Source organism: Artibeus jamaicensis, unplaced genomic scaffold (assembly GCF_021234435.1).
Source record: "Artibeus jamaicensis isolate MK-2021 breed Jamaican fruit bat unplaced genomic scaffold, CSHL_Jam_final scaffold_1964, whole genome shotgun sequence".
Lineage (NCBI taxonomy): Eukaryota > Metazoa > Chordata > Mammalia > Chiroptera > Phyllostomidae > Artibeus > Artibeus jamaicensis.
The window spans coordinates 30,805,474-30,949,652 of record NW_026522030.1 but is presented as its reverse complement, the minus strand read 5'-3'; the positions used below and the strand labels follow the sequence as shown (position 1 = coordinate 30,949,652).

Here is a 144,179-nt window from a genome sequence, read left to right as displayed (position 1 = left end):
ATAAAATTTATGGAAAAGAAATGTGCATACCTGAATGAAAAACAGCTGGTCATGTGTGGCTGAATATCAGATATGAAAGGACCAAGTACTGACAAACTGCTTACAATACTGATTTATACAAAAGGCAGTCAGAACAGAAAACAAAAGTAGCTTCAAAAATATAGATTTTTTTAGTGCCCAGCAGTGGGCACACCCATCACCAGACATAACTGACAGTATCTAAGCACCCTAGCTGACTCATGTAGACACTGAAAGGCCAAATAGGGCCTTTACTTTCTCTTACATTTTTTGCTTAAATCCAGAAACATAGGCTTTGTGTTGTGAATAACATATTAGAATTAGAAGGGTTTACTACTCCCACATCATTAAAAGCAAGTTCATGATTCTTTCTAACTACTCTGAGCTTTTTTTAGATAAAAGATCAACTTTTTCGAATGTTTAATGAACTTTATTTTCTCTGTCTTCATAGAACATGCACATTATTTTTTATGAAAGTCTAAGTTAGACGTGAAATAACTGGTTATCTTGATACTCTGCCTACATTCAAATTATTCAGTAGCATTTTCCCTAAACATTATGCATGTGATGCATATTAAACATATGTAACATGATGCATATGTAACAACATGCACACACAGCGAGACAATGAGAGTGAGAAGGAGCGAAGGCAAGAGCAAGAGACAGAGACAGAGAGCATTGACTTATCACATTAGAAGTTCTACACTTGAAATACTAGTGAATTATGTGACTATATATCATCCTAGTGTCAAAAAGTATTGACATGTTATCTTGAAAAAATGTTTATAAGAATAATACACAAAAAGTAGGATACTAAGTTATATTCTTAAACATCATCAAAATTCAAAACATAGGACACTAAATTCAAAAACATGTAGAGTATTAGGTGTAGTTTCTGGTTAAACATTATTTGCTGCGGGAGGGAGGGTTCTCTCTTTCTTTTCCTGATAAATTAAATCTTCATTTGTAATGAAAGCATTTCCCTGCCCTCTCCTGAAAATACAGCAAAATGACAATAATAGAGTTGGTTTTTTTTGTTGTTTTTTTTAAGTAGAATAAACCTAAGAGGTCAAAGAAAATGTCATTAGAAATACCAGGGCATGAGGGATGTCATTCAAATTTCAGATCCTTGGAAGTAGATATAAAAGTGATAACTGACTTGGAAAATGAGAGAAAGCTAAAGAAATAAAGGGAAAACAGAAAAGAAAGCCATTTCATGCCTTTACACCCATGAGGGACTCAGGAATTGGTGAAGTTGATTATCTTTGATAGTGGAGGTATAGAATTGCTAAAAAGTCTATTTAAAAACATTGAGAACCTTTAGGTCTCCTTGCTGCTCTCACACAGCCAATTCCTAAAAAATACTAAAGCTATTAATTATTGACAAGAGAGTTACACTAGAGAATGTCAAGTTATTAAGATAAATTATTGGATGGTAAGCAATAGAAAAAAGAGGAATATTAAGTGATAATCCCATTATCCCCCACTTACCTATAACAATACAACTTGCCAGATTTTATACTTTTTTATACCAAAGACAGGATTCTTCTTTATTCTAGCTTAGGAAAAAATATCTACAAATATTGACAATTGGGGATTTCTTCACAAAACAGCCACACTGTCTTCTAGCACAGTCCACCACACCACTTACGCAGAGAGCTTCTAACCAGCTCTCCAGGCCATACTCATGAACAGGTTTGCAAAGCCAAGAATTACCAGCCATTTGGAGAAAAGTCCTAAGAGCAAGAACAGAGACCAAAGAGTAATAAAAAGAAACTCCAAGGGAAAATAGTCAATACCAAAATCAGAAGAAAACTTAAAATCATTTACATCTTCAGACTTCCACCAAGATGGAGGCATAGGTGGAGACACCAGACACGGTGCTTCCTCACACAACCAACTTCAGAGACAACTAAATATTAGCAACAGAAAACACAGCCAGAACACAGAAAATTGAACTTTTCAGAAGTCTGATAACAACAAATTCTTCAGCCTGACCGGTAAGAGGGGCGAAACCAGCAGCTGGAGGAGCAGGGTTGCACCGGAAAACTCCGTCAGACGGACTCAGGCGCGCGGAATCCAGGCGCAGGGTTGGACCTAGTGAGAGACCCAGTGAGCAACCTCGGGGAAACAGCAAGGGAGCAGGGCTGCGGGTTTACTGTGGTCTCGCACCCGTGGATAGACAAGCGAGGGAGTGGGCAATTGGACGGGACCCGGCAGGCCCCAGTGGCGAGCGACAGCAGAGAGCGTCGCCATTTTCCCGCTATGACCCCGCCTCCACATACAGCCTCATAACCCAGCGACCTAAGTGGCCCCACCCTGGTGAACCACCTGAGGCTCTGCTCCACACCCAGAGTGAGAAACAGCAGAGGGGGCTGCCATTTCCCACTCTGACCGCACCCCCACATGCAGCGTCACAACCCAGCGACCTGGGAGTCCAAGCTCCCCTCCTCGTACTTAAAGGGCGTGAACAGAACAAAAATGGCTCAAGAAGATCTCAAAGCCCCAGAGCCTATAAATCTAAGCGATGAAGAAATAGCAAAACTCTCAGATGCACAGTTTAAAACACTGGTGATCAGGATCCTCACAGAACTGGTTGATTATAGCCACAAATTAGATATACATATGAGGGCAAAACTAATTGAAATGAATGGAATTACACAGGAAATCAATAGCGATGAAAAGGAAACTGGGTCTCAAATCAATGGAGTGGACCAGAAGAAAGCAAATAATGGCCAAACAGAAAAGAGTGAAGAAGCAAGAATTCAAAAAAATGAGGAGAATCTTAGGAACCTCCAGGACATCTTTAAATGCTCCAACATCCGAATTATAGGGGTACCAGAAGGGGAAGAAGAACAGCCACCAGTGGAAAACTTATTTGAACAAATAATACAGGAGAACTTCCCCAAGCTGGCAAAGGAAATAGACTTCCAGGAAATCCAGGAAGCTCAGAGAGTCCCAAAGAAGTTGGACCCAAGAAGAAACACACCAAGGCACACCATAATTACATTAGCCAAGATTAAAATGAAGGAGAGAATCCTAGAAGCAGCAAGAGCTAAGGGGACAGTCACCTACAAAGGAGTTCCCGTCAGACTGTCAGCTGATTTCTCAAAAGAGACCTTACAGGCAAGAAGGGGCTGGAAAGAGGTATTCCAAGTCATGAAATCCAAAGACCTACAACCAAGATTGCTCTATCCAGCAAAGCTTTCATTTAGAATGGAAGGACAGATAAAGTGCTTCTCAGATAAGATCAAATTCAAGGAGTTCATCATCAGCAAGCCCTTATTATATGAAATGCTAAAGGGACTTATCTAAGAAAAAGAAGTTAAAAAAACATGAACAGTGAAAGGACAGCAAACTCACAGTTATTAACAACCACACTTGAAACAAAAGCAAACTAAAAGGACAGCTAGATCAGGAGTGGAAACATAGAAATGAAGATCTCAAGGAGGGTTAGCAACAGGGGTGTGGGAGGAGGAGAAGGGGGGAGAAGGTACAGAAAATAAGTAGCATAGACAGTAGATAGAAAATAGATAGGGGAGAGGGTAAGAATAGTAGGGGAAATATAGAATCTAAAGAACTTGAGACACGTGGTCATAAACTAAAGGGGGGTTATGGTGGGGGTGGGGAAGTAGGGTGGAGGGGAATGAAGGGGGGAATAGAACAACTGTAATGGCATAATCAATACAAATAAATAAATAATTAAAAAATCATTTACATCTTCAGAGGTAGAGGAGAAGTTATAACATCCAAAAGAGGGTCAAGTTGGTGTACTGAAATTAAAAATATGATAGCTGATATATTAAATTCAATAGGATGGTTGGAGAATAAAGTGGGATATCTTCTGGATATTAGAATAGAAAAATAATGAGGTCAAAAACTGGAGAAAAAGATAAGAAAATAAGAGACCAGACAAGAGATTATGTTGGGTTGGCCAAAAAGTCTACTTAGTTTTTCTGTAAAATAAAGAACAATTTTTCATTTTTGCTAATAACTTTATTGATTTGGATATTTTGAGTATGTTGGCTATCTCCTGCATGGTATAACATTGACTGTTCTCAGTTAATGTCTCAGTTTGATCACTATCAACTTCAACTGGTCTACCTGACAGTGGAGCATCACCCAGTGAGAACTTTGCAGCATGAAACTTCACAAACCACATTTGACACATTCAATCAGTCACAGTACCTCCTTCATACACTGCAAAAATCTTTTAAAAATATTTTAAATTTTGTATTGTTGTTCAAGTACAGTTGTCTCCATTCCCCCTGCCCACCATTTCCTTCCCTGCCCCTTCTCTTCCCGCCTCCCACCCTTGATCCTATCCCCTTTGGCTTTGTCCATGTGTCCTTTTATATGTTCCTTGATAACCCTTTCCTTATTTTCCTCCATTATCCCGTTCCCCTAAACCCCCTGGCTACTGTCAGTTTGTTCTTTATTTCAATGTCTCTGGTTATATTTTGCTTGTTTACCATTTGCTTGTAAATGAATGGATCAAAAAACTCTGGTACATTTATACAATGGAATACTATGCCGCAGAAAGAAGGAAGGAGCTTCTACCCTTTGTGACAGCATGGATGGATCCGGAGAGCATTATGTTAAGTGAAATAAGCCAAGTGGTGAAAGACAAATACCATATGATCTCGCCTAGAAATGGAAGCTATTCAACAAAACAAACATGCCCAAATCTTTTTTATTTTTTTGCATTTCAGTTGTGTTTTTACCCTTCTTGAAATAATAAAGCATACATGCTATGCCAAAAATGTTGTGTATTTTCTTCCATCTTCAATATTAAAATGGCTACACAAAAATTCACCAATTTTGATAAGATTTTTAAAAATTCACATTGCCATGACAGCTGTCAGCATACAATCTAACTAAATTGTTTCAAATGAAGTCAAAGACAACTAAGCACTACTAGAGCTATTGTACAGAAAAAACCAAATAACCTTTTTGGCCAACCCAATGCATCTAATAGAAAGAGAAAACAGAGAAAGTTAAAAGGAAATTATAAAAAATTATACAGAAAAAATTTCCATAAATGAAGAATGAAAATTCAGAGTGTTGAGTGTTCCACATAATGTGTGGAAAATATGTTCTATTCCAGAATACATCATCACAAGGTTTGGTGAAGAAATGAATAGGTATTTCTGATTTTATAAGACAAATTCAAATTATAATTTTTTTCAGATAACTTGAGAATGAATTGGTGATGAAAACAAATAATGAAGCAAGGAGAAATATCAAGGCCAACATTAACAGCACTAATTCAAAAAGTCACACAATAAAGAAAATGTAATCAGAGTTTATGGCATGGCTCAGTGGTGAATATTACTTGTACAGTCACAATAATATATATATACTGAATATACATATTGGAATGTAATGTAACTCCATTGAGATTATTGTGGGAGAGGAAGTATGTATTTGAAAGGCACGGAGTTGGGAGGAAACAAGAGTATAAATGTTCATCTTCCATGGGTGAAATTTAATAGATAATACCTAACTTTAAAATTAAATCAATTAAAAAAAGACAATAAAGCAATAACTAAAATAATTCAGAGTGATTGCTCCTGGGGAACAAAACTGGCAGAAACATTGTGGAGGAGAAGGTGGCTGTTTTAACAAGATATATTATTTTGTTTAAAAAGTTAAAAGAATTAAAATAAATAAAAAATGAAATTATAGAGAAACCCAATGGTTATCACTATAAGATATGGGTGATTTTTATATCCTTCTTTCTAATTTTCTCTATTTTTAAAACTTTCCGTAATTCACACAGGCATTTTTAAGAGGAAAGATAACATGCTTCAACCTTTTAAATGATTATATTTTACTAAACTGGAAAAAGTGTATCTTTAAACTGTCTGTCAAACTAAACAATTCACAGTATTAATAATGGGACATAGCATCATGCTAATGAATATAAGAATGCTATATATGTGTATATAAATGGTGACAACTCCTTTTTTTAAAACCACTGAAACATAAAATGGAAATAAACTATTCACATGTGAGCCAAAAGCACCCCTAGCTTGGATCTATACAAAAATTTCCAAAAGCTCTTTCATCTTTCAAAACACCATTAAAATTAAGCAAATTTAAAGGGAAAATAAATAGAGTCTAATCAGCTTTGAGATCATCCATATTTCCCTCCACTATCTCTTCCATCTATGGGACGATGCTCCAGCCAACTCAACTACCTGGCCAGGGCCCTTCACTATCTTGCATCAGTGCATAAAGAATTCATGTTTTCACTTAGTCATAGTCTGTGTATACCTGTGTACACCAGTTGTGGTGTTCCAATAAGAAGCGTTGCTAGGTGTGGGATTGGTCTGAGGTGAAAGGGCTTCAGGGGAGGAAGGTGAAAATTGTGGTCCAATTCTTTGAGGCTTCCAGTTTCCTCATCTGTAAAATAAATCCAATAATTAGTATATATAAATCACCTGTGACAGTGCCTCAACTATAGTAAACACATAATAGATATTTTTTCTTCCCTTATCATACTTTCATAATTTTTAAAAGCACCTACAATAATGCTTTGCATGTGATAGTAAGTAAGTTATCTGCAGTACAGAAATGTCAAACTTTCAAGGTGAGTTTCATCTGACTGTTAGCTTTCCTTCTTTCAGGCTAAGAAAACTTAGACTTTTGTAAATGATTCATAAAGGACTTAATATTCTGATGATATTTTTCTCTGAACTGCCTCCAAGTTCTCCATTGTGGCAGACACCCGTGGCTGCCTATCCTGAAGCCATGTGCCCATGATGCCTCTTAGTGCAAAGGGATAGTTTCCACCTTAGGCTGAAGTTTCCCAGCATCCATTGCTGCTGGAGAATGGACAAGTGACCCAGTGGTACCTGAGATAAAGGAGCTGAGAGCGATTTTGGAAGTATGTTCTTCCTTGATAAAATAGAAACTCTCTCCTTCCTGCTTTCATCACTGGAGAGCACAAAGCTTGGAACTGTCACAGCCACCATGTGACCAGGAGGAGAGGACAGAACAATCACAGAGCAGCTCAACCTTTCCCACCCACCTACAGATTCTAGTTATGCGGGACTATTTAAGCTACTTTTGTCAGGTGCCCCATTCCTTGTAGCCATAAGTATCTTTCAAATATATCCATGATAAGCTTAAATCATATAATCTTATAGTGGACACTACATTCAACCAATGCTGGTGAAATGGGTAGATTAATCCCTACTTTACTGTTTTATTTATGTACCAGCTAATCAAGAAATTTTCTTTTTAGCTAAGTCAGCATGTTATCCATTCTCTGTATTGAATTGCCTTCCATCTTAAGATAGCTTTATCTGTCTGAATCTAAACTAAAACCCATTATTTTTTAAAGTCATGAAATTCAGAAAGAAATTTAAAAAGTAAAAATCATTCTTAGTTATATTTCTTAGAGAAGAAAATCATAGTTAACATTTTGCTGTGTTTCCTTCCAGACTTTTTCTAACTGCAGTGACTTTAGTTTTTGTTGCTATTTACTTATGTTATGACAGAATCAGATTACCCTGGAGAGCACATCAGTGGTGCCAGGTGGCTGACAGAATCTTGACATTCGTCTGTTTGCATAGTCAAAAAAGCAGCAGCTCATTAGCACACCTGGAAGCCCTAGCCTGGTGATCTGACATGGAATTTGTCCAGCCTCCTCTGGAGTGGTAATCCAATTGATACTAGATGGACTGTATGTGTTCTTTTTTTGATCAGATGGATTTTCATTAAAGGGAGCAGATGTTCGCCGGGGGTCTGGAAGTTGCTACAGAAAAGGACATCTGTATTGACCCAACAAGCTAACAGTTTGAACTTGGCTGGGAAAGGAAAGCTACTTTCCCATACAGGCTAAGCCAAATTGGTAAATCAAGGAAGGTGACAGTCAGAATTGCAGAATCTTGGGAGAAGACAGTCCCAAAATACAGGAAAAGAGCAAGGAGAGTACAGATGCCTGGGAAACAACACAAGAGGTGTCAGGGAACCGTGGCTTGGGACAAATGGCTTTTAACCACTTGGCCCAAATTTATAAGCTGCTTCTCCATCATTTCAAATGATTGTATGTCCAAACTGTATACTAACTATTGTGATATTTTCAAGCTCTTATAACTACATTTTGTTTAGAAACAGACACCAGCAGCTGTGGCAGTAGGTGATGACAGTGAAGGCTGGAAGGGGAGAGGACAGAAGCAAGGTGGAGACGGAGGCCTGGGTGCACCCCTGAAGCCCCCTCAGCTGCCTTCAGACAAGAGAAGGAAGGGCCTTCTGTGGACTAAGGGGAGTCAAGGAGCCTGGTGGGCTGCCCCCTCACCTCACCACCTGAACACCCATCTCTCACACCTCAGCCTCTAAACACTCTGAGCCTAATACTCCCTCAGTGACTGCAGCTTTGGCTTCCTGGGAGTGACTGTCATCTCTAGGACCTGGACCTCCAGAAGAGTGGTCTATTAGTTTCTTATATTTGCCATACAAATAACCAAAAACTGGGTGACTTAGAACTACAGAAATATGTCTCACAGTTTTGGAGACCAGGAGTCCAAAATCAAGATGTCGGCAGGGCCACGTTCTTTCAGGACTCAGGGAAGAACCCTTCCTTGTCTCTTTAGCTTTTGGTGTTTGCCAGCATCCTTGCCATTCTTTGGTTTTAGATGACCCACTCCAGTCTTTCCCTCTATTGTCATATGGATATCTTCTCCCTGCAAGTTTTCACATCATCTGCACTGCCATCTCCTTAAAAGGACACCAGTTGTATTGGGTTAAGGGCCCACTTTACTCCAATACATATACACAGGGTGGGGCATAAGCATGTTTACAGTTGTTTGTATGAACAACAATACAATAATTAATAAGTAGTTCAAGAATAAACTCTGTGTTTCACATACTCACAACAGTTAACCTACTTTTGCCCCACCCTGTGTGTGTGTGTGTGTGTGTGTGTGTGTGTGTGTGTGTGTATTTGAGAGGAATGCACAATGCAGCCCATAAGAATGTCCAAAAAGAGATGCTGGTTGTATATTTTAGAGAAACCCCATTTTAGGTGGGGTTTTTTTTGAGATCCCTGATTTTTATGGAATACAGTTCTATAAAATTGTCTTGAGATTCCTTGGCTCTACATATAATGGACCCTAGAAATTCTATGTTGGGATTGAATTCTAATTTGAAAGAATTTTCAAGGTACAGTCACTCTGTGATCAATACTAGCACACTGGTCAGCAAGAGAGAAGTGGAATTGGAGGACAAAAGAAAGGAAGAAGAGGACCATTGCACATGAAAATAGAGCAAAAAACCAGAGAGTCAAGGAAAATACAGCCAGGACTGAAATCCAGAACAGGGAAGTTGCCGGGCGTGGAGATAGCTGCTTTCCTCTTCTCCCCACCGGACCCGTGGCCATTAACTTCTACTTCTCATTGTGTCTGCTCTCCCCCCTTTTCTCTGTTTCTCTGTTCTATTTGCACATCACACACAGTTTCTGTTCCTTATATCTTGTTCAACTTCACCTAGAATTCTTGTTTTCCAACTCTATTTCCTGTGAGAGAGAATCATATTGGACTGGAGGCATAGAAAGTATGATTAAGTACACAGGACTGCTCCTTTTGTACAGCAGTGAGAACATTGATGATGCATGTTCTATAATAGATCTTCAAAAGGTAAATATAACACAACCTGGTGATACATTTGTATGAAGGGTAATGGAGAAGTCGCAGATAATACCTAGATAGTGGTCTATGACCAAGATTGACAGAGTGGCATCTACCTGGTATATAACCCATTGTAGGGAAGAGAGAAAGGAGGACATAGTAAAATGTAAGCTGGCTGCTAAGGCTTCTGTTTGAATGAGGTAAACATCACTTCTGTTGCCACGTTATTGATCAGAACAAGCCTAACGTCAATGCAGTGGAGCAGTAGAACACCCTCAGAGGAGGGCATCGCATGCTTGCAAATAAATTAATCTATCACAACAGTGCTGCTATTCTCTGAGATCAATTTGGAATATAAAATATATGGAGTGACAATGCCCCTAATATGGCAGTGGGCAGTTGGGGTGAATAGTAGTCCCATTCTTCACCCCAAGGGTCCTGGACTAAAAGAGATTGTAGATAAGCCAAAAGGTAAAAGAGCACTCAGTGAAAATGTGGGGGATGTGGAGATGTTTGTCACACGAGATAGAGCTTCCTGGGATGGTAGTGGAAAGGCACGGAGGAAAGGGGAGTTCAGTGGGAATCCAGCCACACAAAATAAAACATAAAGAGGTATGGAAGTTCTGAGAAGTCCTGCAGTGAAGACTTTATGAAGCATATTAGTCCATATAGTAGTCCTACCCATTCTTTCTATTAACATCAAATAGAGCTTCAAAGAATGTACTTTGGGAAACACTCTTATTGACAAAGTGAAATTATAAATTAAAGAAAATCCAGGGTAACACCTTTCATCTGTACTCATAAGCACAGAATTTGGAGAACTGCGAGGAGCAAGGAAAAAGATCTGGCGAAGAGGTTTTCAAGCTTTGTTCTTTCAAACCAAAGATTGCATAGAACCCTAGTGTATAAAACAGAGAGAAGCAGGGCTGCTCTGGCTTCATTAGAGCTAAGACTAAAGCCCCACCTTTGTTAGTCCTCTGCCACCCTTCCCACCTCTGCTTCTCAGAAAGCTTCATGGAGCCTCAGAAACCGGAGTCTTTGGCTGAAAAATCTGTAATCTAAGACCAATCTTTTATTCTTGGATAGGAAGACAACGGCATAGAGAGTTGCCCAACTAGTAGCACAACTGGGTAGTACAGTCTCCAGCCCCACTAGGCAGAGCATGGTTTCTACTGCATTGTGCTGCCTGTGTCTTTGTCCTTCTGCCACTCATGTATCTTCTTGTGATTACTCTGTTTCACTGCTGATTCCTAATATCAGCACCAGTGAACATAATGAACTCTGTTCTTCTTAAGAATCTCTTTGGGGATAGGCACTGCATGTAGAATCATTTAGCCCATTACTGGTGTGCTAAATAATAGCATCTAATGGCATGAACAAGTAAATGTTTCTGCCCAATGTCAACTGCATTAACAGAAAGTGACTTGGCCACATGCCCGATTCTGTCTCAAAGATTAATAGCCATTTTAAAAACTTCCTGAATAATGGTTTATCCCAACTTCAGAATAAGATAAAAAACAATTTTGAAATTCTCAGCAGATTCAACTTTTGAAGCTTTGGATATGAATATGCTTAAAAGATTTCAGAAACATCAATGTGGATATTGAAGAAGCACTGACAACATTCAAGTTTTCACATGTTTCTTTGCTAAGACCTCATCTTCTTATCAATGTGCCCTTGGGAGATAGTATTACTATATAAGCCAAAACTTGTATATTAGATTTTAGAAATAATAAAAAATAAATAAATGGGACAACAGTGTCAATAGTAGAAAGTGCATTGCTCACAGCCTCCTAAAACCTCCCGTGTTGTGATGCAGGAATTATCTTAATAAATAGACCCACCTAATATCAGTCAAAGTTTCTCTTTTATGTACATTTCTAAGGCTTTACTTTCTTACAAGGGACAGGATCATTTGGTTTTTACAAAAATGAGATCACACTATGTTTATTATTATAGAAATCCATTTTTTTAATTAAAAATATGAGAAAGTTATTTTCAACTATATAGAAAGTTACCTAATTATTTTAATATCTGTATAATATTTTATGGCACCAGTGTACCCCAGTTCATTCAACAACTTCCCTTCTTATAGACAGTCAGGCTGTTTTCTTGTTCTGACTACATCAGATGTTTACAATCTTTACTATCTTTGTCAGCATGAGGAAAAAGACCTTGTTGTTTTAATTGGCACTTCCCTGATCAACAGCAAGGCTGAGTTAATTTCATCCGTTCCTTGGCCATTTAGAATTTTTTCTTCTAAATTGATCATGCAAATATTTGTCCATATTCTAATGCATTGTTTAGTTTTCTTACAAATGCATAGGAGTAGTCTGTATATTAGAGTATAGCCACGTACTTATCTTGCCTTTTAAATGTGTTTATATTTTCCTTTACTGTTAAGAAGTTTTAAAGTTTAATATTGTCGAATTTTCAATCTCTTCCTTTAAATTTTTGTTTCTGTGTCTTATTTAGAAATCCTTTCTGATCTGGAGATCATAAGATGTTTTTTTTTTCTAAAAGTGTCTGAAGTTCTGTGTTATCACATTTATGTCTTTGATCCATCTGGCATTTGTACTCATAGATGGTGTAAGGCAGGGGTCCAGTGGTACTTACATGTGGAAAACCAATTCCTTTCGATGTTAATTCTCTTCCATCCTTAAGGGATTTTCCTCTAATACGTATTCAAGGCTGGCTTAGAAGTATATCCATATTCAGGAAAGAATAAACAGATTCTCTTTTAACTAAGTGAAGCTGACATTGCACACACCACTTGCATTCCCATTCCAATGACCAGATCTTAGCAATGCAGACATGTTGCAATAAGTGAGGTTAGGACAACAGCTGTTAGCTGAGCAGCCATGTGCTAAGGAAGAAGGTGAGACTGGATTTGAGTCAACATCCAGAAGTCTCCACCATGATCCATTCCTTCACCTTTGTTAATCATAAAAGGAAATTTTATTTAGGAAAAAAATAGTTTCAACAAAATAAAAAAACTCTCTTGTTGCTTGCTATTGTCATGTGACCACATGTAGAAGCTGATGGGTGACATTTCTGGGACAGATCCCTCAAATAAGGACAGCTAACTTGTTATACACTTTTTTTCTCCTTCCCATACCCTATTTACTATCTGGAATGCAACATTGCCATTGGAATTCCAGAAAGCATTTTGGAACACGAGACATACTGAGAAGGAAAATCAATCACTCACGATGGCAAAAGATAAAGTGAGAGTATCTCAGTGGTTGATGACTTCTCAGAACTACTGCACCAGCCCTGGATGGCCCATCTTTGAATTTCCTTTACATGAAAGAAAAATAAACTCCTATCTTGTTTAAATTCTTACTTAAAAATTTGTTAAATGCAGCCAAATCAGTTATTATTCCTTCTACCCTATTTATCTTATTGCACAGGCACTTTTTGTGTAATGATAAATAGTGGGGTGAAAATTTACCCTACTATTGACATCCTGTCTCATGCCTGATTTTAAAGAGGACATGACTAAGATTTCTCTATTAAAATTAATGTTGGCTGTGATATTTTGGTACAAACCTGTTTATTAAGTGACAGGAACTCTGCAAAGAGCTTTTAACAATGAATGGGTATTGGATTTCAATGAATAATTTTTTCTCTTTATCTTATTAAGATAGTCATATAGTCCATTCTTTATTAGTGGACTATATGACTATCATATACTCATATATGATATGACTATATTAATTATAGTCACATCACATATGACGATAATTATAGCCATGATTATATTTTATTAATTATATTAATTATATTTTATTGATTATAATTGATTATATTTTATTGATTATGTTATTACAGTTGTCCTGATTTTTTCCTCTTTGTCCCCATCCACCCAGTACCTCCCACTGCCTCAGGCAATTCCCCCCACCATTGTTCATGTCCATAAATCATGCATATAAGTTCTTTGGCTACTCCATTTCCTACTCTGTACTTTACATTACCATGGCTATTCTGTAACTACCTAGTTGTATTTCTTTAATCCCTCACCTCTTCACTCAGTCCCCTACATCCCCCTCCCATCTGGCAACCATCAAAACATCCTGTGTATGAATGATTCTGTCTCTGTTCTTCTTGTTTGCCTAGTTTGTTTTTTAGGCTCAGTTGTTGATAGATAGGTATATTTTGCCATTTTCTTGTTCATAGCTTTGATCTTCTTCTTTTTCTTAAATAAATCCTTTTAACATTTCATATAATAATGGCTTGGGGATGATGAATTCCTTTAGCTTTTCCTTGTCTTGGAAGCTCTTTTTGTGTCCTTCAATTCTAAATGATAGCTTTGCTGGGTAGAACAATCTTTGCTGTAGGTTCCTGCTTTTCATGGCTTTGAATATTTCTTGCCAATCCCTTGTAGCCTGCAAAGTTTCTTTTGAGAAATCAGCTGACAGTCTTACTAGAACTGCCCTATAGGTATTAATTGCTTTTCTTTTGCTGCTTTTAAGATTCTCTCCTTATCTTTAACCTATGGCATTTTAATTATAATGTGTATTGGAGTGGGCCTCTCTGCATCCATCTGGTTTGGGGATTCTCGGTGCTTCCTGGACTTGCACATCTATTTCCTTCACCAAATTAAGGAAGTTTTCTTTCATTATTTTTTCAAATAGATTTCCAATTTCTTGCTCTTTCCCTTCTCCTGGCACATCTATGATGTGAATGTTGGAATGCTTGAAGTTGTCCCAGAGGCTGCTTATAGTATCTTAATTTTTTGAGATTATTTTTTTCTTCTTGTTGTTCTGATGGGTTGTTTTTTGGTTCCTTATGTTTCCGATCATTGATTTGATACTTGGCTTCATTCACAGTATTGTTGTTTTCCTGAAAATTGTTGTTTATTTCAATTAGTGAATCCTTCATTTCTTTCTTTTAAGTATTTGTATTGATTATGCTATTAGTTTTCCCAATTTTTCCTCTTTTATCCCCCCTCCATTCTGCCCCTCCAACCGTCCAGCATCCCCTCTGCTGCTGAGTTCATGTCCCTAGGTTGTATATATAAGTTCTTTGAGTCCTCTGTTTCCTATATCATTTTTTTCTCTCTCTCTGTTTTATGCCTATTAATTATGCATCTCTTCCATGTACCTTTCCCACCCTATTGCTCCCTTCCCACTCCCCACTGAAATCCCTCCAGTAATGTCCATTTCTCTGATTCTGTTCCTATTCTAGTTGTTTGCTTAGTTTTTGTTTTCATTGTTTTTCTTTTCTTTTAGGTTCATTTGTTGATAGTTGTGAGTTTGTTTTCATTTTACTGTTCATAGTTTTGATATTCTTCTTTTTCTTAAGTAAGTCTCTTTAACACTTTATATAACAAGGGCTTGGTGATGATGAACTGCTTTAACTTTACCTTATCTGAAAAGCAGTGTATCTACCCTTCCATTCTAAATGATAGCTTTGCTGAACACAGTATTCTTAGTTGTAGGTCCTTGCCTTTCATGACTTCAAATACTTCTTTCCAGCCCCTTCTTGCCTGCAAGGTTTCTTTTGAGAAATTAGTTGATAGCCTTATGGGAACTCCTTTGTAGGTAACTGTCTCCTTTCTCCTTGCTTCTTTTAGGATTTTCTTTTTATATTTAATCTTGGGTAACAATGATGATGTGCCTTGGTGTGTTACTCTTTGGGTCCAAATTCTTTGGGACTCTCTGGGCTTCCTGGACTTCCTGGAAGTCTATTTCCTTCACCAGATTGGGAAATTTTTCCTTCATTATTTGTTCAGATAAGTTTTCAATTTCTTGCTGTTGTCCTTCTCCTTCTGGCACCCCTATAATTTGGATATTAGAGCATTTTTTAAATTCTTGTTTCTTCATTCTGTTCCAGTTAAATGCTTATTTTTTTCGTTTCATTTCAAATCATTGCTTTGGTTTCCTTCCCATCACTGTTGGTTCCCTGAATATTTTGCTTTATTTAATTTTGGCTATCTTTCACTTGTTTTTTCACTTTTCGACCAAGCTCAATCAGACCTATGAGGATTTTGATTACCAGGGCTTTAAATTCTCCATCAGACATGTTGGCTGTGTTCTCATCATTTAGTTCTCTTTCTGGGGCTATGCTCTGTTCTTTCATTTAGACCATATTTCTTTGTCTTGGCACACCTGAAAACTAGTAAGGGGGTGAGGCCTTAGTTATTCACCAGGACAAGGCAACCATCCTTGCTGTGCTGCAGTGCTGCTGGTCTGGTTGTTCTGACTGGTTTTTTCTTTAATTCTTTAGTTGTCAGGGTTCCATACAGTTTGATTCTCTGGTGCTTCTGGTTGTTTATTGATTTTAGGTTGGTTGTTATCCTCCTTTTGGTGGTGCAAGGAAGGGAAGGGTTTCTACCTACACCTCCACCTTGGCCAGAACTCTTGAATCCTTCATTTCTGACTGGATCTTTTTTATGCTGTGGAGGTCCTCCCTAAGTTCCTTGAGCATCCCTATAACGAGTGTTTTTGAACCCTGTATCTGATAGATTGCCTTTCTCCATTTCATTTAGCAGTGTTTCTGGAGTTTTCATCTGTTCTTTCATTTGGGCCATGTTCCTTTGTCTCCTCGTTTTGGCAGCCTCCCTGTGTTTGTTTCTATGTAGTAGGTAGAGCTACTTTGACTCTGTGTCTTGGTAGTGTCACCTAATTTAGTAGGTGTTCTGTAGGGTTCAGTGGCACAGCCTCCCCTATCACCCAAGCTGGATTCTCAAGATGACCCCTTCATGTGTGCTGAGTACACCCTCCTGTTGTAGTTGAGCCGTGGTTACTATTGGCAGATCAATGGGAGAGGTTTACCTTGGCCAGTCAACTGGAAGAATTGGCTGTGACCCTTTCCCACCAACTTCTGCCCTCTGTGGAAGATCATCTATGCAGAGGCAGGGTGGTGGCACTCTGATGTGGTCTGTGGCTATCCACTGGGTGTGTGGGCCCTGGGGTTTCCCAGGTGGTGCAGAACAATATCAGCCCCAACTTGTGTTTTGCCTAGGGCCACCCTGCCTGAGCTATAAAGCTATCTGAGATGGCTGCTACCTGTGCTAGGCTTGAAGATTCCCAGAGGAAGCCAAGCTATGAGTCTAGGCTGACTATTACTAGTGCCAGGACTGGCACTCACTGAAGCCAGCTGTTGCATGTTTGAGAGGATTTAGGAAATCACGAAGCAAAAGCCAAGACCAGCCATTCATATGGAAAACCAGCTGGGGTAGGACCATAAATTGGATGGGCAGAGTTTCTGGGAATCTCCAAAGTGGGTCAAACAGTGTTAGCCAGGTTGATGGAGTCTCAGTTACAGCAACAGCTCACCGGCTCTGTTGGGGGAAAGTTTAGAAAAGAGACTTTAGAATTCTAAACTTTGGTTCACCTTGTTCACCTTGATGGTTCAGCCTTTGTTCACCTCGATGCCAGACTTTTCGGTTTTTCCCTGTGTGCCACTGGTGCCTTTCAAGCTGCTACCCCAGTGTTGGAGCTCAGAGGGAGTGAGTCTGAGTAGGTGAGTCCATGTGTGGGTTCTTTAGGTGGAACTGCTTAGGACTCCAACAGTTTCTTCCACTGACTCAATCCCTGCTGCTTTTTGTAGGCAGAGGTTGTGGGGACTTTTCTTCCTGGCCCTGGAACCCTGGGCTAGGGGTCCTGGTGTGGGTCTGGGACTTCTTGGTGCCGAGACATCCTTCCCAAATTTCTATCCACCACAATTGGGTGAGGTACCAGCTTGTTCCACATCTGCCCCTCCTACCAGTCTGGATGGATGTGGATTTTTAAAATCCGTAGTTATCAGACTTCCATTAAACTCTTTCTCTGATGGTTCTGAGTGATGATTTTTCTATATTTTAGTTGTAATTTTGATGTGGTTCTGAGAAGAGGTGAGCCATGCACGCCTACATCGCCATCTTGACCAGAAGTTCTGTTTCTTCTTCAATTTGTTAATGTGTTATTTGCTGTGGATTTTAAAATTTTTTCTACATGCTAAATGCTATAATGCCTGTCTCAACCCCTTTCATTATGTCCAAACTTATTTATCCAATAATATATTTGAGATTACTCTTGAATACCTAATAGGCATCTCATTAAAAAGGTTTAATAGCTAATTCTTAAACAGACTCCACACATTCTTCTCTCCCAGTGATTCTCCCACTTGGCAACTGGGACCTCCATTCATTTAATTTCTCAGCCTCATATTTGAAATAAATCTTATCTACTCTCCTCCCCTCACATCCCATATCAAATACATCAGAAAATCATACTAGCACTGTCTTAAATATATATCTGAATTTTTCCACTCATCAGCACCTCTCTCTCTTCTATACTGGCACATGTGGCTTAAGTTAAGTCCCTTGGGAACTGATTCTGAGATGAAGATTTGCATACAGAAAGTTTACTAGGGAATTCCTTTGGGATAAACAGTTGTCTCTAAGACATGAAATATGATTGGTCATAGGGATAATTAAATTGAAACAGAGTTGTGACAAAGGTCTCAGGAGTTCTGGAGGTGGGATGGAAGGGAAGTAAACTTTAGACCTCAGAGCTGACTGTCATTTTATGCCTTTATTTCATCCCAGGAGTCATTGGAAGCAAGCCTCCCTGCACAGTGGTGTTACATTGAATATAGCAGGCTCTCTTTGACAAAGGGCAATTCCTAGAGAGGATTTAATTGTGAGTCATTAAGTACCAACATTCCTGACATCTGGGGAAATGAATTCCTCAATTCTGAAAGGGGAATCTTGGTGGGACACCACAGCATCCACTACACTGTCTCCCCATCACCTCTCTCAGTCCTACTGCAGTAGTTTCTTAATGGTCTCCTGCTGTCCCTGATAGATCAGATATCAAAAATTATATATAAAATGATAGTAATAAAAAAGAGGTTGGCACACAAAAGAAAAAAAAGTATAACAGAATAGAAAGTCAAGAAACAGACCAACACAAATATGGTCACATGATTTATGACAAAAGGTCATGTGTTTTATGACTATTTTTTAAAAATAGTGAGGAATCAATATCTACATGGACAAAAATCTTGTTCACTATATTATACCATGTAAAAAATTAACTCTAAATGGGTTGAAGATCTACATCTCAAAAATAACACTTGTTTAAAACCATATAGCTTCATGAGGTTAAGATTATAGCTTCATAATTTTTTTCCTGCACAAAAATTATAATTTATAAGTGAAAACACTAATTATTGGACGATAGTAAAATTGTGAAATTGAGCTCATCCAAAGATACCATTAAAAGAGTAAAAAGATATGATAGTTCCTCTGCTTACTTTCAGGATTTTCAGTATATCACTACTGCACAGCAATTTCAGTACCATGTGCTTTGATGTGGTTTTCTTTATGCTTAACTTTTTGGATATGTAGGTTTATCCTTGTCAAGAAACTTGAAAAATTATTCAACCATTTTACTTTGAAGTTGTTTTTCTGCATCTTCTTCTTCTAAAACTTTATTTTTTAAAATATTTAATTAATTTATTATTTAATTAATTTATTATTATTATTATTTTAGAGAAAGGAGAAGGAAAGGAGAGAGGGAGGGACACATCAGCCAATGTGTGGTTGCCTCTCATGTGCCCCTTACTGGGGATCTGGCCCACAACCCAGGCATGTACCCTGACTGGGAATTGAACCAATGACCCTTTGGTTTGCAGCCCATGCACAATCCACTGAGCTACACCAGCAAGGGCTGGGACTTTACTTATAGATATTAGAGACTGCTTGATATTTTCTCACAGGTCACTGAGTTTCTGTTAATTTATTATTTTAGCTTTTTATTCTCTCTATGCTTTATTTTGGATAGTGTCTATTACTAAGTCTTCAACTTCAAAGATCTTTTCATTTGGAGTATCTAATATGTTAGTCAACCCAGTAATTTTTTTATTTTTTTAAATTTTATTATTGTTTAAGTACAGTTGTATTTTCCCCTACCACTCCCCCCCAACCCCAGCCATCCCCACCTCCCTCCCCTGATTCCACCCCCCATCCCCCAGTTTTGTCCATGTGTCCTGTATAGTTGATCCTGAAAACCCTTCCCCCATTATCCCCTCTCACCCCTTGCTCTGGTTATTGTCATATTTTTCTTAATTTCAATGTATCTGGTTATATTTTGCCTGCTTATTTATTTTGTGCCTTCTCTTTTTTTTCTTTAATTTTACTTGTTGTTCAAGTACAGTTTTCTGCCTTTTACCCCCAACCCAGCCCACCCCCCAGCCCTTCTCAGCTCCCTCCCATTTCCACCCACCACCCCATTATTGTCTATGTGTCCTTAGTCTTACTGGGGACCTGGCCTGCAACCAAGGTATGTACCCTGACTGGGAATCAAACTGGCGACCCTTTGGTTTGCAGCCCATGCTCAATCCACTGAGCTACAACAGCCGGGGCTGGGATCATTGTTATATTAATATTTCAGTGTGGGAAATGTCTCACTAAATGTGTACTGTAAATTTTTCTTTCACCTTATGTAGAGTCCATATGCAAACTTCTTTTCTCACAGAAGGCATGTTTGATTTCTACCTGGATACCCATAGAGTCAAGGTCTTTTTTTGGCTTCCCAGGACCAGTGGGCACATTTTTTTTTTTTTAGTTCTCTTTTTCCAGAAGTGGCAGCGCTACCAGAAACCTGGTTGTATCCAAGATTTATCCTTTTCAATGAGGCTGTTTTATTGGACATCTCCAGGGAATACCATTCACATAGCAGCCGAACTTAAGGATCCTATTCACATTGTGCTCCATTTCCTCTAAGCTAGTGGGGTCTCAATTCCAAGCATGTAGTCCCAAGAGCCTATGTTTCATCTCCTCTCTGGGGGATGCCCTTTCATTGTTCTGAACTCTGTTAAGTATTTAATGTTCTTTAACTGTATTTTATCCAGTAGTTTGATGTATTGTGCTTGACAGAAAAGGGTCTATATTAGTTCAGTCTATCATGTCACCAAAACATTTTATTTGCAAACATTTATTATAGTTTTATTTTTGTTTTATATGTACTTTTATATTTTACTTTTTATTTTGTTTTTAAAAATAGCTTTATTTCATATTTTATACTTTAATCCACCTACTGTTTTTTGTTTTTGTTTTTTTTCAGATAATTGGGAGTGTGGCTGTTTAGAAAAGCGACTGAGTTTTATCTGTTAATTTTGTATTCTGCATATGTGGTAGAACAATATTTTTTGTTGTTATTGATTTTCTTACATTTTTCTCTGTATACAGTCATATAATAGTGTTTTTTTCTTACTGGTACATCTTATATGTACAACTCTTACAATATTTTTTCCTGTTTTATTGCATTGTCTATGATTTGCTATGATGAATAATAGTGATGTTAGTAATCACCATGCCTAACTTTACTAGAGATAATTCTAAGTTACTACTACTTTTTATCAAGTTGTGGCAGGTATGGAGATACACTGCCCAGGTCCCCTATCAAGAAAGGACTTGCTGCCGAAGATATCAGTTCCTTCAGGGTTTCCCTCAGCTTCAGACAGTAGCCTCAGCCAAGAGCACACCATTACCAGGGTGCCCCATATCCAGTGACTGAGCCAGGCAGGGGTACAAAGGCCCAAACCTACAGGTCCAAGACAACACTGCTGACAGGCTTGTGTCTCCGTCCAATCCTGCTGTCTACTGTCTTCCGCAGGGATTGATCCCTAACAATGTCCTACACACTAAACTCTGTATTTCTCTCTGTATCTCTGGCCACATCCTACTGACAGTAAATAGACCTCGTGTAATTGTGTATTTCCAATTAATCTGTAATTTTAGCTTTTTAAAATCTAATTCAAGAACCACTTAGAAAATGTCCCTAACTTTACTTGTATGCATGCCTTACACACATACAGCTAACTTTGAATATTTTTATATTTTAATTACCATCCAAGAATGTAACCTAGTATATTTCTCTAGAATTTATTGAGATTTTATTTGTGGCCTAATGTTTGGTCTAGTGCTACATATTTTTCATAGCTATTAGAAAAAAATGTGTTTTCCTGTTTATTGGAATACACTTAACAGTATATCTACTAAATCATCCACTAACTGAATACTCAAATTTGCAAAGCTTTGTATTCTTATTTAAATTTTGAACATGTGATGTATTAATCATGATAGAATTATGTTACAGTTTGCACTGCTGTTAAACATTTTTCATTTTCTGTTAGCATTACTGGCAGCCATTTCCCTTATGTATTTTTGTTCTATGTTAGTTGGGGCTTGCTTTATACCTTTTATTTTCTCGGAAAATTCTACCTTTTCTCAGTAAACCCTTCTTAGTTTAATTTATTCTTTATTTTTAATCCTGGCATGTTTTACTAAATATTATCATCTGCTTTATTTTTGGTAGCCTTTACCTAACACCACTGTGTCTTTCCTTTCATTTTGACCTGTTTGGTGTCATTTTGTTTTTAACTGGGCACTTTTAACCCTTTTTGAAAGGCAGTGTCTTTCAATATGGACATTTTACTCCTCCTGGGTATGAAGTGCTGCATCCTTTTTAGATCTATACAACTTGACCTGGAATAGCAGTGAAATTAGAAAAAGATAAGATAGGAATAATTTGGCATCCATAAGAGTTAGTCTTTTCACAAGAAATTAGAAAAGTTTTGAGTGGTCCATTTGTCTATGTTTTCAAAGGGCTACCAAGCCAATCTGCCCTTTGGACAACTGGCCAGGGACTAAGACATCCTGAAAAGAGGCCTCGTCTGAAAAGCTTGGTGAACAGTCCTAGGAAGGTGGGCTGTTCTGGCTGTGGGGAGCAACAGCCTCCCAACTTCCTCCTTTTGCTCCAAGGCCAGAGACAAAGTGAAAATAAGTGGGTTTAAAAATATATATGTATGTAGAATGTGGTCAGGGCCTGATGTCAGAGTAGAAAAGAAGTTTAAACAAAGAACAGCAAAAGTATTATTTGAAGACAACTGCAATATACGAGTCCATTTTAGGGCTCTGCCAAGCTTCCAAAAGCCTTATTGCTGCTGTTGAAGCATATCATAGAAAATACTAAAGTAAACCAGTTTGTTAGAATCGCTTATTTTCCCTCATACTGTTTATATCTGGGGCCCCATGTTCTTCAGTTTCAGATTGACAAAAGCCTGCTGGGAATAACTCATAAAGACTAAGGGCTTAGCCTTCTTGTTTTGTTTTGTTTTTATGCTAACAAAAAAAAATGGCTGCTTGAGTACAGATTCACATGCCTCTGTATGGTCAAGTGCTTTTTCGTGTTCATGGGCGCCTGAGGCCTGTTTATTCTGGGAGGTGTATTGGTATTTATTTCCACTAGAAAGTAGAAGAAGGAAGCCAGATCCTTTTTTTCCCACAGAAGGGGAGCAATAATTATTTTTTAGAATATTTAGGAAGAAAGATCAGTGATAAGCAGGAACACGTCAAGGAGTATTACATATTCTGTCTTAGGAACTTGGGACGTGCTTAGCAAGAAATCAGAAAAACTGCTTTTGTTGTGAGGAAATGGCAGTTTGAAAGTAATCTACTTCTAAATCTCAGGGGTAGTACTATGAGACTATTCCAGGGTCTGAGCTCTAAGTACAAAGGAAAGGGGAAATGAGAAATAGGGAACAAGGAAGGCTGAATTTAGAAAAGAGCCTGTTCTGCTGCAGAAATGCTGGACGTGGATCCTACACAGGAAACAGACATTTTTATGTGGGGTAGTCTGAATAACCAACAGTTTCCCAAGTGGAAGATCAGTTAAGAATTGAATCGCATAGGGCATTAGATATGAAAGAATATGATAGAGGATTGGCCTCTTTCCGAGTTTTTAATTTTAGACACATGCTCTTCTAAACTAACAACACTGAAGGTTCCGGTGGCATTTCATTACTGAGCATTTCTTCAACACTCATCTGCATGCCTACTAAAATAAATTTATCTAAAAAGACAAAATTCTCATCCACTGGGAGCTTGTGCCCCAGACCAAAAGAACCCATCTGAACTTCTCACCAAAAGTATGATGGACATATGACTCATGGAAGCTCACATGATTTCTGGATGCAGATGACAGCTGCCCAGTGTCTGGGACAGAAGGATTGCAGTAGTTCATATCTGAGACCCAGGTGTGTAGAGAATGCTACACCCCCTCCTCTGCCAGGTACAGATCTAGTCACTTAAATTAACACAGCAATCCCCCTTTGAGTAATCTATTCTATGGGGGGAAACCACCACCATTTAAGTCCAAAACTATTTATTGTAGCAATGTTTATAGTGGTAACAAGACTGGAAACAACTAAGGGCCATCATTGGGAGTGGTTAAGTGAATGTTGCTACTTCCGTTCTATGCAGTCTTATATAGCTACTTAAAAATGAGTTAGACGTGCCCTGGCTGGGGTGACTCAGTGGACTGAGCACTGGCCTGAGAACCAGGGGGTTGCCGGTTCAATTCCCAGAGCAGGGCACATGCCTGGATTCTGGGCTGGGTCCCCACTGTGGGGTACGCAAGAGGCAACCACACGTTGAGGTTTCTCTCCCTCTCTCTTCCTTTCTTCCTCTCTGTCTAAAAATAAATAAAATCTTTTTTAAAAATGAGTTAGACCCTATCAATTGATGGCAGAGTAACGATATCCTTAGGATGCTTACTATGTGTGTGTCAGCTCTGTGCGTATACCTTACAATCTTGTAAGATGAGAACTATCATTTCCCTACTTTATTTTATAGAAAAGGTAACTGAGCACTGCCATGGTTAAATAATTTGCCAAAGATACCAGAGCTGGTTAGCAAGGAACCAGGATTTAAGCCTAATCAGTTTGACTCAAGAATCTGTACTTTCTGTACCTACACACAGCTTTGCTACAAATTGTAGAGAAATGGAAAGACAACATTTGAATAATAACGAAGAAACCAAAATTACATAACATGTTTATGTGTTTGTACAAATTTGCATGAGCATGAATAAAAGCATGGAGGGATGCAACCAGATTTTGAACAGGGATTAACTTGGGGAGGCAGATGTGGTAGGGATAGATAGAATGAGAGGACTTGGTAACTATGCACCTTTGCCTTGCTTTTCAAGTTGTAGACAGCACATGTCTAATAGTATCTCTGGTCTAACTGACAAGGTTCTTTGTGCATCCACAATACATTCCAGAATTTATCCAAAGAACATTTATTAAATATCTCTATGAGCCAAGCACTGACTGAGGCACAGGGATACATAGATTATGAGCAACTTCAGCCAAATGCAGGAGACAGGCAAATACAGCATGGAATAAGTGCTGTGACAGTAGTTTTTTCTTTTTAGAAAAGGAAATCAATCCAGGCAGAGACCAGGTGTCAGGGTGGGAGTGGGGAGAATCGTAATCCTAAAACGTTTCCCTCAAAAGGGGCACCAGGCAGCCTTAGCTTGGCGATCTTCTTTCACTTCATTTCAGTTCAGTATTTGTTTGTCTTAAAGAAACAACAAGGTAGGTCAACGGGGCAGATAACATGGGCTTTGGAATCTGGCAGGCCTGGGTTTGAAATCCTAACCTGTAATTTCCTAGTTGTGAAACCTTGGGCAAAGTGTGCTTATTTTTTCTACCTTGGGCAAAGTGTGCTTATTTTTTTCTAAACTTCAGATCCTTCACCGGTTAAAGGCTTATAATCACAACTATTTTCAGCCCAAGCTGAATGTTCTGGGTATCTATTACTTCATTAAAAACCTCCCAAACTGTAGAGGCTTAAAGTAACATCGTGCATTTCGCCAGTGAATCTGCAGTGTAGGCTGGGGTCAGTGGGAATAGTTCAACACTGCCCCACACAGTATCAGGTGGGATGGCTTGGCCATGGCTGGAAGATCCACTTTCTGATCTGGTGGCTAGTTACTTGGTACCGGGTCCTTTCCATACTGCTTTCTCCATGAAGCTCTTGGGGCTTTCTCATTACATGGAGCCTAGATTTTAAGAGCAAATGTTCTAAGGGACAAGAAGCACAAGCTGGCAATCTCTTCAGGTTGGGCTCAGACATTACAAAGATTCACATCTGCTAAATTTTATTAGAAAAAGTGGTCACAGAGCCCATTCTGACTCATGCACTGAAGGAGTGCATTGGGAAACTTTGAGGAATGCGCGTCTATACAACTCACGGCCAGAGAAATTCCTACTGCAAACAAATGTGAGTTGACAAATTGCTACAAATAGTAGCAATTTGGGCCTGTGTGAACTGCAGAGATAAAGCTGAGTGGATATGACTAAGGCAACAACAGCACAACACTTCTACCAGATCTACCCCAGGCTGTGAGCTCCTTAGGTTATGGGAATCTTTGACTGTGGAAACAAAGTAAGTATTCAGTAAGTGATTAGAAAATGAATAGACGAATGAATGAATGAATAAATGAATATAAAAATTGGCTTTAAATGTAAACATGAAAAACAAACAAACAAACTAGAACCACAGTGTGAGGGTCAGCAAAGTATAACCAAAATCCAGCCCAATACCTGTTTTTATAAGTAAAGTTTTATTGGAGCATAATGGCACTCATTTTCTTATGTGTTGTTTAAGGCTGCTTTCTCGCTACAATGGCAGAATTGAGCCATTGTGACAAAAACCTATGGCTCATAAAGTCAAAAATATTTTCAGTCTTTTTGCAGAAGAAGTTTGCAGACCTCTGTAGCAGAGTACAGAAATCTGAAGAGTCTACACCTACACCTCTTATCAGTTCTCCCTTATTTCCTGTTTCCTTTCCTTTATTATTATTCATCTATCACTTTGTAGTCAAGGCTTAGAAACACCCTAAGGGGGCAGAAGGGATTTGATCCTACGATCCACAAAAGAAAACCCGACTTGCAGTATTTCTATTATAATAGGTGCAGCTACCATGAATGGAAGGAGAGGATAGTTAGAGCAAAGAATGTAAGTAAAATATGATGTTGTTATTAAACTATTCATTTAACTGCCCCTTTTATTTGTGACAGAGCTTGAATGTATCATATTTATATTACATTTGACTGCCATTTTGCCAAGGAGTCTCAGTTGGTGAACCATCAGGGTTTTTGATAACAAGCAACAAAAACAAATTGTATGTAATCTAATCAGTAAAGAAAGGAATGAAAAGACATCAAGATTTTTTTTTAAGGACATAGAAGACAGGAGATTTCATATCCAAGAAAGTTGAAGAACCAGGTCCAGAGGCTACATAGCAAGTAACAATACCCAAAATCTCTAACACTGAGATTTAGGGTGCCTCCAATAAAGGCCATAAAGGCCATACTGCCTCTGTGGCTAAACAAGAAAACTCTCTTTTACTACTCTCATCATCCCTTCTGGACCCTGGACCTCACTCTGGGAAAGATCCCTACTGCCTCTGGAAACCGGACAGGGCAGTCCAGGATGCTGCCGTCTTCGTAAGTGACTATGCAGAGTCCTGATCCTCTGCGTCACCAGTAGCGGAGTCTGAGTCTGACACAGTGGCACCCGGTTGGGGGTTTTAAGTCATGTGCCTGAGTTTTAGCTTCAAGGGGGTCAGAGAAAGTGAGAGTCTGGCTTCTATGGTTAGAAGTCATCTGTCCCTAACTCGGAGTACCCTGAACTTATACATTTTCTTGACTTTCTTTAATGTTCCATGTCCCAATTACAGCAAGGACTTTGAGAGGTGATTCGCCTGTTAACCTTTTTTTGTTGTTCATCTGTAACAGTACTTACTAAGGGTGGGCTGCATGAAAGCAGTAACTTTGACTGTGTTCTGCTATGAGCACTTACCTGGTCTGGGTCTGAGCGTGGGCTTACCTCACTTATCAATACAACACTCATTGGCTGTGTTAAATTTGCTATTTGCTATTTCTCAACTCTTTCAAAGATTTCTTACATAGAGATTAAATCTCCTCTATTAAATAGAGAAGAGGGATGTGGGATAACGAGAAAAGGGCTTTTATAAAGTATGTTTTTTATTTCTTTGTTAAACTGTAACAGGAAATGTGAGCATGCTTTGCCACTGATAGAACAGAATTTGCACAGAGGGCAAGGCTGAAGGGACAAGTGGGGGACAACAGGTGGAAGGCGAAGTTTTCATGATGATGGCGCTTCGGCCCAGAAACAAAGAACGTCCAAATCATGACTTGTTACTTACCGCTCTTTCCTATGAATTCCCTGGGGAGGGAATCAAACATGAGGAATAATAGGCAAAAAGTAAACACACGATTACTTTTTAAGCATTAGATGAGATAGACAATGCTAGACTCTCTCATGAAGTCTAGGTTCAAAAAGCTGGCTGAGACCTAGAGACCTAAGGCCTTCTATTCCTCCATAAGTGAGCAACACACTGAATGCACTTGCAGAAAATAGGATGGCCTATGCCCTGGCCCACTTACATACATAACCTCACAGAAAACAGAGAGTGAAGAGCAATGTTTCACAACCTTGGCACTATTGAAAATTTTGGACCACATACTTCTTTACTGGGGTGGGGTGCTAACCTGTGCACCGTAAGATGTTTAGCAGCATCTCCTGACCTCTACCCACTAGATGACAATAGTGTACTCCCTTCCAGTTGTGACAATCAAAAATGTCTCCAGACACTGACAAACATTTCTGCTGGGGGGAACCCCCCAGCTAGGAACCACTGGAGAAAATAATGCTGGCCAGTTTCTGGAAAACAGACTCTGTTTTTTGTTCTGAGATAGGATGGCAAGAGTAGAGCCCGCGTGGGGACAGGCTTTTCAAATACAATAATTGCACCCACAAGTTAAAAACAAAAAGCACCCAGTGAATGTCCAGAGATCTTACCATCGATGCTGATTAACAGCTCCATCTTTCTTGCCAAGAAAGATGATTAACAGCTCCACTTTCTTAGGGAACCAGTACCAAGTGGGCAGAGACAACTGAAGTGTCTCTTCCACTTCTGTTTTCATTTTTGACTGCCTCTTATTAACCCCTGGGGTTGGCGAATAGAAATTACGGGCCACTGATGTTGAGCTATCCTTTACTCATACAGGATGTGATGGCTAATGTTATGTGTCAACTTGCCTGGGCTAAGGGATGTCCACATAGCTAGTAGAATATTACTTCTGATGTGAAAATGTTTCTAGAAGAGATTAGCATTTGAATAGGCTGATTAAAAAAACACTGCCCTCACCAGGGCTGGTGGGCATCTTCTCATCTGCTGGGAGGCTGAATGGAACAAAAAGGTGCAGAAAGGACAAATTTGCTCTCCTGGGTGAGGTGAGGGGACACCCATCTTCTCTGGCACCTGGACATCAGTGTTCCTGGTTCTCAGGCCTTCGGGTTTGGACTGGAACCATGTGCCGGGCCTCCCGCTTGCAGAGCACAGACTGTGGGGCTCCTTGGCCTCCACGACCATGTGAGCTGATCTCTCATGTCTCTTTCCATATATAATTACATATAGAAATTACAGCCAATTATTCTACATGTATCTCTACGGGTTCTGTTTCTCTGGATAAACCGCACTAATACACACAAATGGGAAAGGGTTCCTGGGGCACCAAAACTAAGAAAGCCCCAGGCAGCTCGGGAGAAGTTGGCCACGGTATCGGAATCCCACACATTTTAAAGTAGTGGCGCTTCCTTCAGACTCGAAGCAGTTACCCATTAATCACTTCATCACTTTTCCTTAGAACCCTCCTAGAATCTTTTAGTTTAACTATTGTCCCCAAAGCCTCTAAAATGAGTCACCGCAGTACACTAAGTCCACTTCAAGGCCACAGGTCACTCAAAACAAGAAGTCTGCTCTCTAGCCTACTTTCCATCCCGACATGCAATCATGGCGTTCAGACCAGCTCGCCAGAGTCTAAACCGCGAGTCTGAACCAAACAGTAAAGAATACCCCAAAAGAGAAAAATGTGAATTTTCCCCCATTTAATTCACTAGAGAGAAACTGAAGTCCTAAAGCAAAATTCCGCTCCGTTTGTTGAAGTTTAAGTCTGAAAGACATTACGGTCCGTTGTTCTCACCATCCTCCTTTCTTACTTTGTTCACTCTCAGCTGGAGTTGCTTCACTCACAGAGTCTCAGTTCCTTTTTTCACAGATGTGGCCTGGGAAGGGTGGGTGCCCTCAAACCTCTCTAAAATTAGATGAATCCCAACCCACTCCACTGTCTCCACACTCTGGTTTTCTGAAGTTTTTAAGGGTCCACAGAGCATATAACACATGAATGGATTAGCCCACACCCACAAAACACATGAATGCTAAGCCACGACAGCAGTTTATTTCCAAGCAAAGTTATTTCTGAAGATTTCGGCATATGGTATAATCCAGACTACATTGCTGCTGTCAGTCAAAGACCACAGCAGGGCCTTAATGTGTTCTTGGGCAAGATGACAGGGAAAGAAATGCGAGAATATAGATGTGTTTCATGTTCTTTCCGTTCAAACTGTAAGACCAACACCTGTTTTATATGATGACCACATTCCTTTTTGAGTTTTGAAACAAACTTGAGTCTGGAGGCAAGTGTTCAGGTACAAGCGCTTGAATTTCCTTTTCAGCTCTTATACTTTTAATAATCTCATTGATTTTTTCTCTATTTCTACCTGATAAATAAGGACTTTCATTTCTCTTTGAATGTTTGTTTAAAACAAAATTGCCATGGATGCCCACGTCCAACCCCACCCCACCACAGTTGAAGCCACAAACTTGGCTCACATCCATGATTTTAGCTTATAAAATTAACAAGGCGAAGGAGTGAGGTCGTGCAATGGTAGAGACGGTGATGGTGAGCGGCTGGGATAGTGAATTCCAGGACCTAGGGACAAGCCACGTGAACCTAAAGCTAAATTTCACAGTGGGTTTTCTTCCCCCTACCTCCTCTTCAAAATAACATGAAGAGAAACTAGATTTGGAACTGCCATTCTAGTGCCACCTCCCCATGCCAAGCACTAGGAAGTTAAATCCAAATGTTTCATACATCAGTGTTCTCTAGTCCTCACAAATCAAATAGCTTTTACAGTTTAAAATACTAGTGAAAAGCCCTGGCTGGTGTGGCTCAGTGGATTGAGCGCCGGCCTGTGAACTGTTTTTGACCTTTTGTTAAAAAATTAAATTATGGAAAATGCTCCCTTGCCATGATCTTTCTCCATTAAAATCGCAGTTGTTTACATTTAAGCATACATAAACCTGACACATCATTAAAGTGAAAATAAATAGCACATAGCATCTACAAAGAAAGGTGCAAAGTATGTACAGGAGACTTACAGTTTCCCCCCCAAAAATGAGCAGGGAAGCCTCTCTACAAGAAATGTAACACCTTGGCCACTCTATCCTCAATTCTCTGTTAATGCCAACATAGGTACCTTTGTAGCTTCCTCTCAGGTCACAGACCCAAGACAAGATGAAGGGAATGGTGTGGTTAAGAACTATCTAGCAACACTGCATTACACACTAATCTGTCCCTGCACCTACTTTGATCTCTAGGTGGTTCATCAATGGTGCTGAATATGAAATGAGCTGACCGCACGTCATAACAGGACGAATGGGAGGGAATTACATAAAAGTCACAAAAACATGATGAAAATATAATCGTGTCATTATATAAAGCTTTGTGAAAATGCACATAAACAAACACATTTATTTGTTTTGAACATTAACTTTCACTAGTGCATATGTAAGCTTCCTTCACTGTCATGTCTGGTAAAATAAGCTTCTGAGATGTCATTCTGGCATGTGCCTGAACTCTTTTCTGAAAAGAGTTCAGGAGAAATGTTGCAACATATTCCTCAATAAAAAAAAGCTCTGAGAAGTTCATGATTAGGTCTCCTGAAAGAGATAAACTCCATTTTGATTCTTGGCATTCATTCCTAAGATAGCAACGAAGGGAGATCGTGCATCAGCCATCTCTGGGCTGCTCCCACTACTGATTTTGGAACTTTGGGCATGTGATGGGACTTTTTAAAAGTCACATCTCCATCTGTGATCTGGATATACAAAAAATAAAGTTGTTCAGCAATGTACCTGAACTACAATTCCCAAATCTGTGAAAAGGAGAGGTCAGATCACGGGATAGAGCATAGAAAGGAAATCAGTCTCCTGAGAGTGATTCTGAGGCTCATTAATGTACCTTATCATTGATTCTGCAATGGAACCAGCAGCAGTAGTCCCAGCCTCCCATTGGGAAGCAAATAATTATTCACTGGGAAAGGTAATTCAAATACGGTTCTTATAGAAAGTAAAATAGGCCCTGGCTGGTGTAGCTCAGTGGATTGAGCGCAGGCTAGGAACCAAAGGGTCACCAGTTCAATTCCCAGTCAGGGCACGTGCCTGGGTTGCAGGCCAGGTCCCCAGTTGGGGCCACATGAGAGGCAACCATACATTGATGTTTCTCTCTCTCTTTCTTGCTCCCTTCTTCTCTCTGTAAAAATATATAAATACTTTTTTTAAAAAGTAAAATAGCATATGTAAGCAACACCATCAGATTTTAAAAAATAGCCTGAGAACAAAGGAAATCAAGTATGTAATAAAAGAATATAAGCTGTAACAACGTAAAATTTACCTATTTCCCTCTGCTAATTTCTCCTCCCAATTCCTAAATTAACCACTGAAGTAAAAAACAGAAGTGATAAGCAACACTTCAAATAACACAAAATGAAACCCTGTTCATGTTTGCAAATACATAAAATAAAACACATAGGATTACAAAGAATGTGAATAATATTGAAACACAGTTGTCAAGGTACTAAAATGTTTATGGTAATAAATGAGGTCTGCCCAAAAATAATCCAACCATCATTAACAGAATGAGAACAATTCGCACAACACCTGTGCAACCTGGCAGCCATGGAGAGTGGACTGGGATGCCCATGCACGAACAGTGACAGCTTTACTGCACTAGTCAGTGGGGGCGGTAGACACCGTTGAGTGAGCATGTGTTCTGTGTGGCCATCACATTGAAAATGAAACTGCATATAACCCTGAGTTAAGCTTGAACATTCCTCTTGTGATTCAGAAGGCTGCAGCTATGGGCAACTGGTGATTGGCAACTTCATCGCAACATGCCTGCTCGACAGAGTTTTTTGGCAAAACTACAAATCCAGGTTTTGTGGTGACTCAGTCCCTCTAAAAGCTCAGATTTTGTACCCTGTGACTTCTGGCTTTTCCCAAAACTAAAACCACCTTTGAAAGGGAAGAGATTTCAGACCATTGATGATATTCAGGAAAATACAAGTGAGCAGCTGATGGCAACTGGGAGAATTATGTGAGGTCCCACGGTGCCTCCTCTGAAGGCGACTGAGGCATCATTGTTCTATGTACAATGTTTCCTGTATCTTGTATCTTCTTCAAGAAATACGTCTATTTTTCTTATTTCATGGCTGGACAGATCTCGTATGTGCTGCTTTAATAATCAATAATAATATTTAGCAGCAGGTCTGCTAACTACCATAATTTTATAGTAAATTATATTAAAAGACATATGCAACAACTTGAACTTGATATGTATATGGGAATCTGAGGTCCCGGGACACATTTGTTCCACAGTCAGTATGAGGGCTAACATATCTGTTTCTGAGAAAAGGCCCCCTGAGGAGAAGCACTGAGAAGGCTTCTGACTATTTTAGTCCTTTTCTCCAAGATCTCTGAATCGGAGGAGGGGGACTAGTCATTGTGGTTGTGGAGTTCTTTATGGACACAACCAACCATAAGAGATTGAGATTCCTTGAGATCTCTCATAAGACTCAAGACTCTTTCAGTTCCTTTCCCAAAGTTCACTGTAGACTAAAGGTTGTCATTGAATTTAAAACCCCTGCCAATGTGGACTAGCAAATACTCAAGGCTGGTACCTGCACTGCCACAATGATTTCAATTGCAATAAATCTCCAAATAGCAAACTGGGATCTCCAATGCCAGCCCTGGGAAAGTTCAGGATTGGGGGAGCAGTGAGTTTCCCCCTGTGAGCAGACGCCTGTCCATGACATATTTGCTCGCTGGAGACAGGATTTCAGATCACTGGAGCAAGCCTGCATCATGTCCAGGGACCTGGGTTTACCTTGGTGCCTCCAGTCTTCCTCTGGGGATGTTGCCACCATTGTCTCTGTTTCTTTCTTATCCCTGATTAGGTCTCGCTCACAGGAATTCAGGCAACTCCCAAAGTTTGTGGTGAAATCTAACAATTTCTGCATATAATTTTCCCCCATTCCAGCCTACTGTTATTTCTTCAAGCAGTGTGCTCTTATCCTTCATCATGAATTTGTAGATATCCATCCCTTCAGTATGAACTAGAAATTAGAAGATTTTTTCCTTTCATGTTGATGCACAATTATGATCACAATCCACTCCCAGTGGGTTCTATGAACCATTCCGCACAGTCCAACCAACGGAGAACACAGAAGGGGCACTCAGAACACGCTGATGGCAGGTGCCTGGGGCAGTGGCTCCCCAACTCTGCCGCGTGTTACCATCACTTACGGAGCTTTAAGAAATGCCGAGTCCATAACACACCACATGCCAAGTAAATCAGACTACTTGGGGTGGGAGCCAGGCATCGTTAAATTATTATCACAGCTGTGAAAAAAGTGTAGACAAATAAAATGATTATCTCACTACATCTTTGGGTGGTGACTATGCATTATTCTTTTTCATTTTTTAATTTTCATTGCAATTTTAGACTTTTATGACAACTGTCTGGCTTTTACAATACAAAAGTAGTTAATCCACTTTTGCTTTAATAAACATTTAAATAGGAATAGAAACAGAGTTGCAAGGCATCATACTTTGCGGAAACACAAAAAATTCCGTTGCACTGAGAAGTGTGGGGAAAATGGTGAGTGGGGGGGTGGGAGCATCTGAAATGATCTTGCCCTCCTCTCGCTTTCTGGGAAGACTTGAGCTTCCAGTAAAGCCCGTGAGAGGACAACGCTGCAGCTCTTAACCTCAGGTTCATGGGGTGTTTGAGTCTGGGTGAGTCCTGCAACTTCCTGAAATTATGTGCAATTACTGAGTTTCTCTGAGTATTGTTCTGGTGAAAGACTTGATTGAGTAAAGCAGATTCCCAAGAAGACTCACCACCCACTGCTTCAGATCTTTGCTGGTTGAAAGTGGGATCGGAGGATCGCCTGTGTGGGACACACCACGGGTTTTGTAAAAAATGTAGGATCCAAGTTTCACTCCGGGCCCATTGACTCAGAATTTTCAGAAAAACAATAAATACTTTTTAAAAATTATAAGTAAGTCCTAATTAGTCCAGGGGTCATACTTATACTAAAAAAAAAATCAGTAATTGTTACCTACACATGAATAAACCTCAAAATTGGTAAATAAAAAAGGCCAGGCACAAAAGGCTGTGTATTATATGGTTCCAGTTATCTGACACTGTGGAAAAGGTTAGCTTATGAAAACAGAAATTTGAGCAGTGGTTATGGGGGGGTGGAGGGTGACTGAGGAATTGACTAAAAAGAGGCATGAAGGAACTTGTGGGGGTGATGAAAATAGCCTGTATCTTGAGTTGTGGTAGTAGTTACACAATGTACACATTTGTAAAAATTTATAGAACTCTAATACCTAAAAGGGTGAATTTTATTATATGTAAATTATACCTCAATAAACCTGCCTTTCAAGAAGTTTGTTGTTGATCTCTCATTCAAATATAACTGATATTTTTATTTTATTTGTGAAATCTGGCAAACCTATCTGGTTAGGGAGGGAAAGAAACATTTCGAAAAAGAACCTTCAGTAATTCTTAGGCACACTATACACAGACGTGTGGTAACTGCAGTGCTGAGCTCGCTTGTGAACTCAGTACCACACCACCAATTACCGGACGAGTAAGATCATATCACTTGTTTACTAGAACCTGAGATAGCCTCTGGTCTCTGCATAAAGGATTTTTACAGGTACTGAAAGCAGCCAGGGACTTTACACTGAAGAATGCCCTGTTTGCAGTTACCAGTGGCTAGCCGGAAAGGGGTTTGTATTTGATCATCCCAGCCTGGCAATTTTAGACAGTGGTGGTTGGTACCTCTTTGTGGGTTGAAACCAGGAAGTCTGAGTGAAAAGTTTGCTAATGAAGAGGCAGTGTCTGTGTTTCTGTTTCAGAAAGCGACCTGCAGATGCTCGACAGTCATCTTTTTCTAAAAGAACACTGCCACCTAGCAACAGAATCAAGGATTCTTCCCAGGCTCCACACAAAGAACTGACTCGAGCTAATTTTCGGGTACACGGATTTGCAAATTGGGGTTTTGGTTGCTTTCCACTTACCATTCAAGGAGCATAAGTTTCCCAAGGAATGCATGGGGAGAAAGCCATTTACCAGTAGAGTCTGGGTTTGTGAAAAGCAAGTGGAAAGGATCTTTAAAACAGGACAATATTATGAATAACAATGGATTCTCTTTAGTATAAACTGGAAGTATGAGAATAAAATAAACAAAACTAAATAGACTTTGTTGGAAGTAATTTTTTTCTGCCAAAAGCTGTATAGATGAGACTCATCTTATGTTGCAATTCATAAAATGTCCACATTTCTGATGTATGCAAAAGGCTGAATAAAAGTCACCAACAAATAACATATAGAATCTCACATATAAAAACAACATGACTCAGAAACATTAAGCTTGGCTTCCACTTGAGATTCCAGGATCAACCAACCACTCTCCAAATCTAGCTGACCCTGCAGTCTTCACACCCATCCCAGAAAATTTCACAAAGTCTCACACCATATATGTTTCTAATAGGGGACAAATCTTGCCATCCAAAGAAAGAAACTTAGTTAGAAATTCCCCAAGCATTTGACGTAGGCCATTTTTTTTTTGGTCTTCTTGTGCTTTGCAAGGCAGCTAGAGCTAATTTTAAAAACCTTTCAATCTGTCAATTTAATAAGTATGTTCTTATGAGCCTTAGCAACAGAATTATGCTGTTGTAATAAATATTTACTGTCCCTGACTTGATGCTGAAGAATCCTGATTCCAAAATAACATAGTCTTACAGTTGGTTACTATGTATAAATGTTTTACAAATTTGTACAACCTCCATCAATGAGATATTTTATATGGAAAAAAAAAGACGTTTGAACATTTTAACATTCCAGCAAAGCAGTTACCTATTGTTACTGAGCACTTACAATGAGCCAAACAATGAGCTACATGCTTACATAAATGAAGTATCCTTGCACCCACTTAACAGAAGAAAGCTTGGAAAAAAAGTAATTTGGCTCCGAGCACACAGCTAGTAAGTGTGACAGCTACACTTTAATGGCAGTAGTTTGGCAGTAGTTGGAACTTTGGAGGGTGGGAGAGGTGTCTCACTAATAGAAACAATAAATACTTGGCTACATCTTTCCTTGAACCAGGCTGAAGCAGGTAATGTCTACATAGCTAGTTACCCTGCTTCGGCTGTGTCCTGAAGGAAGGATGGTCGAACCCAAAAGAAATTCACAGCCAGATCCCGAGGCTGCATTCTCAGGACAGAGGCTTACCCTAGCACACAAGGCTCTAGGTGTCTCAGGTAGGGCAGTGGACTTTGGGTAGTGTTGCAGTAATCAAATGCTGTGTAACACACCACCTTAAAAGCTACTGATTTAATAGACTACCTAAATTTATTTTGTTCACAAATCTGCAACTCGAACAGGGATCAGTAGGGACAGTTTACTTTTGTTCCACTTGGCACCAACTGGTGCAGATCGAAGTCTGAAATTGGAGAAGCCTGAAAGGCATATTATTCGCTTATATGACTGGTGACTAATACCAGCTGTGGGCTGGAACTGTCAGCGGGAGCACCTACGTGGCCTCTTCTTGTGTCTTGGGCTTCCTCTCAGAACGCTGGCAGAGTTCCAAAGATGAGCATCTTTAGAGAAGAGGATCCAGACAAAAGTTGGATTGCCTTTAAGACCTAACCTTAGAAATCATTTAACCTCACTGTTGTGGGCTGGACTGTGTCTCCCCGCCACACACCAAAAAATATGTTCAAGTTAGACCCCCCAGTCTCTGAATGTGACCTTACTTAGACTAGATTAGACATTAAGATGGGTCCTAGTTCAATGACTGGTGTTCTTAAAAGAAGAACATTTGGACAGAGGACCACAGAGAAGAATTCCACATTACAATGGAGGCAGAGATGAGAATGATGCACCCACAAGTCAAGAAACGCCAAAGATTTCCAGCGACCATCAGAGCTAGGAAAGAGGTACAGACACACTTCCCCTCAGAACTTCCCCAAAGGAATCAACCTTGCTGAAACCTTGATTTTGGACTTCTAACCTTGAGAACTATAAGAGAATAAATGTCTGTTGTTTAAGTCACTTAGTTTGTGATATTTTGTTATGGCAGCCATAGGGAACTAATAAACTCAGGTCTGCTCCATTTTCATTGAGACATAGTTCCAGCCAACTTTAACAGAAAGATAAATAGATTCCAACTCTTGGTAGAGACGAGTAAAGGTCTGGAAGAGAATGCCAGATTGGGTCTACCACTATGGTCATTTTCAGAAATGCAATCTACCACAAATTGTAAATCCCAATCCATAAAACTTAAACATCTTTGGGCAGCTGCTTCACTGAATGAACTCTTTATCCTGGGGTACATAAAATTTTCAGTATAATCTACCTGGATATTGCAAAACCATTGGGGTTAGAATTCCCTTCCTACCATGTTATGTGTTGGACTAAGTTAAGTAAATGCAGGTTTACGCTAGGAACATCCTGTGGCTCTTTCAAACCACAAACTGACCTTTAGTGAGAAGTCCTTGGGTCTCAAGAACATGAAAAAATCACCAATGCCGGAGACTCATCCCTGACTTTCCCACCCTGTATTTTCCACCTAGTGGGTGACTGAGGATCTCTGGATTTCAAGTTGGAAAAATTAAACACAGTCATAGATACGTAGTATTGTTGAACAGCTTATAGTCAGAAGTTATCCTTCCTGGACTGTAGGCCTTGCTTGCTCTCTAAGCCTGCCCCACTCTACAAACACTAAAGGTGGCTTTGCTAGCACCATAATGCAGAAGCCAGGGCAGGTGAACAGCCGGGGGAGCCAGGTAAGCCACAGCACCTCTACCTTCTCCACCCTCTAGCAGTAAAGGATGCTGCTGGCACGAATGGTGGCTCCAGTGGTTTCTTGCATCCCACATTCATGGGTAACCTCAACGCCTTTTGCCATGTACTTGTGCCTTCACCCTCTGATATTCTGAGGGGTGTGGATCCCAAACAACACAAATGGGGAGGGTGAGGAAGCACCTGGTACCTTGGGACACTCTGACCACAGGCTGAGTGGGGATCCAAGGTGAGCCCAGGACCACTGATCCTCAGCACAAGGGGCAGAGCCATATAAGCTAAGGGGGCCTAGAGGACACCTACTTCGGCTTCTTCAGGTTCACAAAAACCACAAGGTGGTGATGCAGTCCTGATAACCAAACAGTTTGCATCAGGACAAGAGCTGACAAACCATCATCCACCATGGCTGGAAAAAGGCCCCAAGATCATCTTCCCATGACAGGGCAATGCCTGGTCTGCCAACATCCATGCAGACACTGTCTGTATTCACATGTAAAGCCATTCACCTCCAGCGAGGATGGCACCTCAGTGCTGCACACTGACCCAGTCAGGCACGAAGCCCTGTGGTCTGAATCAGCAGGGGCTAGGGGAGACAGGATGGAAGCCTTGTCAGAGAGGATGCACATGTTCCCTTCCTTCTCCTCTGCCACCTCATTCTTTCTCCTCATCATTTCTTTTCCTCCTCTGCCATCAGAACATCCATCAGGCTTCCCCCTGCTCTCTGTCTCACTTTCTCCTAGGTACTCTGTGGCTGTATGGTGAGCACTTCTGCCACTGATGGATGGGTGAGCCGTTTGTCCTGCATGAAGTCACCAAGCCAGGTACCATGGAGAGACTCTGTAAGGAAGGTCTCCTTTCTGAGAAGGTATCCAACCAGTAGGAGACCTCAAGGTTAAGTTCAGATGGTTCCCAGACAGGTTAACTCTCCAGACACAAGGAAGCCTCCTACAGAAGTGAAACTCAGTAGACTTTGAACTCAGAGATTTAAGTAAAGCAGAGGGTAGGGATGGATGAAAGGAGTGCCTGAAAGTGCATTCAAAACAGAAGCTCCCCTCTTTAAGCCCCCACCATTGCATTACAAATTCCAGCAGTCAGTTACATAAACCAAGGCAAAAAGATCAGTAGGTCTTCCCCAGAGATACTTTAAAATCCCAGCGAAAAGGCCTCTAGAAACAGATATTTGGGTTTCCAACCACAACAGGGAGCTCACCACACAACCCATCTCCAGTAAATACACACATCTGTACACAGAGTCCATATACTTAAGGTCTTAAATGGGAGTCCAAAGATCACTATGCCCTTACGAAAAACCTAAAATGTGAAAGATGGAGACTTAAATAAATACTAAAACTTGGAAGAAACAAAGAATACAAAGGAAGCTGAAGAAAACTATATAAACTATCAATTATTAATATCCTCAGCAATTATTAATATCCTCAGAAGTAACAAAAATACTGCATACTTAAAACATGATTAGAATATCATAAAAATGTAATGACAGAGCACAAGAAAGTCTACTTAGAAGCCAAAAATGTTTTCCAAGTGTCTCTGTGGTGCAGTCTGTTAGAGCATTCAGCTGTTAACCAAAGGTTGGTGGTTCGAGTCCTTTGATGCCTCTTCTATTCTTAGAAAAATAATTTCCAAAAAGAAGATCATTCATGGCAAAATAAAAAATAAACCTTTAAGATATGTCCCAAAGAAATGAACCAGAAGACAAAATGATAGAGAAAAGGTTAAAAAACAGAGGCTTTGTTCAAGAAGGTAAGTTTCCGATTGGGTAGGTCTTCCAGAAGGGAGAGGTTTTATATATGTATGCTGATGTGTGCTTGGAACTAAAGGACTGAGCTTCGCCGTACAAAGCAACCACTGAGTACCATGAACAGAAAATAAAAACATCCACAACAAGGCACATCACAGGGGATTTGAGAGACCCTGGGATAAAAAGGGAACACTTCAGGTGTCAGGAGGAAAACCACACGGTACCAACAGGAGGGAAATTGGAATTGCATTGGAATTCTCAACAGCTGCCTTGGAAGCCAGGTCCAATGAGGAATGTTGTCACAGTTCCAACTGCGATGACTTCCAACCCCAGATTCTCTACATTCACAAACTACTGACCATGAATGAAGACGGAATCAAGACATTTTCAAAACTGATGTCCTTTTCACTCAGGATCAGAAAGCTCCTGGAAGATATGTCACCACTAAAATAAGAGGAGAAAACAAGAAAAGGAAAAATCCAGCATCCTGGAAATTGGGTCCTTGGACAGCAGCTTTGCAGCAAGTCCAAAAGGTGAACGGTCTATATTGAATAAGTGGATGTAGGATTGTTAGAGGGATGTCGTCAGAGAGATAAAGGCAATGACTTAATGATATGGGCACATAGGAAACAGGCGGGAGATTTGAGAAACATGGGAAACTTGGTTAATTGAAAATAAAATGTGTGCCCTGGCTGGTGTAGCTCAGTGGATTGAGCGTGGGCCTGTGAAGCAAAGGGTCGCTGGTTTGATTCCCAGTGAGGGCACATGCCTGGGTTGCAGGCCAGGTCCCCAGTAGGGGACACATGAGAGGCAACCACATACTGATGTTTCTCTCCCACTCTTTCTCCTTCCCGTCCCCTCTCTCTAAAAATAAATAAATAAAATATTTTAAAAAATAAATAAAATTAGTACATTAGAAAAATATTGTTCTTCTGCACAAAGAACAAAAAAATATTCTAGGGGAGTTAACGTAATCAGAGTATACTACAGTATGTAAGCTCTATAACTGATGGTTCAATAAAATACTAAAAGCAAACTATTTTAAAATAGGGAGAGGGATTTTGCAAGAAATGGCTATAGTGAGTTTAAAGCCATTGCCTTTGGGAAGACAAAAGCTGGATTGGAGATGGGAGGAGACAGGGGAGAAGAGACCTATGGTTTTTGTTGGAAGACATTTAGCAAGATTTGACATTTCAAACAAAGCATATGCATTACTGATAAAAGGTATTTTTTTTAAATTGCCACGATGTAATGAGTATTGATCAGAGGTCTGTGAAATCTGAAGTACACCTGGAACATTGTAAACTTTGGAAGTCAACAAAAACTGTGCTCTGTGATCTCCATTTCCATGAGTTTAACAGAACTAGGTCTTCTGAAAATCTCTTCCATCACGAAACACCTAATGCTAGATAAATGAGAGCAACCAGACCTTTGAATCGCTTCCTAAGCTCAAAAGAAAAAATGATGGTCATCAATAAATTTCTTTTTAATTGCTAAAACAAGTGGTATGTCAACACGGAAGCCTAGACGCCTTACCACATGCCCCAACCAGAAGCCTGGAGATAGACATGCAGGTTAACCCCAGGAGGGGCAAGGCCTGGGCCTGGTTCACCTTCATACCACGAGCAGCCAGGGCTGTCTTCATGAGAGTCACCCTGGGCTCAGCTCTCAGAAGCATCTTGTGCTTGGTTTCATGTTGTATTGTCACCATGTTGAAGTTCTTTATTTTATCTTTCAAGTTATAATTTCTAAGTGAAGCCTATGAGACAATGGACCATGCATGTGAGTAAATATAATATTTATATCCACTATTCCTTGCTGCCCCATTCATATATAGCAATCGCAATGCCCCATGTGTACAGAATTCAGGAGGGCTCGCCATGACTGGGTCAGCAAGGCTCAAGGCCTGTTACCTGAATGGCTGAGTAAGTGCAGATGCCAGTAACCCTGAGCAGCCACACTTTACACTCTAATCAGAGTCCTTCACACCCAGAAAAGACAACAGTGCTCTAAGAATAATGAATGATCAAGACACCAACTATATCCTTCTTTACTCACTTATTTCCCTGTATTAGCCAATTGCTTACTCTGAAAATGATGACCTAGAAGGAAAGGTAAAAATAGAACCACCCATAGTTCCCTTCCCTTTCAGTCCTTTACACTACACATCAGTAAACTGAAGGTGGGGAATAGTGGTAGAAACTGCATGTACTAAGAAATGAAGTTAAAACAGCTGGGTTCATTTAGGCAGCATTTCTACAGTGTGGGTAAGAAAGACCTATGCCTGTACAACATACAAAGTACAAATTAGGCAATTGTGGTGATTATGCACACAAGTAAAGACAACATTTCATATAATAAGGGCTTGGTGATGATGAACTCCTCCTGCTTCCCTTGACGCTATCTGGGAAGCACTTTATCTGCCCTTCCATTCTAAATGAAAGCTTTGCTGGATAGAGTCATCTTGAATGGTGTTCTTATATTTGCACTTAAAACTCACATTGTACAACATACATATGAATGGTAAAATCATTCTAATGTAAAATTTTCATTTTTCTCTACTTAGAACAGCAATCAGTAGCAAATAAAAAATGCCAAGTTGAGAGACAGACTTTGAAAAAACCAGTTTCATGTCTTAGCACCATCACCACCATGTCCTGCTTACACACAAGGGGGGCCACCGTCCCATGTGCCTGGGCTCCATAAGCTACAGAGCTGTGCCTGGACATCTCTTCAGACTAATTTAGAGCCAGGGCGGGGAAAAAGTTTGAGATAGGAGGTCATCCACCTCATCTTCCAAAAGGTACCCACTGTTTTTATGGTTTTTAATTACACGAGTGACCCAGACTGGGTCCCTGGGAGCAGACTCAGAGCAGGGGAACTGTTTCAGGATAATCCAAGGGGACCTGAATGGTCCAGAAAGAAAGCTCAATTTCAAGTACAGCCCCTTCAAGTCAATAAAGTCATCTGGGCTGAATCGCAGGGGAGCTGTGTAGGATCAAAAGTATGCCTTTGAGTTGCCCAAACAAGGGCTAGGCTGCAGGAGCCGTCGTATTTCCTGTCTGCTCATTGACTGGGGTGTGGGGAGGGGACCACAGGTCACCAGCCACTTCTGCCTCTCCAGGTCATCAGCAAAGCTGTTTCCAATAGCCTGAAGGAACCCTAGCAACAAGGAGACACAGATGCTGGCTTTTGAGGGACAAGCACGCATAGGCGCCAGAGAGCACGAAACATAAATACGAATACATTCTAATAAAACTATGTGAAACAGCAGAAATGCAGTAAACAAAAAGCCCTCCACAGCCCTACAAATCTTCCACAGCCCTCCAATCTGCCCCCCAGTCCCCAGAAAAATCACCCTTGACAACAATGTGATACTTACTCTTCCAGGCCGTTTTCTGTGCTTTTACATTCAATCCGCAAATACTCACGAGCACCCACTCTGTGTCTACTACATGCTGCAGATAAGTAAGACAAACGTGGTCTCTGCCTCCATATCTCCTACATTCTAGTGGGCACAGTGCTTGTCTAATTTGTGCCGTATATTCCCTGTTCACAATATACCATGAACATGCCACTACATCAACATAGGCAAGTTTACTGCATATTTTACTGGCTAAATACCATTCCATATAATGGATCTAGCTTAATTCATCTATCCACATTCCTATTGATTAAGCACTGATTTCTTTAAAAAATAAAAACAAGGAAAACCTGAGGAGAAAATAAAGCAAAAGCCTTTTTAGACATTCACATGGGTGTATTCCGTGAGGCCCACTGAAAGTTACTGTTTTAGGGTGATGTGTGGAGACACAGGCACACCTCGGTTTGTTGTGCTTCGCCTTGTTGTGCTCCACAGATATTGCATGTTTTTACACTTTGAAGGCAAGACCCTGGACCAGAAAAAAGATTGTGACTCACTTTATTGCAATACTCACTTTATTATGGTGGTCTAGAACTGAACCCTGAGTATCTCCAAGGTATTCCCACAGAGCGATCTGCCAGAGTTGAACCTAAGAGAACGCTTCAGGAATATTCTGTCTGGGTGTAGATGAAGAAAAGCCTGGGAGTCCGGCCAAACAGCATGCAGCCCACAGGAGAGTGAGGAAGTTGAATGGAGGCTGCAATTAGAAGCCATGGTAAGTCTTTGGGGGAACTTCAAGTCATTTCACATTAGGTGGATATTATAAGATTCAGGTCATTAGTTTGCCATGCAATCCCTGATGCACACTAACAATATAGATGAGAAAAATGAAGACCAAGGTCAACAACCAGTGGGTGGTAAAATATCTGAACTTGACTACTCTACCCCTATTTTTTCCAAATTTGTTAAATTGTCAGATTCGCATTGGCAGAGAGTAAACCAGGTTTGCATTTTACTGCTTGGCCCAGAGGAGGGGGAGAGACTGATGGTCAGGGACAGTGAAAGTTGCTCATCAGCTGGGCCCCTAAGGAGAATATTAACTATACTTTAAAGCAAATTTTAAATAGAACTGTAACATACACCTGGAAAAAGTACAGAAAGCAGAAGTATCAATACATTTTTAGAAAGTACACCTGTGTAACCAGAGCTTCGCACTCAAAACTTAGAACACGCAACAACCCAGAGCCCATGGAGATTCACCACAACCCTGATCCCTGTCACCGGGGCTCCGTTCGCCTGATTCAGAACTTCAAAAACAGAGTCTCCGCCTTTTGATTGGACTTTCCAGTACAATGACATCTAATTTTATTATTGATATGGTAGGATTTATGTCTGTCATGTTACCTTATGTTTTTGCTTTTTGTTGTCATTCCTTTATCCTTCCTTTACTGTCTCCTTTTATATGTAAAGTTGGTACTTTATAGTAATGTTTAATGCCCAGAATCATTTCTTTTAAAGATTTTATTTATTTATCTTCAGAGGGGAAGGGAAGGAGAGAGGGAGAGAAATATGAATGTATGGTTGCCTCTCGTGTGTCCCCTGCTAGGAACTGGCCTGTAACCCAGTAATGTGCCCTGACTGGGAATCCAACAACTGTGATCCTCTGGTTCGCAGGCCTGCGCTCAATCCACTGAGCTACACCAGCCAGGGTGCCCAGAATCATTTTTAACTATATTTTTTGAGAAATGGATGCTCTAGGACTTATGATACACATCTTACAGACTGATACTAACATCATTCCAGTGAAATATACAAACTATACTTTCTTTCTTGAAACTTTTTAAAAAAGATTTTATTTATCTTTAGAGGGGAAGGGAAGGAGAGAGGGAGAGAAATATCAATGTACGGTTGCCTCTTGTGCGTCCCCTGCTGGGAACTGGCCTGCAGGGAACCGGCCTGCAACCCTGGTATGTGCCCCGACTGGGAATCGAACCAAGAACTGCCATCCTCTGGTTTGCAGACCTGCACTCAATCCACTGAGCTACACCAGCCAGGGCAAAACTATACTTTTACATAGCTCTATTCTTTCCTCCCTTTTTTGTTTTTATGTTATATACTCAAGGATACATTTTGTAATTATTACTTGATATAACCCTTTTATTTTTATCTTTTTATAATGTTTTTAATCCTAATCAGAAGAAAATTTGTTTGATCCATCTTGTAAGACCACTTGAAATATATTTACGCATAAAGACAACCAACATTCTGCTTCTCCTTTTATTAGCATTCATTTTATGCTGAATTTATGCCTTGGGCCATAAGTTTTCTTCTGGGATATCTTTCTCCTCTGTGCAACCACCTCTTCTGGTTTAGGAACAGTCTGCTCTTTGTCAGTACGGATCATCTCAGTGTGGTAGGGAGAGCTCATGTGCGGGTTAATCCTCCCGCGATGTCTTAAACTTTGCGCCCCATCTTGGGAGCTTTGTTCGATGTGCTCAATGACCAGGGAACCTACATCTAAGCCCTTAAGTTCAGCATTACTCTCGGTATTTTTAAGCCCGTGCCGCAGCACTCTTTTTGGCTTCTGACCCCATGTCCAGCCCCACTGTTTTGCCCTGGGCACACCGACCAACTCCACCCTTGTAACGACTGAATGGCACACATTGCTTCTGTAAAGTGACATCGTTCAGATACTCGGTGGCTTTTCAGATACGCATACCCCTGATGGCCCAGGCAGTTTCGCTAGTATTCTTAAAGTGAACATGAAGATCCGAACCTCTTGCTTTGCACAATTTTGTGGGGTTTTATGGGTCAAGTGAATAGCTGACCATTTTCAGAGGCCACCTCAGGCCCCTATTCAGCACGGCTATAATCCTGTCTTCTAAAGTAGCTGATAGAAGAATGGAAAGCAAAGAATTTATAAAGTTTGTTAGATTAATCTATTCCTATTCCATTTCTCTCTTGATTTCTTCCTATGGCTTGAAGTTACAATCTAAGTACCATTTTTACTCTAAAACAGCCTTGTTCTCGTTGTCAAATATACTGTCAAATATACTACTTTTCTATGTTTTATGCACACAATCCAAATATAAACATATCATTTATGCACTTATTAAATCAGTTAAAAGAAGAAGCCAAAAATTATATCGTCTTTTATATTTACCTACACAATTGCATGAATCAGCGTATCATCATAGTTCTCCAGGAACGTTCTGTATATTGCGGGTGTTAGTGAAGAACACGTGAATCTCAAGTTTTAATTTGTATTGACCTTATAATCAACAATTCTTCTCCAAGCACTGCAATAACAATAGCTGAGTTCTGAAGTGTACCTTCATCTTTTCTTATGGAAGTTGTTCCACAAGTCCAAAAAGTTTTCAAAGATGAAAAAGCTTCTATGATGTTTATCATGTTTACAAATGCCAGTGAGAATGTTATGGTAACACTGTCCAAGATGCAATATTCTTCTGTGAGATCACCCAACTTTAAATACATGTACGTACGCTAACTATAACTTAGATCTGTGACGTGTTTTAGCCAACACGGGGTGTGTTTCTGCTCAATAGGGTGTGAGCAGACATGATGCCCCCAGAAGCTTTAAATTGGCTCGTACAGTTAGGCTCCTGTCTTGTGTTTCAGTGACCATCATGAGAAGAGCGTGTGCTGGGAGCTACTGCTCCACAATTGCTCCATCTTCCTTCATGGGGTCCTGGAATAAGACCTGCGGGACAGACCCCAAACTGCCCCAAAGCATGGAGCAAAACCAGCCACCTTCAGGTCTAAAACAAGTCGCTGAAGCTAACCCATAGACACTAGAAAACAAAATTCTTGCTCATGTCACTGAGTTTTGGGGTGATTTGTCCCATGATATTTTTGCAGCTGGAGCTAATAGGACATCCTCCAAATCATTGCCATGCCGATGGCTGCCACTGGGCCAGCTGTGTACAACTCAGAAGTTTGGAGAATTCTTAAACTTTTGGTGTGTCTCCAGTACAATTCACACAAAGTTGCCCCAAATAATTTTGGTAATGTGTCACACAGACATCTCTCTAAACTTCTATTAAATATAATGCAAAGTTCTCTCTATTCATTTTCTGCTTTTACATAGTTAAAATGCTTTTTATGAATCTAAAAGGATGGAAAGTTGTAAAACAACATCTTTGTGGATAGCTGTTATTCACCAAGATGAATTACAATCAGAATGGGCATTTTGCTGAGCGTACAGTACTGATGCCCTCAGTGCCTCTAAATGTCAAGGGGACAGAGGCACTTAAGAACTACTGAATCCTGCTCTCACCACTTGAGAGGAAGAACATGCTGTTCTAAAGTGGTGGCGGATGCTCTTAGCAGCTCTACGCAACACTCTGTGAGCTTGGATATCGTGTGGCCATGAAGTGGTGTATCATCTTAGTATAACTACAGAAACTTTAAAGTGGAAAAAGAGAGAAAAGCCAAGGAACATGTTCTCATGGTGATCCAGTCATTCATTCACCAAGTACTTACTGATCAGATTGACTATGTGTATAATACCATGCTGAAAACTGCACTGAATTCAGAGATATATCCCCACTCGCCAAGAGCTTAGATACCAGAAAGACAGATAAGATGTAGGCACCTTACAGCAGTTCCAGACATGTCCTATTAAACTGTTTATAAGTTCAGAAGATAGAAGGGTCCATATATTGCTTGGACTCTCAGAGAAGGAGGGTTAAAGTTAATGCTAAGGGAAAAAATGTTACATAATAGGTAGAGCTGGAAGAGGGCAAAGAGGTAGACAATTAGACCCGTAAGAATAAAAAGAAGTGTGGAAAGTAAAATTAAAGCCAAATTATAGAGGGTCTTAAATATCAGTCATAAGAGTTTGGGCAGCCCTGACTGGTATGGCTCAGTGGATTGAGCACTGGCCTGCAAACCAAAGGATCATTGGTTCGATTCCCAGTCAGGGCACATGCCTAGGTTGCAGGCCAGGTCTCCAGTAAGGGGCATGAGAGACAACCACACATTGATGTTTCTCTGCTTCTCTTTCTCCCTCCCTTCCCCTCTGTCTAAAAATAAATAAATAAAATATTTTTTTAAAAAAGAGTTTGGGCAGTATTACGTTAGAAATGGGTGTCATGGAAGGTTTGGCAGAGGGCAATAGCATAATCAAAGAACCCTGGCAGGTGTAGCACGGACAATGAACCCCTGTACATTTGCAGGCCTGAAAGAACAGTGTGGGCTGGATTACTGATAATGAAAGGGAGTGAGGCTCCAGACAAGGGTGCGGTGATCATGCCCTCTTTGTGCCCAGGGAATGCAGTGTCCTGCAGACTAGTGCACTCGAAGTGCCAGTGCACTGTGAGGTACAGAGCTTGTTCTAGAATGTAGCTCAATATGCTGCTTCTTTCACCAAGAAAGTCTTGCCTGCTGAACAAAACAGATTTGCATTCGGAAGCAAGCTCCTTATCTTACAGAACAGTTAGTTTTCAACCAGCAACCAGTATGTGGATTTCACATTGGGTAGTATTGGTTTAGAGCACTGTGAGGAAGTTTGTCCTCATCCTAAGTGCAATGGGAAGTCACAGAAAGATTTGAAGAGAAAGTGGCAGTGGCTGTATTATGGAACAAGGGCTGGAAGGCAGCCGGAGTTAGCAGAAAGAAGACAAGGAAGTTTGTGCCTGAAACTTTGTTTTCTTGGTAAAATAAGAGGTATCCTCTTCAGGTGAGAGAGCAGGGACATAAAGTCTAGTAACCATGTGAAAAGAGTGAAGAGGATTTGGAAGAGCCATTGTAAATATCTATAACTAAAGGACTGGAAAAGAGAAATGGGGACCATATGTCACTTAATATAAGACAGCCTGTTTTGTGGATATAGCGCTGGGACTAGATCCAACAAAGTCATTACAAAGTCCCATACGTGCTGTGCAGAGGCATCTTTTGCTCACTGTATTCAGGGAAGCACATGGGTAGAACCTAGCACATGAAAGAACTGAAGCCATAGAAGTCAAAAGGACTTTTAAACTATAATTAAATGGACGTAGAGAAGAGATTATAAGGTAAGCCTTGGAAGAAATCTTGCCAAACAGAAAATAAGTAAGTTTGGGGAAAATAAATTATAAATTAATATGCCACATGATTAATTAAGATGATGAAGATTTTCCTGAGCTATATCCACAGGCAGTGGCTACAAGATGCTGGTAATGACTTGTAGGGAGAAGAGGGGATACTGCTCCAATAGTCATTGTTACAGAAACAAAGTGGGTTTGACTGCCCACCACCCCCAATAGGCAAATCTTGGAGGCAGAGGTTGGTGAGAAACAAAAGAGATTTTCATTCAAATGCTGAACAATCTGGGATCTAGCCACCCTCAGACAGAGCAAAACCAAAGGCAGCACCCAGAGTTCCTTCTTCCTTCTACCATCCCTTGGAAAGTGTAGGCGGCCACTGAGTGGTCATCCAGGTCGCTTGGCTTTTCTCCTGGACACGGCCAGGCCTCAGGCTCCCTCCTCAGAATCCACATGTGTGGCTGGCTTCACCACTGGCCATATGGCTTCTGGGGCCAGAAGGTCCTGGGAACACACAGCCAGTACATTCACAAGGTGAAATAAGCACAGGTCCTTTCCTTCCCCTGGGTTTATATTTGCTTTCCACGTGGGCCAGACCAAGTTCTTTCTCAACCAAACTTCCATGTGCTCCAGGCAGGTTTGTCCCCCAACTAATCCCCTCTTTTTCCCAGTTTTGGTACCACGCCCTGCAGCCATACTGACCTCTGTGGTGCATGTGCCTGCCTTCCTCTGGTCTCACCCCCAATCAGGTACTGGAAGTGGGTAGGAGGACTTCCCTACATCCCCATCCAAGTGTCTCACTAGCCTTGCCCATGCTCAGTGCAATGCTTCCTCTGGTCGCCACCTTGCCCGGTGGCAGGGGTATGCCACCAGGCTATCAGTTTCGATTACTCACTACCTCCTATGGACCATCGGTGTGCTGAACATAGGGAATACAGGCTTGAATGAGACATGGTCCCTTCCTTCAAAGAAATTACAGTTTACAGAAGGAAAACCATCTAAAAAGATATTTATTATTGGACATATTAAGTGTGATGATACAAGGATGTCAGGAAGCAGAGCCATTAGGCACTAAACAGCAGAAGGAGAAATGAGGATTAGGGAAAGAAGGCTTCCCAGGGAAAGTGGCCCCCAACCTAAAGCTGAGAAGCAAGTGGAAGTTAGCCTGCTCTAAGAGCAAAGCCCCAAAAGTCTAAATTTAGGATTGATTCTGAAGAACTAGCAAGTAGCCTTATTCAAATTTATGAGAGCTGCAATAGGAGAAACTTACATACATAGGCAAAGCAGCTGTCTGTTGCCAGGACAGGGTCTCTTTTTTTACGGCAGGTTAATAGTAAAACCATATGGTGGACAGTCACATAGCCCACCAGAAAGAATGATGCATTTCTAAGTTAACAGATAGCATCAGGCAGTTATCACACTCTATACATTCATTGACCTCCTTCCTGGGGGCATGACATTTATCTTTGGGCATTCCAGTTTTCTGGGTAGTCAGCCAAGCCTGAGGCTACAGAGAATTAAACAGTTGCAGAAGGTTAAACAGAGAGCCCAATATTTCCCATGTATCTTTACTGCTGGAGCCATATTACATCTCTGACATCCCTTATACCTGTTCAGGAGGGCGTGGATGTGGAGGAAGAAGGCCCTAGGTCAAGGAGCAGCAACTGTAAAGGTCCAGGTAGGGATCAAAGAACATCAGAAACTCCAAGCAGTTCCATGTAGAGAGAAAACATTCTAGGAGGAATGTAGCAAGAAATAAGACAACAGAGGTAGTCAAATCATGAAGGAGCCTATATGGCAAGCTAAGGAGTACAAATGCAACACTGGGGCAATGAGAGGTCTTTGGCTTTCCCCGGGCAGTTTGATGTTTGAAGAGAGAGATCTTCGTTAGAAGCCTCAGCCTAGAGTGGATAGTTAAGCTTGAGCAGGAGATAAGATCACCCAGAGAAAGTGAAATGTCAGAGGATTGGACACTGTGAATGGGAACCTGAAAAACACCATTTAGAATGAGTAAGCAAGAGATACCTAAAAGTGAGACAAAGGAATTAGTAAATTGGAATCAGGTGACTTTGTGGAAAACAGAAAAGAAAGAGCTTTAAGAAAACCATGGACTAATACCTTAAGTGATGCCGAGGACTAAAAAATGGATGTAGCAACGAAGAAATAATACTGAAAATTGGCAACAATTAAAAATTCCATCAAGAGGATAATAAACAAATTATTGCATTTTGCTATATGTGAATCCTATACAGCAAGGAAAGTATATAAATTAGATCTCTATGTCAGCATAGATGAACTGAGCAAAGGTAACACTAAATAAAGCAGATAGCAGAAGAAAACAGTCGAATGTTATATGCTGTTTTAAAATACTTACAAATGTGGCAGAAATATAAAGACATATATTGCAATGATGAATACCAAGTTCAGAAGAGCAATTACCGGAATCAGTTCAAGAGTGGTCCAGAGAATGTTCATAGGGCCCTTCAACAGAAATGATGTTTCATTTTCTAAGTTGACAGAGGAGTGTTCTAAGAAATGCATGTAGCCCATGACACACCTAGGCTATAAGGCACACCAGCATTTTATATGCAGTCTGTCATTTACTGAAATGTTGTTATGTGGTGTATGACTGTCTTATAATTCAGCATGTTGCATGTAAAAATCATTGTTGACCATACCTAGGGTATTTTAGTGGAGCTTACATGTTGGTAGTGGGTGGGGGTGTCCAGAACGCAGTGAATGGAAGAGCAATGCTGGAAACACAGTGCCCCAGGTCTAACTGGATCACTATCATTATTCCAGAAACTGGATTCAAATGCACACAGGTTCTGAGGCCATTGTTAAAAGTGGTATACTTAAATTTTTGAGATTATCTGGGCAAAGATTAATTCAAATCAGGCAGCACCAAAATGGAAGTGGTTAGGAGCCCTCCACCAATAAGAACTGGGGGAAGATTTTTAAAAGAAAAAGGAGAAAGGAAAGCAAGGGAATTGCTGACTGACTGTAGATTAAAGCCTAGTTGACTGTGATTGTCCATAGCTTTTTGATTTTCCTAACTTGAGGCATTTACAGGCTTATATTTTGGTTTGCGTGTATAAGTCGCAACATTAGTGCCACATCAGTCTAAAGGCTTCCTTGTTGAAGTTAATACCAATTTTCTGAGTTCTTCCACTTAGCTTTAAACTACTCAATTTCTTGCACCCCAGTTTCTCTTTCGTAAAATGGATATGCAACAGTAAATTCTCTGTGAAGTTGTTAGGAAAATTTAATGGTTTCATATGGACTCAGTGCTTATAATGAGGCCCAGGAGACATATGGTACTAGTTACCAGAGTTAGCCATCATCACCCTCAGTACAAAACAAAGAGATTAGTAATAACCACAGTAATGTCCTGAATTCATGGAACACTTTACAATTTGCAAGCAACCATGTGAGGTAAGTAGGAAATACAGATATTACGAGTTCTTTGCAGAAATTAACACAGACGTGAAAGATTTAATGGATCACAGTTGTTCCTACAACCCCAGACACTTAGGAGTTTAGACTACTTTTAAAAATGTGTTGTCACATCCATATTTCGCTTTTAAGCGGTTCAATTGGGAAACCTTTTGTGGTAATCCTGAATTCCTAAACCACTTACCTTTTGCACCACCCTTGCCTCGAAGGTCCCGCCCCTCAGCACCACGGGAGGCGGGGCCTGCGTGCGGACGCAAGGCGAGCGCGCTGACGTATTTGCGCACTGCTCCCGTGGGACCCGCCCACCGGCTTGAACCGCAACCCCGCGCTGCGAGGGTGGTGAGGCGGGAGCTAACGGCCGGCTCCGGGAGCGGGAAGCGGCGCGGGAGCGCGGCATCGAGGGGCAGCTTGGGGGGCGGTCCCCGGGCTCTACCTCTTCTGGCGAGCCGCTGCTCTTTTGCATCTTTCGGGGCCACAGCCTTCGGGCTGAGGGCGCGCGAGGAGCGGGGCGGCAACCAGGGGCTCCCAGACAGGGGCGGGCGTCATCTCCACCTCCAGTCCCCCAAGGCCTCCTTGTGGCCATGATCGACTCCGTGAAACTGCGCCGCGACAGTGCGGCCGACTTCTTCTCGCATTATGAGTATCTGTGCGCGCTGCAGGATTCTGTGCCGCTGCCAGCCGTGCGCGCCTGCTTGCGGGAGGGTGTGCTGGACTTCAACGCCGACCGCCTGCGCCTGGTAGACTGGACGCCGCTCCTCAATACCCTTAAAATTAATAAAGATCTGCCCCTGATCTCTATCAAGAGCTTCTTCCAACCGTGGCTTGGCGAAACAGGTTTGTAGTTCCCGCTTCCCGTAGTCCCAGTGTCGGTGCAGGGAAGCGGGATTTTAAATCGTGCAAGGTGGAGCCCGGGCGCTGCAACCCCGGGGCCCAGCGCCGGGGTACGAGTGCTGGGGAGGGGGCTTGCGGCCCGGGAGTCCTACCAGCTCGGTGACCCCGGGCAAATCCTTTAAGGTCTCTTTTATTACCCGTAACTGGGGTTTTAAGAGGACCTGGTCTGTATGGTGAGGGCAAGGATTCGCCGAGTTAACGCTTGTGGAGAGCACTTTAGCACAGTTTGGGACATCGTTTAGTATTCGACAGATGTTATGGTTACTTAGTTTATTGCATGACTTTGCTTAGAGTAGAACAAAGCGATTAGGAAATTGATACATCCGAGCCTTTTGCTCCATTTCGTTTTAAGACAGAGTTGCTCCTCTGTTGGGGAGGCGGTGTTTTATTTCTTTTTCTTTTTAGTGTTCGAATACAGTTGTTTCCATTTTCCCGCCACCACTTTCCCCCGTCGTATCCACCCCCACCCCTCCATCCTCCCCCGCCTCGGAAGGGAAAAGGACGTCCAGGAATGTGCATAAAGGACCAATGAGCAAAGCCAAAGCGGGTGTTTTTATAGGAGGATTGTATAGTGGAAAGAGCATAGGTGTGAATGCAGCCTAGGGTATGAATTCCAGAGTTTAACTCTATGTGACCGGGACGGGTTACTTTTGAACTACACAATTGTAAAATGACATGAAAAACCACTCTTTTCCACGGGTTCTTAGAATTAGTAAGTTATGCGTGTAAACCACCTTGACACTTGAATGAGCTCAGTCAGCACCAAATGCTGCAAGAAACAAGGCTTCTGCCCCAGAGGAGCTTTCTTTTGCAGTGGGAGGCTGCAGGTGAACACAAACGCAGCAGTCAGTCCTCTGGAAAAAGTGAGTTCTGGTGCTACGGAGTGTAGCTATTGAAATGAAAGATTCAGGGAAGACTCTTGGAGGAGCCATCCTTTCGAAGAATGTGTAGAAGCTACTCAGATGACAGGAAGGCACAGCTGTGTCAAAGTTTGAGAAGTTTAAGAATATCTGGCAAAAGTAAAGGACAGGACTAAAACTTTGGGTTTGAGAAAGAAGTGAATTGAGGCTGGAAACTTGGGGTCAAATAGGGAGGGGCCCTGTTTGTCCTGTCAAAAGGTTGGATGTTTATCCTGAAGGTGGTGGAAACACTCAAGGATGATGAGATAGACTTTGATTCAGAAGCTCATTCTGACCTCCGTTATGGAAGGCAGTTTATTGGGGGGAGGGTGAATTGTAATCTAAGGGCTCAAATTAAGTGTAGAGGGGGAGAACTGGATTACAGAGGTCAAAGAGACAGAATGTCACCAAGTTTGGGAGATAGTTTAAAGCAGCACTTTTCTGTGAGAGGGGGGCAGAGTACTGGAGGAAGGGATTGGGGGTGGGGGGAGGGTCTCCATCTTTCATGCTTTAAGAGGGGCCTGTGGGGCCCCTTCAAATGTGTCTCTACTAGAGAGGTCTAGGCCCCAGGTACAGATCTGGGCTCTTTGGGGAGACGTGTTTGAAGGCCTGGGAGAGACAGAGGTTACCCAAAAAGAAGATCCTGAACATCACAGACCTGAAAAATGTTTTTTAAATGGACACACTTAAAAATGTTCATAAACTGAGAAAGTCAAGAGAAAGGGAGGGTGTGAAGATTTAGAAAAGAATTTTTGGTTTAATTTTTTAAAAATCCTAAAATGACAGACCACTTGTCATGTGTGTGCTGGGTCATTTTCTAGGCACTGGGGTTCGTGCCATCTGTTAACCTCTCCTGCAAGGACTGTGTAACTCATCCCCTGTTGAAGAGAAGTCAGGTTATTCTCTGAATCTTATTCAGGTGTAGGAACTGTTTTATATCTCTGAAGAGTTTACTTAACCAAAGTAGTAACTTAGAAATCAGAAGAAATTACAGTTGGAAGGGACCTCGGAGTCAAGACCACTGCATATAATCCTGTCTTATATTTTACGTTTAGATATTTACATTTACAGTAAGGAAAATGTATTAGACCATTCTCCAGAGTTCCTGTACTGAACCTCATTTATCGCTTGCATCCAGTGGATCTTGGTTGTGTAGATTTTAACCCCCTAGATTTGCTTCTTCATCCTTAATCATGTTTTGCCCGGGCTATTGCGGAAGCTTCCAGCTGGTTTTGCTGCCTGTGAGTTCAGTTTCTCTCAGTTCATCTGCCTTCTCTTCTTGAATTATCTTCTAAAATGAAAAGATGTGCCTAAAATAATGCTTATGATGGCTTGCGTCCACAGGAGTAATGCATATCGGTTGCATAGCTTGGGTTCTGCACAAAGGCTTGAAACCTGAGCTGCGCTCTGCCCAGCCTCACAGGGCTAGTTAGCCCTGAGGGGGGTTCTTTTTCTAATCTGTCTGAAGTGGGTGCTTTTTTCTAATCCTTTCCTTTCTCTCATTGGTCCTTCAGCAGCGGGGTGCCTTTTCCACCCTGCAGTCACCTGTTCCAGTGGCAGCCCTCATCCTCACCACCCACCACCCGTGGGATTCAAGCCATACGCTCTCCCAGGCATGCTTCAGGCAGCCTTTCTGTTTTCGTTTTATTTATTTATTATTTTTTAGAATAAACACCTTTATTACATGAGCTAAGATAGGAGAGAAGAGGATTTATTTGCCTTTTGGGGCCTTGATTTTCCTCCGGTAGAACTCCAGCTCCTTGCCGTCCAGCACATAGCCTCCTGCGAGGCCACACTGGCCTGGCGCCGAGCGTTTGAGAAGCTCACCCTTCTGGAACTGCGCCTCTAGAAGACTGATGGTTTTGACATTCTTTTTCTATCATCATATTTCTTCTGAATTTTCTTTGATCATTTTTTTGTTTAATCTCTTCTTCCTCATGAGTCAGTGCAGCCCCCTTCTTGCGGCCCAGGGACAGTGCCTAGTGGGACTCGTGTCACTGTGGTTATGGTGTGCCGTTAACGAGCACAGTGCAGTCTTGGTATGGCCCAGTTCATTGTTGGGTGCATTATAGACAGTATCTACAATCCTTGTTTTGTGCGCACAACACTCTGAGCTCAGGACGACTCTGAGTACCCAGCCCACATCCAGCCTGGAGGCGTCGTACTTCTCGTTGGCTCCCCACACATGGACTGCATGTGTACGCGGCAGGGGCCCATCTTAGTGTTGGCAGCAGGGTGTCCCAGCTTGCTTTTTCGCTTCTTTTGATGGGGCTTTCTCTTGCGCCCAGTCTTGTGGTGCTTGTGCCTCTTGTCCTGAGAGATGCTTGTGGCTTGGCACCAGCTGGGAGGAGAAAAGGCAAAGGGTCACAGTTCGGTTTGTGCAACCTCTTTTAATTTCTGTCTTTCCCCCCTTATACCCCTGGTCTTCACTCCTCCCCACCTGCAGTACTGTCTGCCTGTCAGGTGTGGGGCTTGGAAGCCTTTGCACACGTGCGCCCTCTGCAGTTAATACACTTTCCTCTCCAACTGAGTAGTCATTCTCATCTTTCTAGGTGATCATCCTCAAGGTTATCTTGGAGTCATCACTTACATAAAACTTTCTGCTTCCATATGAACTTTTTTTACTCACATAGTTTATGTTTTTATATCTTACATGGTTGAAGTTTTGAGTTTATTTGTGTCCCTCCTTAAAGAGGTCATTAAGGGTAGAAGTCATTTCTATGCTTTAGCACAGAGCAGATGCTTTTTAAGGATAATAAAGTGTATGGTTGAAACCACTAACTTTACATAACTTTTGCTTTAGTTTCTGACAGAAATAAAGTTTGCAGGAGTCGAGTTCCTTCAATAAGAAGCAAAGATGTGACCTTCCAGCTTTGTAAAGCTCTTAAATGCTGTTTAAGTGCATCAAATGCTCTAAAGAACCTGGAGCTAAATGGACTAGTTCTGAGAGAGAGGGATTTAATTCTTTTAACAAAGGTAAGTAAGCCTTGTCCATTGGGTCCTGAGAACATTTGGTAATTGCTTTTCGGGGAAACTAAACCACTAATTTTTTTAACCTTTTCTCCCCATTTAAGGGATTGAATAAATCTGCTACTTTGGTGCACCTGTCTCTTGCAAATTGTCCAATTGGAGATGGAGGTTTAGAAAGTGAGTTTCAATCTTACCTAAGTATCTTCTCATCAGACTGGTCTCATGGTGCCCTACACACCATGTTAATTCCTGTCTGCACCTTTTTTTGGCACTGTCTCTACCTGAATTGTCTCTTGTGCCTGCTCAAACCTTTGTCCAGTCTCACTGTACCATAAAAGTTCATCAAGCTCTGATACTTTCTGAACTAGTTCTACTTAAGGTTGTGTTAAGCCACAAGCCACACAGATACATAATGTTTTGTACTTTCTGTTTTTCTGTGTTTGTTCATCTTTTAGAAATATTATGGGAAGGGAAATAGCAAGATATAGAGAGAAAAATTCAGCATTATCTTTAAATAGTTAAAACACTTATATGCAATCATAATTATAATGCACTGTGGTAGGCACTAAAATAGGAAATATATGCTGAGTATTATGACAATATATAAAAGGCCCACAAACTCAGTGTTGGTGGGGACATATCATAGACGTAATCACAGAGAAGATGACGCTTAATTGGGGTCCTGAAGAATTAGTGTGTGATCACCATGTTCAGTAGTGGCTTGGAGGGATAAGGAAGCCTGAATTTCAATTTGAGGGAACAGAATTTGAGGTCCTCTATCTTATCTTGTATTGCTGTAGTATGTTGTATAGCACCTAATAAAATTCTGGGGTTATAGTTGACATTTAAATTGTTGATTGAGCCCTGGCTGGTGTGGCTCAGTGGATTGAGTGCTGGCCTATGAACCAAAGGGTCACTGGTTCAATTCCCAATCAGGGTACATGCCTGGGTTGCAGGTCCCCAGTAGGGGGCGTGCAGGAGGCAACCATACATGGAGGTTTCTCTCCCTCTCTTTATCCCTTTCTTCCTGCCTACCTAAAAATAAATAAAATCTTTTACAAAATGTTGATTGATAAGATGAGGTTATAGAAGATGAAAATAGGAAGAATCTTAGCTTTTTAATTTTTCCTCTGTCTCAGAAGATAGTATTTTACTGAGTAATTTGAAATAAAGTTTGCAATATTCAGAGTTTAGTTTTTAGTATCTAAATAGAATTTAACTGTTGCTATAAACTGGAATAACACTTTGTTACTGCCATATTTTAGAATGTACCAATCCATATCCATTGTCAGTGAAGATCATAGATAATGATTCTTAGAGTACAGCTATAAACCTCCAGTAGACTCAGAAAAGTGAGTGAATCAAGATGGACTAGACTCTGTAGACTCTTCATCTTACTGTGTGTGTGTGGTTTTTTTTTCCTTTCAGTTATTTGTCAAGGTATAAAGAACTCTGTCACTCTTAAGACAGTGAACTTCACGGGGTGTAATCTGACATGGCAGGGAGCAGATCACATGGCCAAGATCTTAAAGGTGATTCTATGTTCAAACTTCCATGAAAACATTATATGACTGTGGCACATTACTATTTTGATACAGTATGGCAGTTATTTTTGTTGTTTGAGACAGGTGGTCATTGCAGTTCTGGTTTTGCTGAAAGAATATGACCAGTTTCCAGTTTGGGGTTTTATCATTTAGTAACGATGGTCCATTTCATCTGAGAAATCGGAGATGTAATATAAAGTCATTATAAATAAAGCTTTCTGTCTTTTTAGTTATTGAAAACATTTATTGTGATACTATGAAGAGAGTTTATATTATTACAGCCTTCAGATGACTTAATTAAATATTTATTGTTAACTGCTATAATTTATAAACAAATAAAAATCACTACCATAGCGTTTTGTGAATGTAGTTTTTAAAATAACGCTTTAACAACTTTACAGTGATTTTAATTATTATACTTGGGCCTAAACCTACTTACTAATAATTTAACATGTAGCCTTTTTTACTAGGTTGATGCTACAGCCCTGGGGTGGGCAGACTGGCTGGTGAGCCAGATGTGGCCCACCCGCCGCTGTCTGTCCTTACCTGTTGCGCTGAGTAGTTGCAGCTGAAACTGTGTAGCCCACCAAGCTAAAAACGTACCTTTGGGCCTGTACAGAGCAAACCCACTTGGCCCTGATATGGAAGACGGCAAAGAGCAAGGATTCTGAAACCAAATGGCCTGGGTGCAAATCCCAGGTCTCCCATTTCATAGCTCTTGACTATAGACAAATTACTTAACTTCCGTGCTTTGTGTGGATTAAATGAACTAATTTTGTATAAAATAGTGGCTGGCACATACTAAACACTATGTAAGTGCTTGCTGTGATTTCCGCTGTTGCTTTAATAAGTTATTGCTAATAGAAAAACAACACTAATGATTTTTTGTTTATCATTCATAGAAACTGAGTCTTGTTCTTGAAGAATGTAGTAAGATTTCTTTCTTTTAAAGTCAGTTTTTTCTGTTGCTAAACTTTATTTTATGAATAGAGAGAGCTTATAATATGTCTTTCAGACAACTCATGTGGGTAAAAATCAGACCATCAATTTTCTAAGGCATGTCAGACTGGCTTTGCATATTCAAGGCCTCTGAAGTTGGTATGCATACCCCAACTAGTATGTGAGATCCACTGGGTTACAAGGAGAAAATATTGGAACCTCTACATTTATTTTTGCATCATTTAAAAAATATGCCCAGTACAAAATGTACATAAAATATATGAACAGACTTTCATGTATATAATTTATTCAGATACGGAAAATAAAATTCATGGAATGGAATTGAGTTGTCAGAGTTTACATAACTAACCAGCAGCAGGTCATCCTGCGGCTGAAGTCTAACTAGTCACTAGCAGACTAGAACCTGGGTCACAGGACTCCTAAACCACAATCGAGTGTTTAGCCTTTCCAGTTGAGTCTCCTGTAATATATGCTTGGTATGTGTGTAAATCTCAAACAGAATAAGCCATACTCAGTATGCATACCTTGCTTCCTTATTCAAGCTACTTAATTCCATCTTATTAAACCTTTGAAGTATCAGACCATGAGAAGACATGAAGAAACCTGGGCAGAGAGTCTTCGTTATAGGAGACCTGATCTCGACTGTATGGCCGGCTTGAGGCGCATCACTTTGAATTGTAACACGCTCATTGGTGACTTTGGTGCAAGTGCTTTTGCAGAATCTCTTAGTGAGGATTTATGGCTTAGAGGTAAAAATATTGCATCTTTTAATATTAAAAGTGTTTAGCTTTTTGGCACAATACTATTGTCTTGTTTTACCTTATTTTTATTGTTGACATTATTACAGATGTCCCCATCCCCCAACCCGCCCTTTTCCTACCTCCCCTCAGCCCCCGCCCTCCCTCTCCCTATGGCCACCACCACACTGCGGTCCGTGTCTGCGTGCTGTCCATAAATGTTCTTTGGCTCATCCCCTCACATTCTTTCATTCAGTCCCTCCCACTTCTCTCCCCTCTGATCGCTGTCAGTCTATTCCCTGTATCCATGCCTCTGTTTCTATTTTGTGTGTTGGTTTATTTTGTTGATTAGATTCCACATGTAAGCGAAATCATATGGTAATTGTCTTCTCTCACTGGCTTATTTCACTTAGCATAATAATCTCCAGGTCTATCCATGCTGTCACAAGAGGTAAAAGTCCCTTCTTTGTATGGCCATATAGTATTCCATTGTGTAAATGTACCAGCTCTTGTTTATTCATTCACCTACTGATGCCTGTTTGGGCTATTTCCAGACCTTGGCTATTGTAAATAATGCTGCAGTGAACATGGGGGTACATATATTCTTCTGAATTGCCGTTGCAGGATTCTTGGGTTAGATACCCAGATGTGGGATCACTGGGTCAAAAGGCGGTTCCAGTTCTAGTTTTTTGAGGAAACTTCATACAGTTTTCCACAGAGGCTGCACCAGTCTGCGTTCTCCATTTTTTCTTTAAGCTTTTACTGTGCTTTTAAGCTTTTTTGAAGAGTTGTGTATATTCTTTATAGAGAATATAAAAATAACAAGAAGAAATTACCCCTAATTTTAATAATACCCAGACATAATCATTGTTCATTTTGGTATATGAACTTTCAGTCTGTACAAGTAAATTTTTTATAAATTTACTTGTACACTTTTATGAAAATAGGATCATAGTGTACCTACTGTTCACATCTCTGCTTTTTGCACTAAATGACATATCAGATCATGATATGTCGTATCATGTCATATCATGTCAAGGTCTTCATTATACTGATATACAGTGGTTTAATCAATTCTGTGCAGTGAGATTAGACACTTTGTGTTCTTTCCTGTCAGAAACTGTGTAGTGAGCACTCAGTATATACATATATCTAAGTGTGACGTATTTTTAAGACTTTAGATGGATGCTGCCACATGGCGGCCAGGGTTGCTTGTCTGTGTGTAGTCTGCCCCGACGGTTTATGTGAGGCCTGCTCCCTCGAGAACACTGGCTTATGTGGCTTTTAAACATGGTAAAGCTACAAAAATTAGTACCACCATCTTTTTTAAAATGCAAGTGGGATTACTTGAAATTTTATTTTTTTAACTTAGTGAAACACCTTAACAAGTCAGTAAATTTGCATCTACTACATTATCTTTAGTGACTGTTCAGAGTTTCATGTACATAAATATGCCATAGTATACTTACCTTATTCATTATCAGTATGGCTAATTGGATAATTATATTCTGTGTCCATTCTTCTGTGGTAAGAGTTTGTAAGTGTTACATCATACTCTTTGAGATCCATGTATCTGACTTCTTATTTCTATGTGTCATGAGGTTTTGAAAGACCAGTTATTTTAATGTAAGGATATACACAACACTTTTTTTAAAGGCTCATATGATAGTTTCCTCATATGTATACTTTTTATAGCAGAGCTTTTATGATGATACCTTTGGTTTAAATCAGTAGGCTGTGTTGCCTCAGAACTGCAAGTGTTCATGATCATTCATTCTGTTCTTGGACCTTGTTACTGAGAGTTCTTGACTGTCATTCTTTCATGACAGGCTTTTAGTATATTTAACATGTATTTTATCATATAGTCACACATTCTTTGGACTTGTCATTATTTGCATCCTTAAACTTTTTTCTTTGTCTTTTTTGTTCTAAACCTAATAGTTAATACATTTTTTAATTATTTTCCCATTTTAATTAGTTTCAAGAGTAAATTGGAGCTCAAGATCGTGATGAAAAGAGCTCAGTCCGGTTGCCGAGCCTTCCCAGTTATTGCCTGTGAGAGCTACACTGCCACTAGCGTCCTTACTGATATTATCTGCACTTCTCTTGTGGATTTTTTGCCTCATGAGTTATGTAGAGTTATTCTTCAATTCTAATTATAAAGCAGTCTGGGTGATTACTGAAGTCAGGATAATCATGGCACGTCCAAGAAGACTTTTTTATTGGATTATGTATTTTGTGTGCATATGCTTTAAAAGTTGTTTTCAGTTCTTAATATTAAACACCGACCATGACTAGCCTTGTGCAGGAATTGCCTGTGCATGAATAAGTGAGAGCTGACTGTATGTTAAACCTGTACAGAACCAGCACGTGACCTTTTGTCTTTCGTCACTAGCACTTGACCTGCAACAGTGTGGCCTCACCAATGAAGGAGCCAAGGCTTTACTAAAGGCCCTTGAAACCAATGGAACTCTGGTCATCCTGGATATAAGAAAAAATCCACTCGTTGGTGTGTCTCCACATTTTTTTGTTAACAAATAGCAAAGCAAAAAGAATTCATTCATGTATTGACAGTTGTTAAAATCTAATGTATTTACTTTTCTAATCTTACACTTTTCTAATACAAAGTCTTATTCTCATGGAACTTAACATGCTAGTGGAGGAGTTTGGGTAAAATTGAGTAAGCAAATAAGTAGTATGATTTCATGTAGTAATAAGTGTAAAAATATCTTAAGGTAAGGAGACTGAGGGGAGCACATAGCACTGTAGTAGATAGGTCTGTCCGGGGACAGTTCTACTGGAGAAGTGACAGTTGAGGGGAGGAGACCCGAGTGGGACACGCTGTGGAAGATCTGGGGAAGTGCATTCCAAGACAGCAGAGCATTGAGTATGTAGGCATGTAGGTAGCAGGGTGGATGGAGTAAGTAAGGAAAAAGGAGGAGACAACACAGCTCAAGCACTGAGTGAGGGAGAGCATGATGTGCAAGGTCGGGGAGCTATCCTTGAGGGTCTTGAAGGCCAGAGTGAGGATGTGGATTGTTCTAAATGAGCAAAGTTTTGAACTGGAAAAAGGCCTGATTTGGAAAGCATTTCAACAAGATAACCATGGTATACAGACTAGACTTGTGGGGGGATAAAGAAGTGAAACAGGGAGACCAGTTAGAAGGCTGTCAATAGTTGTCCCAATAAGAGAAGGTTATGGCTTACCTTAGGTGGAAAGTTGGAGCTGGTGAAAAGTCATTGAATTCTGACTGTGATTTGAGGGTATAGCTAGTAAGACTTAGAGATGACCATAATCACGAAGGTGGGGAAAAAAAAGACTTGGAGATCAATTAGGTGTGGGGTATGAAGGAAATAGTACTAAAGAAACAAATCCTAGATGTTTGTGTGCAACTAGGTGATACCACTTACTGAGAAGACAGGAGCTGAGGAAAAGAGCAGATTAGAGGGAATGTCGGCACTTTGGTTTGATGCTCAGGTGCCCCTTAGGTATCTAAGTGTCTGGACAGTACCTAGACTCTGCCTTCTGTCCAAAGGTATCAGGAGTGTTTAGATTTGATCTTTGCTGCTTCCAAAATAATAGCCATCGGGGCCAGTGTGTGAGGTCAAATACTTTCATGTTAGGTTTTTGAGGAAGAAATTAGACTACTCAGAGGCAGGAATAGGTATACAATTACATTATGAGGGTTTTATATTTAATTTTATGGGGAAGCAATAATTGATTGGCTTTTGTTTTTAAAAAGGAATAGCCACTTACTGGGAGACAATTATTATAATTTCAATTTATTTTACTTTAGATCATTCTGTGTTGAAAGCGGTTACCAAAAAAGTTCTCCAGAATGGAAGGAGTGCCAAGTCAGAGGTATAACATGATTTACTTCTTAGGCCAAAAATGTCTTTTATTGATTGTTTTTCTTTTTTTTCTAATGCAATAGAATTATCAAGGTAGTTTCTACCATCGTAAGTTGTTAGTCAAATGAAATGGCTTTTCTGTTTTTGAAATATTGTGTGAGTCTTTCATTTGAAGTCTCAGAAACACAGATTGTAGACTTTTTATTAGCTTAAAATATCTTTATAATTTCTGCTTAAGACCAAACCCTCATAAGTTACCTTTTTCTGAAATGGAGTATTTCATTCCTTTTCCAGTATCAGTGGATGACTTCTCCATCAGTAAAAGAAACACTCAAAACTGCTAAACAGAAAAAGAGAACTATAGTTCTGGGAAGTGGTCGGAAAGGAAAAGCTACTATTAGAATTGGTAACCCTTTTTATGTTGGCGTTTTCAGGGCCAGTAGAACTTATACTTGCATGTATTCTGGTGTGCTAAACTTAAAGTCTCCTCTTCTTGTATATTTATGGTAACAACTAGTATTAACTGCATGTATTTTAGGGTGACTGTGATTGTTCTAATGCACATTATGAGAATTTGTGGACTGTAGAAATGATGAATTTAAGCAGGAGATGCTAATATTTTTATTTTTTAAAATTAACTAATTTTCTTGTTCTTCATAAAAAGTTTGTTATATATATATTTGAATATATTTCCTGCTTGTTTATTATTTCTTTTTTTCTCAATAATTTTATTTAGTTATTTTTCAAGTACAGTTTTTTGCCTGTTTCTCCCATCCCAGCCTCCCCCCACCCCGTGCTCCCCACCTCCCTCTCATTTCCACCCAACCCCCCCAGTTCTCATCCCTGTGTCCTTCATATTTGCTTCTCCAAATCCCTCCCCCTTTTACCCCTTAAATTCCCTTCCCTCTCCCCTCTGGTCACTGTCCCCTTCTTCTGTATTTCAGTGTCTTTGTTTTTATTGTGCTGGCTTGTTTGTTTTGTTGTTTAGCTTCCTGTTAAAGGTGAGATCATATGGTATTTGTCTTTCAACCCCTGGCCTATTTCACTCAGCATAATGCTTTCCAGTTCCATCCATGTTGTTGCAAAGGGTAGGAGCTCCTTCTTTCTCTCTGCTGCATAGAATTCCATTGTGTATATGTACCACAATTTTTTGATCCATTCATTTACTGATGGGCACCTTGGTTGCTTCCAACTCTAGGCTATTGTAAATTGTGCTGCTATGAACATTGTGGTGCATAGGTTCTTTGATATTATTTCTAATACTTTACAGTTGAAATTTGGGGAGCACTTAGTTGACAATTTTAGCATTGATGTTTTTGATTGGTGATTTTTAAAAAATAATTATTCTTTTGTGCTATAAGAAACAAATTTTCTTTCCAAGTTCTAGTTTTACCTCTTACTCTCTTTTTCCTTGGATATTCCTATGTAAAGTTGTTGAGTGAGTTATACCTTGTTTCTTTCAATGAGTAAAAAAAAAAACTTAGTGTATATATACTCCTTATAAAAGAATGCTGCAGACAAGCTTTTTGCCCATAGATGGAACATTGTAAAAAACATTCTTTAAATTTTTGTTATAATTTATATTTAATTTTTCAAATAATACTTATACTGAATTTAAAATCAAGCCTAAAATTTTGTATCCAAACATAATTTTAAAAATCTTATGAAACTGTTGAACAATGGCATGTTTCATATTCTTGTGAACATATTAATTTGATATAATTCAGTTCTGATATTTTTGTATTGTTTCTAAAAACACCTTAACTTTTATTTCTAGAACAAGTATCTTTAGTTACAAATACCCTTCTTGTGTGTGTGCGCAATGAGAGTGAATGGCAGATTGAGGTTAGTTAAGCAAAATCTAATATGAATCTGACCCTTTATTGAGAGTAAATTTACATTTTGAAACAGTAAAACCATAATGTATATTAAAAAGAAAGTGAAGTAAATGTTTTGTATTTATAATCTGCCAATTTTCTAGAAAAGGTTTGTGGTGATTTTCATTATATATCAGGTATGTGAAGATCACCAAATAATTACCAACAAATACTCTTTTATTTGGATGCTACCTGAAAAAAATGTTTAGAGTGAAATGTTTATCGATTTATTTGTTTGTAATATACACCCCATCCCTACTTTACGGCGAGGGAACTAGAGATCAGGTCTGGACAGTGGTGTGCCTCAGCAGAGGCAGGACAGAGGTTTTGCTGACAGGTCTTTTGAATTGCTTATTTATTTATTTATTTATTTATCTTTTGTAATTAAATTTTTTTTCTATTACAGTTTACATTCAATATTATTTTGAGTTAGTTTCAGGTGTACAGCATAGTGATTAGACAATCATATGCTTTACAAAGTTCTCCCTCTGGTATTTCCTGTACCCAGCTGGCACCATGCATAGTCATTACAATATTAGTGACTGTATTCTCTGTGCTGTACTTTACATCCCCTTGATTGTTTTGCAACTATCAACCTGTACTGCGCAGTCCCTTCACCTTTTTCACCCAGTCCCCTAACTCCTTGCCCCTTTGGCAACCAACCGTCTGTTCTGTGTCTATGAGTCTGTTTCTGTTTTTGTTTGTTCATTTATATAGTTCTTTTTTTTTAATTGTTGTTCAAGTACAGTTGTCTCCATTTCCCCACCACCGCTTCCCTCCACCCCAGCCATCTCCATTTCCCACCCTCAATCCTAACCCCCTTTGGCTTTGTCCATTTGTCCTTTATATGTGTTCCATGACAACACTTCCCCCTTCAGATTCCACGTATAAGTGAAGTCATATGATATTTGTCTTTCTCTGATTGACTTACTTCACTTAGCGTAATAACCTTGGTCTGCGCATGCTATAGCAAATGGTAGGATTTTGTTCTTGTTTATGGCCAAGTAATATTCCATTGCATATACATACCACAGCTTTCTTATCTACTCATGTATTGTTAAGCACTTGGTTTACTTTCTTAGGTTAGCTATTATAAATAATGCCACAAAGAACATAGAGGTGCAATATATTTTTTTGAATTAGTGGTTTGAGTTTTTCTGAATATATACCCAGAAGTGGGATTGCTGGGTCATAAGGCAGTTCCATTTTTAATTTCTGGGGGAACTTCCATACTGTTTTCCATAGTGGCTGCACTAGTCTGCATTCCCGCCAACACTGTTTGAGGGTTCCCTTTTCTCTACACTTGTTTTTTGTTGATTTACTGTTGATAGCCATTCTGACAGGTGTGAGAGGAAATACCTCATTGTGGTTTGAATTTGCATCTCTGATGATTAGTGACATTAAGCATTTTTTCATGTCAGTTAGCCATCTGTATTCCTCTTTGGAGGAGTGTCTATTCAGGTTCTTTGCCCTTTTTTTTTTTGTTCTGCTTTGTTTGATCCTAAATCAATAACATTTTTTTTCATTGCTTTTAGAGAGAGAGAGTAAGGGAGAGAGAAAGAGGGGGAGAAGCATTCATGTGAGAGAAACTTGATTGGTTGCCTCCTGTAAGTGCTCAACTGGGGACCAAACCTGCAACCTAGGTGTGTGCCCTGAATGGGAATGAACCTGTGACCTTTTGGTTTGTGGGACATTGACCAACCAACTGAGTCACACCAGCCAGGGTTTTGCCCATTTTTTAATTGGGTTGTTTGGTATTGTTTTTTGTTTTGGGGGGGTTTTTTGTACTGAATTGTATGAGTTCTTTATAAATGTTGGATATTAACCCTTAGATTGTTGATGGTTTTCTTTGCTCTGCAAAAACTTTTTAGTTTGATATAGTACCATTTATTTTTTAATTTTGTTTCTTTTACCCAAGGAGATATATTAAAGAATATGTTACTAAGAGAAATGTCCAAGATTTTACTGCCTGTGTTTTTTTCTAGGAGTTTTATGATTTTGAGTCTTATATTTAAGTCTTTAATACGTTTTGAATTTATTATTGTGTATGGTGTAAGAAGGTGGTCTAGTTTTATTTTTTTGCTTGTTCAGTTTTCCCAGTAGCATTTATTAAATAGGCTATTGTTACCCCATTGTATGTTTTGCCTCCTTTGTAAAATATTAATTAACCATACAGATGTGGGTTTATTTCTGGGCTCTCTATTCTGTTCCATTGACCTGTGTGTCTGTTTTTGTGCCATAACATTGCTGTTTCAATTACTATGGTCTTGTACTATTGGATGCTACCTGAAATTTTAAAAAATTGTTGTTTGATTTAATACCACTGAACTGTACACTTAAAAGTGGTTAAGATCGCCCTAGCTGGTGTGGCTCAGTGGATTGAGCGCTGGCCTGTGGGCCAAAGGGTCACCGGTTCAAATTCCCAGTCGGGGCGCATGCCTGGGTTGCGGGCCTGGTCCCTGGTTGGGGGTGCAAGAGAGGCAACCACACATTGATGTTTCTCTCCCTCTCTCTCTCCCTTCCCCTCTGTCTTATAAATGAATGAATGAGTGAGCGAGTGAATAAATAAATGGTTAGGATGATAAATTTTATGTTTGGTGTATTTGACCCCAATTTTTAAACAGGTTTTATGAAGGTATTGATTTTGTATGACAATGGAAATAAAAATAAAAAGCACTACTAATTCCATTACGCTATCAAGCAATATTGACATTTTCATTTTTCCTCCTTTTATCTATAAACATAATTCCACATTGCTTAAATATAATTGGCCATCCTTTTTTTTAAGTCTGTATTAAATTAAATTTTATGTGATTTTTAGTTATACTTTTTAATGCATTCACAAGGCTTCATTGAGTATATTGAGTTGATTGGTTAATTTTAATTGTTGAAAAATTAGAAGTAACCTAAATATTAAGTAGTTTTTTAAAAAACATCTTCATAAATACAAGGGTTTTTTTTACCATTAAAAGACTTGTTTTTTTTTTTATTCTCCATTATTAACTTGTTTGGTCAATAATATTTAAGTAATAGTTGTTATGAGTGTTTTATTAAATCCAAAGAAATCTTATGATTTGCCTACCAATTTTTATTTCTAAACGGTGATATTTTAGTAGTCAAATAGTATATACAAAGAAATTGAGATTTGAGGTATCACACTAATTATATATTATTATTATTAAAAGTTTATATCATAAACTTTTATATCATAAAAGTTTTACACATATAAAGTCTTTATATGTGTAAAGATTTTTAAAGTTGGTGTTTTTATATAATATTAGAAGTAGAAATATATATATAAAATACTTACACATTAAAAATGTTAGGAATTCTACAATTTTAGTAACTGGTGGTGTAGAAGGACATCATGGAATGAGACTAAAACAATTTTTAAAAATGTTTTTCTTAGCGTGATTAAACAGAGTGGACATATGACAGGTTTATGAGCTTACTGAGCTATTTTGAGAGTAATTGTATTTCTTGGGGTTTTTGTTTGTTTGTTTTTGTGTTGCCTCAGTCACGTGGAGATGTGGAGGTAAGCCAAACCCGCGTCTGGCTCTGTAGTGAGACCCAGGTGAGGTTAAGTGCTTGTGCACTGCGTCACATTCCTGTTGTAGTAGCATGTGCAGAAAGGAAAGAGGGATTTTACTAGAATATTTTTTTCTCCTAACAAGATAAATCTAAATTCTTTTGGTTTTAATTATAAATATATTTGTATTCATTTCTGAAATTAAAGGAAAAGGTATACACATATAAACCACATACAACATTATTAATAATTAATTAACAAAAACATAATACAGTAGGTTGGACCGAGCTTCTGTATAGTTTGAGAGATAATGTGAATTTTTCCAGAGAAATCACACAGGATCATGTGGTTATCAGTAAGCTACACTGAAATATTTGTCCCATATGAATCACATTTGCCTTATTTCATACGCCACTCTAATCCTCCTAATGTGGATCTTCTGTAGTGAAATAGGTTTGAGGGATAGATGTAACTATTTTAACAAACCTATTTTTCTTGTTTTCAGTGACAGTGAAAATATTTAAATGTGAAATTTAACATATGGTTTGTTCTAAATAAAGTATTAACATGTAGGCTACTTTTTGCTGCCAAATACTTCATATAAAGATACTTGACTCTTTAGTGTTAAAATGTCCAGTTAGTCTCCACATTTCACTCTTTTACCTGATGGGTTTTATGTCTTTCACATTTTCTACATGAAATCAAATGAGCAATGAACAGACTTATAGGAGAAAAACATTGATTATACCACCCAGGAATTTTCAGCCTTGTAACTTGATCATTTTTGCATAGGAAAATTAATCTTAAGTTGAAATTTTGGTCTGTTCAGGAGATTCTGTTTGGCAGGAGTCATGGCTATATCTCTATCTTTGATATTCAGAAATGCCAAAGATATTCTAATATTCAACAAACTGAGTGTTTATGCATGGTACATAAAATGTACCATATATAATTTTTCAATTCTTGAAATATTTTTATTTACTTTTGCATATTCTGTACATTTCATTTATTTTAATTAAAATACTAACCTGTTGCCATGGAGAAGTTATATTTTTAAATATTTCCGGCTTATGTAAAACATTTTTACAAAATGACCCTGTCTTTAATGGCCTTAGATCACTTTATGGGTCATTTGTATTGTTTTGAAAGTGTGCACATGGGATCATTGCTCTGTAGACCCTGAGTGCATCTTGAGTCTTTCTTGTAATGCTTTTTCAAACGCAGGACTGGCCACAAAGAAACCTGCAAATAACGGAAGAAAACACTGCCTTAGTAAAGAGTGTTACGCCCCTGAGCCTCTACCACCTGGTGTGTCTGGTTTCCTGCCTTGGCGCACTGCAGAACGTGCCAGAAGGAACAGGTAGAGTGTTTTTACTCCCTATCTCGAGTCATTCAGAATTCTTTATTTTGACACTTCTATTAATGTGGGAGGTCTCCGGCTGTTTCTCTAGTGGATAAAGATAACTCACACAATGGTTTCTGATTAATGGACCTTGAAGGAAGAAAAACTAAAGGTAATTATAATTGGGAGTTTCAAAGTTATTGCTTGAGTGTCAAAACAGATGTCACCCAGTGGGAGTCAAGAGGAGACTAAAATTATTTCTAATGGTGCGAATAAGAAGTTTCACTTAAAGGCTGACATAGGTGAGCCAAGCCCTACATCCCAGAAGTGGGACTTTGGAAATGCAGTAGTGGGAGAAAAGACATTTTAAGCATGGAAATAGTGTAGTGCGGAATGGATAACAAGTATGGATTAGACTTAATCTGACTCAGTCAACTGGCATTACTCATCTTACTGAGTCACAGTAGATGTAGCTAGTTTTAGCTGATTGTTTACCCAAGGAATAGCTGTTTATAGTAGTTTTTGTCATACAAGTGTAAAAGTCTTTAAATTGTTCAACTATAATTGCAGTCTTGTCAATGAATCAGAGTACTAGCAGTTATTTTCAAATGACTTGGTAGTATTCAAGAAATTGGGAATTGACAGATTTTTAGGAAAACAGCATTGATTTTAAACAGGACTTGAAGTAGATGCTCTGAAAAATGTTAAATTGCTCACGTTAAATTAATCATGTGAAGTGATCAGTTATACCTCGTTGTCTCCATTGGACCACTGATTATACTGTTTTGCAAATGGTAATGTAGATTATTAGTATATAAACTGCAGAGCTGCAGCCCCAGTCTTTGCACATAGTTTTATAACTTAGTGGTTTTATATCTTCTTCCAGAGACACTTAGTAATCTCAAGTCCATCCTGGTCATAAGGAGTAAATTAGAGAGTCGTTAATATTACCAGGCAAAGAAGTAAGACTGGAAGGTTCAGTCACACCCTGAACGCAGGGACTGAAGGTGCATCTCTGCAGCTCAGTTACCACACAGCCAGTCTGCTGGATTCTGTCGAAATTTTCTTCATGGCAGAGCCTGCCAGCTCCTCATTTTGAACTTACATATTTTTATACAAAATTCGATGTGGATATTATACATAATCGTGACAAGTTTTATTAATGGGTTAACTGATGTATTTACATTAAAATATAATTTAATTTGTTTATATCTCTTTAGGGGTTTTCCATTGATCAAAACTCGGGATTTATATAATCAGTTCCAGGTATGTAGTTATTATACTTGCAATATATCAGGGACTGAAGTGGGAAAGGTGGAAGGTCATTCTCTGCTTTTAAACAGGACAGAACCGTAAACATTTTTCCCTTCCTGAAGTGAATTGATTTAAAAGTCAGGTCACTCTCCCAGTGCCACTCTGTGGTTGTGTGGGTGTGGCACACACTGGCATCCCTGTGGTTTCCTCTGTACACAAAGAGGCCGTTTTTGTAGTCCCTGAATCAGCTGTTGCCCAGGGAAATGGGTGTGGCTGCCATTACTGACCCGATGTGCGGAGCTGTCATGTTCAAGAATTTCCTTATGTTTTCAAGAAATACTGTCTGGGGGCTATATAAGTTCCAAATCCTAAAGCCAAAACAAAGCAGCAAATCCCCAAGCCTCTGCCCTCTCCAAACACTCCCCCACTCTCACCATGACCACACGGAATTCCTTTCATGCTGCCTTGTGATCTTAGAACAAATGAGTCCTGGACTGAGACAGGGGCGCCCTGGCTGTCCGTGCTGGCCCCGAATGCCAGGAAAAGGGCTCGCCTTGTCCTGCCCCTGGGATCTGCCCACACTGCAGGGTTCGCTGCTTGTGATGTTTTAGCACCTTGTCCCCTGCGCAGTTATGTAAACCCAGCATGCTCCTTTTTGGTCTCTACACTTTTCATGGGTTTGCAACCAGGTCTGTTTTTTAGTTTTGGATCTATCGTGCTGAACAACATTCCAGTGGCAGTGAAACTTGACAGAGGAGTTGCATTAGTATTACACAAGTTTTGGCTTGAGGATGTTGGAAGATGAGGCTTTGATGGGTTACTTGTAATTGTGTGTGGGCATGTGATTTATTTTTTTTAATTTTAGTGTTTGGCTTTTTAATTAATTAAAAGTCTTTTCTATCAGTCCCCTCCTGATGGATTTTCCTTCTAAAATGACATTTTTTTCAGACATTGTGTCGAAGGTGGAGAATAAATTTCTCATCTGCAATAAAAAGTTGATCTGAGGAAAAAGTGTTTACCCTGGCCCCTCCATGGCGTATGTGCAAGATAATTTAATAAAATAATATAGATAATTCTAAATATTAATCCTAACCATGTATGACAAAATTCTGTACAGGAACACAGCAAAAACAAGTTCCTCTCATTTCCTTTGTCATTGCTTATTTTAGACTAAGGGATAGTGAAAGACATTTATAAATAATAACTTGATAACTCAGATCACTTTTTAAAAATTTTTATTTACTTCAGAGAGAAAGGAAGGGGTGGGAGGGAGGGAGAAAGACAGAAGGAAAGAGACATGTCAGTTACTACCCCACCTACCCCCTGTACCCATTGGTCGATTCTTGTATGTGCCTTGATGGGAGGTCAAACCCACAATCTTGCTGTATCGGGACAGTGCTCTAATCAACTGAGCTACCCAGTCAAGGTGAGATCACTTTTTTCAATTAGCAATAATCGTGCCTCGGATAAACCTCATTGGCTACGATACTGCCACTGCACAAAGCTTTTTAAAAATGTCCTTTAATATTTGGTAGCTGGTTTATATTATTTCTTGTACTTCTTGACTTGTTTCTTCAAGCAATTAGATTTTCCTGTGACTGTGACAGTAGAGAGTCCTTCCTCCTCAGAAATCGAAGAGGTCGATGATTCTTCAGAGAGTGTTCACGAAGAGCTGGAGAAAACCAGTTTAAAACAAGAAGCACTGCAGGTACACAACTACCACGTGCACGACTAGTGAGGAGGTCAGGGCAGCTTGCGTGGGGCCTCTGCTTTCCCCTCGGACCCGTTCCTTAGCTTAGACTAGGGTGAGAGATGGACGTTTGGGCCCTGAGAAATAGAAATCAAAACATGCCACCAATAATATCTTTTCCTTCTCTTATATACTAGGTTTAGGGAGAGCCTTAATGATCATAGTTCTGAATGACTGTAGTCCGCTGATTCAGCATTTTTATTTTACAAACCAGGAAATCGACTCTTTCCAGCTGAATTCTCTTCCTATAAGAGGATTTCATGTCTAGCAAAAAGTTTTGATGTTGATCGTCTCCTTTCCTAAAATAGAAACCCCTACATTATATTGCTTGATAAACCTGCCATCTAATGTCATACATAGGTCTGTTTGTATGGATAGAGAAGAAAATTGGATTTTTATGATAGATTTTTGCACCTCAAAAATACTGTATTTTATTTCAACTTTTATGCGGAGTTGATAATTGGTCATAAATAAGGAAAACATCATTTGGGGGGGACCTTATCTCTTTGTTCAACAAACTCCATACTTAATTTTAAAGAATTATTTAATATGATTTTAGTAAAAAACTTGACAGATTTAAAAGTAGTTATCCCATTAGGACTATGGAAATTACTATTTGGTTTTTTAAAAAGCCACATTTTGGGGTTTTTTGAAAGTTAAGATTAATGATAATATAGAGAAGTTTTAAGATAAGTACTTAGAAAATTATGAAACGTCGTCGGAGTGGTGGGAATCTGTTGAGCATGTAAAATTATCCTTTTTGTCTTGTAGATGAGCACCTACAAACTGTAGCCCTGAAATTGTTTACTCTGAGTCACAGAGTAAAGACAAGACCAGGGAGCTTCTAATCCCCATTGGCTGCCTTTTTAGGTTGTTGTGTTCCTTCCCCTCACCAGGTGACTAGGAGGTTGTGTTTGGAAAAGTGATTATAGGTATTAGGGAAGACTGAGAAGGCTAGAAACTGTAACCAGGGAGTAGCTGATTTAAGATGCATGAGGACCCTTCTAGCTCTCAGATATCCATTAAGAGTTAAAAATTAAGCAAATTATATATATTGGTACAGTGGAAAAACTACAAAGCAATAAAATTGAATTAACTAGAGCTACAGGCAACAGGGTGGATGAGTTTTTAAAACCAGCGTTGAGTGAGTTAAATAAGATACGAAAGACTGCATACACTATGCTTCTCTTTACATCAAGTTAGAAGTTGGTAAAACCAAACGATATTGCTTGGTATATATGCATATAAGGAAATGACTGTCATGAAACAGTATTTAACTTGGGGAGGAGGAGAGGGGCTTATAATGGGGAAGGAATGTGAGGGATTTTTTAAATGCTGACAAGGTTTTCTTACAGGCTTGAGTGATAGTTATAAACGTATTCTCTTTATTTGTCACACTGACAATTTAATTCTTTGCAGTTTTTAGTATTCATTATGTGACAGTTAAAAACCTGCTTAAAGAAACGGATGCCTCTAGAGAACTGGATGTGTGGGTGGGAACAGTGCGGGGTTGGAAGGCCTACCCCTTGCACGGTCAGATATTCGAGTATAACTTCAGTTGGCCCTCCACCAAGTCACATGGATTCCCAACTGCCAGCCAGTTGACCCTTGAACAACTTGGCTTTGAGCTGTGCCTGCCTGTCAATTGGAAATCCTGTTGGGGGACTCACACACTCCAAACACGAGCCGTTCAAGGGTCAGCTGCTTTGTTTTAAGCCCTTTGCTACTGTTTGCTTTCACATGTTCATCATTTAGCCTTAATTGAACATATTCTATGTACCAAACCCTCTTCTAGGTTTTATATGTGTGTTAACTCATACAATTCTCGTAAGAACTCTATGATGTGGGAACTTACCTCCATTTTATAGATGATTAAATTGGGGCCAAAAGTTATTGAACTTGTCTAAGGTTAAATAGCTAAGGATTAGGGCTAGGATTTTGCCCCAGAGAATCTGAATTTTTAAAATATAATATAAAAGAAATGTACCAACTTATAAGCAAAGAGAGGCACATTTGAGGAAGACAGCAAGTTTTCACCTGGATGTCCAGCTAGAGGAAAACATACACACCTCGTCTTCCACATGTAAATCTTGCACTAGCAGGTCTTTTCCTTGTTCAGCGGCTATTTATTGATCATCTGGTTCTGTGCTAGGCACAGGTGCTGAAGATAAATGCTTAAAATACCCTCCAGTCCCTTAAATATCTTGCACTTTGAGTGAAGAAGTAAGCCAACAGTTACAGTAGAGGTTATATACCAAGTGATACATTGTCATTAGCAGTATGAAAGCTTAGGAATCTTTTGGAACACAGTTTGGAGAGCAGTACCACAGAGCCTTAAAAATGTTCACAAGCTTCGATCCCATCTCGTTTTTATTGATTTATTTCATTAAAGTACAATGCTAGATATGCATAAAAGTAATTATTTTGTCTTATAATCTTGACAAATTGTAAAGAATTTAAGTGTTTAACCATAAAAGAATGATTTAACATGGAACGATAAACCCTCTCAATGGAATGTTATGTGTTCCACTAAAAATATCGAGGTAACGGCTCCCCTGACTGTACGAGAAATGACTGATTCAATGTTAAATGGCAAAAACTTGAACTTAAAACCTGATATACAGTATGATGGGAGCTTTGTTTCAGAAAAATATCAACTAGCCAATGAATAGCAGGGAAGGAGAGCACATGACAGGAAGAAAGTAATAGGATACCTTGCGATTTACTTTCTGCTACTTTGGTTTCATATTTTCTTTCAAATAACATGAAGTACTTTGTAGGAGAAGGATATGTTTTTTCCTAAGTTTAACATTGTATTCTGTTTCCCTGCACTAGAGGGAGATACTGCTTCATGTAATTGGACATGCTTTTTAGAGCTGGTTAAGAATGGGGTATTTTAGGCTACTGTTCTGGTTGTGGTAGGATTTGTTCATTTGTTTGGTTTTTGCTTTGTAAAAAAAAAATTTATTGAGGTGTACCATATATACAGTAAAGCACTTAAATCATAATGGTAAAAACAGTGCATTTTTACTGTGTACATGAGTGTGCACTCATAGCACTCCCGTCAAGATAAAAACATGCACAGCTTTTCCAGAGGCCGCCTTGCTCAGCTTCCCCAGTCGATACATTCCCCCTCTCCAAAGGGAGCCACCGTCCTGACTCCTTTCATGTGGTGGGGGTTTTTGGTTGGTTTGATACATTCCCCCTCTCCAAAGGGAGCCACCATCCTGACTCCTTTCATGTGGTGGGGGTTTTTGGTTTGCTTCTCTTTTTTTTTTTTAAGAAATGTTTATGAAATAGTTTTGGATTTTTTCCCCTTTTCCCTCATTAAAAACTTGAAGTTATTAGATAAACAGCCTATGACATCATATTGGTAGAAAAATCGTTGCCCACATCTCTGATGAATTCCTTCTGGCAAATTCCTGGACACAGGATTGTCAGTGTGCACTAGAAATTACTCTCCAGAGAGGAGTTCCAGTTTTCCTCTCCCAGTGATGGCACAGAGGAGTTCCTTCCCTCAACACACACATACCAGGGGCAAAGTAAACTAAGCTGAAATTGCTTAAGTTTTTGTTCAAAAGCCTTTAAAATATATAAATATACCCTACTATTTTAATAAATATAGGTATTCTGTTTATTGCTGTATAAGAAACCACCCAAAACAGTGGCTTAAAACAGTAATGATCACTTATTTTGTTCATGAACCTGTGGTTTGAGTAGTACAGTCACTTCTCTATTACCGCAAACTTAGTGACCTAATACAATATTTATTAGCTCACAGATCTCTGGGTCAGAAGTCCAGGCCCAGCATGACTGAGTTCTCTGCTCAGGGTCTCAAACAACCGAAACGGGATGCCTGGCCGTTTATCATCTGGAGACTGGAAAATAATCTCCTTCCAAGCTCATTGAGCACATTCCCATAATTCACTTTCTGCAGTTGTGAGACAGAGTTCCCCTCATTCGATAGGAAAGCTTGCTAGCGTTTGGAGGACAGTCGTAACTCCTAGAGAAGGATACATCTTCCTGTATCCTTCGCCACAACATTACACTTCTTCAAAGCCAGCAACAGAGAGTGTTTTCCTTGTCCCTATTGTACTTCAGGTCTTTGGGAAGAGCTGAGCCCGTTTAGTGGGCTGCCATGTTCACCCGGTATCATCTCCCTATTTTAAGATTAACTGATTTGGGGAACTTTAGTTACACCTTCGAAATTCCTCCACTGCAGCACCTAGGCTAGTGTTTGATTAAGTAACTGGGAGATTTTGCACTTCAGCAGGTCAGAATCTTGGAGGCTCTCTCAGAGTGGTATACACCACAAGTAGTGTCCCTCCCTCACTGCAAGGGTCTGTGTCTTGTTCTTGGAGTCTTGGTAAGGAAGTTCACTAGTGTCCCTTCTATTTTATTGACTTGGGTGATTAGAAGAATTGCCACTTCTGTGAACGGGAATGGCACGCACCCTCCTGAGTTCAAACGTGGATCCACTACTCAGTTAATGATGGGGCCTTGCGGGGGCACTCCTCCGCTCTGCCTCAGTTTCCCCATCTGTAAAGCACTGTGGAGTTGATGGTTGTCTTTTTCTTGTAGGGTTTCGATGATTAAATTATTTAATGTTGAACCTCCTAGAATTGTGCTGAGCATATAGGGAGGTACTTTAAAGGTGTTTACTTTTTTAAAAATGCATTTGAATCTGCAGTTACCTAATCCCAGGGGTGTTAAATAGGTTAACAGGGCTTCCTTATTAATTAAAGGGACCCACAAATAAAAATAGAATTTTTATTTATTTCTGACTCAAGTAAATTATACACATATATGCCTTTCATGTGAGTTGCCACAAATCTGTTTTGGAAAGTGGGAGTTAAATAAATCTTCGACATTATTATTCGATATATATTGGTAACTAATTTTACTATCATGGTATGGTATTATGAGTAATGGGCTGTAATCCCGAAATCCGGGTTCACTTCTGGCTCTACCCCCAAACCCTCGGTGAGCTCTGCCGCTGCAGACTGGGGGGTCTCGTGCTGTGACTCGTCTGTAACACGCACTGCACGTCTCCACACCAGGAGAAACTGGAGGAGTGCCTGACCCAGCTGAAGGAGGAGAGAGCGACTCGGCGCAAGGCCGACGAACGAGTTAGCGAGGTAAGCTAGTGTTTTGTATGCTTGGGCAGTTTTTTGGCTTTATTTTTGTTTGATTTTAAACCACACACGCAGTTTGTAAACTTTAAAACTGTGACATTGCAAACTGGTTGTACAATTATAAACGTTTGTATTTACTTACAGTTACTGGTCATATGATCTATAATATGATCTATATTTCAGGAAGCATATTTTTTAAAAATGCAAAAACCTTAGGGTTTTTGTGTGTGTGTGTACTTTTATATGACTTTAGCTTATTTTTCATTCATGATGTTTTGATTCAACAAAGCACTTATTAAGCTCGTAATATATATACAGTAACATAAAAGACATAATAAGACTGTTTACTGACAGTGAATTAGGAAAGTGAACCATTTAAATAAATAAGATATTGAGAAACTGCTAAGAACACCATGAAAAAAATATATATATTATGAGAACTACAATTAGACTAATGTGCGTGAAAGCCAGGCATAAGCTATGACAAGTTCTATGTAAATATATTATTACAAGGAGAGTGTAGGGGGAATTTCATAAAGTGCGTGCACTGGATTGGAGGATGTGTACTCATTCAATAAATACCAAGTATCTGTTTGTATGAGACAAAGGTGTATCACAAACAAATGGCCTTTCCGAGAAACACTAGAATTGGTCTTAACACGTGGTATAAATGAACAGATGGTGAGGGGAGGGCTGTGCAAGGGAGGAAATCTTTTTAACATGCCAAGAAGAATATTGGTAATCATATAGTTAATAACTTGGGTATGACTTAGGACTTTTAAACTTACACAATTAATATTTTTCTCATTAAAATTAATCTTTAACATTCAACAGAGTTGTATTATTCCATGTTCAAATTTGACTCTGTATTTGATTTTCTAATTCAAAGGAACCCTTAACCAGCTAATTTTCTAATGTAAATGAAGATCCATTATGAATTTAACCAGCTAGAAATGTGATCTTTTGAAAGATCATTAATAAAACAACAACTGTTTTATTTATATACCACCTAAGATATAAGAAATTTTGTTAGGTGACTCTGAGTTTTTATTATGTCTTTGACTGGTGGAGAGTTAGATTAATTACAAATTAACTGTGTTTTTTAGTGTTTTATTTTAGATTTGTTACTTTTTTGTATGACAGTGAGACAAAATCATGGCAGACATTTCTAATCTTCTTTTTATAGCTGGAACACGAAAACGCCCAGTTAAGAAACATAAACTTCTCTTTGTCTGAGGCCCTTCAAGCTCAGTCATTGACGAGCATGATCCTGGATGACGAAGGCGTCTTGGGCAGCATTGAGAATTCTTTCCAGAAGTTCCATGCCTTCTTGGATCTCCTTAAAGATGCTGGGTTAGTTCATTTCTCTCCATGCCTGTCATCTCCTCACAACTACAATGGTGGTTTGCTGAGGAACTTGAGCAATTTTCATTACTTCTGTGGTCATATTTAGTGTGGAACTATGTGTAATATACTAAATTTGAGGAATTAAATTTGAAAAGAAATGCAAAATTATAGATCTGCTTTGGTAGAGAGCCCATTACAAAAGGGTGACCTATAGATAGAATAATTAGTAAGTATAGTTTTTTTAACAAGATGAAATTAAAGGTAATTTTAATTGAAAATATTTCAGAAGTCATAGGAATTTCCCCACCTTTTATTCACTATGAAAAAGAGAAGGGGATGTTGATCACCCACGGCGTATGTTTTGTCGGCAAGTGGTTGGTGCTGGGAAGGAAGGAAGGAAGGAAGGAAGGAACGCAGGAAGGAAGGAAGGCACAGGTTGTTGGAAGCTGAAGGGAAGACAGGTGGTGAAGAAGTGGGGCGGGAGGCGAGGCCCCGAGGACCAGGTGTGTGGGGGAGGTCGAAGCTGCTAGTGAGGCGTGTTTCAAATGGAGCGCTGACAGGTGAGGGGATAAAGTCGAATGGTAGTTCGTTAGCACAGTGCTGACGGGAGAGAGATGCTGAAAGGGTTGGTTGGTCTGTGTGGTCCCAGAGCATGAATATGGAGAAATAGGAGAATCTGGGAAAGAGAGAGGCTTATAATCTGAAGGAGGATATTGGCTGTTAATATTATAGAAGTATTTTTTAACTTTGGGTGTGGAGCGATCTAAGCTGCCCTTACGTGACTCTAGTAACCGTTGCCTTTTCCTCCTCTTGTCCAGGCTTGGGCAGCTTGCCACAATGGCTGGTATAGATTCGTCAGATTTTCACTTACTGGGTCGTCCCCAGCTGAATTCCACTCTTACTAGTCCACCTAATGAAGAAAAGAAGGCACTTGAAGAAGAAAGACCAGACTCAAAGCAGAATGCCCTTGGACAAATGCAAAATATCCAAGTAAGTGGACAGAATAAAACTTAATAGTCCTAAGACTGATTAGCAAAAAGGGAGTCACCAAGTCAGAGAAAATAATAACAATCTTCATTCACACACTTGGGAGCTAGAGGCTTCTTTGGGGTCCTTTCTAAATCCAGTATTAGTAAATTTGTGTCTATCTCATGATATCATTTATTATACATGAGAAAACTGGAAGTTCTTTTGAAAATTTATGACTGAAAGCAAACTATCCTCCGTGAAAGAAATGAAGCATTAGAGAAAATGTTCCAGATTTTAAGTTGTGTAAATGTCTATTCTATTCGTATTCCATCTAGGTTTCTATTTGTATGCAGTCAGCTTACAATGAAGGAACACTCATGAAGGTACAAGTACTGATGCAGATAATTACTTAAAAATAAGCCATCCAGGAATAGGCAGCCTATTAGAGTTAATCACCCCGTTGGGGGAGTGGAAGGGGGAACCTGGCTGCTTCTCCTCGACGCCTCCTTGGAGTCGCCGCGTCCCTCTCGGCCAGTCTGAGACTGGTCCTGGGAACCACAGCCCGAGGACGCAGTCCTGTCACAAACGGGGTACTGCTTCCATGTGGCCGGAGTGTAGAAGAGAAACTAATTTTCTTAGGGAGTCGGGCTTTATTATTGCTAATGAAGGAAAGGGAAATGGGTAATTACCCCCAAACACAAAAGTCTGAAAACATGGTGGACATAGCCTTGGTTATGGCAAAGTTAAGTTGGGAATCACTTGGCCAGATACAGCTAGAAAAACACTGGCTCTAAAATCTTGTGAACGATCAGTTGACTACCTTAGTAGTAAGGTCAGAGTAACACTGAAGTTTAGGACTCTTATTTTTAATGGTTGGCTTTGTTCATTACTGAAATTTTGCCTTGTCTTTTTTTCTTCCCCTCCAGTTTCAGAAAATCACAGGCGACGCTAGAATTCCTTTGCCTCTCGACTCCCTGCACATCCCAGTTTCTACTCAGGAGGCTTTGGAGACGTCCAGGGACAGCGTTGGGGGGCATGGCGCTGAGCGGCCGCAGGAGTCTTTTGAAGAATTCATTGCTAGAACGTGTTCTCCTTTAGCAGACGTGGTTTCTGGGCCTGGAGGTCAAAGAAGAGAAGAAGAATTGTCTAGAAATAGCAGATCTTCTTCAGAGAAAATGACCAAAACAGGTGAATATTCAAAAAAACACTCCACTAAGAAACCACCTGGAAAGGACCTGCGTCCCGGATCTGACTCACCTGTAAACCAGAAAAGCAAAGGAATGGGGCAGAATAGCTCTTTGGTTAATGAACCAATTAAAAGTGAATCTTTGAAAAAACACATTTCTGTCAAGAAAGAAAGTAGAATAGTGACTGTTTCATCCAAGACGAATAAAAGTAAACTCAATCTGTTAGAACATTCTGGAAGTGATACTCTTGAATCTGATTTTGAATTTCAAGAAAGCATTCATACTCTATCACGCCTGACGTAGGTCTGAATCCTTTGAAATTATGTTTTTTGCCTTAAAATTTTAATAAATTTTTTGTTTTCATTATGGCATACGGTGTTTTAAAATATAGGACTGGAAGCCATTAGAGAAAGATTTATCCTTTTTGTTATAATGAAACTCTTGGTGTTTATTTCCTTTTGATACCTTGCACCATTCACTCAAGTATTTGCTGAGGGCCTGGTATGTACACTACCATTCTAGGCATTACTGTTCCTAGCAGTGAACAAAACAAAGCCTTCACCCTTATGGAACTAATACTCTGGAGTGAGAAAAAATTAACAACACAGGTTAGGGGGACTAGAAAGGGATGGGAGTGAATAAGTGGAATAGTTTTACCGTTTGGTTAAATGTGGACACATGATAAATTTCATGGCCAAAAGCCATTGATGTATCCTAATTCATAATGTCCAGAGCAGCCTACATTGACCAAGTGCTTACCCAGGTTTATTGATTACAGCAACACTGTGGTGGAGAATCAGTCTTTTGCCCATTGTATAGATGAGGTGGCTGAGGACACAGGTTATATGCGTTGCCCCAAATTGCTCAGTTAAAGTAAGTAGCAGAGCTGGGGTTTGAGTCAGTACCCATGCTCTTAATCGGAAAGAGAAGACTCTTTCCTTGTTAAGAGAGGAAGGGCTTGAGGACGACAACGAGAGAAAAGCCAGTGAGCACTACAGTGCCAAGGGTGGGCCTATACGCCTGTCCCTTCCCCCAGTTGGGTAGGATTTTTTAAAGGCAGAGTATATAAGAGTATGTGAACACATGTCCGAACTAAATTATGTCTCTCTGGTAAAATGTGTGTAGGTAAGTTTTTAGTTCAACCAGAATGACTGGAAAGGCAATTAAGATCAGAGCTGGAGTATCAGATTTCTTCCAGAAGGTCCTGCCTGATTGTTATCAGAAAAGCTGCTACAATACTATGAATGAATATTGTGTCGTTCTTTAATCATTAATTTAGTGTTATGGGAACCGTGAACAAGATGTAGTCTTGGCTCTTTAACAATAGAGAGAGAGAAGAGACACAAGCAGGTATCTTAATACAGCATGTTACATTCTATGCAGAGAACACTTAGGGAATTTAGCCAGTGTTTGGAGAAGAGAGTTGTGGGGCCGCAAAGGTCACCTAAAGAAGTAATGCCTAAGCTAAGTCTGCAAAGACTGGCTGGGAACTGGCAGATGAGGTGATGAAGGGAAGGGACACTCCAGGTACAGGGAACTGCATGAGCACAAGTACAGGGCCTTGGGCGTGAGAGTGGTGTGTTTGGAAACCACACCTACAAGTAGTTGATTATTAGTGGGATGTCCTCAGGCAGTGGCCAGTGAGGCTAAAGTAGGCAGCGGGAGAGTGAGTGCAGGTCTTGGAATCTGTGTTGCGTGAAGCTGGTTCTTCCTCGAGGAGAGTGAACTGATAGGAAGGACTGGAGAATGGCGATGACGTGTTCAGGTTTGCATTTTAGATCATTAGCTTCCGTATCTCACATTACTTTGAAGGAGCGTGGAGGTCAATTACACCACACTCTCCTGAGGAGTGTTGTTTTCTAGATGGGATGTAAAACACCCTCACTTCCTCTCCTGTCCCCACTGAAGGGGTTCCATGGGCAAACAGGGGAGACCTTGGCTTAAAGTTCAGCAGGTTTCTTTACTCAAGGCCATTGCAGACTAATGTTTATTCTGAATCTCCAAGACAGGCACGTGGTATGTAGCCCTTCACAGAGTAGATTGGATTATAGAATCTGCTCTAACAGGTGTCCGAGAACTGGTTCCAGCAAACACAGATTTGGTAAGTTCTTAATGAGGCAGTCGCAGGAGGAAGAGAGGGTCTGAAGTAAAGTATAGGTGAAAGGAAGTAAGTTGAATTTAGAAAATAATAAGTCTTGGCTATGGGAGGTGAGGCAGAAGGAAGGCGGAGGCTGGCCTCCCCTTTGCGTCACTAAGGTTAGATGGTACTACCGAGGTTGGAGACGGGATGAGGAATTATATGGAGGAGGAGAGTTATTGTTTGGACATGTCGAGTTTTAAAGCACCTACAGAATTCAGGAAATCATGTAGATAACATGCGTGTGAAGCCCCTTGCTTTCAAAATGTTTTATTCAAATAAAAATTTACATGATTAAAATCATGTAAACGTTTTACATAGTTAAAATCATGAAAGCGGGTGAGATTACAGAGCTGTGGGGACTAAGTGACTGATAAGCAGAGACAGGATTCTGAGGAGGGTGGTAGAGCTTCCAGAAGGAGGAAGTAGACAGTGCCACACTGCAGGAAATGGGAGGATTTTGGCAGCCGGGTCCCTGGGGAGCGCCATTCAGTGAGGTCATGGCAGAGGAGGCCAGGCTGATTGTGGGAAGTTGAGGGGACAGGACTGCCTGAGGTGCGGGTGAGGACAGTGGGTACAAGCTACTCTGTGAAACAGTTTGGATGGGATGAGGAAACAGCTAAAAAGGTTTTTAGAATCAGAGGAGCTTAAATTTTATAGGTTGAAAGGATGAAACCAATTAGAGGAAATAATGAAGACGCTAAATGATTGGAGAAATATTAAAACAAAAATAATAGTTGGGAAACCAGAAAATGAACAATGTAGAATTTTTAGAAGATAAAAAGCAGATTATTGAAGGGTCAGTTAATCAAAGAGTGGAACAGTTGAGCCTGTCCACAGCCTTGAAGCACTAAATCTGGAGTTTGCCACAGGCTAAGAGAGCAGCTCTCTGAAGTGGGAGTTTGGACACGGGAAACAAAAAGGGCAGTCTTCAAAATGACTGAAGGAGAGACTGAAAATAAGCTACCCACACACACACTCTGGCTGTGGTTCCTTTGTAATCAACAGAGGTGCCTGTAATTACAATTTGTGTTCATTGAAAATGAACCAGAACTCTCTCATTTGGCCAGGGAAAAACACTTCAGAGTTTGGTCTTAGGCCGTCATCTATAAACATGGACAGCCAAGAATCATCAAAATTGGGGGAAACCAGTAACAAAAGGAGACATCAAATTAAAGTATTAATTAACTTGTTCAAAGAAAGTAGTTACTGGAACCAAGAAATTTAAAAATACAATCAAGGTCTTCAGAGATTCATAAGGATATTATGTCCATAAAGAAAGGGTGCTACACAAGAGAAATAGAGTTTCCGGAAATTAAAAATATGACTAAAATAAAATAGAGGTCGGACTAAATAGCAGAATTGATTCAATTGAAGCTTAAACTAATGAGTTGGAAGATTTGTAAGGGGATCCCCTTCATGTGCACTGCAAAGGGGTGAGAGTCAAGTTAGGAAACCGGGAATTCTAGAAGAGCACAGTGATTGCCGTGTGCTAAGTGCACAAATGTGCGTTAACGAGACAACACAGATTCAGTATTAGACTTCCCAGCGACTAGAAGAAAACTTTGTCTAGGAATAACCAGCAAAACTTTCATTTAGAATGGAAGGACAGATAAAGTGCTTCTCAGATAAGATCAAATTCAAGGAGTTCATCATCACCAAGCCCTTATTATATGAAATGTTAAAGGGACTTTTCTAAGAAAAAGAAGTTAAAGAAACATGAACAGTGAAAGGACAACAAACTCACAGTTATTAACAACCACACCTAAAACGAAAGCAAACTAAGAGGACAGCTAGATCAGGAGTGGAAACATAGAAATGAAGATCTCAAGGAGGGTTAGCAACAGGGGAGTGGGAGGAGGAGAAGGGGGGAGAAGGTACAGAAAATAAGTAGCATAGACAGTAGATAGAAAATAGATGGGGGGGCAAGAATAGCATTGGAAATATAGAATCTAAAGGACTTGAGACACATGGTCATAAACTAAAGGGGGGGTAATGGTGGGGATGGGGGGGTAGGGTGGAGGAGAATGAAAGGGGGAATAGAACAACTGTAACAGCATAGTCAATAAAAAAATTTAAAAAAAAACCAAACTGAACAATGAATCTATGAAAAAAGATTTTTTAATCCAAGAAGCGTGATGTCATGTGCCTTCCCTTTATAATAACCAGAGATGACTATAATCAGAAATAGTCTAAATAAATATTAATGCATATGTGAAAATAAAGCGAACTAAGATTCTAAGTTTTAACAAGTAGATGGTAAGGCAGGATATATAGAAAGCATGTTTAGGATTTTTCGTACTCTAAAAGGATGTAATGTTTAGTGGTTGGTAGATATGTTAAAATATATGTAAACTTAAAGGTATATCAATAAATCAGTGATGCTGCAGGAACAAGCCCCAAACCTTAGGTTTTAACAGATTTATTTGCGTCTGTGCCCTCTTTGTGCCTCTGACAGACTGGCGAGGGCCCTGTTCCTCATCACTTTCCACCTAGTGTGGAACATTGCTGGTGGCAATTCCAAGGGGGGTGGGGGGAGGAAGAGTGTGATGCAGCACACACTGACTTCAAGTTTTGGGCACATGTAATCCATACCACTTTGGTTCATATTTTACTGGCCAAGAAGGTCACATGGCCACGCCTGAGTTCAACAGAGCAAGGAAGTGCAGATGTCCTATGTGCCGAGAGAAGGAGAGAGAGAACCAAGTATATGTCAAACTACAAGGATGGGGATGATGAGGGGGTTTAAAAATCCAAGGAAAGGCAGGCAATGAGAAAGCTACATAGAAAAGAACAGGAGGCAGCAAGACCAAATGCTTTTCTCACAGCAACTGTCAGGTTAGATTCTGGAATTCCTTAAGCTTGAGTAAAAACAAAATCCAGCTATGTGCTGTTTGCAAAAAAAAAAAAAAGAAAACAGAAGTATACCAGGCAGATGCTAACAAAAATAGATGTGGCTATGTTAACTTAAGATTCGATAGATTAAATAGAACCCAAGATGAAAACCACGAAATGGGACTGAAAAAGAAAATGTTTTTTTGGTTGATAAGAAGTAGAGTTCTGTAGAAAGATTTTTTAAAAACTTATCTGCAACATGAAAACTCAGTTTCAAAATTTATAGAACAAAAACTTAGAAGTACAAGGAAAAATGAGCAAGCCAGTTATGAGAGAAATTTTGATATATCTCTTCAAAAGTCAGCGGATCTACCACTAGGCACTTTGTAGAATAGCTAAAATTTTAAAATACAGGAGCAAGTACAGGTGAGGATGCAAAGCAATGAAAATTCTCAGATTGCGGTGCCTTTGAACATTAAACACAGCATGTGACCCAGCAGTCTCACTGCTGGGTATTTGCCCTGGACAGAGAGAAACTCGCGTTGACACAAATGCCTGTGCCTGGATGTTTATACCAGTTCTACTCATAACACCAAAATGCCTTCCGACAGGTGAGCCAATAAATAACAGTGCTTCCACTTGATGGAATGTCACTCAGCAATAAAAAGGAATAAATTATTAATACATGTAACAACTTGGATGAATCTCAAAGTCATATGCTAAGTGAAAAGCCAAAAGGTTACATCTTTAGGCAATCTCAAAAGCTCACATACACTGTGACTCCGTCTATATGACATCATCAAGGGAACACAACTACAGTGACAGAGAGGACACTGATGGTTGCCAGCTGCTGGGGAGGGAGGGGATTTGATAACAAAGAGGGGGTGAAAGGGAGTTCTTCAGTGATGAACTGTGTTGGAGTAGGAGTAACATAAACACATATGTTAAAATTCATGGAATTGTAGACCCCTCCTGCAAAAAAAAGCCACTTTTAATATCTAATAATTTTAAAACAAAAAGTTCAGGCCCCTCCTCTTCCCATCAAAAATTCAAGATAGGGAGGATATCTAATATATTTTGTATCCATCATTAATATAAACTCTTTTGGAAAATGTATGGAGCACTTATTAAAATGATTCAGATGGAAAAACATTATATAGATCATGTTCTCTGCATAATGTAATAAAACTAATAAAGGGCCTCTACACTGGAATTTAATTGTATTTTAAATAATTCATAGGTGAAATCAAATTACAGATTCTTTAGAATTAACAAAAGTTACTTCTCAGAACCTGGGGAATTCTGCCAAATCAGGTGTTAGAGGAAAGTTCCTAGATTTTTATTTATTTTTCAGGAAGAAAACTGAAAATAGGTGAAAAAATTAACTTGAGAAGCTAAAAATATATATATAAACCAAAAGAAAGTGGAAGTGAGGAATTTAAAAAATTAAAGCAGAAATTAAAATAGCAAACAAATTTGACCAATAAAACTAAAAGATTTTTAAATGAAAACTGATAAATTTTCAGAAAATAGGAGAAAGAAAAATTGTAATAAGTAATTAACAAAATATGTACTCAGCATTAAGAATAATTTTAGTACAGCATAGGGAATATGTAGTCAATAATATTGTAATAACTATGTATGGTGCCAGATGGGTACTGGAAATACCAGGGGGAAACACTTGGTAAAGTATGTGATTGTCTAGCCACTATTCTGCACACCTGACACTAATACAAAATAATACTGAGTGTAAACTGTAATTGAAAAAAATTAAAAATAGAATAAAAAGAGGAAAGTAATTTTTAGAAAGATACCTATGAACAGAGACTTTTAAAGTTACACAGGAATACAATTTATAATTTACTCCCAATATAAGTGTTTAACTTCATTCCAGTAAATCTGAAAAACTAGATGGAGTCCTGAGGACTGCCAGAAATATAGATCCTAAAAATTGACAAGAGGTAGAAATTGTAAGTAGACCAAACATCTTAGGAGAAAATGAAAACCTGGTATGAGAACTTCTTTAAAAAAGACAAATATCATTAGACAAAACTTCCAGGGACACATTTATTTGTAAACTGTTCCAGAGGATAGAAAAAAGACATAGAGCTTCCTAGTTCCAACCATGTGGTTAGCATACTCCTTATACCCAAACAGTGCAAATATAACCCAAAGAACACTGTAGGGCGGCTTCACTCAACAGACGTGCAAAGTCTCTAGAGCTCATTCAATTAACCAATGAAAGAATTTCATACCATCTTCAATGCTGAAAAGGCGTTTGACAAATCAAACATCCTCTAGCACCCGTAACAACCTAGAAATAGAAGGAAGCTTCCTTAGCTGAACTTCTGCAGCTTGGCCAAATATACCTGCCTGAAATTTACAGCAAATTTGGCAAAAATTTTGATGTGCTCTTGCTAACTCAGAAAGAAAGCAAAAATAGTATGAAAAAGTATACAGAGTGGAAAGTAAGACAAGACTGTTATTGTTTGTAATAAAGTATTTTGGACAGAAAAGAAACTCATGTTGATGGACTGGCATACTGTTACCATGAATGAGGAAGACTAGTAAGGAGGCAGGTACAACACAAATGTCAAAGGCTTTCGTATATATCAGCAATAACCAATGAACACATTGATGGAGGAAAAGATCCTATTCATCCAGAAACAAGATCAGCAAGAAATGTAAGGCCTATATGAATAAAAAGCGTCTATACTGAAGGGTATGGAAGAAGGCCCACACAAAAAGGAGAGCAGAAGACCCAACGTAAATATGTCGGTTCTACCAAATTAGAAATTCAAAGCAATTTCATACAATCACAGCATTGTTTTCTCAATGGCTATAACAACCTGGTTATAAAATGTAACTGGGAGACACAGAGCATAAAATACCTTTTGAATAGATATCAAAGCAATCCATGGAGCCAGGGTAAATGAAATAGTGTGGTATGGACACAGGAAAAATCAATAGATTAAAAGCACAGAACAGAGCAATGTGTGTGTATATAGGAATTTAATGTTTGAAAAATGGCATTACAAGTAAGTAGGGAAGGATTGAACCATGATGAGACTATTGACTATTTGAAAAACATTTTCTTCTTTCATACTATGGACAAAAAATAAAATCCTAATGAATTAAACATGGAAATGTAAAAACAACCAGAAAAAATAAAAAATGTAACAAATGTCAAGTGAGAAAGGCCTTTCTAAGGAAGATACAAAACCCAATTTCCATGAAGAAGGCCCTGCCTGGGTTACTCAGTTGGTTAGAGCATCATCCCCATATGCCAAGGTTGTGGGTTCGATCCATGGTCAAGGCACATATAAGAATCAACCAATCAATGCATAAATAAGTGGAACAACAAAGCAATGTTTATCTCTAAAACCAATTTTATAAATCCATGAAAAAAAGACTGATAGATTCGACAGCATTAAAAAAAATGTAATCTCTGCACAAATTAAATATAAAGAGAAAAGATTCTTAATATAAAACGCACCTACAAACCAAACAAAAGATAAACAAAGGATATAAAATATTTTTATGAAAAGGAAGAACTATAAACAACACACATAAAAACATTTAACTCCATAAGGAATCAGGAAAATGAAAATGAGATACAATTTTTCAACCCCCTGAAATGGCAGATAGTAAGGGGTTGATTGTCGCTTGTGCTGGAGAGAACGGTGAGGAGCTGAGGCTGCCACTGTGGAAGGAAGTGTTTCTAAGGAGACAGAGCTCTTCTCGGGGACAGGTTGGCAGTGTACGTCAGTATTTTTGAAATGCTTAGCCTCTGGTTTGACAACTCTGATTCTAGGCACCAACCCCAAGGAAGTATTCACACCTGTGTCCTAAGAGAACATAGGTTCAGACGTAAGAACGTACACTGAGATAAAAGGATGTCTAGTGAGGCATTTTCTGAAATGATGAACGTTAGAAACACCATGAGCGCAGACGCTGTTGAGTCGGCACAAACCAGGCTGCGCCACGCAATGCTCCGCTGCAGACAGAATGGTTGCTCTTTGGCGTGGATATGAAAATACTTGTAAGACACAGCGATATGGAAAACAAGTTGCACGATACTATCGCACACTCCTGTTCACATGTGTGCAGTTAAAAGCCTATTCACACACACACAGCACACCTGTGTCTTTGTGTGCACCTGGGAAACAGCCTGTGATGGGGCACAGCAGGCGGCTGACAGACAGATTCCTCTGGGGAAGGCCCGCGGGTTGTGGGAGGAGGAAGGAAAGGGGCTGTTCGTGTTCTACTCATTTACTTCTAGGCCATTTGATTTCTTTAAAATAAGTATGTTTTTATGGATGATTAATAATTTCCTGAATCCTTCTTTATCACAGAAAACTTAGAAAAAGGCAAATGCATAATCTGTCATTGCATATGTCCTGTGTCCATTTAATTTTCCAAATGTATCTGTCCTAACACCTGAGCAAAATTGAGCTTCAGTATGTGACTTCCTCTCCAAGGCTTGTGCCCCTCAGGTGTTCCTACATAATGTGTTTAAACTTTTTTCTTAATCCCAGCCCACAGTAAAAATGATATTCTATGCAAAGTGAAAGGTAATCACCTTGGCCCACACCTGCCTTGTGTGCAAGTATCATAAAGGGAAAATTTCGTCAAACCATCCTGACTATACTTTTAGGGATTCACTGTAGGTTCTGCCCTGTTTCATTCCTTTGCAGAGAGTCTGCTGGCAGCCCACGAAGTTTCCCAGTCCACTAGCAGGTCATGTCCTGTGGTTTGAAAACACTGACCAGAGTGCTCCCAACATTTATTTGCTCGGTTTACCCCTGACAAAACTGCTGTGCAAGTTTTTCTGACATTTGCTTTGTTATTTTATGGCTGAAAGTCGTTCTCCATCTGTGAATTACTTCCAAAGCCCAGCTTTCCTGGGCTTTTTAATTCCTTGTAGTCTGAAGGTAATTTATGGTAGAGTCCCTATTTAAAAACCCTTTCATTACACTAAAAGCCTGCGTTTTCAAATTGACACATCTATAGGAGAATTTTAAAAAATAATTGGGCCAAACAGTTAAAAAGAACAAGGAGAGAAATGTCTTGTGACTTACAGCTGTGACAAGGTGACCCCTCAGTACGGGGGCCTCTCACAAGGCACATAATGTACAACAGGGGTCGGAAGGGCTCAACCTCATGCCCACACTCTCTTCAGACAGTTTGTTGATTTTAAACCAGTGTGAGTTAAAACAACAACAACCACACAGATAAGGAGAACTCCTATGGATTAAATAATCATTAATGTTCATGAGAGACCAGTGAGGATTAACTGATTTATTTAATGTCTTAGAATAAGAAGTCCTTGAAATTTGAAGAAGAAAATAAAAAAAGAAAATGGAAAAAATTTTTAAAAACTTCACAAAACCTTAAAACCAGTTAAGCCCAGATCAGTATCCTAAATGATAACATTTGAGTAGGGTCTGAAAACTCTGAAGTCAGCTGGGGGTGAGGGATAGGAGAGATGTTTAAGGGTACAAATTTACAAGTAGTAAATATTAAGTCCTAAAGATCTAATTAATGCACGGCATAGTGAATATAGACAATGTTATATGATAATTACCAAAATTGCTGAGCGACCAGCCCTGATTGGTGTGGCTCACTTGTTTCGGCAACGTCCTGGAAAGTGAGAGCTTGCTGGTTCAGGGTCAGGGCACAAGCCCTCTATCTGGGTGCGTGCAAAGGAGAGGCAATTGATTGTTTCTCTCTCACATCGGTGTAACTCTTTTTCTCTTTCTCCCTCCCTTCCCCTCTCTAAAAATAGATAAAATCTTTTTAAAAATTGCTGAGAAACTAGATCTTAATTATTTTAACAACTAAACACAAATAAGTATGTGATATGTAAAGGTATTAACGCTATAATGGCAGTCATATTACGATCTATAAATGTGTTAAATTGACATATTGTACACTTTAAATTTGTACATTGTAGGCCAAATAGATTTCTATTTACAAAAAAATTCACTAAAATCCATTCGCTAAAGTCAGCTTTGTTTTCTTGATACCAAAGTCAAACTTCACCCAAATCTTTCCTAAGAATGGAGTACCTCGTTCTCCAGACAGGAGACACTTTCATACCTTATTCCAAGATTCGAAAACCTGTAGAGGGTCCAAGGTGTTCTCCTCAGGCCATGTGTCAGTCACACCTGGTATAAGCGCCCAGTCCAGTGACCTGCCGGCTGTTTCTGTACTGAGTGGCAGGAACAGCAAATGTGAGGCTCTGGAAGAAGCTTTTTCTTGGTTTCCTGGTCATTACGAACACTTACGCTTATATTATTTTCTAAAGTTGCTGTCTTCCCCAATTTAGTTAAATAATAACTGTAAGTTTAAATTGGCTAATGCCTCAAAAAGTTTTGTAGACTTTTCCATTCATTTTTGTTTTTAAAAGATTAAATATTAGAGTTTTTCAATTAACTAACGTTTTGCAGAAATCACTCATTTTAGAATAAAGTCCAAGTCTTTAACGCCTAGATTTTGAATGCAATTGACAAGATAAAGTTTCCGTGTTTTCTCACGGACAGATTTTCCCTGAATCTTTTACTGGGGGTGAGGGGGTGAGGGGGTGAGGGGGTGAGAGGGTGAGGGAGTGAGAGGGTGAGAGGGTGGGGGTAGTGGTTAACATTTTAGACCTCTAACTTTAGGTTACAATAAAGCTTCAGGCCCAAGACTCTCAATTGTCTGTGATTTTACTGGGCGTTTCAAGTATTTCCTATTTTAAATCAGGACAGGAAAATATAAGAAAATCCCACTAACTTGGGTTAAATCTTCATGACTTACAGAGAGATTATAATCACTTAGGGTTTTTCCATGTTTATCAGCTTTAAGCCCAGAATTCTTCTCCACAATGAAAAGATACCTCTCTCCCTCCACCTGCTTACGTCTCCACGACCCCCAGCTCCCTGGAAGGAGAGGTGGATGCCACGGGCCACGGGTTGGGAAGCATGGGCCTGGCAGGTCGTTGTCCCCACATGGGTCGCCACTTGTGACACTGCTTCGGTCCTGCTTCTCTTCACCTCACAGGCTTGCCAGTGACTTGAGCACGAGTGGGCCTCCTTCAGGGGGAGCTCTAGGAGGAATTAAAAACAGCCTTATTAATATATGAGCTTCACCGACTTCTGAGCCCCACTGTGGAAAGTGCTTGCTAGAGCTGGGAAAGCCTCACCTGCAGGCAGGCAGAAACGCCTCCTCAGGGTGGGTTCCCCTAACTGGACAGCTGATCTGAGAGATACAAAGAAACTCTTTTCTTAAATATCATTACAGACATCGGGTGCATAGGTTCAAGGTGGCGACTAACTTGGACCTTATGGTTTAACATTAGTCACGTACAAATGCATATGCACCTGATATGTAACATATTTAAGAAAAGAGTTTCTTTCTGTCTGTCAGATCAGCCAGGACCTCCGCAGTTAATGGTTTTGAGCAGAAGTGGCTTCTAAGAAAAACATCTGTGGCAGCGCACAGGCCTCTGCCAGCATGGGACTTCTGCCCACGAGGGGAGGGTGCCATGGCCGCAGAAACCCATGAGACTGATTTCTCCCAGTTGGGTTTATGCTTCCAAGTCATAGATTCCAGACATCCTGCAGATGCTGAAGCCAAGACTGCTCTGCAGTGGAGACAACCGCAGGAAATGCCAGACTCCGCCACCCATCCCTGAACGAGGCCCCTCTGACGGACTGAAAAGAACCTGGGGTGAAAATAATTTCTTTAGAGCTCAACCTTCAAGAGAAGAGATATTTATTTTTTAAGACTTTAATTCCTCCTTGAGAATTTAATAATGTGAGGCATTTCATATAGTTCAAATCAGGGCATTTTAATATTGCTGGCATTTATTATTTGGGGTAGTTTTATACCTTCATTTGAGTTCATTGTGTTTTCTCCAACGATCTCTGCAGAATGTCCTACCTGGGCAAAGGTATGATGGAAAACAGATTGGGGAGTGGATTTCCAGGCCACGGTGTTTGTGGAGCCTCAAGTGAATTTGCTCAGTGTTCTATTGAGACCCATTTCAGAGCCTTCAGGGCTCTCTGGCTGAGCTTGGGAGAATTCAGAGCAATGGCGACGGGGCAGGGGGTGGCCTCACAGGTTGCTCCCATGCACTCAGCGTCCTTCCCCGGGAAGAACGGCTGTAGTTTGTGCAGCGCGGAGCCTGTGTGTCTTAGGAAATGGAAATACTGGGGAGGCGGGGGAAAGACCTCTTCCCTGCCCTTCATGTACCAATCACCCTAATTCCACACAGATGAGTATCTGCCCTCTCAAAGCTTTGGGGAACCAAGCTTTCATTCTCCTTCTCAGATGCCCATCTCTCTCCCAGGATGGTGAAGTGCCTTGCTCTGGTTGGTGAGGTGGGCAAATGGTCATTATGCAGGCACAACCTCCTCCCTCTGGTTCTTTTTGGGAAAAACTTGCCTGTCTCCAAGCAGCAGGCAGTCTTCCTTCTGGTCTGGCGCTTTTCCTGTAGTAAATTCACTGGAGTCTTCTCTGTCTCTGTCGCAAGTTGGGCATGGCAGGCCCGCCGTTGCCTGGAGACTGGATTCTGTCTGGTGGGGTAAGAGTAAAGGGAAACTTCGCCGGGACTTGGCTTCCAGTCACTGGCTCCAGTCCACCTTGGAAAGTACTGGTGCTGATATTATCCCTGTCAGTGTTTATTGGGCTTCTGTGACTACGTTTCATCTGGGTTCCAAACTTTGGAGGGAAGAGGGGTAGGATTAATTTGTACTCTGTCTTCCTGTACATGTCAAGAAACATGACAATTAGGGTCCCACCTCCACTGCTTCTGTCATAGGAGAGACTGACTTCCTTCCTCAGCTCCAGTAAAAAATCCTGGAGAAACCACCTCATACGCTTTAGGATGGCTATTCAAAACAACAACAAAAAGGGAAAATAACAAGCATTTGGTGAGATGTGAAGAAAGTGGAACCCTTGTACTTGACTGGCGAGAATGTGAAATGGTGCAGGCACTATGGAAAATACTGTGGTGGCTCCTCAAAAAAGTTAAAAATAGAAGAATCCTGTAATACAGAAATTCCAGAGGTCTGACCAGAAAGTATCCAGCCATGTAATGTGAAAACCAGAGACATTTATTGAAGAAGGTGTAAGATACCAGCAGCATAGTGCATAGGACAATGCTGTCTCAGTCCCCTTCAAAGTAGGCACCATGGGACCTCACACAGTTCTCCTAATCACCATCAGCTGCCCCATAGTATTTTCCTGAATCTCATTAATGGTATGAAATCTCTTCCCTTTCAAAGGTGATTTTAGTTTTGGGAAAAGCCAGTAGTGTTTGGAATCCCCAGATCAGCTTCTAGTTCTCGAACTGTCAGTCTGTGTTGACTGCAGCCTGTACACGTTCAAAATTCTCAGGTGTTCTGCTTGTTGAGGGCCTTCTAGAACATGGATCACTTTCAACAGGTTCTCGACCATCTTTGAGGCACTTGTGCCACACTTGTATTTGCAATGTACTTATTGCAACATCCCTGAAAGCCTTCTGAACCATCCAAATATTTCCTACAGAGGGGTGTTCATGCTTCATGCAAAATCTGATGCAGACAGGTTCGTTGCTTTACTCACTCAGTCATTTTGAATACAACAGCCACACAGTACACGTGCTCACTCAATGGCTTGTAACTGCCCCCACTGACTAGTACGGTGAAGTCGTCATTGTTTACACATAAGCATTCCTGTCCACGCTCCCTGGCTGCCAGGTTCAATCAATGTCACACAAACTGTTCTCATTATGTTAACAATGACTGGACTATATCAGGACAGATTTTGTATACTCAAAAGAATTTAAAGCAATGCCTCAAAGAGTATTTATACCCCCCTGTTCATAGCATCATTATTCACAATAGCCAAAATGTAGAAGCAACCCAAGTGTCTGTTGCCTGAGAAGTGGATAAACACAATGTGTTCTATCCACGCAATGGAATACCATCCAGCCTTAAAATGGGAGGAAGTGCTGACATGTGCTACAACAGTCATGAAACTTGACGGCGTTATGTGGAATGAAATAGCCAGTCACAAGAAGACAAACACTGTACCATTATACTCATGCGGAGAACCTGCAGTAGTCATCTCCACAGAGACAGAGAATGATATGGTGTTGGCAGGGTTGGCTGGGGGGGGATGGAGAGCTGCTGTGTAATGGGGGCAGAGTCTGGGTTTTGTGAAATGAGAAGCGTTCTGAAGATTGGTTGCATACAAATGTGAATGTGCCGAACACTACTAAACTGTACACTTAAAAATGGTTAAAATCATACAGTTTTATGTGCATCCCAGCACAGTTTTTTAAACTCCTGGGGGAAGATTTTTGATGAACACCTTTGGACTAGGGGATGACTCTAAAGCAATTACCTGTGGATGGAGGCAGGACACCTGAGCCCCCACTCGCGTGGAAGGGGGAGCACTGTCCACCTGCGGCTGCTGGCCGCCTTGTATCTTTCAATGTGGGGACATTGGAAAACTGGAATGCTGTGCCTGAAAAATATCTGTGACACAGAAACTTGAAATGGAACTGCGAGTCACTGAAATTGTTGCAGAAGAAACAATTCTGTAGTTTTTTTAATAGTCCAAAGGAAAGGACGAGATATTTCTTCTGAGTTGTTCAAGCTCGGAAGAATAAAACTAATAAATCAGAACTTCCAGGTGAGACCAAACAACAGGAAGTGCAGGAAAAACAAGTTTTTTTCCCCCTGAATCTCCAGGATGATAAAGTATTCTTGCATAATAAATATTTCCCAATAGTTTATGGTCTCCTGAGTCCCGCCATTTAAGGTCACATGCAATTTGCAGCAATAAGGATTCAGTGATTTTAGAATAAAAACATGTTTGTTTTGCAGTATCATCTAGCACTATGGTACAGGATAAAATGTTAATCGTTGACCTGCTGTTAAAACTTGGATTTCTGCTGTGCTGGTAGCTCATTCTAAATAGTCTGCCTGCACGGGTCGTGAACTGGAATGTCTGGGAGACAACGTACGTCAGCTAAGGATCTGAACATCGGCAGGAGTTAAGGTGAGGTCACCTGGCCGAGCTGCATAAGGGAGGGGGCAGCTGAGGGGAGTAGAGTTTGCCTTTCCAGATCTTTGTCTTTCTTTTGCCTAGAGTATCCCTTATTGGGTTGCACTAGTCCCGCCTCACCTCACTATCGGGGGTCCAGTAGACGCTGCCAATCCCATTGCCCTGTGTCCCTGAAAGCAGGAAGAGGTGAGACCCAAAGGCCCTGGAGTCCTTCCCTGATGATGTTTGAACTAGAAACAAGGAAAGAGGGTTTCTCCTTCTCTCTGGCAAAGATGGGACAGCCCCTGGCCATGGTTTCAGGCCTCAGGAGAAAGCCTGGCTGAGAGAATGACAGGATGCAGTGACAGGAGACAGAGACATACACGAGTGCACACCTCACAGCATGCAGGGATTCTGTCCAGGCTGTCCCGGAAGTGGAGCCTTACCCCGTCTGCCTGTCCTGATGTTTGGCTCCAGGTGTCATGAATGGATTCCCTTCCCCTCTGTGTGAGCTGATTGGAGCCGAATGTCTGACCCTTGCAACTGAAAAAGTCCGGGGAGGTGTGTAAGTGCTCCCAGCACCTAAGGTGACGGGCTACCCTCTGAAGATGGACTGGTGCCAGCACCAGGCTGCTGCCTTCCCTTCAGGAGAAAACAGGCGTAGCAGGGAAAGGTATCTGGAACACGGGAGCAAAGGAGAGCGATCTGGTTTCTGCTCTTACCATTATTGTTCTGTGTGATCTTGGATGAGTTACTTTCTAATTGTCTGTAAAATGATGGGCTAGATCACAGGTGGCAGACACAAGGCCCGCAGGCCGAATCCAGCCCTCCAGCATGTTTTATCCTGCCGGGCAAGGCACCCTGTTTCTACCCAGAGGCCGTGCTGAGCTCCTCGCCCCTAGTTAAGGAACAGTTCCATTTATACAATCCTAAAATGACATTCTGCCCTTTGAAGGCAACGCTGAGGTTGATGTGGCCCCTGGTGAAAATGAGTTTGACACCCCTGGGCTAGATCACACGATCCAAAGGGCACCTGCAGCCCTCTGCTCTTTCAGACACCTGAGTGCCAATTTGATTTATGCTACTGAGTCTTCTCGTGATTTTGCCCCCAATTCTGCCTTCAGTTCTTTGCTCGAGTCGTGCTCACTTCTTAAACATGGTTTAACCTGGGGACCCTCCTGAGCTGGCACTGACAGGAACAACAGTGTACCCTATATCTCCCCAGTTATACTGAGCACTCACATATTGAGGAAAGAAAATATCTACTTATTGGCAGGATAGGCATAAAGAAAGCAAAAGAAAGAATTTCAAATTGTCCATGTGTATTTTTTAAAAGATTGCATGCTGTCGCTAGCTGATGTTTTATCACAGGATGACAGTGGCCAAACGTAGAAGGGATGTGTGCCCAGGAGCAGAGTTCTGCTGTTTGAAGAATGGTTTGAGTTGCTATTATGGAAGACGCTAGGAAAAATGTCCCATGTATTCCCCCAGCCTAACCACGTAAGATCCTTTTAACAGCCTGGGAACTCTTAACAGAACAATGACTATGGTTCTGAAACAGAATACATGAGGGTCTCTGTGCTTCCCTCAGGGAATAGCTTCTCTGTGTGGTGAGGAAGGAGCATAACGTGGTCTCTTTCGAAAAGGCTAAGTCTCTGAAAAACATGCTTGCTTCGTGCCTTTGAAATTTGTGTGCATATGTGTGAGCACCATTCTCCATAAAAAGTTAAAGAAGATAGTGGTTGGTTGACTCCGTGAAATTTTAGCTCTTGGGTGGGGAGAAGTAACAACAGGATCAAAAAATTTCTTGGAATAATTATGCTTTCAGAGGCTTGGCTAAACTTCTCAGCAAAATCTGCTGAAAACAGGTTCACCGCCTGTTAGGGAGTGAGCTTGACCAGAACGCTGGACCCTAGGACTGTCTGGACTATTGGAAAGTCTCACTCTCAGGCAGATGGTGAGTTCCGTGTTTGTTCTGACATTGGGTTTAAGAGAGAACAAAGAAGCCCATTCTCCAGCTTCTGTTTTCCGGTGATAAAAAGAATCAGAGTAGAGTTCTCCAGGAGAAGAGGCATCCCCAGTCTTGGTGGGCCCTAAAGAGCTGGGTCTCACAATGTCTTCTGAACAAGCAAGACACGAACCTGAGCAGTTCCGGCTCTCACATGGGCTCAGCTGCCCCACCTTCTGTTACTGTATCAAACGGGGTCTTCTCATTCACAACCGTTACACCAGAAACAGAACATCGGATCTTCTCACTGGTTTGTCTTCCTAAGTCCAAGTAGAGGAAGAGGAATAAGCTGAATAATTATTGGCCTGATTAATTTATCTGCTTAGTTATAACAAGGAAAGTGTGTGTGTGTGTGTGTGTGTGTGTGTGTGTGTGTGTGTGTGTGCATGCTTGTCTACAGGTATGCAAAAATGTGCATATGACCTTTTATTTCTGGCTTCTTTACATTCTAAATAAAAGTTTGCTTACTATCTGTTATGTACAGTAACAGCACAAAGTGCATGGGAGTGTATATGGTATGCTGCCTTTTGTATAAAAGGGAGGGAGGAGAAAATATGTATTTGTATTTCTTGTATTTGCTAAGAGAACTAGGGAAACATACGAAAGCAGCTGACCGACATGGCCACTAGAGGAGGTGGCAGGGGACCTCGGTGAGCAGAGGACAAGGACATTTTCTCTGCACATCTCTTAGGTGTTTGATTTTTGAACCATGTGAATGTCATCACCAATCCAAAAAACATATTTAGTACCTAAACTGGAACTGGCCTTGAGAGCTGAACACTCTCTGTCTACATTCTGAATTTCTGTAATGTCTGAACATTTGAAAGTGGTCCTGTGTTACATCTGTCTCAGGGAAACTTTAAAAGGAGAAAACCGTTATGGGACAACAAATGCTATAAATGTTTCCACTGTGGAACCAGGCCTAGGAAGACAAAGGCGCAGTATCAGATGTTTGTTTCTCCAGGAAAAACAGTCTACAAATATGTTGAGTTCAAAAAGTAGGGCTGAAAAGAGAATCTCCCAACCACCGAGTTTTCTTATAAACAGGTCTCAAAATTTAGACTGCAAGCCGGTTAGAAAGCTCCTCCCCCGAGGCACACTCCCAAAGATGGTTAAAATGTCCCTAAGGCACTCAGCAGTGGCCAAAAGACCGAAGACCAGGATAACAGCAGCAGCTAACTCGGTGATGAACAGATGGGAAAGGGCGTCTAGAAGCGGCTTGGAATGAAACGGCACCATAGACCTGCAAAGAAAAACAGAAAATCTTAGCCGAGGCTGCTTAGGTTGCCAGGGGCCAACTTGGGCCGGCAGGGGAGCCACAGGGGTAAAAGTCACCCGAACGCTCTCGGAAGCCCTTGCCTGCTCTTTGGAGAGTGTTTTACTGAGGGTGGGGCAGCACCTCAGGGGGCAGGGTGAGGCCTGCGCGTCCTGGCTTGTGCAACTGCTTCCTCTGCTCACACTCTGCACTTTCGAGATCTTATCTACTGCTCAGGTTCAGCTGTGTTTCTCAGGGCTTTCTCTCTTCTTCAATAATTTAATATACTTTATGGACATCTTCATGCTGTTCTAAAAATCAGGGAAATGTGTGTAAGATGGTTGGTCTCTGGACTAGAAATGCAGTGGTCGGGTTTCAAACCAAACCTCCTCGGGTTTGATTGGCCAGGTTCTTGGTGACCTTACACAAGTCCTTGATCTGGTTTTTGTTTCTATTTTTTCTCTCTGAAGTGGGAAGAGAGGTCAGCAGCAGGGCGCAGGAGATGATAACACCTGTGGAGCCACAGACCGAAGAACTGGCCCAGCCCGGTGGCATCACATTCCCTCCCTGGGCCCCCTTCCTCATCAGAAAATGGAGGAGTTTCCCCAAATCCTGAGATCTGCAATTCGAATTTGATAACTAACACCCCAAAACATAAGTAAGCCATGCTGAAATACATCATATTTGGACATATGCAATAATTCCATGTTGTTGGAAAGAAAGTAAGTGCCTTTCACTTGATTTTTCATAGGCACACTCATGGTCGTTGCCTTCCCTCTGTCACCTTCGAGTGTAGCATGCGTTCCGAGTTTCTGACACCCGAGTTCTGCATCATCAGTATACCTGGTTAGGGTTCATTAAGCATCTCTATTTTCCCAGGAAAGTTTGTTTTACATCTAGAGGTCTGAGACTCACGGGGCCAACCTAAGCACCAAGTCTACGTTACCTAAGAGGTTTTTTGGCAATCCAGGTTACAGGGATGCTAGGGTAGATGGCATGGGTGTAAAGATGATGATTCTTCCAGCACTCCCCAGTCCTGCGTGCCTCCACCCGTGCATTCAGCTGGGAATGGCTTTGGGCTGATTTGCAGGGGAATGTGATCCCCCCCCTCACCGCCCCAGGACAATGCTGAGGGAAGATGCCTTGCAGAATGTGTGGGTAGATGATTCTAGGTGGCATTTCGAGATTCCTTCCAGCTTCCTCGAGTTTGAGAAGCAAATGTGTACTACTCCCTCGCCCTTCCCCTCTGACCACCTCTCCTTTCCCATTAAAACACACCTTCAACAAGGTGCAACTCGCCTGCTTGAATCTGGGTAGCTGTGCAAAGTCAGAGGAGTGCTAATGGATCCGGTGCCAGCTGGCTAGGAGCGCGTGATTCCGCAATCTCCCACTTGCAGCCTCACTCGTCAGTGAAAGCTCTGACCTAGAATTCTAATCAGGAGGTGACATGTTAGTACTGGAGACTGCAACCAGCCGTTCAGCCTCAGCAGGAGGATGGGCCTCGGCAGGCACCAGCTCTCAGAAGTTACAAAGTGGCCACCCTGGATCTCCGAGGTTTCTTGGTGGTTTATGCCTATCCTCACCCCACTCTTAAACAAACAACTTTTACAAAGATTAAGTTGACAATGTTCATCACAGAAAACTCCACAGAAACAACAGACACCCACAATTTCTTTCTCCCAGCAACTGTCCTTTGTCTCCTCCTTCCCATCCTGCAGTCCCTCCTGAAATAGCAAGCACATACCCTGCCTGAGGCTGAGGAGTCCTCTCAGCTCTCAGAGAAGGTGCATTTTGGGGTGGAAGATGAGTAAGTACACCAGTATTTCAGAGGCTGGAAAATTATGAGAGAAATGGTCTGGGAAATGCGGCGAGGAACTGGAGAGTGAGCTGGGGGCTGCTTTTAATAAGGTGTCAGGTAAGACGCCAGGAGGTGGTGTCTATGCTGCAGCTGGAGGGGTGGGCAGAGCCAGCTTCGGGGAGGCTGGAGGGAGAGAATGCTGGGCCAGGAAGGAGCTTGACAGGGTCCTTGGACCGAAGGGGCAGTTTGGAGGTTGGACAAGTCAAGGGCTGGACCAAGAGGTACTAAGAACCAGGTCAGGCAGGGTCTCGAGGGCCCACTAGTCATTGTTCTGAATGTAACGGTGTAGCAGGAAACCTGCCTAGACAAGCCGGGACAAGTCAGAAGGACACGGTCCCTTTGCTGAGCCACTAAGATAAGGAAGGGTGAGCAACTAGGTAACTAGGAAGTAAGAACAAAAGAACATTGTATGATCCTATCAGCAGCCTTGCTTTTTTGCTTTTGTAAACCTGCTTCTGCCACGTAGGCTTAGTAAAATCGCTTCCGCATGCCACACCATATAAACAAGCCCCTGCCCAAGCTCGGGGCCCAGAATTTGGGGACTGCCTCCTCTGGGTCCACCCGCATAAATAAAGTTCCACTCCATACACCCGAAAGCGGCTGAGTAGTTTTCTGTAGCAACAGGAAGCCATTAGAGGGTTTCGAGCAGGGTGGTTACAGACCTACCATACTCCATGGATGCTTTTAAGGGGCGACTTGCTGCTGTGTGCAGAATGGATTCCAGGGGGGCAAAGTGAATGCAAGGAGACCAGGTCCAAGAATTTAGAAGAGACAACAGAAGTTTGGACTAGGTGGCTGGGGAATGAGGAAAGTAGGTGGACTGCAGAAAAGTTTCGAGACAGAGCAGATGCGCAAAGAGACTGAATATGACAATGAGGGAAGATGAAACCTCTGAAACCTTGCAGACTGGGGTGAGGATAGTTCATGAATAACAGGAAGCAGTTTTCTATCTCTAGAGGCAAAAACTTCAGTTTTACGAGAACTCTTTTTGTTTCAGAGAATTATCACTCTGGGTCCAGTATTTGTAAATTCATTCTTTCACTTGACAAATCATTACTGTGTGCTTCCCTGGGGCTAAGCTCTGTTCTGGTTACACAGCAAACCAAACAGAAGGAAGCCCTGTCCCGAGAGAGATGGTGTCCTACCACGCAGACGATACACATAGTAAATGGCCTGACTGAACAGCATGTCAGGCAGTGGTTCTTGCTTTGGACCAGAGGGAGAAATGTTAGAGAGTAGGAGGAATCGAGAGCACTAGGAGTGTGGGGAGATTTTGATAGCAAATAGCGAAATCAGGGCAGAACTCACGGAGCAGATAATGTTTATCAAGCGTAAAAGATTATATATTGTAATAATATGTAAAAATGTAAAAGGATATAGACATGTCAAACACCAGAAGCCCCAGGAAGGCAGGGCCTGCATTATTCATGGCAGGTGGTAGGAATACAGTGCAGCTGACACTCAAAAAACACGAGGGTTAAAGGCACCATCTCCCTTGCAGTCAAAAATCTGCATGTGACTTTGACGCCCCAAAGCTGAATGAATAAGCTACTGTTGACCGAAGCCTTACTGATGCCATAAACAGTCAGAGAGACATATAGTTTGTATACTATACATTATATACTGTAGTCTTACAGTAAAGTAAGCTAGAGAAGACAAAATCAGAATGAAAATACATTTATAGTACTATGCTGAATTTATTGATACTGTGAGTTTATATTGTCTGTTTTAGGCTACATGGTTCATCTGAAAGTTTTTTCAAACTGTTGAGAGAAAAAAATCCATGAATAAGTGGGCTGGCACAATTCAACCCATGTTGTTCAAGGGTCAACTGTGTTTGTTGAATGAATGAATGAACGGGCCTGCATGCATCTGTTAGTGTCCATTTGTTAGGGGTTTGGGAAGTTTGGGACTATAAGTTGTCTATGTTTGAGTACCAAGGTGGGGTTTTCTTGGTGGGGAAATAATCATTGTTTGGGGGGACTGTGGGTAGTTAGAAATGGTTATCTGTTGCTCTGATGGTGAGCAGCTTTTCCCCCCATACTAACCATATTCCTATGCCATTAAAAAGTTCTAATATTGGCGTTGCAGTTCAGCACACACACAGATGAGCTCGTCTTCCCCAGGTTTCCTTGCCACAGCCCACCAGCCACATTGCCCACTTTCCTTTCCTTCCGGTTCATTTCTGTGATTACAGAAAGGGCTTTCATGCAAGGCAGCTTTGAATCTGAATTCTTGTTGTTTTTTTTATTAATCTTTGACACCTTTCTATACGACACATAAGCCAAAAAAATAAATCAAAGCACAATGACCATTTATTTCTCAGGCAGTGTGTGTGGTACTTTGGAGCTGGGACTCGGTTTGGGGGCAGAAGTAGGGCTTCCTGAGAGCTGCGCTGGCTCCACTGCCTTGCCCCCTGGCTTTGCTCTGTCTCCTTCCTCTCTTAGTATTTGCTCTGGCCCCTGTAACGAAAAGGAAGGAATAGAACCACCACTAGGATACTAACACTATAAAAGTTATTCTAAAACTTAGATTTAGTGATTCCCATACTGGGGACCGTAGACTTTGGCCGAGTGATTCTGGAGCAAGTGGGACAAGCCACTAAGCCAGTGCTTTGTGGCCCATCTCACGCTTCCACAGAGAACCCTGGAGCAAGGAGGCCCAGGTAAAGAGGGCCGGTCCCAAAATGTACATGTATATGACCATGGATGGATAGTGTGTCCATGGATGGATAGTGTGTCTTGAAGAAACGGTGCCAGGAGTTTTGTTCCCTCCTTACAAAAAAGAGCAGTAAAATAAGTACGTTTTCCGGTTTAAAATATGCTGATACTCTTTCCATATCGGAATCTTTTTAGGATCTTAAGAGATAATAGCCGTGTGCAGTCCCCCAGGCGACTCTGCCCACTGGTCCACAGAGAGCACGTCTCTTAAAACGACTCCTTTAGAGACTTTACTTGGAATGTTCTTTATACTGAGCATTTAAAGATGAAGCAAGAGAGGGTAGGTAGGGATGAATAGGCAGACCACACAAGAATTTTAGGGGAGTAGGCTATTCTGCACAATACCATAACGGCGTACACATGTCATTGCTACATGTGTCCAAACCTACGGAAGACACAACACCAAGGAGACTCTAATATCAGCTGTGGACTTTGGGTGATGACGTGTCGTCAGTCAGTGTCGGGTCACCGATTATAACAAATGCACTGCTCAGGGGGGTGGGGAAGGAATATTGATAATCGAGGAAAATCCCTGTAACTTCCTCAAAATTTTGCTGTGAACCTAAAACTGCTCTAAAAATAAAGTCTATTTAAAAGAAAGTTAAAAAAACTAAAGTAAAATGGATGAACTTTGAAGACACTGTGCTAAGTGATGTAAGCCAGTCACAAAAGACAAATACTCTGTGACTCCACTTACAGAAGGTACTAAGAGTGGTCAGTTCCAGAGGCAGAAGGTAGGACTGTGGTTGCCAGGGGCTGGGGGAGGGAGCGATAGGGGCGTTTAATGGGCGCAGAGTTCCAGCCTGGGAAGATGAGTGGTTTCTGGGGATGAATGGTGGCGATGGTCCCACAACAGTGTGAATGCTCTCTCACTGAACAATACATTTGAAATGGCTCAAATGATAAATTTTGTGTTTTGTATAGGTTACCACAATTTAAAAAATAAAGTAAGGTAGGGTGCTGAAAAAAAAAACTGCTGTAAAGTAGTAAGTGAGAAGGACAAATCGCTTTGCTGTCTGTTGGGGTCAGTATGAAGAATGCAACAGGATTTGGGCTCGTGTTGGCTGCATAAACTCTGATGACTTCCTTGCCCCATTCCTCATTTTCTCTGGGAATAATGAACAGTAAGGAGAAAGGACCTTTAGCTACAAAAAGGGCAGCAGAAATGATCACCCCTCATTCAAAACCGAATTCTTCCCTGCTCAGAGCTGCCCTCTCTTCTCACTCCCTCACAGCACAGACCATCGGACTGGAAATGGCGGCAGAGCCCTGTACTTTCCTACCTGGTAAGGCCTTGATAAGAGGCACTTGTGAAAATTGACAAAATATATATTTCATAAAGAAGCTTTTCTTTCAACTGCTAAATGAGGATTTACTAAAAAGGGAAGGCCCTTCTGAAATGCAGGGGTTCCCAGGGCTGTCTTTATACATCTGCACTGCAAAATAAACAAGGGTGCCGGAACATTCTGAGATTAAATTACATTTCCCTCAGTGTTTCCCCTTTTTCCTGTTTCCTTACTCAAGCAGGTAGCTGAGTCCTCCTTGTTGAATGAAGAGCAGGATGCTATAAAACAGTCCTTGGAGAGCTGGTGGCCCATGTGCTGAGTCAGGAAGGCAGAAAAGCTAGGTGTGGTCGCTCACGATGTTCATCTGTACAGTGCCTTCTGAAATTTTAATTTGTAGACTTCAAAAAATTGGGACGCTTTGCACAAAAATCCAGGTTCCTGGTTTTTTCTTTAAAAAACAAAACCAAAAACTTAAGATGACTCAAGCAACCTTGTTTGCCCACATGGCTACACCAGCTGGATCTGAGCTACCGCTGCTGCATTTAGAATGGCATATTAATTGGGATAACATGAGCCACTGGAACAAACAGCTCCTCAGATTTCAGTGGCATAACACAAAGGAAGTTGATTTCTCTGTCATGAATAACAAGTCCAGAGCAGGTGATTCACAGACCAGGGCTCCTTCTCCCCGTGACCACACTATGCCCTGGGGGGCTTTGGGACTTGGATTTCAGCCTGTGGAATGGGAAAAAGCATGAGCAGAAACACATGGTTGCTTGACTTCTTTGGTCTGAAGTGACATTCTCTGCTTCATTCCATTGGTGGAAACCAGTCACGTGACCCACCTAAATGCAAGGGGAGCTAGGAAATGGAAAGTCTGGCTGACAGTCACTCTCTGGTGACTCTGTTCCATTGGGTGAGGAAGCACCAGCATGTGGGCATGCACATTCCAATTCGTCAGTCTCAGCACCATCTTTTTACCCGAGTGGTCCCCAGAGCTTTGAGGTCTGTGGTCCTGGCTTAAGGACAGAGTGTGAGGAAGAAACATAGAAAGTGATGAATTTTTCCTAGGATGAAAAAGATATTTCCTTGGGCTGGGAGGAAGAGAGAGAGACAGGTCAGGGAGGCCCTAGGAAGGAGGTCTGTGTGCTTTATTTCCTTGTAATATCATCTAGGAAACTGAGATACCACGGGAGGAATGATTGCATGGCATGTTTTGGCAGATAGGACGATAGCCACCCCCACTCCACCCAAATATCCTGTGTCCCTTGTAGAACACAGAAATAGTAAAGAGCTGCTCAACTGAAGTAGTCATATAAACCTGGACAGCAGAAACAACTCAGCCAAATTTTCTGGGGACAGACGACCAAATGACTGTGTGATTCCCTCTCCCCCCACATGGTGGTACTGTGTGCCCTGGGGTTAGGAACTCCAGGAAGGAGGGAGGCTAACTCCTCAATCCCACAGTAGATTAGAGGCTAGTGGTCTGTTATAGGAAAATGAAGCAACCAGACACCGAGGGATTCTGGAGTACGAGGTTTTAACGTGCACGGGCCCAGAGGAGTCATTTCCAAATTCTGAGCCCCGAACAAAGGATTCTTGGGGTTTATATAGTCTACGGGGTCTTCCTGTCCACGTGACAAAAGCGGGATACAGAAGCAGAATGTGACAATTGTTCTATCAGCAGGGGTGCTAGTCCCAGACCTACTGACTATCTGGCTATCAGCATTTCCAGCAGGGGTGCTAGGTGAGTCAAAGTCTCCTGGGACCTCTCCCTTCATTTCCAGTCCTCACTATCCGGCCACCCGCCCTCCCAGACAGCCCCATCATTCTCTCTAGGGCGCCTGGGGCCTGGGCAAATAAAGGTTAAACAGAGGTTTTTCAAAGTTTCCCATATCAGTCTACAGCCAAGTCATTATGTAAAATTGCCCACCGGGACAATTCTTGCCTGTGAGTTTATGGAATGAAGTTCATACCCTTGTTAAAGTGAGAACCACAGGTCCAAAATGGTGTCACTTGTGCTAAAGGTCCATAATAACAAACCTAGCTTTAATACCTGATCTAACTGCAATTTCAACCTCTCCAAAATGTAATCTTAATCAATCAGTCTGGTTTTTCTGGTCAAGCACCAGTAATCTGTCACATAGGCCCTCTCCATCCCCCAGAGAAAGAAGGGGCAACAGGTAGGACAAAAACACTTGCTATTCCCTTTCCCACAACAGAACACACTGGGTCTAAAAATTCTTCTTTTTCTTTTGTTAATAGTTCGTTTCCCTCATTCATCTTCCTATTAAAACCTTCCATTTTGTACAACACCTTCCAGTGCCCTTCTAGTTGCTAGATGGGATGCTGCCCAAATTCACGAATTGCTTAACAAAGTCAGTTAGATCTTCAGATTTACTCAGTTCAATTTTGTTTAATACCCTCCATTAAATTTTGCAATTTGCAAAATGAAGGTGCTGAGGAAGGCAGTGCCCTTGTTCATTTCAGCTTTTAAGAAACTTTGCCCTCCAACTCCCAAACCCGAAGCAGAAGCAGTACCTCTGTTCCGGGGCCCCATCCCGCCCACATACCAGGAAAACAAACAAAGGCCAAAACCCCGTTAACTTACAAGCCTTTAAAAGGGATAGTTGACACTGTAGGTAGTGTTTCAGAAAGCCCCAGAATAGGCACTGTACTCCTGGGACATCAACTTTGCTTAAAGATTTAGGAAAATATTTTTATATTAAAAGAAACTAGGTTAAACTGTGGAGTAGAACGTCAAGTTCACATTTTTAAAAAATGATAAATTCCAGACTTCTGAGAAACTTCTTTCTTGCAGGAAAGGGGGCCTCCCTATTTCAGAACCCCACGTGGGTCTCCAATGGAGTTCGAGAAAGATACTATTGTAGAAACATTTGAGCAGTGCTGGCCCTGTGCCTGGCCTGGCTCTGGGCCTTCCCCTGGCTTGGACTGCAGCTCCCCAGGGGTATCGCGTTCCTGTTAATATCTCCTCACGTTTCTAAACTCACAGCTTGTTGGCGCTGGCGAACCTGAGAGCTTTTGCTGGGTTCCAGCTCGCTGGTTTCACCAGAGAAAATGAAGAATCAGCAACTTCAAAGGACTTGCCTGGGGGCACCCAGGTTTCCCAGAACCCTTAGCTGCTTCCATTTTTTAATCCTGCAGGAACTCTGGGGTCCATTGCACGTGCAAAGAACCTCATCACCTACACAACCCACCCAGGGTCCATTCTTCACACTGTAGTACCATCCTTGGGAGTCCTGCGCCTTTCCACTGGGGTATCTGGCGCCGTGGGGTGCTTAGAAAAGTCTGGAGAATTAATGACTACTGCTTCTGAAACAAACGCATCAGCACCCGGGGGCTGGTGGACGAAACTTGCAGGGTTGAATGGGGGAAAGGGGGTGGGATTTACTCCCATCTGCTCCTGCGGCCAAGAGAACTCTGAAGTTAGAGTTGGAGGACTGAAACCGGCCTGGTCTTGAGCATAGGCGGAAGAACACAACCTTTTCCCTCCGCCTACGAATTTTGGGCTGGGGTGCAGCTGAGCCTAGGAGCTGGTGCAATCTCCGCACGCCTTGCATCGATCCGAAAGGGTTGAAACAGTAAACCCGAGCGGGAGCAATGGCTTCCGGCCCCGGCTAGTGAGCGAGACCAATGGGGATGCGAGCCCTATGGAGGGGGCCAATCAGAGCAGTGCCTGCTTGCGGTGCGGGCCAATCTGGGGCGCCAGACGGGCATTGGAAGAAGGCAGAGGGTTGGCACCAGTGACACACTCGCGCAGCCCACGCGTACAATTCTCTCCAACCGACTAGCCGCCTAAGCCGCAGCAGCATGGACGCTCCGAAGCAGGTTGTCAATTTCGGGCCCGGGCCGGCCAAGCTGCCACGTTCGGTAAGTCCCAGCGACTGCGCGTGGAAAGTGCAGTCCGAGCGTGAGCACGCACGCGTGCTCAGGTAGCTGAACATCCTGCTCGGGTGGCTGTGCATCACTATGCTGGGCGCTTAAATCCCCATCCCTGCCCCTAGTTCTCCGTACGCTCTGCACCAGAGTGTACCCAGTTCAGGATCTCTCGCAGGGGTGCTTCTGGAGACAGGCAGTTGAGGGAGGAAGCTTCGGGAAAATGCCTGTGCAGTTGCTCTGAGGTGAGCACGACTCGGCCCGCTGGGGCGCGTAGCTGGCGTGTCGCTGTAGCACAGCTGGAGACTCCTGCAGACTACTTTCTCAGGCCCTCGCGTGGGCTCGTCGGAAAAGAGAAAGCCCCACATTCTGTGTTCACCTCTCGGGCAGTGCTGCAAGCCAGGCAGTATTGAGTGGGTGCATGAATGGACGCTGTGTGAATGAATGGCGAATGGGGATCGCATTAACTGGAAGGGATTGCAAACTGGAGGGCCACGCATGCCCCATCGCCTCCTTCCCCCACCCCCTGCCCTGTAAACAGCCTTTGGGTTAGCTGGCACTTTGAGAACATTGCTTTTCAAAAACGTACACTAAATTTGAAAGCCTTCCAGTCCCTCCTTTTCCACCCCCAGAACCTACCCTTCCCCAAACCCTTTTTCACAGCTGTTTTGCGCGTCGTGTGTTTTTTTTTTTTTTTAACCGGCTTGTCCCCAAAAGTCATTAGAGTGTTTGTAGTCTGGTAGTCTTTAGATTGCTAGCCTAGTTTGCTTTACTTTGTTCTGTAGCCAGAGAATGTTTGAAAATTGAAATACTCCCCGGCCGTCCGCCGGCCGCCCCTCATCAGGCCTTTCTAGTGCAAGCGGCACTCTCTCCCTGCCTTCTCAACCCCCAGCCAGGGTCCAGGTCCTTGGCTCCCCCAGTCCCAACCCGTGGCAGCTGTGAAGAAAGCGAAGTCTCTGATGTGCCTTGAATCCGTTGACAAGCTGCCAACGCTGCTTTTGTTGGATTTTTATTTTTCTAACCAAGATGATTCTGGTAATATGTTGTAGCAATAGGAGGCCAAGTACTTCACAATTATCTTTTGTTGAACCGGGTAGAAGTCTCCCTGGGACAGAGCCTCTTCTGTATCATAAAAACAGAATCTTACCGTTTTAAAGGGGAAAAGGACATTTTACTTTTCTAGGACCGTGCTCACAGTAGCTGAGAGAAAAACGCATATTTTTCTCTCTGCCATTGTGGTCCGTTTTAGGCGAGACTCTCTGCTAGAGCTGTGGAAATGTTTCCTCACCCTTTTCTTCTCTTCTTTTGGGTTCAGAATATTGTCCCCTGTGCAATTTGTTATGCATTTATTATAATGACAGCTGTCATCAGTAATGCTATTATTTGTTAAGTATTTATTTTCTCGGAAGGATTTTTACTTTCTGATGTGTCCTGTAACCCGGGGAGCAGATGTTGCTTTGTATGTAATTCAATGTAATTGAGTTAAAAGGATTAGAGAAACTTTTCAAACTTTGATTTAATCCCAGTGGAAAATATGTATATTTTACAAAATGACCAAGTACATACATGTGATTATAACTAAAACAAGAGCCTTAAGAAATAGCCTAATTAACTAGAACATACACAATTTGTATTCTATTCCGTGCTAGTCTGTTCAGTTTCATTTAAAAAATTCTTTGTGACCCACAAAAGCATTCAGCAGTTTGAAAAAAGAACCTCCATTGGATTAAGAGGATGGTGCTTTATGGGTGGAAATCTTAAAACTCTTTGTAATAGTTTTGGACATAAACTTATAAATATCTTCAAAGAATACTATCTGTAAGAGAAATACAGTCTTAGAAGTTCAAAGATGATTCCATTACAGATGGGTGTTTCTGTTTACTGAAGGGCAGGATTCACTCAGGTTTATTTGATCAGCCAGTGCTAATAAGCATCCAGCAGTTTGCAAAACAGTGACAAATTCTTGAACTCCCTTTTCAGTGGAATCTTTTTGTCTAATTCTTTATTGTTCAGTATTGTTTTTTTCAGGTAAGTCACAGTCCAGTTTAGATGGTTTTGTGATGTCCTTCTTAGCCTGTATCTTTTAAAGAAACCATCTGTGATGGTTGGGTGCTTCTACAGAAGTCTTACCTTACCCTATTTTGTACATTTTTTTTAAATTAAGAAAAGACTTTATTTATTTATTTTTAGAGGGGAAGGGAAGGAGAGAGGGAGACATTATCAATGTATGGTTGCCTGTTGTGGTCCCCCTGCTGGGAACTGGCCTGCAACCCAGGCGTGTGCCCTGACTGGGAATCGAACCGAGAACTGCGATCCTCTGGTTTGCAGGCCTGTGCTCAATCCACTGAGCTACACCAGCCATGGCTGTACGTATTTTTTGAGCTTTTCTTTCTCTCTTTTTACTTTGTGGCAGTTCTCACATACACAGAAGTAGAAAGGAAATAATATGAGGCCATCCATTGACCCGTTTCTGAGATTTAACAGTTATGGACATTTTTCCACTGTGTTTCAACACCTCCCCTCTCACCACCACACACACACGCGTGCACACACACACACACACACACACACACACACACCATCTTTCTCCTTTCCTTCCTCAGGATTATGTCCAAACCAATGCAGATATCAGTCATTTCACTCATAAACACATCAACACCCATCGCTGATGAGGGCTTGTGATCCCTAAAAAAATAGGTATTTTCCTTCTCAGTTTGTAGTTACTTGCATTTTACTTGCCTTTGGAAACAAAACCAATGAGTCTCCTCCCTAGTGGGGAGAGATTCCGCTGTGGCCCTCATACCCCTGCCCTCTCCCTTTCCTGGTGCTGGGATTGGCCCTAAACTGGGTCCTGCTTTCTCTGTTGCCCCTGTGAGGTAGAATGTGGTTATGGGACTGCAGTGATCCTGCAGGGATGAAGGGGCTGGCCAGTGAACATGGCTAAGTCCCCCTCTGGGGCCTCAGCTGAGGTTTCTCATGGGCAAATTAGACACAAGAATACCACCCTCATCGCTCAGTTGCTGGGACCAAAGATGAATACATCAGTCACTCTTGGAGGAGTCCTCATTCACAGCAGGTGCTTCCTGATTCATGTCCACCCCACTCATCCCACTCAAGCACCTGCACCAAACGTATGGATGATCCAGTTACCTGTTTAATTTGGGGCCTAGCTGACTTTTTTGTTGTTGTCCCCTGAACCCAGAGCTTGATGCATTTTGTGCTTTTAACTTTAAGACAGTGGCAAATGAGATTGTGGAGGGGACAGATTGTAGTTTTTCCCAGTGGTTTTATCTTGACATTTAAAGAATTGCCATCAGAAAAATTTTATACTTGCTTATTTTCTTTTAAATCCAAGCTATTAAAAATATCCAAGCTAATTCATGCCTTTGGAAAAACTGTATCCTAGCATCAATCACGTATGGTAATTTCACACCCGACTTTTGTGAAAAGTTAATCTTCTGGGCTCTGTGGGAGGAAGGGGATTGGTTGTGGGTGGGGACAGAAACTTCCTGATCTCACAGGTTCTGTGGGTAGACCCCCCCCTTTCCCCCACCCTCAGGTTTGTTTGTCCAGAAGGAGAGCTGTGCACAGAATGTTCAAATCACCTATTTTCTTTTATTTTTTTCTAGGTATTGTTAGAGATACAAAAAGAATTATTAGACCACAAAGGCATTGGGATTAGTGTTCTTGGTAAGATTTATTTTTGGATTCTGTGAATATCCAGGTTTCAAAGAGAACTAATTTAAATGCATCAAACCCATAATTTCTATAGTGTCTCTCTATAGGCTCTTGTTGATATATTTTTTAAATTTAATAATTTTGGCTGCATGTGTGATGGAATTGATTTTGCAATCAACATAAACATAAATACTAGTAAAATTTAATACATCTCAGCATTTCCTAATTGGTTTTGCTATTTGTAGGAGCTGAGATCAGAAAATTCTTATTGTAGCCCTGGCCAGGTGACCTAGCTGATTGGAGTGCTGGCCAGTATATCAAAATGTTTGCAAGTTCAATTCCCCGGTCAGGGCACATACCTACATTGTGGGTTTGACCTCTGGTCCTGGTGCATACAAGCAGGAACTGATTGATTCTCTCTCACATCAGTGTCTCTCTCTCTGTCTCTTTCCCCATCTCCCTTTCTCCTTTCCTTTTTCCCCCCAAATCAATAAACATATCCTCAAGTGAAAATTTTAAAAAAGTTCTTACTGTACATTGTGTATCAGCGTCCCAAACACTTATAGGACACTTGGTGTACAACTCTGCTTAACTTAGTTTCCAAACATTTATAATATTGCCTCATGTTCATTTAGTTTTTATTATACTTATAAATGCACTGATTAAAGGTTTATAAATATATGAGCTGTTTATGTAGATCTTGCCAATTAATAATTTCATTAAGATCCTCTCCTTTATATGACTGGGGAAGAAGACCTTTGAGTTCTAAAACTTACTTTCTTTTATTGAAATTTTCTCTCTTTTTTTGTTTTGTAGTTCCAAAGACTGTATAGTATTAAGAGACTGTAGGGTTAACTGCATGCTCATTGCTATTAAATATTGTTCCTGTGGGTTTGGGACATGCACTTAGATGTCTGTGAGGTGAGAGCATAGTGTAGACTTTCGTCTTCTTGTTCCGAAGGGCAAACATTGCACGTATGTCCATGTTTGTGAGAACAGAGGTTGAAACTGCCACTCAAACAGTCATTCTGCTGTGAGGTCTGTTCAGAAAGGATCCACCCACGTACTGTTTAAATAGGGACATTTATTGAAGAAGGTACAAGATACAAGAAACATCGTACAGTGACTCCTCAATCACTTTCAAAGTAGGCACCTCGAGACCTCACATAGATGCTTTTCCAGCATCTCTACCATCTCTGCAGTGCAAAACACTGCAGAATCCTTTGTTGTAATTGCCATCAGCTGCCCCATCATATTTTCCTGAATCTTATGGACGGTCCAAAATTACTTCCCTTTCAGAAGTGATTTTAGTTTTGGGAAAAGCCAGAAGTTGCAGAGTGCCAAATCTGGGCTGTAGAGGGGTGAGTCTCCTGGGTGATTTGATGTTTCTCCAAAAAACTGCACAAGATGTGATGCGTGAGTGGGCGCATTGTTGTGATGAAGCTGCCAAGCACCAGTTGCCTGTAGCTGCAGTTTTAGTTGTATTGCATCTCAGCTGATGAAGAACATTGAGGTAGTACTTATTGTTTGGCCTGGAGGGGCGTACTTGTGATGGAGAACACCTTCCTAATCAAAAATACAGTTAACATGGTCTCGATCTTGCTGCGACCTTGCTGTGTCTTCTTCAGGCATGGAGAACCAGGCAACTTCTGTTGGGACAGCTTTGTTTCCGGATCCTACCCATAGACCCACAATTCATCTCCAGTTATGACCTTGAAAAAGTCTGGTTTGTGGTAGTGGTTTGAAACAAGTCATCAGCAACTGCAGCATGGTCTTCCTGCTGCTCTGGTAGCTGAAGCCATGGAACGAATTTTGCCACGATACATTTTATGCCGAGATCCTGCATCAAAATCTTGGACACAGTTTTTGGAATCTTCCTATCAGTTTCTAGTTTTCACGCTGCAAGTCACCGATCTTTGTTGATTGCAGCCTGTACACTTTCAACATTCTCAGGTGTTCTGCTTGTTGCAGGCCTTCCAGAATGTGGATCACTTTCAACAGATTCTTCACCATCTTCAAAACACTTGTGCCACACTTATTTGTGCTGCACTTTGCATCGTCCCTGAAAACTTCTGAATTATCTGAATAGTTTTCGTAGAGGAAAGTTCAAAGGTTAACACAAAATTTGATATAGATTCGTTGCTCTACTTGCTCAGTCATTTTGAATGCGACAGCCACACAGTGTACATGCTCACTCAATGACGTCTACCCCCACCCCACTGACTAGCACAGTGAAGTCATCATTGTTCACGCATGCACATTCCAGTCCACTCTCTTTGGCTGCCAGGTTATATCAGTGCTGCACAAACCATTCTCGTTAAATTAACAATGGGTGGACTTTTTCTGGACAGCCCTCGTAAAGCTGTAATACTTGCAATTTGAAAGTCAGTTTGGATTTTCCCCTAAATGAAGTGAGCCTTGGCCCATAATTTGAGTGCAATATAACTGACATTTCTACTTATTCTTTACTTGCAAACTGTGTTGTTCTTTCTGAAGTTACTTGTGTTCATTTGGCTTTGAACTGGTACTTACTTTGTTATATTTCCTTCCACAGAAATGAGCCACAGGTCATCAGATTTTGCTAAGATTCTTAACAACACTGAGAATCTTGTGCGGGAACTGCTGTAAGTTTAAAATTTTAAAGACCAAACTGTTTCTTTTGCTTGATAATATGTATGCCTGGGTGTCTATTACATTATTTTCTGTACTCTGCTGTTTAGAATATTCCAGAAGTAAAAATAGTCTTAAGATTCTCTCAGATTCACTAAGTTAGTACATAATGCTTGTTATTTGTTACCCATCCTGCCTTTGTGTGTTTTTATTTTATGTAGTGTGTCCAGAGATTTGAAATCATTATATCTAGGGAAGATTTTCCAGCAGGTTAGAAGTTCAGCTGTCCTAAAAGGGGTTTAAATGACCAAGGAATGGCCATCTTTGTTGGCGTTGTTAACCACAGTGTAGTTCGCTGGTTCTGGAAGTTATAGGACCTCACACAACCCGTCAGAATCTCCTGGTTGCGGGGACGTATTAAAAAATTCAAATGCTGAGCCCTGCCCAGGCCTGCTGTCACTATTAATAGGCTCTTTGGGTTATTTTAGGAGTTTGGAACTCCAGGAACTGCTGCTCCAACACGCTCTCCTGGGTTGTCTGTGCTGCTTTTTTCACCCAGCGGAAACCTTCCTAGTACATACAATGCTCTGTAAAGGAGAGGCCTTATGATAATCAGTACAGTCACGTACATGAATATAGTGATCTTGGAAACACACACCTTTTTTCCTGCTCAGAAAACTACTGCACTTTCAAGATAGAAAGCTTAGAAAAAACAGACTCACAAATTAAACAGGAATTACCTATCATCCCACTTGTCAGAGGTAATCATTGTTAACATTTTAGGGTTCATCCTTGTGTTCTTTCATTAACAAAATTGGAATTGTACCCACTGTTTCATTACTTTCTTTTTTTAAAAAAGATTTTGTTTATTTATCTTTAGAGGGGGAAGGGAAGGAGAGAGGGAGAGGAACGTCAATGTATGGTTGCCTTACCTGTGTCCTCCGCTGGGTACTGGCCTGCAACCCAGGCATGTGCCCTGACTGGGATCATTACTTTCTTTTCAAGTTGCCTTGATAAATGCTTGGCGGGGGTGGGGGGGCTTGGTGCCGTTTTTTGTGAGGAGCAGTAGGAACCCATTGCAGGGTGAGTGTTTACAACTGTGACCATCTGCTTGGCTTCAAACGCCAGCTCTACTGGCTGGGTCGCAGGCCATGTTCATCGAATGAGCCTGTCCTCCATGGAGGGAGTGTTTGGGACCTTGGCCCTATGTGGCATTTGACCCACGTGGCTGCAAGCTTCTTCAGGCTGGATTCACAGTTCAATTTATGGGCCTATCCCCTTATCTTCTGCCAGGTTCCTGCCTTGTACCCCTGTACCTAGGCCCCTGTCCAGTGTCCTTCCCTCCAGTTCTTGGCCTTGTTAACCGCCCTGCATCTGAATAACAGCCCTGGAACCCTGCCTTGGGCTGCCAGTCCTCCAGCTGCGGAAAACCTCACGGGCAGAGCCTCCGCAGGCCGGCCTGCAGGCTTTGCCGTCCTGCTGAGCACGGAGATAGGCAGGCGTGGCTCAGAACCAGGTTACGTGTACACTGCCTGTTAGACCCTCTCATACTGCCCTGGCCTTTGGTGTTTGTGTCTCTGCTGGGCTCTGACCCCTGCAGTCTGCCTGTTCCTAAGCTCTGACCTCCCTCAAAGGCTTGGGTCCAGGTTCCACTGCCTAGTCCTTCTGGAGCTGGCCATACCCTACTGCTGGTAGTCAGCCAGCTATCATTTTTATTTTCCATGCTGGAGCCAAAAAATTTCATTCTCTTTTTAAAAAAATTTCATTGTCGTTCAAGTATAGCTTTCTGCCCTTTACCCCCATCCCAGCTCACCCCCTGTCACTCTTAAACTTGGTGTGTATTGGGTTCCTGATTATGTGATTAGACTGAAAGTATAAGCAAAGATCCTTCTCCATTGCTTCATAGCATGGACCAGCATATACATTGTTTTAGGACTTTTGGTTGCAGGAGACGGTAGCCCAACTCCTGGCCTAACTGCAGAAAAGAATGCATTGGCTTTCTCTCCTGCTCGCCCGTGCTCTTCCTCCACTCCTTGCCTCAGGTGCGCGATCTTTGCTTTCTTCCCTGTGAGCCCCACAGACCCTTCTTTGCCTCTGTAACTTGGCTCCTGAGCCCATGCAGCCCACCTGACTGACTCTTTCTACCTCTGTGGCTTTCTAAATAAACTTTTGCTTGTAGTTGGGAAAAAAAGAGGAATGTATTACCTTGCATGATGGAAAAGTTCAGACTTAAGTCCATGCCTGGAAGCCATGGAAAAGTCTATGACTTCCGAGCTCAGATGATATCAGGAAGTCTTTTTCTCATCTCCTGGCCCTGCCTTTTTTTTTAAAAAATATATATTTTATTGATTATGCCGTTACAGTTGTTCTATTTCTCCCCCTTCATTCCCCTCCACCTTGCACACCCCTCCCCCATCCTTCCCCCCCTTTAGTTTATGACCACATGTCTCAAGTTCTTTAGATTCTATATTTCCCCTACTATTCTTACCCTCCCCCCTATTTTTTACCTACCGTCTGTGCTACTTATTTTCTGTACCTTCTCCCCCCTCCTCCTTCTCCCACTTCCCTGTTGCTAACCCTCCATGTGATCTCTATTTCTATGGTTCTGCTTCTCATCTAGCTGTCCTCTTAGTTTGCTTTTGTTTTAGGTGTGGTTGTTAATAACTGTGAGTTTGCTGTCCTTTCGCTGTTCATATTTTTTATCTTCTTTTTCTTAGATAAGTCCCTTTAACATGTCATATAATGAAGGTTTGGTGATGATGAACTCCTTGAATTTGATCTTATCTGAGAAGCACTTTATCTGCCCTTCCATTCTAAATGAAAGCTTTGTTGGATAGATCAATCTTGGATGTAGGTCTTTGGATTTCATGACTTGGAATACTTCTTTCCAGCCCCTTCTTGCCTGTAAGGTCTCTTTTGAGAAATCAGCTGACAGTCTGATGGGAACTTCTTTGGCCCTGCCTTTTCATGTGGTAGCTTCGTCAGGTGGCCACCATTGGTTGCAGGGTTAGTTCCTACCAGGTCATTGTTTCCCTCAATAGAAACAGCTCTTCTTTCCCAAAAGTTTGATCAGAGTAGTCAGAACCAAACCCCAATGGCCAACTTGGGTCACGTGCTCATCCCCTAGAGCCGGGGCTGGTCACCCTTGAACCATGTAGACTGAGAATGGCAGTGGGATCCTACCCTAAAGGAGCAGTAGTGGGTTGCTAGCTTCTGTCCAAATAGTTACCATAGGCTTCCACCACAGGGCCAGTAAATAGTTGTCCAAGAAGTGAATAAATGACCAGATTTGGGAAGGTAAAGTGGTAGTGGGACTTTCCCATATTTCTGGTGGTATGTCCATCCAGAAGGTCAAGTGGTGGTAGGGAATCGCTCATTCTCCGTCTTGGACCCTGTGAGTCTATAGTTTCTATCTCCTGTGCTTGTGCCCAGAGCTGTTCCAGACAACTACAAGGTGATTTTTGTGCAAGGAGGTGGGTCTGGCCAGTTCAGTGCTGTTCCCTTAAACCTGATTGGACGGAAAGCTGGAAGGTGTGCCGACTATGTGGTGACAGGAGCTTGGTCAGCGAAAGCTGCAGAAGAGGCTAAGAAGTTTGGGACTGTGAATATCGTCCACCCTAAACTTGGGAGTTACACAAGTAAGTGCTGGGAAAGGAGGCAAACAGTGGAATGTTCATTGGCATGTGGTCCCTCCTCAGATACCCAGTTACTCCTCTCAGGACAGTCTGTACTGGTTTTTATTTTTTTGTTCCTCCTTCTCAGTAGTTAGTTGGATACCATTTCGATTGCATGGCTGTACTAGTTAGCATTACTAAGTGGCTGCTGCAGAAAGTGCATTCCTGAGCTTACTTAGCTAAAAAGCCCAGGGTCTGTGTTGGCTTTAGGTATGGCTTGATCAAGGCCCTCAACATTATTTCCAGTCCTGGTATCTCTTACTGTCTCCTGTGGTGGCTCCACCGTCAAGAAAGCTGTCCTCTCAGTTTTAGAAGATGGTTGCAACCCTTGTTGACTTTATATTCTCCCAACTTTCAGTGCCTGAGCTCAAGCATTCCCATAACAGTCTCATGTCTCATGTGTCCCCTTCCAAATTGGTCATGTGATAGCACCTGAGTCACATTGTACCTTTGGGACTTCCGGTGGAATTGATTCTATTGGAACCACATGGGCTGAGAATGAGGGAGGTTGGATCCCCAAGAGGAAAATATTTCCCCAAGACCATCAAGGGACATTGGATAATAAGAAAGAGACCCCAACACTCACCTCCTGTCTCTGAAGTTTTAACAGTCAGCAGGGTGAGACTGACCATCCTTTCAGGATGGGGGCAGTGATTATAGATGCAAGATGGAGAAAATGCTTTTACTGAATGCTTTGGAATCAGTCTTTCACTGCTAGGGGAGGGGCATTGTTCCTGGTTGACTCCATCTACATAAGGAAGGAGGAGAGGGGTGAAAGCGCGGTGTCTTCAACTTGTCTTCTGTGATAGAAATTCCAGACCCGAGCACCTGGACCCTCAGCCCTGAGGCCTCCTACGTGTATTACTGTGCTAACGAGACCGTGCATGGTGTGGAGTTTCACTTCATCCCTGACGTCAAGGATGCAGTGCTGGTTTGTGACATGTCCTCGAACTTCCTCTCCAGGCCAGTGGACGTTTCCAAGGTAGAGTGTGAAAGAGGGGACCCCAGCATCCTGGTTTCTGTGAGAGCAGTTGAATACACGGGTATTCTAGAACAAAAAACGGTCGGGGAGCCGTGGGCCAGCCGAGACCCTGAGGCCAGGGTAGCTCTCAGTGAGCAGGCCAGCAGTCACTAGTTGTCAGTTATTGAGGACCATCAGATGTGTAAGTCCCGACCTTCTCAGCCCTGTGTCAGTGATGGCCTCACAGAGTCACACTTGAGTCCTTGGGAATTGATCTGCCTTTGACAGTGGCTCTTAGAAAAGTTTTTAGTCAATATATTGGGAGTGGATTGCTGTCTTGAAGGGAATATGCAGATTATCTAAGCTCAGGGTACAGGAAGCCCCCCTTGCCTTGTATCCACCTCAAGTCCAAGAGCATTTGGACATAGGTTTTGAGTGGCGCACCACGGTGGGCAGTGGGAGGAGTGTACCCAGGTGCCTGTAGCAAGGGGATATAACATCTGTAAAGCATTTTTTTTAAATTACTAAATTGTAATCTGCTTTATTTAAAAAAATTGAGGTAAAATATACTTAACATAAAATCTGTCATTTCAACCATTTTTAGGTGCAGTTCAGTGGCATTTTAAATGCATTCACACTGTTGGGTAATCATTTACCACCATACATCTCCAGAATTTTGATCTTCCCAAACTGAAACTCAGCACCCATCACACACTAATTCCCTCGTCCTTCCTCCCTCAGCCCTAGTCACCACTGTTCGTACTTTTTGTATCTATGAATATGGCCACTGTAGTTACCGCGTATAATGGAGTTGTACAGTATTTGTCCTTTTGTGTCTGGCTTATTTCACTCAGTAGAATGTCCTTGAGGTTCATCCATGTGGTAGAATGTGTCAGAACTTTATTCCTTTTTAAGGCTGCATAATATTCCATTGGATATATATTTTAGTAATGGCCTGGTATGTATCATTAGTTACCTTTTACTTTGAATTCTAAACAATGTCAACTGTCAAATACTCCTGCTGGGCCAAGCTGTACCCCATTTCCTTGGGACACCAGCTGGTTTTCCTTAAGTTTTCCTGGGGAGACATGGGAGAGGATTCTGTGTGGTACATGACAAAATTTCCTGAATACCTTTTCTTTCAGAAAAGATCTGTTTTCTAAAATTTCTTTTCTCTCAGGCATCTTATCTCATGTATCAGCATTCTTCTGATTATCCCTTTATACAAATGCAAATAGATGAGAACTTCTGGCTTTTTTGGTTACCAAGGACATTACAGCCTCCCTATTTTAAAGACTAGCTTGGGTGTCAATGGAACGTATGCAAAGTGGATATGAATATGTATGAGGTCTTTACAGTGGCGGGCTTGGGCCAGCCCCCCTTACTGGAGAGAAGGCCCAGGCGGACAGTAATCTGCAGGCACGAGTGTCTCAGATGGCGATTCCTTTAAGGAAGAGAATAGTCGCTTTCTCATAAAAATCGTGTTTTAGAAAGCGGGTGGCAACTTTAAGTACACTGCAGAAAAATGACCGAGTATGCCTACTGTAGCATGTTTTCCTTGTTTTCAGTTTGGGGTGATCTTCGCTGGTGCCCAGAAGAACGTCGGCTCGGCGGGGGTCACCGTGGTGATCATCCGCGATGACCTGCTGGGCTTCGCCCTCACGGAGTGCCCCGCCGTCCTGGAGTACAAAGTGCAGGCCGCAAACAACTCCTTGTACAACACTCCGCCCTGCTTCAGGTGACTCCGCTGTGCTGCCCGGGGGCCGGTCGAGGGGGTCTCCTTTCCATCAACGCAGACGCGACTTTAAAGTAGAGTGGCTTTCCCTGAACGGGTGACCTAATAGCCTAGGTATCCTATCAGGAATCGCCGTACGGCCAAGGTAGTGCTTGGCAGCAAACGTTCTGTGTTGGAACAAACGCCTTCCTGGTTTTACGCCCATTCTGCAGGGCCCCTGTTAGCTGCACTCCAGGCCTCTCAGCCTGCCCATGATCTCTTAACTCCCAGATTCAGATGGTTTGGGAAAGCCTTTGTGACACCAGGATTTAACGATTGAGAGATCTTACGACTAACTAGCTGTGTGACCTTGGGCAAGTCGCTTAACCTATCTGTGTAGCAGGTCCCTTCAGAAGTAATACTAGTACCCTCCTCCTTGGGTTGCTGTGAGGATTAGATGAGTTGAGATACATATTCAATGCATTTAGTGGGGGCCTGGCACTTGGTGGTTCATAGGTGTTTGCTGCTACCCAGTCATTGTTGTTTCCACTGTTGGCTCCCAGAGCCTTGGAAGGAGAGGGAAGAGCCAGAGTTGATGGGTTTATGTTTCCAGGGCAGCTGTGATGGAAAGTAGTAATATATTACGTGAATGACTCTTTAATCTCCCAAGCAGTTTAGGGGGCAAGTACTCTTATTATTATTCTCATTTTGCAAGCGAGGAAGCCGAGGCCGCCCTTGTAGGAAGCGGTGTAGCTGGGGTTTGAGTCCAGGCCGCCGGGTCTCCAAAGCCTGGGTATGTGCACCCTGAATCTTAGTGCTCTTCGCAGGCAAAGTCATCAGTGTGGATTTGTTTCTGACTGAAGGCTACCATCTCAGGAGGGCAGGTGGCTGTCGGAGTTCAGCTCTCCCACTGCCAGATTTGTCTGAGATAAGCGAAGCTCATTTTGTGTCCCCTGCTGTCCTCAGGGAAGGGGGTGTTCTTGTGTGAAGTCTCCTGTTTGCTTATAAGCCTTTCTGGGCCACACCTTGCTTGAAAGTGTTTCTAAGTATCTATGAGGGATGGGGCGGTGGGGGCGGGGGCATTGCTGAATCGATTGCTCACACGGGGTTCGAGGCAATGGATACACAGTGCTCATTGGCCAGCCTGGAAACTAGAACGGGGTCCGATGTGTGCTGAGGGCAGAGTTGGGGACCCTCAAGGGCATGGCTCCTGGAGAAGGGCCTTGGGAGCCAGGTCACACGATGGCGGGAGTTGGCTCTTACCTGTAAGGAGGTGGGGCCAGGGCCTGGCTCTCAGTCAGATGACTCTTTCAGGGTCCACCACTGGCTTTGGGAAGGTGGAAGGAGATGGGGAGAGCACCTTGGTGTCCTGGAGGAGCACGGGGAGTTGTCATTCACCCGGCACCTTCTCCAAGAGTTACTGTGAAATACACTTTTAAAAATGTAGTGAAAACATGAATGTGCCGTTTGTTAACACTAGGGGGCAAAATCGGCGGGAACAGTGAGAACGTAGGCCCCACCGTCATTCACCACATGGGAATGGGAGATGAAAGTGTCTGGAGTCCGACCTGTAAACACAGAGAAAGTCCTAGAACAGGAACTTCTTTATCGGGTCACTCTCCAGCCTTGGCCCTAGACCTTGACCGGTTGGGCAGCTGGTCACCTGTTGGGAAGTGGGCGCGGAGGAGAGAACGGTGGGGGACAGGAACTGCCTCCCTGAGAAGTGTGCGGAGCCTGAGACAAGGGCGGAAAAAAGACCAAGTTTCTTCCCCAGACAGATCAGAGTGGTGATAATTGTCTGCTGTGGGCAGGATAGTTAATATTTGATTAGAATCATATAAATGTAGACGATGAAAGAGCTTGGGTTAAATGTATTCTGCCCGAAGACAATTCCTGGAAGTTGCTTTGCTTTCTTTTACCCCCAAAGAAGAGAAAGAGAACAAAGTAAAAGTCTGTACAATTGAGCAATTACCCTGAATTTCTAACTTGGACCGTGTAGAGTTCATTTGCAGCACTTAAACATCCAGTGTTAGAAAATTGTAGCTCATCCAGCTGAGAACAAACATCATCTACGGAGATGTGAAGCTGTGTGCAAAACCTCCTCCCCTGTCCTTGGATGTCAGTGGAGTCATTCAGAACACTCCAGAACTTTCTGTCCAACAGAAATTCTTGAAAAGGTCTGAGTTTGAAAAGAAGCCTTTTTTTTTTCCTCTTAAAATCAGAGCCAAGTGACTGCAGGCGCTGGGAAGCTCATTTGAACTGTGCTGGATGACTGCCTGGCTTGCAGATACTGGCTTGTAGCTCTTAGCAGTGAACTGGGGTAGAATAAAGGACACTTGGTCATTCTGTTTAACCCTTTAGTAGAACACCTACCTTGAGCCCAGTTAGTGGCTAAGCAAGAACATGTCTATACTTTTTTTCTAACATGTAACAGTTTTTACATACTGTGGCTGAGTAAACCCGTAAGTATAAATTCATGTTAGCTGTAGTATACAGTAGAGTAACGAATAAGAAACAAACTAACCCCACTGATTCGGGCCACCTTTCTTATCTGAATGGGCTTAGCCTTGTCCGCCATCAACTCCAGAAGCTCATCTGCAGAGTTAGAATGTTTAGAACAGCAGGGAGAGTTTTCTAGTGACTTCCAGTATGATTTTCTAAGCCCTAGTGCACAGGGAGTAGTTTGTATTGCTTTAAAAATTTTGTAAAAGTAACACATGCTCTTAACAAAGGTTTCTGAAGTGATCAGAGCTCACTGGGGTGACCACTAGTAATTGCTGGCTGTGTATCCTGACAGACTCCTACTGGGCATAGCACGTACTGGGCAGAGCCATGTAATTAGTGATGAGAACGGAAGTTTCCCATACACCCTGCCCTGTGAATTCCTTTATTTCGCCCAACAACATTTTATGAACATATCTGCTCCAATGGCTGCCTTTCTCCCCTTTGAATTGCTGTATGGTATGCCATAGAGCAGATGTTCTGTGATTTATGCAGTCATTTAACAGGTAGGCTAAGGTGGCAAACCCATGCTCTGCGTGTGCAGGTGGCATTTTAGATGTGAAAGTATAAGTCAGTGCCTAGTGGGGAGAGTTGAGACCAAGTTACAAAGCTGTGTAAGCATTTTAGGGCCCTGTATTTTGAAGATTTTGGGTTGTATGGGGTAGAGGCAGGAGTTCATAATGAATTGGAAGCTGCAGTGGCACCAGACATGTTTCCATTCTGGGGGTGCCTTCTGGTCCCTAGGGAGGCCTGTGCCTCTTGGTGAGGTCTCAGACACCTAGGCTGGACAGCGTGTGAAATGGGTGGGTTTTCTGGCGATTCTGCCTGCTTCAACTGCATTCAAGTGAGCCAGGGAGCTCGGGCAGCGGGTCTGAGCATGCCAGCCACCCAGGAGGCGGTGTGTCGCTGCTGAGGTCCGGCTGGGACTGTGGACCTGGCCTGGGCCTTACTGTGGCCTTTGGCTGTGATGATCAAAACAGTAGCTTGGGGACCTTGGGATAACAAAGCTGCAGATAAAAGCGAACCGTGACCTCTGAAAGATACTGTCAGAGAACGGACACAAGGGTGGTTTTTCCTTAGATCTGGTGGCAGGGTGCAGTATCTGTGGTTGGTGGGAGTGAGCAGTTTTGAGGGATTCTGGGAGGATCTTAAAGAACAGAGGGGTTGGCAGGCAGCATCATATCTGGAACACACGCATGCCCACACATGCACATGCTCACGTGTGCAGTGATGCCCTGTAGCAGCTGCACTTGGAGACTGTGTCTGTGATGCTCGGTGCCAGCCTGGCTGCCCCACAAGGAGGGGAGATAGTGGCTCAGAGTCCCAGAGAACCTGGGGACGCCGAGGCCTTTGCTACTAGTGAAAAGTGCTTGGGCATTGCAGTCAGACTGACTACGGTTGGAATCCTGGCTTGATCAGCGCCTTGCTGGGAGCCTTTAGCCATGTTAAGCTCGGAGCCTCAGTTTCTTCATCTGTAAAATAGGATAGCGGCGGTAGCTCTGACCTCAGGATTATTGTGATTGATAAAAGGGAGAACAACCATAAGATCTCTGGTCTGAAGTAGACCTCAGTAATACTCATTGTCTTCTCTTATTTCTTTTTCCTTTTCCCCTCTGATTCTTCTCAGGCTTTATCTAGAGAGCTGTAGCTGAGACTGTATTTACCCAGGGTCTGTTTTCTGCCCTGCCCTCCCTTCCCTGTGTGCCACTAGCTACTTTTTCTCATTTCTCCCAAGGCTGTCTGGAGAGCTAGGTTGGAGAAGCTTCCAGAAAGGCTACCGCGTGGTTGTGGGTGCTGGGCAGCCCAGTGTTAAGTTTCTGCTGCCTTCTGGGGATGGAAACGCCTGGGTCCTCCACCCCCTGGATGATTCCGTGAATGCACTTTCCTGGTCTGGCTGTTGGAGCGTTTTAGAGAGGAGCTTTCAGAAGATCACTGGGGAACCACCCAGCGCTCTCCAACATCAAGTGTTTTGGGCTTAGTTTTGAGCAATTAAAGATACTGCTAACGACCACTTGCGTGGTCCACCTGCCACGTGCCAGGCCCTGTGCTAAGCACTTCACCCAACCTGTCTCCTGCAGTCCCTACGAACCCTGAGGTCTCACAGGTGACAGAAAATTGAAGTATTTGGTTCTAAGCTCCATGAATGACTGAGATTCACTGGGTCCTCCAGGAACCAGGCATACAAATCCTACCCTGTCTGCTCTCTCTGATCTTTGCTTCTCCTTGCTGGAACGTTGACTTCCTATTCTCTGATGAGCATCCTTCTAATGTTCCCTGGGCTTTTTACCTGATGTCTCACACTTTCACCAACACAGTCTGCCTCTTTCTCCTCACTCCCAATTCAGAGAATCCCTGGGAAGGCTCCGATTCATCTGCTAGGTCCCCTGCACAGCTGCGAGACCAGGGCAGCAAGGGATTCTGCTGGATCTGCCTGTCAGATGGGAAGGTGGAGTTGGGAAGAGCAGGGCAGTCAAAGTGCCACGTGCCCATCAGAAGTTGGTGGGTCCCCATGGTTCCAGATGAGAAAGCTGAGGCCTGGGTTCCTGAGTGACTGATCCCAGGTTGTCCATTAGTAAGTGGCAGTGTGGGGACTAGAGTCAGGACCATGACTCTGCTGTGCCCGCGCTCTGAGCACTGTACTACACGCCCTCCTGCCAGGCACAGCACCTTGCGTCAGCTGTCAGGGGAAGAGCTGAGCTCCTTTTGCACACAGAAATATAAAATACAAGAGTGAATGGAAAAAGCTGTATTGGGAAATATGGGCAGAGGACTGGGAGTTCAGGACGTGAAGGATTAACTGAGTGGGGTGAGGCCAGAAATCTGAGGATGCGCATGGTGGGGATGAAAGGTCAGCAGGTGGAGGCAGGGAACTGTGTCCCAAGTGGCTTGAAGGTCATGAGGGCTGGACAGGTAGGGACTGGTGTGACATCCAGTGAGCAGTCTGATTAAACCTCTGTTCTCAATGGCTTTCTGGGGCCTGGGGCCGAGAATTGGGTTGATCTTGTCCTTGGTCTACACAGGGGCCCCCTTTCATCTTGTCTGTGTCTACTGACATTTTAACAGTTTGCTCGAATGTCTTTCCACTTTTGCAAAGCTGAACTAAATGGATTTTTTGTTTTCATCTTTATTGCAGCATCTATGTCATGGGCCTGGTCCTGGAGTGGATTAAGAACAACGGGGGTGCAGCAGCCATGGAGAAGCTTAGCTCCATCAAATCTCAGATGATTTATGACATCATTGATAATTCGCAAGGATTCTATGTGTAAGTCGATGGATTTTATTTCACATTTTTCCTTGTATGAATTTTAAAATATGCACACACCAGGGACTTTTGGCAAATGGATGCATTCACCTTTCTCTGGGACAGATGGGCTGGTGAGCTGGACGGCTCTGCACCCCCACCCCAGGAATCCCAGGCTCTGTGACCTGTCTCCTGGTGAGGGGTGACATATTTTACACTGAGGACATTGCCCAGGCTGACCCCCCTTTCCCACGGCCTGCTTCCTCTGCGTGTTCCCTGAGGGAAAACACACAGACACACCGGAATCTCTCAACCTTATCTAGGAACTCATCGCCACGGGCTAAACAACGAGGCCTGAGTTGGAGGAGGAAGCTACTGCCTTGGCTGAAAGTGAAGGAAGGGCTTTGAGATGAGCTTGAGCCTCGGGTGAGAGTATACTTAGGTAGAGAAGGGGGCAGAAGTAGCTTTAGCAGTTTTTAGGAAGTTCAAGAAATGACCTCACAAAGGCACCAAGGGAAGAAGGTACAGTGTGTTTGGGGAGCAGAGACGGGGCTGCCTGGAGGGATGGTTTGTGCTGGGACTGGAAGGAAAGTCTGTGGGGAGGTCTGAGGACATGCTTAATCTCCTGGTTCACTGATTCACTCACTCGTTCATCCATGCATCTCATCTGTCTGTCCATCCCTCTGTCTGTCTACCCACCCATGCACCCACCCATCCACCTACCGTCTATCCCTCCATCCTCTTGAGCACTGACTCTGGGCTAGCCTTGTTCTAGGCTCTGGGGAAACTTAGAACAAGCTGTCTTTCTTGACTTCCAAACAATGTGCAGAACCTGAATGTGAGTGAAAGCGCTTGGCAACTATTGTGGAGGGGAAACCAATTTTTCTCTTAGCTTTTGGCTCCATATATTTCTCAGGATACATATAAGCACAAAAAGGAAGGTGATACCTCTGGAGAAAACCTAGGGAATTAAACACACACACACACACACACACACACACACACACACAAATACTGAGTGTCCCCTGAATTCTTTCTTTTGAAGGTCCTTTATCTTCACCTGGGCATTTCCCAGAAGGCAGCCTGCCAAAGCCCGTGTGCCAGGTGGGTCCTGTTGTGGGGAATCTAATCACCTTCCCATTCAAAACTTTTGACCCACAACTTGCATCCTTTTCAGAATAAACCTCTTCCTGGGAACTTCCATCTACCCTCTGGGCTACCTGCCCAGAAAATGTCATCCTGGCTCATGACATTCCCGTGGGACCTGGGCACCCAAGCCAAGGAGAGGCTTTCGCCCTCCCTTGCCTCAGTGTTTGCAGCTGGATGCTCTCCAGTTGTCCCTGCACTCACTTGGGTTTTCAGGAAATTCTTCACTTCTCTTTCACACGTTGGAAATATGGCCCCAGAGGGGAGGTACCCACTTGAAAGAGCAATATCAAACTAACCTAGCATTAGAATTGGCCATTCACCACCACCTTTGCTTCTCATTGGTGTCCCCTATTCTGTGCCTCCTGACTGGTAAGGAGCACAGTCCTGGGCAGTTCCCCAGGGGTTGCACCGGCTCTGTTGGTGACCATGACAGGGAATTTCCAAGACTAGTGAAAACAACCACAGACATTCCTGTGTTCTTTCCATAGGTCAACCACCCATGTGGTGCTGCCTGACCCCAAGTTGAGTCCACATGAGCAGTATAGCATTTTGAGCTTAGAAACCTTGTTTTGCCATTGAACAACCTAGCATGTGAACTTGGGCAAATGACCTTACTGTTCTAAACTCATATATACAATGGATGCAATAATGGCACATACTTCTTATGAGGATTAAGTAAAAGTGCATGTGAATAAAGAGTGTTTAATATAGGGGCTAAGTGCATGTGCTTTTGCACCGGTTAGTTGCATAAAGCGCTAGAGACAGTGCTTGGCACACAGGGGGCATCGCTTAGGAGTTAGCTCTACCCCGGCTGGTGTGGCTCAGTGGACTGAGTGCAGACTTTGAACCAAAGGGTCGCCGGTGTGATTCCAGCGAGGGTACATAGCTGGGTTGTGGGCCAGGTCCCCAGTGGGGGCCAAGTGGGAGGCAACTACACATTGATGTTTCTCTCCCTCTCTTTCTCTCTTCCTCCCCCTCTCTCTAAAATGAAATAAATAAAATATTTTTAAAAAGATTTAGCTCTTAATATTATTTTTTTGTGATTATTATGGAAAGCACTTAGGGTATTCCCAACATGGTGCTTATATTAGTTATTAACTCTAATATTATAAAGAGGTGCAGAACTGGCTGGTGGCTGGGTTGGCTGGAGTGTTGTCCTGTGCACCAAAAGGTTGTGAGTTTGATCCCCAGTCAGGGCACATACTGACATTGTGGGTTCGGTTCCTGGTTGGGGTGTGTATGGAAGGCAGGGGATCAATGTTTCCCTCTCCCATTGATGTCTCTCTGTCTCTCTCTCCCCCCCACCTCCCTTTCTTCCTCCCTCCCCCCTTTTCTCTAAAAAAATTAATAAAAATATCTTTGAGTGAAGATAAAAAAAAAAGATGTCCAAGTGACAGAATCCAAATCTGTATCTGAGGTCACCTTTCTTACCACCTTCATGTGGTGTCCAGGCCTGAGGAGGAAAGAGAAGGGCGAGAAAAACCGAGGGTTTCCATTGTCTTTGCTTCTCACTGCTCCAGCATCCGTCTGGTGTCCAGCAGAGCCAGCCCTCGGGGCTCCCCACAGTTCTGCCCTCTCGCAGCCAGGAGCCCGACACTGCAGTCCCCGCAGAGAACCTGCCGAGGGGCCCCTCGCCTTCACAGATGCGAGTTCTCTGCTAGAGTGCCTGTCCCCTGTCCCATGTCCCTTGCTCTGAAACCTTTGTATCTTCTCAAGGGCAGAATTCCGTGCCTGGCTCTGCTTCCACAGCCTTTTGCTGCGCCCACACTTCTCACACGGAATGTTAATTCCCTGCGCAGCCATCTCGCTGGATTGGGAGCAGTTAATTCCCCTGAATCTTTTTTTCTTGTCCTCAGCCTCATACCAGAGAGCACCATGTGAGTGTTTGCCATGTGCCACTTTGGTCTTTCATTTCGGGCTTTCAGAACGTTGGTGCCGTCACGGTGCTGTCTGCTCTCACGCATGCGTGATGAAGCAGGGTTGCGGGGCGAGCTGGGGGGCAAGCGCGAAACACAGATTCTTCATTCTTCCCCCCTTTTGTTTTCCCCCCTTTTCTTAAATTAGCTCTGCTCTTTGCTGCTTCACCTTCATAATTGGACCCTCATGTTGGAAGCCTGAGGCAGTGAAATATCAAAAGAGAGTATCCACTGAATTTTTAATTTAAATGTCAGCCATGACACCTACCACTTCCTGAGAAAGGCAGTCCCAGAATTCAGGCTCCAAGCCTAGCGTCAGATACTTGGTTTCCTTTGCATCTCTTCTTGTGTAGGAGCACGCTTGACTCCTGTTGGCTTGAGCGGGAATTACGGATGTGCCCTCAGGCGAGAGCAGAACGTGTAATGGGGGCTTCCTTACGCTGCTTTTATTTGCTATTTAATTTTAATGAATTTCACTCTGGAGAAATGGAAGATTAACACAGGACGTGCTGGAGAAGATGAAGAAAGAGGGTTGTTCCATATTTTACTTTCCTTTTACTCCAGACGAGCATGTCAGTTCCTTTTTCGTTTGTCCCGTTCGGTTGTCAGTGAAAAACAGTTTTGGCTGCTTATTTTCCCAATCAGAAACTGAAGTCACATCCTAGATAAAAAATTCTCTCATCAGTTTTGAGAGTCTGTATAAGTCCTGTGCGAGGTGCTGGGAATAGAAAGATAGATTTCGTTTAATCGAAACTTATATTGCATTTACTCTGTTCCAGACACTGTTCTAAATTGTATCAGTCATCTATTTTTGCATCACAAATGCCGAAAGACTGACTTAAAATGACAACCGTTTTCTCTGCTCATGGTTCCTTGGGTGGGCAGGTGGGGCCGGGCTCAGCGGGGCAGTTCTGCCACTGCTCTCACCTGGGGTTGCTTAGTCAGCTGAAGTCATTTGGTCATTCACCTGGAGCCAGTGGTCAGAAATGGCCTCAGCCACATGTCCGGGAGTTCGTGCCAGCTGTTGGCGAAGCCTCGTTTCCAGCAGGCTAGCTCGGGCTTACTGACGCAGAAACAGTGTTTTAAGAGGGCAGGTGTAGAAGCTGCATGCCCCTTGCGGTCTGGGCGTGGAAGTTGCATTGCGTCACTTCTGCCGCAGTCTCTTGGTCAAAGCAAGTCACAAGGCTAGCCCGGATTCAAAAGGTTGGGAGGACTAGACCCAGCCTCTTGCTGGGAGGGCTGTATAGAAATGTGTGGCCATTTAAAAATGCGCCACAAAAATTTTCTAAAAATATACTTAATCCTCACCTCAGCCTTGTGAGGTAGGTTTCATGATCTTTTCTACTCTTCAATAGATGAGGAAAGTGAGGCACAACAGAGAGGTTAGTAACTTGCTCAAGGTCACACAGTTTAGGACAATGCAGTGCAAGAAGAACTTGGAAAACTGCTTATTATTTTTAAGTCTTTCAACCACAGTGAGGACCAATGTATTTTTTTCTCTGCAGCCTTGTAGAGAACGTGTCACTCATACTGCTGTGTGGCTGGCATATGTTTGTTGGAAGCTTCATCCATGTTGTACCACTGAATTGTCACAACCAGTCTGAAATGCAGCCATTATTATACCCAATATTCAGATAAGGACATGAAGGCTCATAGAGATTAAGTACACTTCATGCAGGAGAATGCTGGCTTGCTGGTCTGTATGCAAGAGTTGGACACCCCTAAGTCAGGGGTGTCAAACTCATTTTCGCCTGGGGCCACCTCAGCCTCGCAGTTGCCTTTAAAGGGCCAAATGTAATTTCAGCTCCTTAATAGTTAAGGAGTAGTTACAGTTATACACGCCTAAAATTATTTTGGCCCTTTGAAGGCAACCTTGAGGCTGAGGTGGCCCCGGTAAAGATGAGTTTGACACCCTTGCTGCCTGAGTAGATTATAAATGTCCTGGGCACATTTTTTTAATTCTTTAATCTCCTGTTTGCATCAAGAGAATGTTTGAGCATTTTTCTGAAAAGTTGCTGGAGTAATAAACATGTTTTTCAGATGTCCGGTGGAGCCCCAGAATAGGAGCAGGATGAATATTCCATTCCGCATTGGCAACGCCAAAGGGGATGACGCGTTAGAAAAAAGGTTTCTTGATAAAGCCCTTGAGCTCAATATGATCTCCTTGAAAGGGCACAGGTGAGTGCACATCCAGACGAGACGCTCATCAGAGCATGGATTTAGTCTTTCTTTTTTTAAGATTTTATGTATTTTTTTTTAGAGAGAGGGGAAGGGAGAGAAAGAGGGGGAGAGAAACATCAGTGTGTGGTTGCCCCTCACCTGGCCCCAACTGGGGACCTGGCCTGCAACCCAGGCATATGCCCTGACTGGGAATCGAACCAGTGACCCTTTGGTTCACAGGCCGGTGCCCAATCCCCTGAACGATACCAGCCAGAGCTGGTTTAAAACAATTAAAATTTTTTCAAATTTGGACTGACACAGTTCTCAGAGCCTGCACAGCTTGGAGGAGCAGTTATTGTAACTTGTTGGGAATAGCAGTTGTCACAAGGATAATTCTTCCTCTTGTGTCTTATAGAGCCCTTAGCAGGATTCCCTTGTGGAGAGCATGGTGGAGCCACAAATTCCAGGGACTTTTGTTAAAATTACCCTTGAAAATATCTTAAATTGATCTCACAGCCCAGGGGTTACCATCCATGTCTGAGGAGGCAGGTGCAACCCTGTTTGGTGTAAGAACAGATCACTGGTGCTCTCTGCAGGTTGCAGATGGCAGGAGGTACAGATTGCAGCTGCACATTGGGTGGAGTCGTTAACCCTCCTTGCCCTATGACAAATAGGTGTCAGCGCCATACGAGAGGCGAGACGCCTACCCTGCCATGGTTGCCGGCTCCCTGCTTCCTGCTAAGTTCATCCAGGTCATGTGGGAGCTTGGTGAACCTTCTCTGCATTAGGAAGAATTTTCTAATGATTAGATGGTTGAAGCTCCCAGCTGCCTGTGGGGGTGACTGGAAGGAGGGTTTGTCTTGATGCTAAATGAGATGCTTTTGTTCATGGCAGCGTCTTTGGTCGTTCTAGGTCTGTGGGAGGCATCCGGGCCTCTCTGTATAATGCCGTCACGATCGAGGACGTGCAGGAGCTGGCAGCCTTCATGAAGAAATTTTTGGAGATGCATCAGCTGTGAATACATCCTCCTCTCTGATATACACTGCACCCCTGAACCATGTCCAAAACTGAAAGTAACTCAATGGCTTCAAAAACTTAACTGTGGTATTTTCCTCAAAGGAACATGCTTATTGTAGATTTTTCTTTTGATTTTCAAAGAACAGCAAGATATCCACAGCTCTGTGAAGCTGGTGGAACAGACACCTTAATTTTGACTTGAACTGGAAGCTTTTAAAAAAACCTTTAGCTTTTCTAATGATTCCAGCTTATGGTCATATCTTTGCTGCTGCTTTTTCTAGCTCGATCTCAGTATTCAGACTTGCCTGTGGACTTACACAAAGTGCTAATGTTTCCAATTTGTAGCATTGATGGTGGGTGGGGTTTGTTAGGTGCTGAATTTGATCCTTTCCAAAATGACAGCAGCAGGGGCTCCTGGGTTCCACAATTGTTGATTCAGGTTAACCTTGACCATGTGGTGAGTGTTTAGGAGTTCTAGGCTAAAGGGCCAATTAGAGATCTTTATACTGTTATTCTCATAAAGAGATAAAAATGACATACCATATGTTTATATAGCAAGCTCTGTTTTTAATACCAAATAGTTTATATCGCCATACATTTATATTTCTAATGATAGCAGTACTCAGTGATATATGTAGAGACTTTGGGAATTTATTAGACTCCTGGACCTTATGCATCATAGCAATGTATTTTCAATGGTTTTTGTCTTTCTCCTTCCTTTTGAAGCTGCTTCGGAAGATTTAGAAGCTCCCCAATTCACTTTTATTTTCCTTTCAGTAGGTAGAAGAGAAGGTTGGTTGATTGGTTCTTTTCAGTTACGTCGTTACACTAAAAAAATCTGTTACACTCGCTTATCCTTTGTTCACCTGACCGTTCTCACTGCGGTGTTTGACCAGCGTGATGCCGTGAGTTCGGGGAGAAACCCGCTGAAGAGTCTTTTCCCCTGTTGTTTATCCACTGTCAGTGTTTTATGTTGAATAAGTGAAGGACATTAAAGTTCTAAAACACCTAAACCTTCTTTAGTGAGTTTCTTTACCTGCTTTTTGTTATATCCACCGGACGCGAGAATAATTTTCGAAGACCTTTCAGGGTTTTGATCTTATTTTATTGGCCAAGCTTAACCTGCACAGGGGCGAACTCTCGGGGTGTCTGGAGACACGGTGCCCAAAAGGGCTGCAGATGAGAGACGTGCCGAGAGCGCTTACAGCTAAGTCCTTATATAGGGGCAAGCAAGCAAGCGTTGAACAGAAGCAGACGTGGCAGTTAGCTGTTTGCTGACAGAGACCACGCGCGGGAATCAGGGTGGGGTTTCAAAATTCAAAGCTAAGCAGATTACAATCAGCCTGTTTTGCTGTGGTCAGGCTATGTTCTCAATTTCCCAGATCTCAACACTTTTTAGACAGTCTGTTCTTTTTTAAACTTTTTTTTCTTTTTTAAACTTTATGATGGGAAAACTTGAGTCTAAAAATAGCATCTGATAGGGGTGTTTAATTTAGTTCAACCAAAGGTATAAGACGAGTTCAGTGCATGTGTTTTTCTAAAAAAGGATTCGGTGCATGTGCTGGCTTTCTGCTGGCTTTTGCATTGCACGTTATCAGCAGCCTCACCTTCCAACAGTTCATGGTGTGAGTCCCATGAGTTCTGTTCTCCTTGGGTCAGAAACATGCTGACCAGATGGTTTTGAGCTATCATTATGTTTCATCGAATTGTGTAATGAGGACTGTACTGATCTCTCATCCTGGGTTAGTTGGATTCCCCTGGTCAGGGCTAAACCTCCCAGTCTTGGTTTTCTCGTCTATCAAAGGAGGATTGAAATAATTCCCCCACTTACGGATATTTAAGAATTTACAAGGGCTCAATGCAGGATGTGAATTACAGCCACAGTAAATGTTTAAATAGCAAAAGCCAGCCAGCCAGTCCATGGAATCCAACCAAGTGTTCACACAGAATAGAGTCAACCTCTTTTTCCTCATCTTTGTTTTTAAATCTTCACTCGAGGACATGCTTACTGATTTTAGAGAGAGGGGAAAGGGGAGAGAGAGAGAGAGAGAAACTGATGTGAGACAGAAGCATCGGTCAGCTGCCTTGCGCATGCAGCCCAACTGGGAACTGAACCCACCAGCTAGGCATGTGTTCTGACCAGGAATCGAAGCCATAACCATTCAGTTCACAGTGATGCTCCAACCAACGGAGCAACACCAGCCAGGGCCTTCTGGTCTTCTGGCCTTCGGCGGGAGCCGGACCAGCCGGCCTTCTATTAAGATCACAAGCTGGGTAGATAAACAGGTGCCCTGGGGAATCTAAGGTGTGGTGGCCTGTGTTCCTTTCAGATCCTCCAATTTGTGTCCCCCCCGCCCCCCAGCTGGATTGGAAGTTTGATTTTCCTCTCAAAGTTCTTGACAGCACATAATCACACCAATATTCAAGTGAGAAAAAGCAAAATTGTTCCTGTGTCCTTTATTTTTATTTCCATATACTGCTTTCTCTTTAGCACTGAGGTTCTGTTCTCTGCACAATAAATGAAACTGTGTTCTGTCCCTAAGTCTTCATTCTCCTGATAGGCTGTTTCAATATCGAATGCTGCTTCAGCTGGTGCCGGAAGTTTTGCTGAGCCCTTAGATGAACTCTGTGGTGTAATAAATAATTATTTCCTTCTTCCCCTAGAGCTGAGGGAGCCACTGAGACCCACCGAGACCTGTTGCTAGATGTCCAGTTCTGCCCAAGACATTAGCAGGTCTGGCCTTGTATTTGCTCCATGATTAATGTTTGTTATATCATGTTTTTTCGAAGGAAAAAAATGAAGAATTTTCTCACATTTGATTGGATTGAACATAATTAAAAAGTGAAATACTACTGGGTCTGCAAAGAAATCAATCACTTTAATTGGAAAGAAGACTCCTTGCTTCCATTGGTAATTGGGCTCTTGGTAATTTAAAATCTGAATCCATGACAATTTGTGATAAATTGGCTCCTTTTGGGCCAAAGGTAAGAAGTTCTAATTACCTCTGGGTTATTCTGAAGTGAATGGAAAAGCTTGGTCAAAGAGATACTGGAAAACAGAGGAAAGCTGGCAGTGAGCACAGAGACACTGAGTTTCTTTTTAAGACGCTACAGGGTGAAGTAGTTCATCCGATGTGACAAAAACAAGAGCCTGTGCTCTGGCCGGGTAGCTCAGCTGGTTAGAATAGGCCAAGACTGTGGGTCCGATCCCTGGTCAGGGCACACACCAGAATCCACCAACCAGTGGATAAATAGTGCACAATATATCAGTGTCTCTTCCTGTCTCTCTAAAATCAGTAGAGAGAAATTAAAACAAGAGCTTGTGGTATTTGAATTCCCAAAGATGTAAATTGGATTTTCTTAGAAAGTAGGGAATTCGGCATGTTAGAAAAGGTTTATGTACATCAAAGTTCTAAGCTTAGGTTATAGAAATTAGCCTTATTAGTGAATGAGAATATTGAAAATTTTGGGCCTCCCTTGGGGAAAATCTGGATTTTTGTACTTTGAGTGTTGAACATATAAGTAATAGGCACCAAGTTTAAGAAAATCCAAAATGTTTTATTTAAACGAAAACATAATTCAAATTAGTAGAAGTGTAGACAGGACCCTAATTGATGACTGTTGACCAGGCCACTGTTGGTATCTTGGCCTTTGTTTCTGTAGGTCAACTAAGAACACCTGAGGAACAGGCTGAATTTCAGGTTGACGCACCGGGCTGTAATACTGTTTTGAATTGAATGTGTTTATTTTATATATTTATGTAGGTGTAGATATATAGGTATAGGTAGACATAATTTCAAACTTGGAGAAAAGTTGCAAAAGTAGTATACAGAACCCATATATGCTTTATCTAGATTCATCAATTATTAATGTTTAGTTTCATTTGCTTTGTCATTTACTCGCCATATGTCCATTTTTTTCTGAGCCACTTAAAGGTAGGTTGGAGACATGTGCCCCTTCTAAACAGTGGTGACTCCCTAAGAGCAGCGACATGTTGGCCATCACCACAGCACAGTGATCTCAGCACTGTCAGATTCCGACTGAGTCTCAGTCGGAGACTCAGCACTGTGCAGGTCACTCACCTACGGTCCGTCTTCAAATTCTGCCGCCATCCCAGCAGCATCCTCTATAGCTTGTTATTTTTTGAGCTCAAGAACCAGTTCACAGTCACGCGTGGCATTGAGTTCTCATGTCTCTGTAGCCCAGTGTGAAACAGTTCTTCAGCTTCATTGTTCTTCAGGTTATTGGCAGTTTGTGAGGAGTATAGGCTGGTGGTTGTGCAGAATGATCCCCAGTTTGGGTTTGTCCTGTGTTCACTCATGACTGTTTCAGGTCATCCGTTTTTGGCCACGGTTCCCTAGAAGTGACACCACGTCCTTCTCGGTGCACCTGACAGCAGGCACCTGAGGTCTGTGTGACTCCTTGGTGTCTTGATTAAGGTGGCGTCCCTGAGGGCTCTCGCTGTCAAGTTGTTATTTGTCCCTTCGTAGTAAATAAGAGAATTATGGAGAGATATTTTGAGACTATCCTGTTCTTCATCAGACTTTTTCCTTAAAAGGGCAATATAGGTAGATGTATTTGATGTAGAAGGTGAAGTGATTGGCTTATTTTCTACCAGATTTTTACAGCTTACTTCCTTCTCCCTCAGTGGACAAAAGAAATCCTGAAATACAAGCCAAGGTATACAAAAAAGTACGTCAGGGAGTCAAAAGCCAACAGTTGGAGGATGTATATGTAGTCCATGCTCTGCATCTGTACATAGAACCCTGAGAGTAACAGACATTTTGAGAATGTGAACAGTATGGTTTTGGTCAACCAGGAACGTGTCTCCTGATCAGGATATAGGGAACAGCTTGTAGAGTTTTCCTTCCCTGTTCAGTCAAATGTGTTTTTTCCCCTCCGTATTTTTAGAAGCACAGGCCTTAGGCAACACAGACCTCTAATAGCTAGATCATGAACCACACAGCCTGATAACTCTGAAGGATGTCACATAACAACCTAAGTAAAGTTGTTTCTGATGACCCTAGCCTAGCAAAATAGCCCCCAAGAGAAAAATAACATCTTGGCTTACATCAAGCCAGGTAAAAAGCCAAAGGCATCTTAAATACCTGAGAAGTAAAACTTGAGTTTAAAATAAAAGAAATGTAAGAAGTTATAGGTCATTCTGAGTGGGGTAGGGAGGTGCGGGGGAATCCAGCTGAGTAAAGGGTTCCTAGAGGCTGAATCATTCCTTCCTGTTCTCTTCTTCTCCTTTAAAACCATAGTTTCTTTAGATTTAAAATCCAGGGTTTGAAGCAGAATTTTCAGGAGTTCTTGGGAAATGGCAGGTGAACAAGTTAGTAACCTCAGATAGCAAGCAGTCTGTTATAAAATACATTGGTGAACATTCTTCTAAATTTCTGATGCATTTAAATCTAGGGCAATCTTACACATTTTCTAAAGAAATGTTTAAATTAAAGCTCTAGCTGGCTGTCACCCGGTCACTTCCCCCATCAAGCAATGCCCAGGTCTCCCAGCAGCTCACTGTCCAGCTGGTATTTATTCAGTGTTTTCCCTAAGCAAGGTTCTTGTGGACACAGGGGCATGCAAAAATAACCCAGGTTTCATATCCGTTAGGATTTTGTTGGTTACCATAGATAGAAAACTCTGTCCAAACTGGTGAAAGAAAAAAGAATTTACTGGTTGATATGATGGGCAAGTCCAAAGGCAAAGCCAGCCCAGGTCTGGTTTGCTGCAGGGCCAATGATGCGTCACCTTCGGCCCTCCCTGTCATGCTTCAAGACAACCAGGGTGGTGACATTGCCTGTGTTGGCGTCTCTTCGTTCTTGGCCTCAGTGCCCCGGCTTGCTTTGCATGAGTTGCTCTCAGTAAGGCTCTCATTCCTGAGCCAATTACAAGGGTCTGGAGGAAGGGCGGGCTTCCTCCAGATGGCTGGAACACGTCAGGGCCAATCCTTGGAGCTGAGTTGGTGGCCAGCTCCACCTGAACCATAGGAAGCCTGTTCAGTTTGCCAACTAAATTCTGCTTTCTGTTGCCTTGTGGAGCTCACAGCCTCGTTGAGGAGGCAGACAAGACACAAGCTGATACAGGATAGGAAGTGAGGAGCTGTGAGACTGTCGCGGGGATGTAGTCCAGACTGAGAAGTGGGAAGTGACATTTGAGTTGAGATCCAAATGGAGGAGCAGGAGTTAGTCAAGAAAAGAGTTTAGGGAGAGATGAGCAATTTGTGTTTTGGGGGGATGTTTATCATTTTATTTTCTCTTTGGAGAGTTTGTGTGTCATGCTCAAAATATTGAACGATCATGTGGTACCTGAGAGAGGCTGCAGTTGCTGAGGCTGGCTGCTGGGGGCCACAATCCAGGCACCAGGCGAGCCCCCTGCATCTGCCCACCAGTGCCTGCTGCAGGATCCCCTGCTGTGGTCTGAGGCCAGGAGGGCTATTAACCAACTAGTATGAAAATAGATAAACATGTAATTAACTGGCTGCGGAGATATATTCCTGGTGGATTCCACCCTTCAGTGTATGTTGTTCTGGATCTCTTCCCACTGTTTGCCAACCATCAATCTTTCCCTATGTGATAGTCGATAAATCTTGACTAAATGTAGAGATGACCATATTCATGGGGGAATAATCTACATTTATGCCTGATTGATAGTGATAGGATTTCTCCCCAGAGCAAATGAGCAAATGCTTCTCTAGATTCTGTAGAGCATCGTAGGCACTGACTTCAACTAAAGGCTTCTGGACGTTGCATTAACAACTGCCCGAGGCTTGCGAGGTGAGGGGACCTCTGCCTAAAGTCACGTGTTGATTCCATTGTTGTTTTGGAAGCTCATGTGGAAAAATAAACTCAGAGTCGTGTTTTGTTTGAGCCATCCAATACTTGTCAAATTAATGGACACATTAAAACCCCTGGACTAAGTATTAACATCTTGATTCTTGTTTTTTGAAGGGGTAGAAAATTTGGGCCATTGTCCGGACCCAGTAGCGGCTGCCTCTGTAGATGGCGGGCTCTCACATGCTTTCTTCCACCTCGCCCGTCTTTTGTGTTCGTTACCTACCTGGGCCTTGGGTACTGGGTCTGCAAACAGCAACATTCCAGGTTTCTGTTAGAAAACCCCCACCCCAAAGTAAGAAGAGTAAGCCGTCGGGT

General features: G+C 41.8%; 2 protein-coding genes and 2 pseudogenes across 4 annotated transcripts; 2 read left to right on the top strand and 2 right to left on the bottom strand.

The window, feature by feature from the left end:
- Positions 1-45,932: 45,932 nt before the first annotated feature.
- LOC128626021 (60S ribosomal protein L17-like) lies at positions 45,933-46,476 on the bottom strand (annotated as a pseudogene).
- A 6,974-nt stretch (positions 46,477-53,450) lies between these two features.
- Positions 53,451-83,738, top strand: CEP78 (centrosomal protein 78). 2 transcript variants are annotated; one of them, XM_053656512.1, is made up of 16 exons: positions 53,451-53,979; positions 57,739-57,911; positions 58,010-58,082; positions 59,334-59,437; positions 60,984-61,158; positions 63,542-63,655; positions 64,944-65,008; positions 65,293-65,404; positions 71,629-71,764; positions 72,967-73,012; positions 74,580-74,708; positions 79,811-79,888; positions 81,072-81,238; positions 82,051-82,222; positions 82,537-82,584; positions 83,128-83,738. In XM_053656512.1, exons 1-16 carry the CDS (start codon positions 53,727-53,729, stop codon positions 83,689-83,691), a joined length of 2,409 nt encoding a protein of 802 aa, XP_053512487.1. In that variant the 5' UTR covers positions 53,451-53,726; the 3' UTR covers positions 83,692-83,738. The 2 variants fall into 2 exon arrangements, with proteins under 2 accessions (XP_053512487.1, XP_053512488.1); XM_053656513.1 differs by lacking the exon at positions 82,537-82,584.
- On the bottom strand, positions 74,435-74,506 carry LOC119035902 (uncharacterized; annotated as a pseudogene).
- Positions 83,739-112,239: 28,501 nt separating the features above from the next.
- On the top strand, positions 112,240-138,038 carry LOC119035900 (phosphoserine aminotransferase). Of its 2 annotated transcripts, XM_037127410.2 has the most exons (9): positions 112,240-112,397; positions 116,033-116,093; positions 118,636-118,705; positions 122,124-122,329; positions 123,175-123,347; positions 124,895-125,064; positions 130,676-130,804; positions 135,889-136,026; positions 136,921-138,038. In XM_037127410.2, the coding sequence occupies exons 1-9, from the start codon at positions 112,338-112,340 to the stop codon at positions 137,024-137,026; spliced, it is 1,113 nt and encodes a 370-aa protein (XP_036983305.2). In that variant the 5' UTR covers positions 112,240-112,337; the 3' UTR covers positions 137,027-138,038. The 2 variants fall into 2 exon arrangements, with proteins under 2 accessions (XP_036983305.2, XP_053512550.1); XM_053656575.1 differs by lacking the exons at positions 135,889-136,026; positions 136,921-138,038 and adding an exon at positions 131,107-131,206.
- The last annotated feature ends 6,141 nt before the right edge of the window (positions 138,039-144,179 follow it).

Coding starts and splice junctions, on each gene's coding strand:
- CEP78 (XM_053656512.1), top strand. CDS start 53,727: ATGATCGACTCCGTGAAACTGCGCCGCGACAGTGCGGCCGACTTCTTC. Junction 71,765..72,966: donor GAACGTGCCAGAAGGAACAG/GTAGAGTGTTTT, acceptor ATATCTCTTTAG/GGGTTTTCCATTGATCAAAA. Junction 74,709..79,810: donor TAAAACAAGAAGCACTGCAG/GTACACAACTAC, acceptor TCTCCACACCAG/GAGAAACTGGAGGAGTGCCT.
- LOC119035900 (XM_037127410.2), top strand. CDS start 112,338: ATGGACGCTCCGAAGCAGGTTGTCAATTTCGGGCCCGGGCCGGCCAAG. Junction 112,398..116,032: donor CGGCCAAGCTGCCACGTTCG/GTAAGTCCCAGC, acceptor ATTTTTTTCTAG/GTATTGTTAGAGATACAAAA. Junction 116,094..118,635: donor CATTGGGATTAGTGTTCTTG/GTAAGATTTATT, acceptor TTCCTTCCACAG/AAATGAGCCACAGGTCATCA.